This window comes from Sturnira hondurensis, unplaced genomic scaffold (genome assembly GCF_014824575.4).
Source record: "Sturnira hondurensis isolate 20B ecotype Veracruz unplaced genomic scaffold, ASM1482457v3 Scaffold0012533, whole genome shotgun sequence".
In the NCBI taxonomy this organism is placed as follows: domain Eukaryota; kingdom Metazoa; phylum Chordata; class Mammalia; order Chiroptera; family Phyllostomidae; genus Sturnira; species Sturnira hondurensis.
In genome coordinates this window covers 43919-165849 of record NW_028085164.1, presented here as the reverse complement: position 1 = coordinate 165849, position 121931 = coordinate 43919, and the positions used below count along the sequence as shown (strand labels likewise).

General features: G+C 37.1%; 2 protein-coding genes and 1 long non-coding RNA gene across 6 annotated transcripts; 1 reads left to right on the top strand and 2 right to left on the bottom strand.

Annotated features, from left to right (window-relative positions):
- Nucleotides 1-22713: 22713 nt before the first annotated feature.
- On the bottom strand, nucleotides 22714-67289 carry IL18R1 (interleukin 18 receptor 1). 4 transcript variants are annotated; one of them, XM_037060813.1, is made up of 11 exons: nucleotides 66822-67289; nucleotides 58425-58510; nucleotides 55120-55363; nucleotides 52511-52679; nucleotides 49402-49552; nucleotides 43870-43932; nucleotides 36944-37064; nucleotides 34385-34524; nucleotides 31077-31238; nucleotides 24946-25104; nucleotides 22714-23112 (listed from the first exon to the last, which is right to left on the bottom strand). In XM_037060813.1, exons 2-11 carry the CDS (start codon nucleotides 58480-58482, stop codon nucleotides 22721-22723), a joined length of 1659 nt encoding a protein of 552 aa, XP_036916708.1. In that variant the 5' UTR covers nucleotides 58483-58510; nucleotides 66822-67289; the 3' UTR covers nucleotides 22714-22720. The 4 variants fall into 4 exon arrangements, with proteins under 4 accessions (XP_036916708.1, XP_036916710.1, XP_036916709.1 ...); XM_037060815.1 differs by having other exon boundaries at nucleotides 31077-31235; XM_037060814.1 differs by having other exon boundaries at nucleotides 58425-58505; nucleotides 67021-67289.
- Nucleotides 67290-67390: 101 nt separating this feature from the next.
- Nucleotides 67391-88208, top strand: LOC118997172 (uncharacterized). Its single transcript, XR_005068627.1, has 3 exons — nucleotides 67391-67475; nucleotides 74516-74645; nucleotides 87894-88208. It is a non-coding gene; the product is annotated as an uncharacterized LOC118997172 (long non-coding RNA).
- IL1RL1 (interleukin 1 receptor like 1) lies at nucleotides 73761-107371 on the bottom strand. The gene is made up of 11 exons (XM_037060812.1): nucleotides 107308-107371; nucleotides 94944-95153; nucleotides 94198-94408; nucleotides 93000-93174; nucleotides 92743-92905; nucleotides 91343-91414; nucleotides 89717-89858; nucleotides 89488-89633; nucleotides 86450-86596; nucleotides 77503-77670; nucleotides 73761-74736 (listed from the first exon to the last, which is right to left on the bottom strand). The coding sequence occupies exons 2-11, from the start codon at nucleotides 95002-95004 to the stop codon at nucleotides 74351-74353; spliced, it is 1671 nt and encodes a 556-aa protein (XP_036916707.1). The 5' UTR covers nucleotides 95005-95153; nucleotides 107308-107371; the 3' UTR covers nucleotides 73761-74350.
- Between the last annotated feature and the right edge of the window lie 14560 nt (nucleotides 107372-121931).

The following is a 121931-nucleotide window of genomic DNA, read 5'->3' as shown; positions in this document are numbered from 1 at the left end:
TTTGCAAAAGGTCTTTAGCTTCCACTTTCTTTCTCTTAGAAGCCAACATAGTATGATGAGCCAAATATTCTGTAAGGAAACCCAAGCTAGCTATAAAAAGCAGTTGTAAAAACAGGGAGAGAGAGAGAGCTATCTGGTCAGACTCCAGTAGCTCCAACCATCCCAGCTTCAGGCATGTGAGTGAAGAACATATTAGATGTTCCAGCAGGTACCACATATGGTCAGAAAAATGGTCCAGCTGAGCCCAACATAGATGGCAGAATAATGAGAAATAATAAACTCTTACATTTAAGCAAATAAGTGTTGGCTTGTTAAACAACAATAAATAACTGAAATATATTCTCATTGGATTAATAAATTCTATTTCATGAATTACTGGAAGAAATTTTTAAAAATCCTATTCCATACAGCAATATTTTCACTGATACATCCCCTAAGAGCAAGGGACATAAAAGAAAGAAAAAACAAATGAGATTTCATCAAAATATAAAGCTTCTGCATGGCTAAAGAAAAGAGAGCCAACTGTATGGGGAAACATATTTGCCAATGATACCTCAGATAAGGGTTTGATCTCCAAAATATATAAAGAACTCACACAACTCCACTCTAAGAAGATAAGCAACCCAATTAAAAAATGGGTAAAGAACTGGAACAGATACTTCTCCAAGGAGGAAATACAGATGGTCCAGAGATATATGAAAAGATGCTCAGTATTGCTAGATATCCGAGAGATGCAGATACCACTTCACAGCAGTCAGAATGGCTATCATAAACAAAGCAACAAAAAACAAGTGTTGGAGAGATTGTGGAGAAAAGGGAACCCTAGTGCGCTGTTGGTGGGATTGCAGACTGGAGCAACCACTGGGGAAAACAGTCTGGAATTTCCTCAGAAAACTAAAAATGGAACTTCCTTTTGACACAGCAATTCCACTGCTAGGATTATATCCTAAAAACCCTGAATTACCAATCCGAAACAACCTATGCACCCCAATGTTCATAGCAGCACAATTTACAATAGCCAAGAGCTAGAAGGAACCTAAGTGCCCATCAGTAAATGAATAGATACAAAAACTATGGTACATTTACACAGTGGAATTGTGTGTAGTAGGAAAAAGAAGCTCCTATCCTTTGCAACAGCATAGATGGAACTGGAGAGCATTATGCTAAGTGAAATAAGCCAGGTGATGAAAGACAAATACCATATGATTTCACCACTAACAGAAACCTAATCAACAAAACAAACAAACAAGCAAAGTATAGACAAAGACATTGAAACTGAGAACAATCTCACAGTGACCAAAGGGGAGAGAGGAGGAGATAATAGGGGAGGAGGGTGAAGGGTTTACAGGAACAATTATAAAGAACATATGGACAATAACAAGGGGGGGATAGGGGAGGGAGGTGGGGAGGGCTGGAGTGATGGGGATGGGTGGTGGGGAAAGGCAGAAAACTGTACTTGAACAACAATAAAAAAATAATTAAAGTTAAAAAAAGAATACATCCTGTGAATTCATTCTATATGTGTCTATTATCATATCAGGAAAGTAATATAAAGATTATAAAATACAGTCTCTAGCCTCAAAAAGATTATATTTGGGGGAGAGACAAATAATTACAGTGCACAATAATAATTTCAATTTAATAAATATTTGCTAAACATTTATTCTATGCAAGATCTTTTGCTGGTAACTCTCATTGTACGTTGCCCTTTATAAGTGGACAGTTTAGTTGGACAGAGAGGGGCTGGACTTCTGAAGGTCATTTTGTTAGGCAACTTTTATTTTATTTTTATGCTTCTTTTTACACTTTAAAAAATTTTTTTTTATTGTTCTTCAAGTATAGTTGTCTTCATTTTCACACCACCTTGCCCCCCCCCAACCCCACCCAATTTCTCAAATGCTAAATGCTGGAGAAGTGTGTACAATAGACCATAGGGATGGACTCAGCCAAACTGTGGACTTGGGGATGACTCCAAGAGAGAATTCACTAAATTTTTCTCTAACGTCAAGTGTAGATAGTTAAATTAATTGTTTGTAATATCTTCAAACTCTTCCCTAGACTTTCACTTACTTAACCCTCCCCTACCAACTGCTATTTGACTCTCTCAGGACATAGTTTCTTTAACATCTAAATGATGGTTGTTTTCTCTACCAGATCCCTCAAACCACTGATTTTTAAGACATCATACCTTCCTCCTCCATAAAAATCCCCGACTTTGAATAACATGGCCTCATACTATACTATCACCCATTATCTGCCTTATTGTGGTTGTCCACAAATCCTCAGTCACTCTATTTCATTCAGTGAAGACATTAGCCCCTCACTTATTCCTTCATCAGAATTTGTCTTGTTTTGATTCTTGCTAATTTTAGTATTGACATAAAATGATCTATGGAATACCCTCTTTTCAAATGTCTTGTCCACCCCAACCTCAGGCATTTATTCTTATGATCACACCCTAGACTTGTCTCCAATAATAATTGCCAGGCCTCCATAATCTCCATTTCAAGTGTCCCACTCCCTGATACTCACCTCCTATCAATCTACTCCCTGAAATGCATCAATTTCAATTCAATTGTGACCATTACTGGTCATAGAAACTTGTATTAATCCTACAAAATTTTCAATGACCCATCTAAGCTTGTATTTTTCCACTTAAATTCTATGATTCTTTATTGTCAGTCTTGCATATGCATTTAGTACACTTGATAATCTTTTCTTTATTATACTAGCTTGAAAAATACTAGCTCTCTTCCCAACTTACACATATGTCACTTGACATAGATGGAAAAAACACACAGCTGTGCTGACTAGCTTGCTCTCAGTTAAAGAAGATTTCAATGCTTCTTGGCAATTATACTATATTTATTTTGTTCAATCAGTCTCCCATTCTTCTAGAAAACAATTTTGTAGTATTTTTTTATCTAAAATCTCCCCCCTCATCCTTATTCTCAGCTGATGATGGGAAAACTATAGTAAGCAAAAAACAACTCCTATGAGTTCTCTCCAAAGCATCTTACTCACCCGTATTTGCTAGAAATAGTACAGAACATAGGTAAGGCAGCTGCTATCATAGAGAATATAGGTCCATGATAGAATTTAGTGGCTGTATATAAGACATGGAAGAAAGAGATTGATATATAACAATCTCACCTTATCCACAGGGGATACATTCCAAGACACACAGTGGATGCCTGAAATCCTGGATAGTAATGAACCCTATATATACTATGCTTTTTTCTATACTTACATACATACCTATGCTAAATTTTAATTTGTAAATTAGCACAGTAAGAGATTATATAAGTTATTACTTATAATGAAATAAAATAATTATAACAGTATACTGTAATAGAAAGTTATGTAAATGTGATCTCCATTTCTCCCTTTCATAATAAAGATGGCTACTGAGTGACTAGTAGACAGATAGCATACACAGTGTGGACACACTGGACAAAGGGATGACTCACACCCCCAGGGGGATCAAGTGGGATAGTGTGAGATTTCACCACAGTACTCAGAACAACTGCACAGTATGCAATTAAAAAATTATGAATTGTTTATTTCTGGAATTTTCTGCTTTATAGTTGAACTGTGGCTGAATGCAGGTAACTGAAACCATGGAAAGCAAAACCATGAATAATGAGAAACTGTAAGAGTGTGCAGCCAAGCCCCCCTCCCCCAAGAGGAATTTGTAATGGAGTCCAGAACTCAGGGTGTCCAGGAAATATTAAAAGCATAGGATTTTTTCACCACCACAAGTCTGAACTGGGGGATGGAACACACAGAGCAGGGCCATCAAGAGTTGCTCTGCACAGCTAAAGTTTTGCAAATAACCTCTGGAATGGTCATTTAACATATCTATAACTTTTAACTGGTTTCATGGATATGTTAAATAGCTGTGGTCATGCCTTGAGCCAGGGAGATGGGAGTGACTTCAACCCATGATGAAACTGACAGGAAACTCCCCCTGGTTTCAGTGCCTGCATAAGAGCTTGGAGATGGTTGCTCTATGCCACAGGGTCACACCTGCCTAGTCTTATTATGGCAGCCCAGAAAAGCTGGAAAAATACAGGAATACTGGCAGGTGTTGCCTACTGTGGGAGAAGTCAGAAATGGGGTTGCAGAGGAAGAATGGTGCTGAGATTTACACCCAGGTGCAGCAGCTTTCAAGAGAGAGAACCATGTGGCTTTGGGGGTCCTTTCACTCAGCTTAGGAAGCTGGAAAGCAAGATGTAGCAGTAATGCAGAGCTCTCTCTTAGCAGTTTGGAAGAATGCAGGGGAGACTTTGCAGGGAAGAAGGGGGTAAAAGGACTCTTTCTGGTAGGCCATGAGAAGGTAGTACATGGTTTTGAATTAAGAACTGGAGATCATGGCAGTGACACAGCTGAAAGTGCTGGGAACCATGGGAGGCCTGCCAGCCAAGCACGAATTACTGGGAAGAACCAGGGGCTACCTGAGCCATGAACTTCTATTTCTTTTACTGAGATACAGTACGCTAGACTGGGCAAAGGGGAGATAGAAGAACTGTGTGTGTGTTTGTGGATATTTTAAGTGGCTTTGGGACTTTAATGAAAACATTAAGTCATTACTCTAAGTCTGTATAACTTTTGAATAAATGATTCCTTTTCACCAATCTCTGACATTGAGAGCTATCATTCCCTGTCAGCAGAAAACATGAACCTAGTACAGGGAATTCTGGAAGAAGGGGGGTCCATTTGATAATAGTATATCATCCCTCGTTGCTAGTCTGTTCAGTAACAAAACTACTGTAGATGATTCTCAGCTTCCTGCTTGATCATCAGGCAGGGAACTCTTTATTTTTCAAGACAGAAAATGTGGTAGGAAGTGTAGGCTTAAGAAAGTAAAGTATTAAATGCTATGTACATTCCTAGATAAAGCTACCCACTGTAGAGCTGAATATGATTCTAGATTCGGAAAACAAATCTCAGATAGTCAGAGAGATTTTTATAACACAAAAATTGTTTATATACCATAAAAATTTTTATAACATAAAAACATTCCTAGCTTTATCTAGGAATGTACACCTATATGTTAGCTGAGGTGATGATGGGTAAGGAGAATATACAGCATGAGGAAAAAAGAGAGTCCAGAAGAGACCTAGAAAATTTTAAGGGAAGAAGGTCCTAGGTCAGAGAAATAGTAACCATGAAAGCAAGGGAAAAGGAAATGTTAGAATAGTGCTATGAGAACCAGGAGGAAATGATTTCACAAATCCAAGGGTGGTTTCAAGAAGAAAAGAGGGATGAACAGTGTAAAATACAACTGATAAAGGAAACAAGAGGATCTAAAAGTTTCCATTAGATTTGAACACACAGAGACTGCGAGTCCATTGAATGGGTGATCAGTGGAGTGTGTAGGATTTTGCAGCACTGGATAAGGGACTAATGAGAAGGCAAAAGGAAGCCTGCTTTTCAAGGAAAATTCAAGGAACCTTGAATGTGAATGAAGTTTTAGATGTAATCTGTTGAATTCCTAACAATGAAAGGTATGCTTTACCCTAACCTCCACCACCACAAACATATTTCCCCTTTCCTTTAGCCTCCAAAAATAGCTATATCATAATTTTATTTTTAAAGTATATTTTATTGAAACTATTACAGTCATCCCATTTTATTTCTCCTCTTTATCCCCCTCCACCCTGAACGTGTCTCCCTCTAGCATTCCCCTCCATGTGCATGCGTTGTACATATAAGTTCTTCGGCTTCTCCACTTCCTATGCTATTCTTAAACTACCCCTGTCTATTTTGTACCTATGAATCATTCTTATTCTCTGTACCTTTTCCCCCATTTGCCCCAACCCTGCCCCCTCCCTGCCAATAACACTCCAGGTGATCTCCCTCCACTTCTGTGATTCTGTTTCTGTTCCAGTTTGCTTAGTTTATTTTTGTTTTTGGTTTTTTTTTAGGTTCAGTTGTTGATAGTTGTAAGTTTTTTGTCATTTTACTGTTCATGGTTTTAATCTGCTTTTTCTTAGATAATTGTAGGAGACCATTCTGCATGTTGAGGGCCCAGCCCCCAGTGGCAAACATTTACTACAAAGTAACTCCCTAAAATCCATGCTAAACCTTCCTAGGACCAGTGTAACCAGTTCAACCACTTTTGCCTTTTCATTTACAAATATCCCTCTTCTGTGATGTGGTTAGTGGTACTGGCTCCTTTGTTTTCTGTAAAAGGTAACCAACTAAAGCAACCTGTGCATAGTAAATGAGGACCATCATATAATGTGCTGAGAAACCCAATAAAGGCCAGTCACAACAAGAGCCATGGCTTTTACTCATCTTGAGAGAAAAGCCATGCTGTCCCTTTTCCTCCACCAGACTCGGTAGTGCATGTGAATGTCTTATTTCATCCATATAGATATGAATACTGGGGGCTGGTGTCCACATCAGACACTATCCTTTAACGTTTCATATAATAAGGGCATGGTGATGACAAACTCCTTAACTTGACTTTATCTGGGTAGCACTTTATCTGCCCCTCTATTCTAAATGATAGCTTTGTTGGGTACAGTAATCTACATTGTAGGTCCTTGTTTTTCATGACTTTGAATACTTCTTTCTGGCCCCTTCTTGCTTGAAAGGTTTCTTTTGAGAAATCACCTAATAGTCTTAGAGGAACTCCTTGCAGGTAACTGCCTCCTTTTGTCTTGCTGCTTTTAAGATCCTGTCCTTCTCTTTAATCTTGGGTAATGTAATTATGATGTGCCTTGGTATGTTCCTCCTTGGGTCCACCTTCTTTGGGACTCTATGAGCTTCCTGGACTTCCTGGAAGTCTATTTCTTTTGCCAGATTGAGGACATTTTTTCCATTTTTTTTTCAAATAAGTTTTCACTTTCTTGCTTCAACTCTTCTTCTGGCACCCCTATGATTCAGATGTTGGGACATTTAAATTTGTCCTGGAGGTTCTTAAGCTTCTCTTTATTTTTTTCCATATTCTTGTTTCTTCATTCTGTTCTGATTGAATGTTTACTTCTTCCTTCTGCTCCAAATCCATGATTTGAGTCCTGGTTTTCTTCCTTCACGGTTGATTCCCTATATATTTTTCTTTATTTCATTTTGCATAGCCTTCACTTCTTCCTCTATTTTGCTACCATACTCAATCATTTCTGTGAGCATTCTGATTACCAGAGTTTTGGTCTACGGCCATACCACCCTGAACACACCCGATCTCGTCTGATTACCAGAGTTTTGAACTCTGCATCTGATAGGTTTGCTATCTCCTCATTGATTAGTTCTTTTTCTGGAGTTTTGATCTGTTCTTTTATTTGGGCCATATTTCTTTGTCTTGGTGCACCTGTTACATTTTAAGGGGAAGAGCCTTAGGTGTTCATCAGGGCAGGGCAACCCACTTCTCCATGTTGTAGGGGCAAGGTCAGAGAGGGAACAATACCGTTTGCTCAGCTCCTGCCCTATTTTCAGTCAAAAGTAAATTAAGCCCTTTGAGGTGATACCCTGGTGCTGATTCCTCAGTGGATGGGCTTGTGTATGGCCTATGACCTCTTGGGTCCCTCCAACAGACTCTCCTGTAAGACTGGCAGTTTCTCTCAGTCACATCCCTATTGGTTTTTACAGCCAGAGGTTCTGAGGATCTTTCCCCACCCTTGAATCCTGGGTTGTGTGGTCTGTCTCATCCCCTAATTGTTCCTCCCAGTTCATTCACATGAGAATGTTGGACTACTTGGTCTGCCAGCCACCTCCTTACCACCCGTCCATCTCCACCCCTCCTACTAGTCTGAGTATGTGTTTCTTCTTTAACTCCTTGGTTGTCATACTCCCATGAAGTTTGATTTTCTGGCAGTTCTGGAGCTGGTTTTTTTTTTTTTGTCTTTAAATTTGTTGTTGTCCTTTAGGTTGTGCAAGGAAGTGGAGAATATCTACCTATGCCTCCATCTTGGCTGGAAACAATAAACTGTTGCTATATCACAATTTTAGTTAAATAAAGATTTAATGTTTACACCATTGTGACTAGGTAACTATTATTTGTGGCAGAACCATAGAGTGTTATTTGACTGTATTTCTTTGCATATACCACTTGAAGCTAATACTTGTCTTTTCTCATTTGATGAAATTTCTTTATACCTTTCATTAATTCACTTCTAAACTCTCCACCAGAAATGTAAAATGCTGTTCAATGCATTCAACACATGAGGATTCTATCTTTTTCCAGAAAATATTCTGTCTGGAGCTTGAACATCCATCCATTCAAATATGGCTTATCTATAACTGCCATCCTTAAATTTCCATTTCCCATCAGCCTAGAGATACATTTTTACCCCTCTTCCAAGTTGGATGCCCTGTTTCTGAACCCTAAACTGTTTCCTTCTTAGAGAATGCTCTTTTTCCAGAAGAACACTTTTTCCATTAGACCCCAGAAAAAAAGTTCATGGGAGGTAAATATCTTTTGTTCCCACAAGGTGGGAACAAAAGTAAGTTTACCATTGTATGCAAAACACAATGTTCATTCTTGTATTATTTATTTACTAATGTATTGTTTTCATATAAACAACTATAAACCTACTTTTGTTCTAGCTTATATGTCTAAAAAATCTATTTTGTCCTCATATTTGAATAATTATTTGGTTGAATATAAAAGCATAAGGAGTGCATTATTTTTATTTCAAATTTTAAGGACATTTCTTTATTCATTTTGCTCAGTAATCGGTAGTGCTTTCAATCTGGAAATTTATATCCTTCAATTTTGAGAGTTTCCTTAATTGTTTCTAAAATAGTTATTTTTATTTCTCTATTCTCATTTATAGGGTGTCTTCTTATTCTCATTTTATCAGTATTCTATTGCTTTAATTTAGAATATTTTAATTTTTCACCTTTATTTGCAATTTGCTTAGCTTTTTCTTTTATATTTTTAATTTATTTTTTAAATATATTTTATTGATTATGCCGTTACAGTTATCCCATTTCCCCCCTCCATTCCCCTCCACCCTGCACACCCTCTCCCACCCACATTCCTCCACCTTTACTTCATGTCCATGTGTTTAAGTTCTTTAGCTTCTACATGTCCCATACTATTCTTGCCCTCTCCCCTGTCTATTTTCTACCTACCATCTATGCTACTTATTCTCTGTACCTTCTCCCCCCTCTCCTCCTCCCACTCCCCTGTTGCTAACCCTCCATGTGATCTCCATTTCTATGGTTCCACTCCTGATCTAACTGTCAGCCTAGTTTGCTTTCATTTTAGGTGTGGTTGTTAATAACTGCGAGTTTGCTGTCCTTTCACTGTTCATATTTTTCATCTTCTTATATAAGTCCCTTTAACATTTCATATAATAAGGGCTTGGTGATGAGGAAGTCCTTGAACTTGATCTTATCTGGGAAGTGCTTTATCTGCCCTTCCATTCTAAATGAAAGCTTTGCTGGATAGAGCAATCTTGTATGTATGTCCGTGCCTTTCATGACTTGGAATACTTCTTCCCAGCCCCTTCTTGCCTATAAGGTCCCTTTTGAGAAATCAGCTGACAGTCTGATGGAAACTCCTTTGTAGGTAACTGTCCCCTTATATCTTGCTGCTTCTAGAATCCTCTCCTTCATTTTAATCTTGGGTAATGTAATTATGATGTGCCTTGGTGTGTTCCTTCTTGGGTCCAACTTCTTTGGGACTCTCTGAGCTTCCTGGACTTCCTGGAAGTCTATTTCCTTTGCCAGATTGGGGAAGTTCTCCTTTATTATTTGTTCAAATAAGCTTTCCACTTGTTGCTGCTCCTCTTCTCCTTCTGGTACCCCTATAATTCAGATGTTGGAATGTTTAAAGATTTCCTGGAGGTTATTAAGCCTCTCATTTTTTTTGAATTCTTGTTTCTTCCTTCTTTTCTGGTTGAATGTTTCTTCCTTCTGACCCACTCCATTGATTTGAGTCCCAGTTTCCTTTCATCACTATTGGTTCCCTGTGCATTTTGCTTCATTTCACTTAGTGTAGCCTTTATTTTTTCATCTAATTTGTGACTAAAATCCACCAATTCTGTGAGCATCTTGATCACCAGTGTTTTGAACTGTGCATCTGATAGGCTGACTATCTCTTTGTCGCTTAGAAGTATTGGCTCTGTGGCTTTGAGTTGTTCTTCTTTTTGAGCCATAATGTTTTGGTCTATTCATGCCTGTTATGTGTGAGGGGCAGAGGCTTAGGTGTTCACCAAGGTAGGGCAACCCAGTCTCAGGATTGTGACTGGGGGCATGGTCAGAGAGGGAGCAATGGTGTTTGTTCTGCTCTCTCTCAGATTTTGGTTCCCTCTGCCCCTTCCCACAAGCAAATTGGGCTCTTCTGGTGCTGGTTCCTGGGTCGGTGAGCTTGTATACATTCTAGGATTCTGTGGGTCTCACCATCAAACTCTCCTGTGAGGCTGGGAGCCTCTCCCAACACCTCAACCCTCGAAAGTTTTTTCAATCGGTTCTTTTAGGCTTTATTTCCCAGCACTGGGGCCCCGCATTGCACAGTCTGTTTCACTGCTTTTTCTCACTGCCTGGTTTATTTGCATTGAATGTGTGACTGCGGTCAGCCAGCTGCCTTGTGCCCTCACTGGGTCTTCCCATTGGCACCCCACACTTGGGATCTGCCAACTGCTGCCTGCACACCTGGGTTGGTCCAGCAGCCACCACTTTTTCCTGCTGCAACCCCTCTCCACCGGCCACCAAACTCCACTCCTCTTACCAGTCTGGATGAATGGTTTGTTGTTGTCGGACTTTGGTACAGTTCAATTTTCTGTTTTGGCTGTGTTTCTGTTTCTAAAACTTTGTTGTCCTTAAATTGGGTTCCATCTTGGCTAGAAGTCACACTTTTTCTTTTATATTTTTAGTGACACCTCATCAGCCCCCAACCCTGGGAGCTTGTTTTCCATTTCAGTTACTTAACTTTTTAATCTCCAACTCCACTTTATCATGCTGTAATACAATATTATTTTTTATTTCTCTGAGAATACTAATGTTTGTTTTTAAATGCTTTTCCTTTGACTTATCTCTATTTTCTCATAGCTCTGTTTTGTTGTCAATCTTGACCTTTCACATGAAGGATATTTCTCACAACATCAAGCTGTAGCAGGTGTAACATGGGGCATTGCCCACCCAGGCATGTGTGAGCATCCACAAATTGGGCCATGAGATAAAGACTGGTTCTCACAGGTCATGCACAGAATTCTAGGTGCTGTTTTCAGAGCTCCCAGCTTGGACTACGATCACTCTCAATGTGGCATTCAGGTGGGGCTGGAAAGTCCCTGTGTCCTGCCCACAGCACACACACATCCTGTTTCCTTTTAGATTTGTTGCTTGGTCACTCTTTGTACTCACAATGATGGCTTCTCTCAGCTACTGGGCCTTCTCCCTCAGAGATGTACTTCAGGCCAAAGTGGCAAATTACTTTCTCTGAGTTTTTAAAGCTATGTTTTAATTCTGCCCTGGACACTGATCTTTTCACACCTTCAATCTGTGGAGGTCTTGAGTGCTATTTTCTTCCTCCATCTTTACCCTAGTGGCCTAGAAGAAAGCCTGAAAGTTCTCTGTACTCATCTTTTTCTCCTCTAAACCAGCATAGGCAGTCCTGCATCCTCTCTGCATGACGCTGGCCTAGAAAATTCTAGAATAAGGTATCTCCCCATGAAAGGGCTCACAGTCTCCAAAACCTTACCTGAAGTCTCACAGTTCAAAGGGAAATTACAAAGACAGAACATAGTATATCTTTCTGTCCCAGATTTGTCACACTAGCAAGTTAGGCAATCTGATTCAAGTCCCTGGACTTACTGTGTCTCAAGATCCTGGGTTTGGAATATGTGGGCAATAAGATCTCTCTCTGCTTTAAGAGAGTATATAACTTTAATTTAACAAATACTTCCAGTATATAATAGATATATATGAGGTACTCCTTCATACACATCTTAGAGAGTTGATACTCACTGATTCTCTCAAATGGAGTTCATAGTTTAAGGACATCTGAAGCCATAAAAGAGAATAATTTCATTCTATCAATAAAAGTTAACTGGCATATGAAAACCTAGTACTTGTGCTTAGTATTGAGTGGTCTTGTAAGACAGGGAAGGGAATTCTTTTGCTTCAGAATGAAAGAAAGAATGAAGAAGGTAGGCACAAAGTAATCTGACATTAAAAAAATAGAGGTTGGATGACTTGTATCCTATTAAAACAGATGAGAATGTACATTGAAAATGAGATTAGAATCTTAAAATGAAATAGACATTAGACATTTCAAAACTGAAGTTACTAGACCAATAGCTCATTAAAATATCTTAAAGCATGTATTTAATATATACATTTAACACATTTATTGATTTCTGCTTCTGCTGTTTCATTGTTGGTATACAAAAATGCCTTTGATTTCTGGATATTGACTTTGTATCCCACTGTTTTGCCAAATTCATTTATTAGTTTGAGCAGTTTTTTGGTAGAGGCTATAGGATTTTCCATGTACACTATCATGTCATCTTCAAACAATGACAGTTTTGTTTCCTCCTTTCCGATTTGGATGCCTTTTATTTCCTTTTCTTGTATGATCGCTGTGGCTAGAACTTCCAATACAGTATTGAATAGGAGTGGCGAAAGTAGACAACCTTGTCTTGTTCCTGATCTTAGTGGAAAAGCTTTTAGTTTTTGCCCATTGAGTATGATGTTGGATGTAGGTCTTTCATATATGGCCTTTATTATAGTGAGGAATGTTCCCTCTATTCAGCAAAAAAAAAAAAAAAATGAAATTCGAGCACCAACTTACACCATACACCAAAATTAATTCAAGGTGGATAAAAGACTTAAATATAAGCCGTGAATCCATTAAAGCCCTAGAGGAGAACATTAGCAGAAAAATCTCAGATATTCCATGCAGCAAGATTTTTACTGATACGTCCCCTAGAGCAAGGGACATAAAGGAAGGAATAAACAAATGGGATCTCATCAAAATTAAAAGTTTCTGCATGGCTAAGGAAAACAGTATCAAGATAAAAAGAGAAGAAACAGAGGTTGTGGGGCTAAGATGGCCACAGAGTAGCACCGAGGGAACCCAGCTCCCGTGCATCTGGTGGACAATCCAGGCGGATTTACCGAAGAACAGCATAATCAACCAACAGTTCCCCAACATTTATGAAAATAGGAGACCACAGAGTGTGACAGAGGAAACAGACAGCTGCAGGTCAGCGAGGACTCCAAAAGGCGAGTGAGAACAAAAGCGGCTGTGCGCCTGCGGCCTCCTAGGCTGCGGGCTGCGCCTGGGCGCGCCCAGGGCGGGTGACCTACAGCGAACCATGAGTACGGAAGAGAATTGGCATGCAATGGGGGCCGGCACCATCAGTGGGAAACAGAAGCCCCGTCTGAACCCAGGGCCGGGGTGCCTGTGACAGAGTGAACGCCAGAGGCCCGGCACCCGGTGGGTTGTCAACAGACTCCCTGGGAGAGAACTGACTCCCCCGCTCCCCATCTAGGCAGGGAGGTTAATACCGGGCAGAGACCTGTGGGCTTAAGTTAAGGTAAAGAGTGACAACTGCGGACTCTGCAGTCACCAACCCGCCAGTGCACCAGCCCGGGGGACTTAAGAAGGACACTGTCGTTGCTGGTCTTTTGGGATTGGGCTGGGCTGAGAGGCAGGCTTTGTGGAGAAGTCTCTATTGGAAAGTGAACTGAGGGGCTCTAAGACTGCAGTTTGCCTCAGGGCCCAACCACCCAGCAGCCATGCAGGGGAGGGGTGGGAATGCCTGGGTCCCGCCATGGGACTGACAAGGACAGTGCCAGATACCAAAGGAAACAGGCAGCCTCCCTGGGGTGTGCGACCACAGACCAATCCGCAGCCTGCTCGTGTGTGCCTGCATACCTGCCCTCAGAGATGCCACAACCAGAAAAACCGGTTTGGACAGTTTGAAACCAACAAAGGAAGGGTGCTTCTTTTTTTTTTTTTTCCTTCTCTAGTGTGTGTGTGTGTGTGTGTGTGTGTGTGTCTGTTCCCTTCCCCCTTTTTTTCTCTCTCAACTTCTTTTGTAATTAATCTTATATCTTGTAAACTGTATCATTGCTCTATCTTTCAATACTCTGCCCTTCATTTCTTTTCCTTTTTGTCTGATTTTAGTCCTTCTGTTCTTCCAAATTTTCCATTTATTCCCCTTTTCTCCTGACTTTTCTGTCTGTGTGTGTGTGTTTGTGTGTGTTGGATTGTTTGTTTGTGTGTTGCTTAGTTTTCTTTCAGGTGTATTATTATTGTTTTTGCATTACTCTTACTCCTTTTTTTATTTTAAGAATATCTTTGTATCCCTCCTCTTTCTATACAGGTTATTTAGTCCTGGCTGGGTATACTGTACTACCTGACAGGTCCTCACCGCTCTTTCCTCCACAGTGTTTTGCTGATTTTCTATACTTCACGTGCTTTCCTTTGTTATACTATCCAAGCTCTATAACCCCCATTTAGACAGATCACATAGAATCTATCACATGAGTGTTGCTCTAATATTATTGTAAATAAGAGCTGTTCTATACAACAGTAATACTTCATAACACATTTCTCGGACCTTAGACCACCTTACAGGTGCCTGAATTCTATTACTCTATTTACTCACACACTACGCCCAGTTATGAACCTGTACTGTCACCTTACCTCAAATCTGACCACCCGCAACCACACTGCTTTCTAGATACAACTCAAAAGTCCCCCCTTCTTAACAAGACACTTAACTTATGCCCACCCTTTCCTAAAAGTGGCAAGCTGGGTCGAAGAACACAGTTAACTCTATACATAGCCTAAAGATTGTCTATTTCTTCTCTGCCCACTGTGTCTGTAAATAACATAAATAATCTTCTGCTATCATAAACCATTTTGCCTCCCCCTCCAACTGATCACAAACGCACAATAAAGAAAGGAGTAGGTGGAAGCGGAGAACACCAAGATACCTGCAGGAGACTGCACCACTGAATTTCACAGGTATCCTATTCACAGAAGTTCACACCCTAAACTCGGGGAAACAGAACAGATCAATTTAAGAAGCTGGGGCCAACAAGAAGAGTATCACAAACAATGGGAAGACAAAGAAACAATCCCGAAATGAGAGAAAAGGAGGAAGTCTCAGAAAGAATGTTAGATGAAATAGAGGCAAGTCAACTATCAGATATTCAATTCAAAGCACTGGTTATCAGGAAATTCAAAGAGCTTACTAGGAGCTACCAGAAACTACAGGGAGGTACAATGAACTCTCTGCAAACTATACCAACATGAAAAAGGAAATAGAAACCATCAGCTAAGGCCAAGAGGAAATGAAGAATACAATTTCTGAACTGAAGAACACAGTAGAAGGTATGAAGAATAGAATCAATATGCTGGAAGATTGCATAAGTGAGATAGAAGACAGGATAGAAAGAATCTCCCAGATAAACCAAGTAAGGGAAAAGAGAATCAGAAAGAATGAGGAGGGTTTAAGAGAAATGCAAGACAACATGAAACGTAATAATATCCGAATAATAGGAATGCCAGAAGGAGAGGAAGAGGAAGAAGGGATAGAAAACCTACTTGAAAGAGTAATAATGGAAAATTTTCCTAAGTTGAGGAGAGATAAAGTCACACAGATCCAGGAATCAGAGAGAGTCCCAATCAGGTGGAACCCAAAGAGGCCTACTGCAAGACACATCATCATTAAAATGGCAAACCTCCAAGACAAAGAGAGAATCCTAAAGGCAGCAAGGGAGAAAAAGGAAGTAACATACCAGGGGGTCCCAATAAGGCTGGCTACTGATTTCTCAATTGAAACATTCCAAGCAAGCAGAGAATGGCAAGAAATATTCCAAGTAATGAGAAACAGAGGCCTACAACCAAGGCTACTGTACACAGCACGGCTCTCAATCAAGACAGGAGGCCAAATAAAGAGCTCCCAAGACAAAAGAAGTCAAAAAAAATATGCTTCCACCAAACCAGCTCTACAAGAATTACTAAAAGGGCTGCTTTAAGGAAAGGAAGGAAAAAAGAGAGACAGAGAGGAACACAGGTACAAAAAAGGCAATGAATGAGTACCTATCAATAATAACCTTAAATGTATATGGATTAAATCACCAATTAAAAGACACAGAATAGCTGAATGGATAAGAAAGCATGACCCACACATATGCTGCCTACAAGAGACCCACCTCAGATCAAAAGACCATCACAGACTAAAAGTGAAAGGATGGAAACAGATTTTCCAAGCAAATGCACAAGAAAAAAAAAGCTGGGGTAGCAATTCTCATATCAGACAAAATAGACTTCAAAAACAGGGACATAAAGAGGGACCCAGAAGGTCACTTCATATTGCTCAAGGGAAGAATCCACCAAGAAGACATTAACATCGTAAATATATATGCACCCAATATAGGAGCACCCAAATATATGAAGAGAATCCTAGAGGACCTCAAAAAAGATATTGACAGCAACATAATTATAGTAGGGGATTTTAACACCCCACTGTCAAAAATGGACAGATCTTCCAAACAAAATATCAACAAAGATATTGCAGCATTAAATGACAATCTAGATGAAATGGACTTAATTGATATATATAAAACCCTTCATCCTAAAGAAGCTAAATACACATTCTTTTCAAATGCACACGGAATATTTTCCAAAATAGATCACATGATAGGACGCAAAATGAGACTCAACAAATTTAGGAAAATAGAAATCACATCAAGCATTTTCTCTGATCACAAGGGACTGAAATTGGAAACCAACCCCAAAGGGAAAAAACAAAAACGCCCAAAATCATGGAGACTGAATGGTGTTCTATTAAGCAACGAATGGGTCAAGATAGAAATCAGGGAAGAAATCAAAAAGTTTCTGGAAACAAATGAAAATGAACTCACAAGAATCCGAAACTTATGGGACACAGTGAAGTCAATCCTGAGAGGGAAGTTCATAGTGATACAGGCTTACCTAAAGAAAATAGAAACATTTCAAACAAACAACCTATCCCAATGCCTCCAAGAACTCAAGGAACAACAACAGAGACAGCCCAGAGCAAGTAGAAGGAAGGAAATAACCAAGATCAGAGCAAAATTAAAAGACTTAGAGACTAAAAGCACAATTCTAAGGATCAATGAATCCAGGAGTTGGTTTTTTGAAAAGATAAACAAAATAGTCAAACCTTTAAGTAGGCTCATCAAGAAAAAAAGAGAGAGGACCCAAATAAACACGATCAGAAGTGAAAGAGGAGAGATTACAACTGATACCACAGAAATAGAAGGGATTGTAAGGAATTACTATGCAGAATTGTATGCCAAGAAATTTGAAAACCTAGATGAAATGGACAAATTTCTAGAAAAATATAATCTTCCAAAACTCAATGAAAAAGAAGCAGAAAACCTGAACAGGCCAATAACAGCAGATTAAATCGAAGAAGTAATAAAAAAAACTCCCATTGCACAAAAGCCCTGGACGAGATGGTTTGACAGGAGAATTCTACAAAGCTTTTCAGGAAGAACTAACCCCAATTCTTCACATACTCTTCCAAAAAATCCAAAAGGAGGGAAAACTCGCAGACTCTTTGAATGAAGCCAGCATCATCCTAATTCCAAAACCAGACAGAGACACAACAAACAAAGAAAACTTCAGGCCAATATCGCTGATGAACATAGACGCTAAAATCCTCAACAAAATATTGGCATATCGCATCCAACAATACATCAAAAAGATCATACACCATGACCAAGTGGGATTCATCCCTGGGATGCAAGGATGGTTCAATATTTGTAAATGTAATATGTAATACACCACATAAACAAAAGCAAACACAAAAACAACATGATCATATCAATAGATTCGGAAAAAGCTTTTGATAAGGTACAACACCCATTTATGATAAAGGTACTCAGCAAAGTGGGACTAGAGGGAGCATTCCTCAGTATAATAAAGGCCATATATGAAAGACCTACATCCAACATCCTACTCAATGGACAAAAACTAAAAGCTTTTCCACTAAGATCAGGAACAAGACAAGGTTGTCCACTTTCACTACTTCTATTCAATATAGTATTGGAAAATCTAGCCACAGCAATCAGACAAGAAAAGGAAATAAAAGGCATCCAAATCGGAAAGGAGGAAACAAAACTGTCATTGTTTGCAGATGACATGATAGTATACATGGAAAATCCTATAGACTCTACCAAAAAAACTGCTCGAACTAATAAATGAATTTGGCAAAACAGTGGGTTACAAAGTCAATATCCAGAAATCAAAGGCATTTTTGTATACTAACAATGAAACAGCAGAAGCAGAAATCAAGAAAAAATCCCATTCAATATAGGAAATAGAAAAATAAAATATCTGGGAATAAACCTAACCAAGGAGGCTAAAGACCTGTATGCAGAAAACTACACAACACTGAAGACAGAAATCAAGGAAGACACAAACAAATGGAAACATATACCGTGTTCACGGATTGGAAGAATTAACCTCATCAAAATGTCCATACTACCCAAAGCAATTCACAGATTCAATGCAATACCTATTAAAGTACCGGTGGCATAGTTCACAGACATAGAACAAACACTTCAAATATTCATATGGAACCATAAAAGACTCCCAATATCAGCTGCAATTTTGAGAAAGAAGAACAAAGTAGGAGGGATCACAATACCTGATATCAAACTGTATTAGAAAGCCACTGTAATCAAAACAGCCTGGTAGTGGCATCAAAACCAGCACATAGACCAATGGAACAGAATAGAGAACCCAGAAATAAACCCAACTCTCTACAGTCAATTAATATTCAACAAAGGGGGCAGTAACTTAAAATGGGGTAATGATAGCCTCTTCAACAAATGATGTTGGGAGAACTGGACAGCTACATGCAAAAAAATGAAACTCGAGCACCAACTTACACCATACACCAAAATGAATTCAAGGTTGATAAAAGACTTAAATATAAGCCATGACACCATTAAAGTCCTAGAGGAGAACGTTGGCAGGAAAATATCAGATATTTCACGCAGCAACATTTTTACTGATATGTCCCTTAGAGCAAGGAATATAAAGGAAAGAATAAACAAATGGTATCTCATCAAACTTAAAAGCTTCTGTATGGCCAAGGAAAACAGTATCAAGATAAAAAGAGAAGCAACAGTTTGGGAAAACATATTTGCCAATGACACCTCAGACAAAGGTTTAATCTCCAAAATATACAAAGAACTCACACGACTCTACTCAAAGAAGACAAGCAACCCAATTAAAAAATGGGCAAAGGACTTAAACAGACACTTAGCCAAGGAGGACATACAGAAGATCCAGGACATACAGAAGATCCAGAAGATCCATGAAAAGATGCTCGATATCTCTAGCTATCAGAGAGATGCAAATTAAAACCACAATGAGATACCACTTTACACCAGTTAGAATGGGTATCATAAACAAAGAAACAAACAACAAGTGCTGGAGAGCTTGTGGGGAAAAGGGGAACCTAGTTTACTGCTGGTGGGATTGCAGACTGGTACAACCACTATGAAAAACTGTATGGAACTTTTTTAAAAAACTAAAAATGAACTTGCCTTTTGACCCAGCAATTCCACTATTAGGAGTATATCCTAAGAACCCTGAAACACCAATTCAAAAGAACTTATGCACCCCGATGTTCATAGCAGCACAATTTACAATAGCCAAGATTTGGAAGCAACCTGGATGCCCATCGGTCAATGACTGGATCAAAAAACTATGGTACATTTACACAATGGAATTCTATGCTGCAGAAAGGAAGAAGGAGCTCCTACCCTTTGCAACATCATGGATGGAACTGGAAAGCATTATGCTGAGTGAAATAAATCAGGGGTTGAAGAACAAATACCATATGATCTCACCTTTAACAAGAATCTAAACAACAAAACAAACAAGCAAGCAAAATATGACCAATGACACTCAAATACAGAACAGGCTAACAGGGTCCAGAGGGGAGAGGGGAGAGAATCATAGGGGAAAAGGGGAGGGACTCACATGAATAAGTATAGAGGACACATGGACAATAATTAAGGTGGGGGCAGAAATAGGAGGAAGGTGGGGAGCACTCGGGGGGCAGGGCTGGGAATATAAAACAGAAAAATGTACTTGAATAAGAATTAAATAAAAAAATTAAAAAAATAAAATATACATTTAACACATTTAATAAAAATACATTTATATTTTAAAGCATGAATAGTACAAGAGTTACAAGAGTTACAATAACTATGTACAAGAGTACATAGTTATTCTCTGTAGTAGAGTCTATGATGATAGCAAATAAACTTTCTCCTGATCATATATTTTCACATATAAAACATGTTAGCAATTTAATTCTTTAACTTTTTCTAGCATACAACTAGAACACAGAATTGGAAGCTCTACAAAAATTAAATCACTTTCTGACACTGAAATCTCATGAAAATATCATTATTTCTTAATTTTCAGCAATATGTTACAGCTGTTTTGAACAGTGTCTCTCTAAGCTTTTTTGGAACATTCACACTGCATGAATATGCTCTAACCAGCCTTTCAAACTTAACCAACACTTTCCTTTCTCTTTAAGGCCAATCCTTATCACTCACTCAGTTATTGTCCTGCATAGACATCATTCCTGAGGCTATCAAGAACTGTAGGATCACAGTGCTAGGCTCACTTTAGCGAGACAAATATATGCCTTCCAATGTCAAAAATTGCTCATGTCCAATGAAGAATTATCTTTGGCCCTATTGATATACCTCTCCTATACACTTCTTTCCATATACAATTAATGTCCTCAGGCATAACTGCCTTCTTCTCCATATCTCTTTCCTTTCCTGCTTTCTGGTGTCTATTTTACTGCACTGCTAAAAAATCTGATCTAAGTAATAATTAATCATAATATCAAAAGTGGTAATAACAACAGTTAAAGAATATTAAATCTGAGCCAAGAACTGTCATAGGTGCTTTATTCATTTAGTCCCCCTAAATGAATAAAGTAGGTATAATCATTATAAGTTCTAATTTGCAGATGAGGAAACTAAGGTACAGATCCCTTAAAAAATGTTCCAGACGTCACAGAAGAAAAAAGTAAACCCAGGATTTGAACTCAAGGATTTTGGGCGTACAGCTCACACACAAAATTATCATGCCATGCTGCATCCACCCTACAGACATTTTAAAGGCATGAGTTTTTAAAACTAAAGCAAATAACTATAATTTTTGTTGGTTTATGGCTAATATGGTCTGGCAACCATCCTGTTTATAACTATTTATATAAAGTCAACAAGTGTTTTTGACCACTTTTGAAAGACCTGGTGAATCATTTGAATTAAAATTTGTATTTCTCATGAAAGATAAAAAGTTGTTTTGGGTCACTTTTAAGAAGTTCCCACAAATAGACTTAAGTAAGCATGCCCTGTGCAGTGCCTCAGTGGAGTTTCAAGAACCATACCTGTCGCTGTGGAAGACATACACTGAACACATCCTGAGGCCTTGGCCCTATTATAGCAGGCTCAAATCTTACTCCCTTACTCTGCAAGCAGCCCTGTCAGCAATCCCCCACATCCCAGGGACTGTCCACAATGTTTAGAGCTAGGTAGCTATAGAGTGATGGTGACAGCACCATTCCAGTTACTATTTCACCTACTGGCTCATATAAAATTGCACTTCATAAATTTAAAATTCTGTAGTTCAATTGCTGGCATCTTAAAGATGTGCCCCTTTGTGAAACATAAGTCCTTTTGCATATTTCCCAGCCTCAACACCCAGTTAGGGAAGACAGAAAAACAGGACACTCTTGTTCTTTTAAATTCCAGGGTGATGCATGCACTGGCCTGCAGTGCCCACCGCATTATAGATGGAAAATCAAGACAAATTCACACAGACTACTGAGTCCTGTGGAGGAAAAGAGATGGCATAGCTACTCCCTCAAGGGGGAGCATGCTGACCCTTGCCTAGACAGGCTTTTACTGTTTTTTTTGCACAGGAATTCAGGTACAACTTATTAATCATTGTCAGGCAGTAAGCAGTAGATAGCATACAAAGAATTATTAGGGATTCTTCTACATCAGGGTCTATCAGCTAAAAGGCTACAAAACTTTGGGAAAACAAACTCATTTTCTGCCTGGACCTTTATCATTTGACTAAGAGCATTCATAGCAAAGCAGACTTCACAGGATTTTACATATCCTTTCTCAGGCCTGATCACCTGGGGAGCCCACCATTCCCAGCACAGGGCTTCGCCACCCTCAGTCATTGTTTTCAGGCTTAAGTCAGGCAGAAGGGCAGATAGCCAAGGAATTCTCAGACTTCTCCCAGACAGACTGAGGACTCAACCTTCATCGAAGCCAAGGGGCAAGAGTCCATCACCCCCTTTTTCCATAGTCCCCCAAGTCCTTCCCTGGAGCCTCCACATGGTCATACCTGTCTTAGGTGATTCCCCCCTTGGGGAATCTTACCCGTCATTAGTTAACTGATCAAGCATTGGAGGCCAGTTATGGATAAAGGAGCAGAAGCCACACTCCTGCCAGGGAGATAAGCTTTGTCTCCTTAGTGGCTTATGGTCTGAAGGTCGCTCACTCAGCCTTAGCCATGGGGGGTTTAGGGGAAGTTCCCAACACCAGGGTCTTCTGGAAACACACAACCACAGCTCAATGTTCAGTATTATCCCTGGCAATCTAACAACATTCCATCTTCGAACTATGAGTAGGATTTTTATAGAGTTCAATATTTTGAATAATGCCCTTGGTTATAAACAGACTCATCAACTCAGTCTCCAGAGTGTCAGGAGTTCTTTATTACATTCAGCCTTTCTGAAGATCGGGACTGTGAAAGCATGGGGAAGACTTCAGATTCATCTCTCCATGGCTTGACTGTTTTAGCAGGCATCAGATAAAGAAGATTTTTCCAGAACCTTGACTTATAAGACAGAGATTTATCAGCCTTCCATTTCAGAACTCTGTGAGATTTCAAAAGTTTTAGTGATTGGGGTAAGAATGTGAAGTCACCGATGGGTGTAAATTCAATTAAGATTATTTTAATTTTCCTTTCCACCAGTGCCTCATGGAGTCCACTTTCAAGTTCATATCTGACTTCATTAGACATGTAACTTTTACTTAAGACAATGATTAATCTTCGGCTTTGCTCTATCAAGGAGTGGATTTCATCAACAACAGCTGAAAATGCAAGATGTGAAATATTAATTTAAAAGAACCGAAAGGGCAAGCATGAAATAGAAATCATTTTGCACAGTCTAATTTTGTATTATTTAACTCTGAAGCTCACAAGTTTTTCTTTAAGACAAACCATTTATTCTCAATTTGATATGACTATTAAAAGCAATTATCTAGGTAACAATAATAATGAAAACTTACTTAGTACTTACTCTGTGCCACACCCCTTACTAAATGCTTTATGTATATTAACTCATCTAATTATCATAATTACCCTATAAAGAAAGTATCGCCCCCATTTTTTACAGAGGAAGAAGTCAAAGCACAGAGTAGTTAAGTAACTATCCCAGAGTCACACAGCTAGTAAATGGCAGAACCAGAATCTGAACCCACATGGTCTTGTTTTGTAGTACTTATTTCTAACTATTACACTATCTTGCTTTTCCACATGTATGAGGGAGCATGCTAAAATAGGAATTTAAAAATTAAAAAATGGCATTATTTAAGACCAGAAGCTGACAAACTTTTTCTGTAAAGGGCCCTACGGTAAATATTTTAGGTTTTGCAGGTCATATAGCTTTTGCCACAACTCACCTGTGCTATTGTAATTTAAAAAGCAGCCACAGACAACATGTAAGCAAATACTTATTGGCTGAATTTCAGTGAGGGGAACAGGTCCCTGGAGACCCATGGGTAGTAGATTGTCAACCTCTGTTCTAGACCTCTATCCTTTTCCATATAGAGATTTTCAACAAAAACATATTACAACTGAGAACAAACATTTTTATTTAGGAACTAAGAAGAAATCTGTTTTTCAAAATCACTGCTAGAAAATAATGTTAGAATATTAAAACTGATATAAAGGCAAGCAATAATAATTCCTAAATTCTTAGAAAGAGTTGACAAAAATATCACAGTGTTATAAGCATCTGACAGTTTGGCATATTATTTCTTTTGATATGTTTTTTATAATTAAACAGTACTATATTTTCTCTTTCTAATTTGTAATATTTTCCTTTCTAATTTGTATGATTGGAGGAAAAAAGTACAGTCATTTCTTATTTACCGCCACATCTTCAATGCCTTGTTAAGAATTTGGCACAAGGATAAACTCAGTAAATGTTGGATAAATCAATAAAGTATGGTACCAATGAAGACATTACATCATTTGTAACACATCAGCACTCATGAGATCAGCTTCCAAATGTTTGCTATTAAAGACTTCAGAGAAAACATGGACATGTTACTAAATACCTTTGATTTTCTCTGTACTTTGCTGCAAGATATGTGTTATGGCCATTTGTATTTATATATTATTTTAAAATTGACTTTCATAACTAAAATATATAAAACACCAATCTCCTTTTATTTTTCCCAATATTCCTATTTCTTACTTTAATTTTCCCACCAATGTCAGCACAATAAAGAGCAGGCATTTTTCTGTGTTTAAAGGATCATGTATTAAATGAGGGTCTGGTTCTGCTGCATAAAATACCATCAAAACAGGTATTCTTAACTACTATAGAGCATTTCTAAATAAATGCTTCACAATAATGCCAGTTCTGGAGCTGGTTCTAAAAATGGAATGCTTGGTCCCTTTCCAAAATTTTAGAGAACTGGGAAGTGCAATGAAGAGACAGGGCCCTACAGGGACCATTAACAGGAGCAGTGCAGTCATTTTGTTTTCTCACTAATTACTACCCTGATTTAGCTGGTTATTTCTGGCTGGAAGGTCATTTTTAATTGTTTTTAAGCCAAACAGGGTTAGGCTGAGCTATTCATCTTATGAAAAGAAAGTATCTCCACTAGTTTTCTATTTCGCTTTCCCTTTCTTACCTCTGCCAGGCACTACATCCCTTTCAAATATGCATAATTTATACCCAAAATGTTTCTCCAACACCCTAGGCAGAATGTCCACAGCGAAGGTGTGTTCCTCTCCATTCTCAGGTCGACATTCTTTTAGGTAAGACACAAAAGCATCATATGTCTTTCCATCTAGGAGGAAAGGCATATTATTCCTTTAATAGGTATGTTAATGAAAGTAAGTTTAAATTTAAGTGACAGTCATAAAAAGATGGAAATGAAAATATTGAAAAATAAAACTTAAATATAGCACCTGCGTGTCCACACTCATCAAACTGTACACATTAAATAAGTGCAGCTTTTTGTATATTAATTATACTTCAATAAACTGTTGAAAAAATAAAGAAAATACTTTTGATAGAAAAAGAATTGAAGAACAAAACAATGTTTAGGTAATTCCCAAGTTTACTCAAACATTATTTGCTTCCATGATTCCTCTTTATGCATAATTCTTTATCTCTGAATTGTTAAATGTCAAAAACAAGGAATAACTTAAATTATTATTAAAGACAAACATAACATCTTCAAACCTTGTATACTAATTTAGCAATCAATTATCAAATGTTTTTACTTTTAAGAATGTATATCAAGACTCCTACTGTTTGACATCAAAGAAAAATAGAAAGAAATATAAATCATAGATTAGAGAAATAACGGAATTAGAAAACAATAGAAGAAGAAGTAACCCAAATATGTCCTTGTTCTAGCACTGGAAAGCAAATTTCACCTTGGCTTATTTGACTTATATCATTTAATTCTACCACCAGCTCAGTGTTTACCCTCAAAATGAACCCCTCAAAAATGCTGATAAAATTGGTAGTTATGAAATAGTCACAGGGATGTAAAGTACAGCATAGAAAACATAGTCAGTAATATTGTAATAACTATTGATGATGTTATGTTAGTACTTGAAGTATTAGGGGGAGCACTTTGTAAAGTATTACTATGCTGTATACTTGAAACTATTAGAAGATAATGCTGAATGTAAACTGTAAATGAAAATGAAACTTAAATTAAGAAAAAACAACACCAACAAAGTTGAGTGCTTACACTGGAGAGTGGGAAGTAACGATATAGGCAATTGAAACAATGTGCTATAAAAACACATGCTATGATGTTTTAAAATAGTATTTATATTTATATAATAAATACAAATACAGTGAATTCTAATCTATTGAAAGGTTTTCACTGATGAGAGCATCTTCCCTTATTTTATTCCTAATAATGAAGCAGTATTTAGTATCCAAATGGATGAAGGCACAAATTCAAGAGTAATGTGTTGCCTAAGTAACAAAGGGATTCTACCAACAGGGTTACTAAATAATTACATGCATTTTTTCTTCTACTTTCATCCAATATATCTGAGAAGAGATAACACACAAATGCAATGATTTGAAAAGTTTACGAATAACACATTGGCAGACACAAGAGAGTATAACACAAATTCGAACAAACCAAATAATCTGGTCAGAGAATAAGGAGTGATCTTGCATATGCTTTCTAAATGAAGGAAATTTTGAGTCAGGTCCTAAATAATGTGATATATGCTAATTGGGACAGTAGAGGAAGAAGAGGAAATGATAGAGGGAATGCTTTGTCTATATCCCACATCAATTGGTTAGATAATAGAGGAGTTAGATTTATGATTGGCTCCATCATTGGGATTAACGTATTTGATATTGAGTTGAAGACTAAATATTATTGGATCTTTTATTAAAATTGAATGGGACAAAACCATCCTAGATCCATATTCTTTGTGGTGCCACATCATTTACACTCAAAATCTGGCTCAATTTCTTTAACAGAGTCCAGGTTCACATAACAACACTATTTCTGGCAAAAGCTTCTTCAGTTCTACTTGTAGCACTTTCATTCAGCCGTTTGAGTCAGAACCTATTGCTGATTTAAAACAATTGCTTTACAGAATTACATGCATGTGAATGACACGGCACTTGGGTGAAAGTGCAGAATTAATATGCACATCAAAGATAGGTTTAAAGTTGGTAAAAATAGAGCCAGTTCTTAACATAATCAGTAAGTAGGTCCCCTGGAAAATTCTATTAGATTACAGTAAAATACAACTATTTATTAATAAAAGAGTGAGTGCTTTCATTAATACAATCATTATTTCGCTGATTAAAACTGGCATCAAGATGTAAAAAAAATTAGGAAACTTATAGAAAGGCATATTTTTTCATAATCAGATTTAACTAATTGTAATAAATTGGAAAGATAATTCAGTCTAATTTATATTGTGATGTACATGTGATACAGTTTTACTCTTACCCATGAAAAGTTAGTTTTTCAACTATTAATTAGCTTTCAAATTCATTTTTTGAAGCAGTTCTTTTCTTGGTTTAGCAAATAGGCTAATTTATATTATAATTTATTTTCCAACCCAATTAATGGAATCTTTGCTGGCTTTAATAACTGACACAGTGTCCAAAAAAAGTAATTTGAACGCTAATAATTTTTCCTTGGTTCTGTATAAATAAAACCAACATGTGAACAGGTATTTGAGACTACAAAGAGTCATTCAGACTAGTGCTTCATTCAGACTAGTGCTTCTCAAACTCTGTAGCAAACAACAAAGTTTTAAGTTAGTTTTAGTTTTTTTGGTTGATTGATTTCTTTCATTTCCAATCCTTCAGAAACCTATAACTGAACACATTGTTGGATAGTGCAGCAATATAAAATTGCTATAATTCAAAAGTTTTATTTTTTGTACTTCTATCTCCATTTTTACTTTTTCACAATTGATTTATTTTTTTAATGTAACATTTTAAAAAGATTTTCTAATTTATTTTTAGACAGAGGAATGGAGGGAGAAAGAGAGAAACATCAATGTGCGGTTGTGTTTCACATGACCCCCAATGGGGACTTGGCCTACAACCCAGGCATGTGCCCTGACTGGGAATTGAACTTGCAACCCTTTGGTTCGCAGCCCATGTTTAATACACTGAGCTATGCTACCCAGGGCTTACAAATGATTTCTGTCCATCGGCCACAATCTAAGTGCAGCTGCTGTGGAGCACATCTCTAAATGTTTCTATGCACAGCCACATTGAGAGCTAAGACATGTGAATTAAAAAAAATTATCTGTGAATTAGGCCAAACACAACTACAAGAATAAACAAAATCTTAGTTGAAAATCAGAAAGAGACATTAGTGAGCCCCCATTCTGAGATATGCACTGATCTATGCAAGTAGAGACCTGGTGATAAAATAACAAAAACAAAGCCCTCAGTTTGTTGGAGCTTCTCTCTTTGGCAAAATCATACACATGTGCAGGCTCAAATCCAAATTAACGAACATTGCTAATTTTATACTAGTAAATTAAAAGTTGTAAATGTGAAAATGAACCTGGAAAAATCTCAAAAAATATAAGATGTAAGAATTTATTTATAAACAGGAAGCTAAACAACAAAACAAACAAGCAAGCAAAATATAACCAAAGACACTGAAACAGAGAACAGGCTGACCGTGACCAGAGGGGAGAGGGGAGGGAATTTCAGGGAAAAGAGGGGAGGGATTTAAAGGAACATATATAAAGGATACATGGACAACAACTGAGAAGGGTGGAAATGGGAGGGAGGGGGGAGCATGGGCGGTGCGATGGGATGGGAGTAATAGACAGAAAACTGTGCTTGAAAAATAATTAAATTTAAAAAATTGGAAAAAAATAGAAACTCTTGCAGCGCAAAAAAAAAAAAAGAATTTATTTATAACTTAAGGTTAGGAGGGCCTTTCTGCTTATGATGACAAAGCCAGAAACCATAAAGGAAAAAATGAATTTGAATATAGTAGAGAATGTGTGACATAAGCAAGGTCAAATGACAAATTACAACTGGGAAACAACATTTGCATCTCGTATTTTAGACAATAGGCTAACGTCCTTAAAATGTAAATTACTCCCCAAAATACACAAGAAAAAAAAAAGCCAACAGCCCAATATAAAAAATGGGCAAAGAAAATTAAAACTACAATGAGATACCACTTTACACTGGTGAGAATGGCTATCATAAACAAAGAAATAAACAACAAATGTTGGAGAGGGTGTGGGGAAAAGGGGGACTTTACTCCACTGTTGCTAGGATTGCAGACTGGTACAACCATTATGGAAAACAGTATGGAATTTCTCAGAAAACTAAAATTGGACCTGACTTTTGACCCAGCAATTCCACTGCTGGGATTGTACCATAAGAACCCTAAATCCGCAATCCCAAAGAACATATGCACCCCAATGTTCATAGCAGCACAATTTGAGACTTAAGTTGGAAGCAACCTAGGTGCCTAGCAGTAAATGAATGGATCAGAAAACCATGGTACATATACACAATGGAATTCTATGCAGCAGAAAGAAAGAAGGAGCTCCTACCTTTTTGCAACATCATGGATGGAACTGGAAAGCATTATGCTGAATGAAATAAGCCAGGTGTTGAAGGACAAATACCATATGATCTCACCTTTAACAGGAAGCTAAACAACAAAACAAACAAGCAAGCAAAATATAACCAAAGACACTGAAACAGAGAACAGGTGACAGTGACCAGAGGGGAGAGGGGAGGGAATTTCAGGGGAAATAAGGGAGGGATTTAGTGGAACAAATATAAAGGATACATGGACAACAACTAAGAAGGGTGGAAATGGGAGGGAGGGGGGAGCACGGGGGGGGGGGATGAGATGGGAGTAATAGACAGAAAACTGTGCTTGAAAAATAATTAAATAAATTTTAAAAAATGGTCAAAGAAATGGATGGTACTTGGAGAAAGGAAATAAAAATGAGTCTTTACCAAATAAAAAATTGCTCATCCTCTTGCATAGTAAGTGAAATACAAATGAAAATTACATTGAAATACAAGTTTTTAACCAATCAGACTGTCACATATCCAAAAGGTTGTGGGTAAGTCTCTGGGGAAAAGTTACTCCCATCATTTGAGGGTGGTAGGCAGTACAGTCCTATGGAGGGCAAATGGGCACTATCTTTAAAAATAACAACTATATCTATGCTTTGCATATCCAACAATTTTACTTTGGGGAATTTTTCCTTCAATTATATTGCATACATATGAAACAGTGACTGTTAAAAGCTATTCGTCACATCATTTCTGTAATAACAAATGTTGTAATACAACCCAAGTGTCCATCAAAAGGAGACTAAATAAACAGTGGTATATCCATAGAAATAAAACTCTGTACGGTTTTATCCAAAGAAGTAAAACTAAAGAAAATAAGAGACTTTATAAACTCTAATTATAGCAGAGTATCCAAGGTATACTAAAGCAAAGTTCAGAATAGTGTGCATTATACAGCAAGACTTGTGTTCTAAACAAAAGTGGGATAAGATTCATATTTGTTTGAATATACTGCCAGGGGATGATGTGGGAAACACAGACATGGGTAGGCTGGTAGGAAACTTTCTACTGTATAATTTCTTTGACTCTTTGTGCCTTCAAATATGTGTGTCCTACACACACACACACACACACATGTACAAATGCATGTGCACACACAAAAAAACAAAAGCAAGTACAATGGATTAGATAGATTTTTTTTAATTCAGTAATTATATTGAACCTTTTAAAGATAGGGGAACTGAGACATAGATTCACCAGATCCAACAGTAGTAGGTAACAGGCAGTTCTAGTAGACTAGAACCCAGGTCATTTGGCTTCTACTTCAGGGTTCCTTAAGGTACATCACGCAGCCTCCTTTGCCAGATTAAAATAATGAACCATAATACAATTTAATTCAATTTAAATGTTCTTTATTGAGTGAACCCACTGTATAAGGTGCCCAGATGGTATGTGAACAATGACACTGAGTTCCTGGGATCAAGCATCTCATAGAGCATTTAGTAGGACATGACATAATACATGAAATATTTAGAGAACAATTTTTGGCAGCATATAAGTAAGCACAAAGAAAAGATGGCAGAGGCAATATCCATAATGGATTATATGTTCAGAGCAATTTTTCCTGTGGAAAACCTCTAACACACATTAGGTCAACAGTATAATCAAAAGATGAAGTTTAATGTTTCTTTATTAGGTTTCCTAATGAAACCATAGGATAAGATATCCCAACATCATGATATTTGTTACCTGTTAATGTTTCATCTCTTCCCATGAAATGTCTATAAAATAGAGCCAAGTCAACTCTATAAATGACAGCCACAATCATTAGGCACACAGCTACCCCCAAGATCAAAACAGCTATGATTATTCCTCTAGTGAAGACATGACCTGGGATATCAACCAGTTCTGCTAAAAAGAAAAATAAAATAGGAATAATTAATCAAATAAGTTTTACCACTATATTTCACCATTATGCTGCAGATGTCAGTTTTTACCATTAATGCTAATCCACTTGTCTACCCAACCTGTTCCATTGAGTTATTCTATGTTCCTGCCTTTATTTTGGAGCAATGATCTTTCTACTCCCATTTTACATTTAATTGTTTTCTTTTTATTAAACTTACTGGGGTGACTTTGATTAATAAAATTTATAAGTTTGGGGTGCACAAATCTATACTACATTATCTGTACACTGTATTGTGTGTTCATCATCCCAAGTCAGGTCTCCATTCATTACCATTTGTCCTCCCTTTACCCTCTTCTTCCTCCCTCCAACCCCTACTGTTATCTGGCAATCCCCACACTCTTGTCCATGTCCATGAGTTTTTTCCTCTTTTTTTTTTTTTTTAGTTCTGTCCCTTCACTTCCCCTCTAACAACTGTCAGCCTGCTCCACTCCTGTTTTTTAAAGAATAAAGATGTACACAAGGCTATTCAGAGACCTGAATTGAAAGCATTGAAATGCTGTCTATCCCTGTCTGTGGAAGTCAGATCTCTAGGGTTATAAAGCACTAGAGTGAAATACAGAGGGAGGGACCCAAGCATGGAATTCTGAGATTAGGTTTTAAGCTGCTGCAATAGCTCAGTTAGGAGAGCGTTAGACTGAAGAGATTAGGTTTTAAACATAAATTAGAGTGCATCATCTTGAGAAAGCAAGCACTTAACTGAGATATGGGCTCTCAGCCTAGCTCTATCAGTTATTTTGTGTCCTAGGAAATGTCACTGATGCCCTTAGCTGTTATTATCTTAACCTGCAACATAAAAATAATAATAATTTCCACTTCATTTATAAGGTTGATTTTGGGGGGAAGATTAGATGAGAAAGTCCATATAAGTAGCTAATGTAGCATCTGGCACACAGCTTTAATAATTTTATAACATTTTTTATGAAAGTGTCCTTTGAGAAAAATTTCATAGAATTATTCAGTTTATGCTTACTATGGAAAGTATGAAATAACATGAAAGAGTAAAAAGGATAAAAATTTTTAACAACCATTCACAATGTGGTAATAGGCACTGCTAACATGCTAGTTTATTTCCTTTTGGGTTATTTTCCCTAAAAATATTGACTTAATTGGGGTCATATGAGTATCACTCTTTATTGTATAACATTATATTTTTAGCAGTTTATTGGGTCTTTAAAATTATAATTCATAATATCTCAATATTTAGAGTGATTGCAATTTTTATAAATATACATAATGCTGGAATGAACTTATGCATAAACCTCTATTCAAGTTTCTGTTTATTCTCCTAGAGTAGATTCTAAAGGTAGAGGGAGTTCTAGGGCAAAGAGTATGAACATGCATAAAGCTCTTGAAATCTTTACACAAATTTTAGGAATGATCTTTCCCATAAAATTAACTACTAGGATATAAGTAAGCCACCATGTTTGCTTAATAAGTAAACTCTGAATAATGCCAGACCCTGGGGTTCCTACATCTTTGATACATCTGCCGATCCATGACTGTTCCATACAAATACACAAACACATACTTTCACACTGGCACATACACTCCTGCAGAGAGAATGGTGGAGCGGAAGACCCTGTAACCCAGATGAAAGTTGTAAGCACAGCAAAAGAAGACATGATCAAAGTAGAAGCCTCTATGGGAGGGACAGAACAGTCAAGCACTAATCTGAAAGAGGAAAGGTAGCTTGGTGAACAACAGTCATCAAAGATCCAAGCAAGGCAATGGATCAAACAAAATAATGGATTTGAAAGTCTCTCCCTTACAGGTGCATGGACCAAGGCATATATGTCCACATGAAGTGGGAGAACATCTGTGATAATTCCTAAAGAAGGTAAGAGCAGCAAGTAAATCAGTTAATTTAAGAGTTAATCAAGTCTGAGTTTTGATATCTTTACTTGTTGTGTGGCATAGGGTGAGTTTCTTCACCTGTAAAAAAACTTGTAAAGATCAGGTTAAATAATGGTAAGAACTTAGCACACAGCCTGTTATATAATAAACACATAAAGAATGCTAGCTATTACTATCAATTGTGTGCTACATTGATAGACTTAGAAGAGGAATTCTAGGCGAGCTGCAAACATTAACATTACCTGTTAATGTTTGTTACCTGCAAACATTAACAGGTAACAAATATCATTCACACCTAGAGAGGAAGCTTCTGGTCTTAGATTCCCTCTCCCTCACTTCTTCAGTTTCTCACCAAGGCCAACACTTAACACATACGCTCATGTTTCTCTCTCCATTTCTCTCTCTCTCTCTCATCTCTGTTTCTCTGTCTCTGTATACCTCTCTGTCTTTCTCAGATGCTAGCCCTTCCCTCCATATGCAGGGGTGGATGCCCTAGACTGGCAATGAGCAATGAATGAATACTAATAACTGGAAAGCATAGTTTTTTTCAGTCCAGATACAGCCATTTCTAAGCAGCTACTGCACTCAAGGATCTGGGTTATGTTATTTGGTGAAGGATGGAGGTGGGCAACTCTGGAAAGCTCCATCAGGTACACACTGAAAAACTTTAAGAGTCCTCTGATCAGAGCCATCAGTGGTCCACTTGCCAAGTTCAGGGACTAGCCCAAGGAAAGGAGGCCCCAGTTAGTTGTTACTGAGTGAATGACCATACCCAAAGGCCCCCTGTGCCCAGTGCCCAGCTAAGATAGGGTGAAGGCAGTAATTATTCCCAGTATCTTTGGCCTTATCCTCCACTGAACTGCACACTTTCCTCTGATTGTCTGGCTGTGCCAGTGCTGCCCTCAGTGCCTCCCATGACCCTCATACACCAGCACCTCTATCCCCAAACTCCACCTGCCTCCCTGCTCTGGCCCTGGTTTCTGCATAGGAACTGGCATATTATTGAGGGCAAAAGAATACATTTTCTGTTGTCATTCTCTGCTTGAATCTGGGCACAAGGGGTTCTAGCATGGGTTGAGCACCAGTTCTGCCCTGAACACCTATCACACAAGCTGTTCACTTCTCAGAGCCTGGTTTCAGGTGTATAAAATGAGGACATGATGATGTTTGAGGAATTTCTCGGCAGCAATATTCAATATTTCAACAGATTTCCAAAAATAAAACTTACTGATACCTTTTTTTAGCAAGATGAAGCTTTTGGTGTCTATGTCATCCTCGCTGGCCACAGTGCAATTATATAAAAAATTTAGATTTATTTCATCAATATTTTCAATTCTCAATATTTTTGAAGCATGCCATTTGCCTTCTGCAGTCCTATAAGAGAGGAACATAATTTAGCACTAGGCTTTGTTCACTGCTAGCAACATTATCCATGAGAGAAGATTTCATATGTGCAAGTACTCAAAAGCAGCAGCTTTGTGACTCATCAGATTCTCCCTTTCTGGTGGGAACTTTTAAAGTATTGCCACAGGGAACCTCCCACTCTTTCACAAAGCGTTGGGCCCAATGGAAACAGCTCTCTTGAACCATCTGGGGATGGTTATGAACTACCTAGAATTAAAGTGCTTGAATGGAAATGATGGTAAATTAAAAATACAAGACTGCAAATTATTCAGCATAGATACAGATTCATATCAAGTTTGTGCACTACTAAAGATCACTTTTATTTTGTTAAGCATTTTAAATAAGTTTTAAAACAACATTATCTTCAGATATCCCCTCTCCCAGGAAGATGAGGAACACTAATTAAGTTGCTCAGTGGGTGTGATAAAATGACTGAGATAACCCCTGGCAGAAGAGAAGTTTTCTTTCTCTTCTTAAAGAATCCAAGTTTTCCTGTCATTGAGTAAAAGACTAATGCTCATGATATCTGCCTCCCCTGCAGTGACAAGTTCTGACAGCCCTTGGTCATCCAGTACTCCCAGATGAAGTCATCACCTGATATCCCTAGAAGCAGTTATCTCTGGTACCTGGGACACAGTACCCACTATAGCCTCCAACTATCTTAAATACATTTTAGAACACTTTTCTGTACAGAAGTCATGAATACAGAATATCAACTATCTTACATCACTGAAAAATCCAGAAGTGAAGCACACAAAGTCACTGAGAAGCCAAAACAAATAACAAAAAGCTTGTATTCCCAACTGTAAAAAAGACCACCTCACTTTCTTCGCTTAGTTTAGGCTTTATTTTTTAAATAAGTTTGATAGGTTAGTTTTCTACTTCTCCAAAAATTAACAATAGAGCACTAGAAGGCAGAAATTCAAAAATGCATAACTCCAGTGGAAGACAAATTCTGAGGAGAAGATACAACAGCAGGATAGCCACTCAATTCAGCTGGAACCACGGCTAACTGAGCACTGATTGTCATGCACCTGCCCCTGGGTGAGCAACCTGTAAACAAATGTCATCAAGAACTGAGAGCAGACAACAGGATGATGAAGAATATTTTTTCAAAGTATAAAAAGCAGAAAAATACTCAAAAGTGCAGCTAAGGTGATAGAAATCTTAGGACCACTGCTTACTAGAACCTGAGTGTATCAGTACATTAATAATTACAGTAATGACCCAAAGTTATTCAGAAACATTTAAATGACCCTAGACTTAGCATGTTTTTTTAAATAAGTCTGATCATTTCTTAATGGAAGAATATAGGTTATTTAAATGTCAACATATGTCATTTGGAACACTTTGCACCAACATCGCCTCTTAGATATTTATATCTAATCATTGTCCTGTTTGGTTTTTCTACCTGTTCTTATTGTGTTTCTAATTTCCATGAATGGATTCTGACAAGAAGATGTTGCAATAATTACTATGTTCAATGTCAATCCAGGTGACTGGTAATTTAAGTTAGCATTTGCTCAAGACAATATCTGGAAACCTTTTCATACTTGATAAAATTTATCAATGCTCTTTTAATGACTTTAAAAATGATAGCCACTGTAAAAAAATGTTCTAAAAAGAAACTACAAACTATTTCTAAACAGCAGGAGCTAGTATCTACATCAAAGTGTATCCTTTGCCCGTGAATGAAATTCCCAAAACACACACATTACTATGTCCAATGGCTATTTCCTTATTTCTCAAGTTTCTTATAGTGAATGATGAAAGATATGTGTGTCAGGAAAGGATGTAGATCTGGACTGGTAGCAGGAGACAGCCTGTCTTTGGCCTTGGTTGCACCCAAGTCCCTGCTGGGCAATGTACTGATGAATCATTCTGCACTTACAGCCTCCCAGCTGGTCTTACAGTGATGCATGGGCAATACAGGTAAGGATGCCTACCGTATACAAAGGGCCCAGATTAACTTATACATGTCACAGTCTCCTGACCTGGTCTTTATTATGGCTCATTAGTAAAAACAAAGCACTTACCAGAATTTTCAAAATCCTAAACAACCGTGGCCAACGTTATTACTCCTTTTAAGATGCATAGGTACAATCCCCATCTCTTCATCAACCCTGGCTGACCAAAAGCTGCTTTTGCAAGGTGATGCTAAAAAGCCTCATTGACTTTCTTTCTTTAGATCTCAGCAATGAATTTCTGCATAATTTGTCAACTTAAAGTATGGGAATTATAATTATAAAACATAAATTATAATTATAATTTACATTTATCCCAAATATCCCATAGCTCTTTAGGAGTCTGGATATTTTTATATCAGGTATATATGATACACTCATATTTATATATACTATGATATATATAATATATTATATATACATACTTAATTCTTATTTCTTTCTCTTCATGTACATTAGGATTCTCTCCATTTTCTTTCTGGATGTTCCAATAAATCAGATCTTTTTCATTCAGCAAAGCAGAGCAGTTGAGCTGCACATCTTTTCCTAGGTAAAAGTGGACAACCAATGTTCTGATTTTAGAAACTCAGATTCTTGAATGGTTTAGCTCAATATAATCAATATATATTAACCTAATTAATAATGCTAATGTAGTGCTACATTGCAGAAAGGGAACAGATATGCTTTATTTTAAATATTAAACTTTTTATAAAGCAGAGGAATCAGGTATCAATTATAGGCATTAACAAACTATGAGTTGGCTTCTTTTCAAATGTTCATGTTTAAATAAATTATTAAAACTCAGGGCAGCCAACAGACTCTCTTTTCAACATATAATTCAGTATATTGTGTCAAACCAATACTCTCACTGCAACTTCTAGATAAACAAAAATGGATAAGTCACAAATATTTAATTAAGTTAGCAAAAATTAAAGACATCAAAGTTCAGGGAAAGTAAAGAGAGACAGTTGAACTGAGATGCAGTTAGGATAAAGCCTTTCTGGGTGAGCTGAGAAAGCAGTTGTTTTACTCACTGGAGGAATTTTACTTGGTTTGAACAACATAGAGATCCCAAAAAGAAAAAAAGTAGGAATTTTGAGAGCTACGTGGGCTTGCAGGAATATTGCTAAGGACTTGAGCAGCATAGGAGGCTGCTAAAAGGCTTAACAATTTTCTCCTACAGTTTCATGGTACTCAGGAGAGTAAGATGCACTAGAGGAAAAGACCTACAATAAATACAGGACTGAAGTCTCCCTCCAGCTATCAGAGATTAAGGCAGATTTATTCTAACAAACTGCATTCTGGTTACCACCTAGCTGTTTCTAAATGGACTGGGATTATCTACCCCTCACACTACTTGCCTAACAAAGGAGAGACAAACACTCTTTAAAAAAATAATACTAACTTCATCACTTTGGTTATTTTAGTTACATGAAGATTGGCACCAATTAAAAAATTAAGAAATATGCAAAGACAAAAACAGAGACAATAATCAATACAAAAATAGATAGTAGAAGCAGACTCAGAGATTATCTGGATGTTTGATTTGGCAGATAAAGAGCTTGGAATAACAATTATAAATAAGTTAAAGAAAATAGATGAAAAGATGAATTTTTCCACAAAGAACAGTCATCTGTTTAAATAGAATCAAAGGAACATTTGTTGACTAAAAAATAAACATAAATTTAAGAACTTGATGTTTTTAACAGAAGATTGGGCATAAAGGAAGGCAGAATTTTTTAGCTTTATTTCAGGCTGAAACCAAAACTAAGCCACAGAGGGGAAAAAAAATTAAAAAACAGAGCAGAGCATAAGAAATATGTGGAACATCTTGATATTTAATCCCTATAGTTGGAGATCCAGAAGAAGAGAGAAGAAAAGGGAGGAAGAAACAGGCAGACATAATGGCAAATAATTTCCTCAAAACTGATTAAATGCATCCACCCTCACACTCAAGAAGCCCAGTGGAACCCAAGGTAGAATAAATGAGAGAAAATCATACCTAAACACATCAAAATTGAAGAGGAAGAAAAAGTTTTGAAAGCAACCAGAAGAAAAAGATACCAGTGAAGCAACTACTAAAGCCTACTTTTTCAACAGAAACTATGGAAACCACAGCATTTTAAATCTCAGGGTAAAAAATGCCTGTATAAACTTATTAAAGTTACTGAAAATAGTCTTTAAAACTGACAAATAAAGATATTTCCTGGTAAACAACAGCTGAAAGAACTAACTGCCAATATAATTGCACTACAAGAAATAGCAAAGGAAATTTTTTGAACTCAAGAAAGATTATCCCAGATGAAAGAAAGGAAATATATAAACAAATAATATAAGAAATAACAAATATTAATATTTGGATAAGTATAAAAATTTGGTTGTATATAATGACAATGTCAATGCCTTATAAGTTTTATAGCATATGCAGAAGAGAAATATATAAAATAATAGCACAACATGATGTAGGAGGATGAATGAAACTGTTGTAAGATTTTCATGTTTGTGAAGTTGTAAAAGTACTAATAGGTTCATCTGTCTTATTGTAGTATGACAAGAATATATGTTGTAATCTCAAGGAGAATCACTAATAAAAGATTCAAAAAGGGAGAGCTAAAAGGAAAACAAAGCAGATTAAATAAATAAAATAGTAATACAAAAAAAAAGAAAGAATTAAAGGAACAAATGAGATACAGGAAAACAGGTAGCAAGATAGGAGGCTTCAAACCATCTATATCAGTAACTCACCAAATGTCAATGAGCTAAACACTGCTATAGAGACTGGATTTTCAAAAAGATTTACTCCAGTGAAGATGGCTGCATACACAGACATGGCTCACCTCTTCACACAACCACATTAAAATTACAACTAAAATACAGAACAACCACTCAAAACCATCAGAAATCAAGTTGAATGGAAGTCTGACAACTACAGAATTAAAGAAACCACATCCACCCACACTGGTAGGAGATGCTGATATGTGAAACAGGCTGGCCCCACACCCACATATGGTGGATAAAAATTTGGGAGGGATATCTCAGGAGCAAGGACTCCCAGCCCCACACCAGGACTGCGAGCTCAGATTCCAGTGCCAGGAAGATAAGTCTCCATAACTTCTGGCTGCAAAACCCAGTGGAGATTGAGTCAGTGGAAGAGAATTCTGGAACCACAAGAAGTTCATCTTAAAGAAGCCACACACAGACTCACCTATGCAGACTCACTCCCGCTGAGCTTCAGCACTGGGGTAGCAGCTTGAAAGGAACCAGCATACTGGGAGAAACTCATGTGTCTGGCATCAAGATGAGCAGAGGCTGTTTTCCCTTTTCTAAACCATCCCACTACAGAGCCACGAAGCCACAGAGCTGGCAAGCTGCTGCCCTATCTGAGATTCCATCAATCTGGCTAACACTGACCTGCCATGGAGATCTCCACAGACTCCACCTCACCCAACTTATGGGCCCAGTTTTAAACTAAAACTGTTTTTCCATATGAATGGCTGGTCTTGGTTCATGCTGTACAACTTCCTAAATGTTCTCAAGTAGTCAACTGCTGGCTTCAGAGAGCCCCAGGTCCAGGACTAGCAGCAGCCAGCCTAGGTTCACAGCCTGGCATTACCAGGGAATCTCCAAGCCCAGCAGAAGTAGCAGCCATCTCAGATTGCTTTACAGCCAGACAAGGTACCCCTGGACAAAACATAGGTGGGGGCTGACTTTGGCTTGCACCACCTGGGAAGCCCCAGGTGGTATAGACCAAGCACAACCAATGGACAGCTACAGACCATGTTGGAACACCGCCACCCTGCCCCTGCATAGCGGATCCTCCTCAGAGGGCAAAGAGTAGTGGTAAATGGTAACATACAATCTCTGTAGCTGACTGGCCTGAGTAAATCCCTCTCATTGATCTGTCAACAGCAAGCAAGGCTCAACTACAAGAGTGTGTATTCAGCTCACACAGAAGGCACATCCCACGTACCCAGCTGGGTGATAAGGGAGGCTGTGCCACTGTTTCAGGCAGGGCACTGACTACAATAGGCCATATTACCAAGACATGGAGTCATAAAAGCTCTGCCTAATAGAAACAAACACAGGGAGGCTGCCAAAATGAGGAGACAAAGAAACATGGCCCAAATGAAAGGACAGATCAAAATTCCAGAAGAAGAGCCAAATGAAATGGAAATAAGCAATCTATCAGATGCAGAGTTTAAAATATCACTTATAAGAATGCTCAAGGAACTTAGTGGGGCCTCAACAACATAAAAATGATCCAGTCAGAAATGAAGGATACAGTAATTGAAATAAACAACAATTTACAAGGAAACAACAGTACAGTGGATAAAGCTGAGAATCAAATCAATGATTTGTGACATAAGGAAGCAAAAAACAATCAATCAGAACAAGAAAAAAAAAGGATCCCAAAAAGAAAGGATAATGTAACCAGCCTCTGGGACAACTTCAAGCAAAACAGCATTTGCATCATAGGGGTTCCAGTAGAAGAGAAGGAGCAAGAAATTGGAAATTTATGTGAAAAAAACAGTGAAAGAAAATTTCCTCAATTTGGTGAAGGAAATATACATGGAAGTCCAGGAAGCTCAGAGTCCCAAACAAGATAGATGCAAAGAGGCCTACTCCAAGACACATCATAATTAAAATGCCAAGATTAAAGATAAAGAGAGAATCTTAAAAGCAGCAAGAGAAAAGAAGTTAGCTACCTATAGGGGAATTTCCATAAGACAGTCAGCTGGTTTCTCAAGAGGAACTTTGTAGGCTAGAAGGGATTGGTAAGAAATATTCAAAGTCATAGAAAGCAGGGACCTACAGCCAAGATTGCTCTATTCAGCAAAGCTATCATTTAGAATCAAAAGGCAGATAAAGAGCTTCCTAGACAAGAAAAAACAAAAGGATTTCTTCATCACCAAATCATTATTATAGGAAATGTTAAAGGGACTTATTTAAGAAAAAGAAGAAGATCAAAACAATGGACAATAAAATGATAATAAATACATATCTATCAACAAGTAAATATAAAAAATAAACTACGCAAACAAGAACAGAGACAGAATCACAGATACAGAGAGTGCTTTGATGGTTGCCAAATGGGAGAGGGGAGTGATGAGGTGAGGGGATTAAGAAGTACAAATAGGTAATCACAGAATAGCCATGGGGATGTAAATTAGAGTATAGGAAATGGAGTAGCTAAAGAACTTATGCACATGACCCATGGACATGAACAATGGTGGAAGGAATGCCTGAGGGAGTAGTGGGTGCTGGGTAGAGGGGGGCAAAAGGGGATAAATTGGGACAACTGTAATAACATAATTAGTGAAATATAATTTTTAAAACATTAAAAAAATAGAAATAAATAAATAAAAAGATCTAAATAGGTGCAGTTTATGTCAGGTGAATTTTATATAAAAATAAATGTTAAAAGCAAAAGGATATAAAATATAAAACATGTCAATCAATCCTAAACAAAAGAAAACTGGTGGGTCTATTTAGTATTGACAGAATAGGCAGGGAAGAAGTATAATGATAGATAAAGAGGAATTTTCTAATGATAAAGTGTCAGTTCAACAGGCATCAATTCATGTGTGCCCACAAGATAACTTCAACATATATAAAGCAATATTTGACAGAAATAAAGGATACACAGATAAATTGACCATCATAGTTTTAGATATTAACATCTCTCTCCACAATGGATACAGAAAGCTGTCCTGGCTGCTGTGGCTCAGTGGGTTGAGGACTGGCCTGTGAACCAAAAGGTCACTGGTTCAATTCCCAGTCAGGACATATGCCTGGGTTGCAGGCCAGATCCCCAGTAGGAGTCACACCAGAGGCAACCACGTATTGTTGTTTCTCTCCCTCTCTTTCTCCCTCCTTTCACCTTTGTCTATAAATAAATAAAACTTTTTTAAAAAGAAAAAGCAAACAAAGATTGGTAAGGATATAGACAATTTAACCAATATCTTTATGAACTTCACCTAATTGACCTTTATAGAATAATATAACTGAAGTTTGCAGAATGCACATTTCTTTCTAATGTACTTGTAACATTCATCAAATACACCACATTCTGGTCCTGAAGCACATTACTACAAATTTCAACAGATTTAAATGATACACTATACAATCTTGGACCATAATGGAACTAAACTGGACATCAATTACAGAAAAAAGCTACAAGAACCTTCCAACTATTTGGACAGTAAGAAATACAAATAATCTGTAGGTGAAAGAGGAAATCATAAGAGAAAGTTTTTAACATGGTTTGAATAAATAGTAATAAAAATATGTTGTACCAACACTTATGGAAAACAAACAGCTACAGAAGTGATAAGAAACTTTGGAACTTAAAATGCACATACTGCAGAAAAATATAACTGTGTTTTATTTCTTAACTCTCCATGTAGACAAGTGAAAAATGAAATGCAAATTAAATCCATAATGAGAAAATTAATAGATAAGTTCAGAAGTCAGTAAAAAATAAAAAGGAGGAAAACCACAAATATAAATGGTAAAGTATCCAAGCTACATTGAATATATCTGTCATAAACAACTAGGACCAGCCACAGTCAAAAGGTGTGGGCTTTGGAAAAATCAACAGAAGTGAATCCCACTTCTGCCACTGTTCAGTGGTTTAATCTTAGAAAATTACTTAACCTTTCTGAGTTTTAGTCATTTAAATAATAAAGTGGAGATAATAACCTTCAGAGTTGCTGGATGATTTAATTCAATAACATATTTCAATCACTTGACACAAAACTTTGTTTGATATATGTGAATTTTTTAATTGACAATTCCCACCCAATTGTCCCTGTCCATGGGTCCTTCTTACATGTTCCCCTTCCTTTTCCTATTACCCCTCTCCCTCCTAACCTCTGGAAAATTTCTTCTTTTCCTTTCTTCCTTTTCTTTTTGAAACGACATGTTGATTCATCAGGACTTCTCTAGACAATTACTGATTGTATAGCCAATTCAGTCCATTGATTCAAAGTAAATTCATTAATCAAATATTCAAATATTCAAACTATATAAGTCTGAATAACTTCTCCAAAGTATTCTTACTGAATTTTCATTTTCAAAAATGACCATGGAGACTATTAGAGAAAAACCACAAACAACATGACTAAAACCCTAAGCTATAAACCATAGGCACTTCCAGACTGTTCATTCTAATCAGTATAAAAATGGCAACATTCAAACAATAGCAGGCTCTTCTGGCTTTGTAATGCTCTTCACTAAATATGGAAGGTATTATGCACACAACATTGCTCAATAATGAATTCAATTTAACCTCGGAAGACTCCATTTTCTCCCATTCATAAGTGCAGAAAATATGTATGTCACAATATACCTAATTCCACTCCAACGTGATTAAGCTTTGGTCCAAGAAGAACTGGAATTATATTACTATGATCTAAAAGTGAAAAAAAGAAAAGTGCATTAGTATTACACTGAGCTTCTCTAAAGCAAACATTTGTTATAATACACTTATTCCATGTAATGAAGATTCTAACAGTCATCACTTTATATCCATTTCAGTTATATTTGCCTTACATAATGGTTGCAGTGAATATTGTTTGTTGTTTCACTTTCCATCAACTTCCAAGTTTATACTGCTAGAAAAAGCACATTGAATTTAGTTTTCCCTCATTTCCAATTTGTGGCTTCGGCTCACCACAGCTAAAAGAGAAAGGAAGACATTCATCCAGGGAGACAACCAAACTTGCAGGACTTAGAAGATGCCAAGTCACTGGGAAGTGCCTTTCTATTCTGCCTTATTCCTTCCATATGCCCACCTCAACTCTTGGGTGCAAGAATAAACTCATATGGGGTAGGCAAGGAACTCATTCTCAGGTGACAACCCTCCCATCACAGAACACTGAGAGGAGGGCCCTTCAATTGTGTGCCCTGGATGCCTCACCTTAGTCCTAGCCCTGAATTCCTCTAGTTCCTAGGGTGCCCACAACTTCAGGCTCAGCTCTATTTTTTTCCTCATTGGCTTTTGACCCCCAACTTGAGGTTCATAAATATTTTGCACCTTTGCCCCCATCTCATAATGCTTAGCAGGTAAATAATCCCCCAACAGCCCATCACTGAATGCTATAATACAAACTAAGGTGGTGAGTAATTCCACAACACTGAAAGCAAGTGTGGTCATACATTGACACTGATACATATTCAAGTTTGTGTTGTTCCTATTATCATCACTGGCAACTTTTTTCATGACCTGGACTCTCCCTGCTAATACATCTGGTGTTTGGGGGACATTTATAACTAATGTCCAGAGCAGCCTTCATGGGGCTTGCAGGTGCTGAACAAGGAGAATATGCCTGATTGTGAGGAATAAAACTTGGCTCAGGAGCTCTCCTTTGGCACCCACACCTAACTCCCTCAGAAAGTGCAGGGCTACTAAGTGGAGAGTGAAAAAGTGAGTGGAGCACTATGTGGGCAAGAACTGGAGAATGAAACTAGGGTAGTGAAACCTCATCATGTCCCAGTTCCTTTAAGATTCAGACTCACTGGGCAAGTCTGAAACTCAGGTAGGCAGGCAGGAAGAGGTGAAATGGATCCAAACAACTGACTCAAGTCTGAGACCATTGAGGAATAGGAAAGGAAAAAATAGTTTTGTAAAATGGGGAAAATTGCTACTGATTATCTTCCTCTGGATCCATCTCTAAAATTTGAAATGTATCATTGAGAACCCAGAGCAGCACCACATTTGTAAGATTGGTGTAAATTGAAAGCTACAATCCTATTCAAGGTAAGAGAAGGAGGAAAATAACCTCAGTGTATACTCCTAAGTAAAAGCACACAATTTGTCAGCAGTAGAAGAAGACATCACCAGATCGACCAGAGGAGATTAAGAAATGAAGATGCCAGGAGACAGTCAAGAAAACTGTGATTCAAGGCAATTGTGTTTACCACATGGTAGTTGAGAGATCCACATCCATGGTCATAGATGAACTATAATAAAGACACAACATAGAGTATGTTGTGGGAGCTCAGAGTCCCATTGTCTTCAGCATAGGCCATTATACCTCTTAATTAGAGTTGAAGTCATTCAACTCTAAACTCTACAGTTTAAAAGAATGATGGAAACTCCACTAAATCCAAAGGGAAATGGACAGGGTTGTTAAAAGTCTAGACTTCTCATTGAATGAGGCACAATGGAAGGAAGCGTTGCTGGCCTAGTAATTCACTCAACAGACATGTAATGAGCACTTACCATGTACCAAATGCCAGGCACAAGTATGGGAGTTGCAAAATGAGGAAGAGAATTCAGTTCAATCCCTTCTTTCCCAGAGCTTTGCAATCTACTGTCAGAGATAGACACATGACCCAAATTCTGACAGCAATCAGAAATATGAACAAAAGCCATGGGAACACAGAGGTGGAGAGACATTTGAGCTGAGTCCTAAAAGATACAGTTGGCATCCTTCAAGAAGACAAAATAAATAAGATGAGTAGTTAAGACAGAAAAATAGCACACACAACAGGGGGTGGGAACTTAAGGCAATAGGAGACCATGAAAACAGTCAAGCTTGCCCTGTCCCTGGCACTGTTCTCAATGCTATATACACATTTACTCACTCACTGTGCAAGCAGCCCAAAGAAGGAAGGACTTGCACTTTTCTATTTTACTTGAGGTATCTGAGGCACAGATAAACATTTAATTCACCCAAACTCACAAGCTCACAGGGCTTTGTGAAGATTGTATGAAATGATTCAACTGAAGTATTTGGTACAGTTTCTGGCCTATAGCAAGTGCTCTTTTTTAAAAAAATATTTTATTTATTTATCTTTTTAGAGGGGAAGGGAAGGAGAGAGGAAAGAAACATCAATGTATGGTTGCTTCCCGTGCACCCCCTGCAGGGAACTGGCTCCTGCCGGAAACTGGCCTGCAACCGAAGCATGTGCCCTGACTGGGAATCGAACCACGATCGTCTGGTTCGCAGGCCCACGCTCAATCCACTGAGCTACACCAGCCAGGGCCTCTTTTGATATTGAATGTTCTTATTCCTTCCAGGGAGAAACAAGAGAGGAGCTGATGGGCAAAAAGAAAAGACAGATGGGGTAAGAGTGTTGGCAGTAGAAGTGTCAAGTAACCAGAGATTTATATGCCATCAAAGAATATATATATATGTATATATGTATACATACATATATACATATATTCATATGCACACATGAATGTATGAAAATACAGTTTCATATTTATATGTATGTGTTTATATAAATATGTTTTTCATATATATTAATGCAAAATGGAAGAATTCAGGAGATGTGAGATATGTGTGTGTGCACATATCACAACACATAAGATATTTGAGTTTCAGAATTTAGCTATGGAATTCCTAGATTATGGGTTATAGCAGGCAGAAAAATGCACACTCCCCCAGACAAAGTCATTCATATTCTAATCCCCAGATCTTGTGAATGTTATACTTCACATGGCAAAAGTGACCTTGCAATATGACTATATTAAAGATTTTTGAATTAGGAAAGTATCATGGATTATCTAGGTGGGCCCAATATGTGGGGGATCCATCCTGCAGAGCACCCCTAACTGCTGATGAGAATAAGTCTACCAAAAGACATGATCTGCTTGGGGAGGAAAAGCTGACCAGTCTCTCAGAGGAGAAAGGCCTGGAGCCTCTCAATGGGCTTTTATTGGGTTTAGTTTGCATAGAAATACAGGGAGTATATATAAAGTTCATAATTGCTCATCAATCACTGTCAGGCAGTAAAGATCAAGGAATAGATAACATTCAAAGAACTTTAAGGACTTATTCTGAGTCAGGGTCAGACAGATAGAATGTTGACAAAGGGCTGTAAAACTTAGGGAAACAAACTCATTTTATGCTTGGATCCCTAACACTTAAATTGAGGGTATTCTTAGCAAAGCAGGTTTCATAAGATTTTATGCATTCTTTCTTAGGTCTGATCAACCCAGGGAACCACAGGGATGGATATGAGAGAAAGAATAAGTTTTTGTCTCCTTAGTGGCTTATGTCCCCAAGGCCTTTTTACTCCACCTTAGCAATGGAGGGTTACAGCTTCTGAAACCAGGCAGGGAAGTTCCTAAGACCCATGTAATTATACCAGTCTTCGTAAGAGAGAAGAAGATGGATCACAGTAAGAAAAAGAAATGTAATCGCTGGAAGCAAAGGTAAGAGAGAAATCTGAAGATGTTATACTGTTGGCCTTGAAGATGGAAAAGCCATCTTCAAAGTGGCAGGAGCTAATAAATGCAGGTGGCCCCTAGAAGCTGGAAAAGACAAAGAAACCTACTTTCTTCTAAAATCTCCAGAAGGAATGCAATCCTGCTGAAAACTCAATTTTAACCCCCCAAAACACATTATCAGACTTTCAACCCTCAGAACCATTAAATAATAAATTTGTGTTTTTGAAGACACTAAGTTTTTGGTAATTTACCCATTAGAAATATATGAACTATACCTATGTATGTGGATGGATAAAATAAACAGGAAAAATGATGCCAAAGCAAAGTAGCTCTAGTAACTATGAGCCCACTCTTTTTTTGAATGAGTCTTCACAAGAGTTTTACTAGATTGTGGAAAAGAAAGTTGGGGATAAATAAGCCACCTATCTTCAAATACTTGAAGGAGCTGTCATTTTAAGAGGAGACCAGGCTTAATCTATAGAGTAAGAGAAACTTCATGAAGGCATACTGGACTCAATGGGAAAAATGACTCTTAACAATCAAATGTTAAAATCTGGACATGTGTAATTTGGTAATTTCCATGGTAGTTCCCAAAAAGTGATTGCATGATCCAGTGATGCCATATGAAGGAAATCTTCACTGAGTGAGGTTTAATTAAATTACCTCTAGGGTCTCCATCACTCTGAAACCCAGGCCTCAGTTTTTCTATTACGTATAGTCTGGGTTCATGATAAACCAGATTAATAGCTGTCCACCCAAAATGTACAGTCCCTTTCCACCACCACACCTGCACCCACTACATTCTCTTTTCAGAGCTCTCTGTTCCAAGCATGTCCTCCTGCCATCCACCATGGCCAATCTCTAAGATCCAGCTCAGACAGAGCCTCCTTGCACCCGTTCTCACACTGGACTCCCTCACAGACAACTCAAGGTTCATAAACACAGATTTGAATTGCACGGGACCACTTATATGCAATTTTTTTTTCAAAAACTGCTATAAATGTATTTCCTCTTCTTTATAATTTTCTTAATAACATTTTTCTGTACCTTACTTTATTATAAGAATAGAGAACAATGCATATAGCTTACAAAATACATGTTATCCGTGAGGCTTTTTATCAAGAGCTAACTATTAATAGTTAAGTTTGGGGAAAACCAAAAACTATACCCAGATTTTTGACAGTGTGTGTTAGGGAGTGGTGAGGTAAAGCAACCAGCATTCCTAACCCCTGTGTGGTTCAAGGGTCAACTGTACTATGGTACCTCTATGTGGCTTATCATCTCTCCTAACTATAATCAAATTCTTTGAGGAGAATGTATTACTTACTTCATTTCATACTCCCCTGCTTCCTTTCCCCCCTAATGTTCAGTAGTTTATTATATACAGATATCTTCCATAAATTTTATTGAGTGAAAGCATATACTTAATAGCAAATGCCCCCACAATATATTCAAATACCAAATAAGATAGCTGATTCATGGGAGGTTTACCTTTACGGACTTTTAATTACTGCCCCCTCTCAAAAAATCTTTAAGCATAGTTAATAATGCCAAAATGGTTTTGAACCTTATATCTGAACTAATAATGTGGTCCCAACTCCAACTAAGTTGCCTCTGGCTTCCTGTACTACTTTATAAGAAAATATTCTGTTTTACTAAGATACATTTGTTTCCTTCCAATTCTAAAATTTCTCTTACCTCCAACTATTGTTATATTGAAGGTGTTAGTGACATTAAATAATTTTCCATTATGATAAAGGAAAAACATGCAGGTGTAATATCCCCGATCATTGAGCTCTGCATTCTTCCGAAAGGATGGGTTTTTATTCTTCTCTATCTTTTCACAGTTCTGTTTTATTAAAAAAAGTTAAAATATTTTAAGTTAAAAGAAGTAGTATATTACAATAATCTAAATTTTAAAGTTAAAGATCTTCAGAGAAAAAAGGGAAACTAAAGAAAAACCAGCAATTTCTGAGTAAATATCCCAGTGATTTGGCACTTCCTTTACTAGAAAAACAAAATATAGTACCATTACCATTATGATCACTATCATTGTTAATATTACATGATGGGAAGTGGAATGTTGAGGACACTATTGCTACTTTCATAATTTTCTTTTAAACTCTCCTTTACAGAGAGAAAGGAAGGGAGAAAGGGAAAGAGAGGAAGAAGAGAGAAAAAGGGGATCAGGGACAAGAAGAGAGAGATGAAGGGAGGAAGCAAAAGAAAAAAGGAGAGAGGGAGAGGAAGAAAGAAAACAACATACTACAAAAAAAAAATCCCTGCTTGGGTCAAAACTTTCTACACAATTCCATTTCATAACACTTTCAATCTAACGCTATCCTGGGGGTGGGTGGTGAGTATGAGAGCAGAGTTATCCACAGAACTGTTTTCTTTCTTTCTTTGAAAGAAAACAACATACTACCAAAAAAAAATCCCTGTTTGGGTCAAAACTTTCTATACAATTCCATTTCATAACACTTTCAGTCTAATGCTATCCTGGGGGTGGGTGGTGAGTATGAAAGCAGAGTTATCCACAGAACTGTACTTAGCAGACTACTCACTCACCTACCAGAAAACAGTTGATTGATTAGAAATGCATCAAGATTACTCAAATCTATAGATGCACAAACATCTCTCACAAATTTCCACCTAAGTCACAGGAATTGATAAAAACAAAAAAGGCACTTTCTTCAATCCAGCTATCAGTCACCCACAGAGAGGTTATGAAGCAATCTAAGAACCAGATGGGAAAAATGGGAAATAAACTGCTAATCTGGATGAGGTGCCATTATTCCTGCAAATACCAAATGAGGAGAAACTACTAACCACAGAATTCCCTCTTAAATCTGCCATAGCTGGTAGCAACTGGAGTCAGGCCTTGAGGTTGTTTAAAATGGGCTTGTGAATCTTCCACACATGTACCTCATATCAGTAAATTGTTTCTGTATACTACAAATTTTTATAAGCCCAAACTAATTTTTCCAAGCCATTAAAATATCAAAGACTCTTCATTTTTCCAATCAATTGTTTACTGATTTAGCTTTCATGCTCCCCTCTCCTCAGTAAGGTCATGATCTGTAAACAGGTTATAAACACTTAACCCTGAAGTCAATTCTCTAGCTAAAAATATCCTCTATGCATTCATTCTGTAAATTAAACTACCTGCATGTTGGCATTTCTTAAAACCCGGTACAGTGACCTCAAGTTTATATATATTGTCAAACATTTACAGCTTTGACAGAAAATTGAGTCAAGTCAACCAGGGACTGACTCAGACATTTAGAAAATTTTGCATAACAGCAGCCCTTGAAAAATCACAAGTAAACAGTATTCAACCAAAAGGAACAGAGTTTCAACTTTCCCAAGGTGTTCTGTTCAGACCACTCTCTTTCATAGCTCTTCAAAGTTTCCACAACTAAGTCATGTTTTTCAGTTTTGTTCTATAAGGGAAGAATATAATTTGTGTTGTGTGAGTACATGCATATTAGTTATATATTTCTGTATATTATATTTGTATACATTGAGTGTATAAATGCTTGCATATATGTAATATAGATGTGAGTATATATATGCATATGTATAGGTAATATACATGTGTGTATAAATGCATGTGCATATATTATACATGAGTATATCTGTGTACATGTATATAATATACACATGAGTATATATGCATGTGTGTGATATATTCTAATAATATGCTATATGTTATTATAATTACATTATATATTATTTATAGAGAGTGTGTATATATTATAAATATGTATGTACAATCTCTATAGTATTGTCTAATAGAGCTCTTACAAATCAACAAGTAAAAGGTACATCAACAGAAGAAAATAGACAAAGAAAGTAGAAAATCCACAAAAAATTAATATCAATAGGCAACAAATGTATAAAAATGTTTCATTTATTATTAAGAAAAGAAATATGGGGAAACACACTAAGGGTTACAGAAGTTTTGCATGTTCTAGAGTATTCCTTCCAGTGTTGTGGCTGCATAGGGAAAGAGGGCTTTACATTGGTCTACTTCTAGAAAGGAGTTTGATGTGTAGCAAAAGCCATAAACATGCTCATAGTCTTCGATCCAATAATTCTACTTTTAGGAATTTGGTTAGAGGATAAAATCATATATGTACATGCTAAGAGTTTTAGTCTTATAAATAATAGTCAAAAGCAGAAACTAACAAATGTCTGATGACAGAGGATTAGTCAGATACAAGTATATACACAATGGAATCCCACAGTTGAAAGAATGTTTAAAGATGTTGAGGAATGATCGCAATATAATTTTTAGTGAATAAAAAACACAAGCCATTAAATAATACCACTTTTTAAAAGTAGATGTTTATGTAGAAAAAAAAAGAACAGTCTCTGGCTGGTGAGATTATGATTTCCATCTTCATTATTCACTTTTCTATCTTCCAATTTTATAAAATGAAGTAATATAATAAAATATATATAATAGAATTAAAAATTCTAAATATATATGGTAGAAGAAAATGAAAATCTTTAAATTAGTATTCCTAAAAAGTAATTTATTTAAAAAGGAGAAAAATGAAGGAAGGACAAAAAAGAGGAAGCCATTATCATTTATGGAACATTAATATTGTGTGTTCCATGCCTTGTGTACAGGAACTCCTTACAGCAACCCTAGAGGGCACCCACCTCAGAGATGGCCACTGGCTGTGTGAAGTCACACAACTTATATGTTATAAGAAAATTCTCCATAACCACCAGACCCTCATTTTGAAATTTTATCTCTTCTACCAAGTCTTAAGTTAAAATATTTTAAAAGCATTACCTTATATAACAACGTTCTGTTGACTAGTTTTTTATAGTAACTATGTTCATCGCAGGGTATTTGCAAAGCTTGTTTAACTTCCACAGTTATACTAATTACTTGTTTTTCAGCAAAACAGCTGTGTTTACTTCTTCTGATGACATTTAATCTCCATTCATGGGTATCATTTCTATGAAATAAAAGTTTAAAGATATTAAACACTGTAATGTTTTTCTCTGACTTGGGCCTCACTGTCCTGGAAAAAGATATATATTCCAGTCTCTTGGTTTACAAGGAATAAGGTGCATGCATATTCCCAACTTATCAGGCCATATTGCTTTCTACCTCTGCAATCCTGACTCCTAACACCCAACAAATACTAACTGGAAGAATGTCTCCACATCCAAGCCACTGCCCCAGAATGCTGAAAAAAGCAGCACACTGTGAGCTAGGAGGATCTCAAAGGTTGGTGTGAAGCTAAGGCCAATGGACCCAAACCAGTGACCATCCACATTCCTGTCAGGCCCAATCATCCTGGTTGCAAGAACCACACCTGATGACACATAGAAGGGATTTAAGAAACTCTAGCCCACTCTTACGAGGCCCCTTTCTAAGTCAATGTTGGTGCTTATCATCCTAGAACCTTATAAAGGCTTTTATAAGGTGCTTTTTTTCTTCACCTTTATTTCTTTACCTTTTTATCAAAAACGCTCCTGTATCCACTCCCTTCTTAGTGGATTTCCTCTTTAAACTTTGATCTGACAAAGTGATTTTCCCTACAGGATTAGTGTGTTTGTCTTCAGAGATACCTGATCCCTGCAATAGAACCCTAAAAAATTAAGGGAATAGGTTCTAAGGAGACAATTCCAGGAGTAGGGTCTGGTCATTGGTGAATCCCACACGAAACCATGAAGCCTTACTCACCTAAATTAGTGCACACAAACACATATGTACACACATACACACAAACACAGGGCACTGTTCACGAGTTGCACTATATTTTTAAAAGTCTATATCTTCAAGGTTCCCAGGTGTCCAAAACAACCTGCTCTCATGCAGGCTGCCTTTTTCTTCAAAAACATTGTTAAGGATCCTCTTTTCATCATTACTTTAGTCTAATCTTATTCATTAGTCTCCAGTACTGTTCAGAGTTTACTATCTTAGCCACTGTGTGCCACGTTGGTTTTCACCTCCTCTCCCAGCCTCTTACTTATCCCTGCACACTTTTCTGATAACCTACTTCTATAACATGATCCCCTATCTGTCTGCAAGCAACGTTAGTAGATGACTGGCTCTTCCCCTCAGTTTGCTTTCTCTGCCCTGTCCAGAATACTTTGTTCATTTACACCATGTCTTTTTTCATTCAAGGTTAGGGAGAGGTTCTTTCTCTCTACCCCAAAGCAAATATTCATTCTATTTTACTGTAAAAAGACTCAGTTGTGCTTCATTTCTGGAATCATCTCTTCTAAAAAATTCATTATAAAATCCATTGATTAAAACAAAGAGTTCTTGATTTTCTTTCTGACTCCTGGGGGTTCCTATATATAAAAACAAACCAAAGTGACCTCATTCAGTAAAACCATAAGAATGATATTAAGGTTTCACTATGATATCTCACTTTACTTTCAATGGTACTGTTGATAATGATCAGAACTCACTTCAGAGGTGCTCATGAAAAAACCTACTAAATGGCATCATAACCATTCTCCTGAACCTGAGCTATTTTCTACAAGTTGGTCTCAAATCTCTAAAATACATACATGCACAGATACATAAGTACATATATAATATCACAAAAGTACCAGATAGCCCTGTCATCTATGTTCTTGCTAACAGTCCATCACATAGAAAATTCCTTCTCCAAGTTACTGCTTCTCCATTTCACCACATAACATATAAAAAGACCCAAGGAAAGCGCAAAAAATTGTACGTGAACAACAATTAAAATAAAAAAAACAAGTTCAGTAATAATAACTGACACATTTCGTTAGTAGTTCTCATTTCATGGAACTATGACTCTAATTCTGAGAGTACTGACAGTCTTGGGTTGTCATGAGAAGACTGCACAAATAAACTTTGTGCTTCCCTCTATCACTGGCTCTGGTTATAGCTTTGCGACAGGCTGCCAAATGTACAAATCCTTCACTACTACTGCCATCTGGCTCTCAACAAACCCTTGAAAGCTAGACTAAGATGTATCCACAACAATCCCAACCCCACTGTCCAGCCTGAGGGCACCACCCAGGAAGCAGACATGCCTCCCTTCACTACATGTTCACATCATGAAGTCCTACCCATTTGTTTCACTCGACCAGCAGTGCTAGACAACAGGAACAGCTGGATTTTAAAATGAATTTCATTCAATCTTCACTTATCTTTGGTAAAAATCTCCTAAAAGAAAATCATTTAAAAGTAACCTCCTTTCATTATTTTCATTTCATTAAGATTACTAAGAATATAAACACAGGGGTAACATTTAATTTAATTTTTCAATAATGAAGTATTTATTCCAGGTTGGGGAGAAAAAAATTATGGATTATCTTACCTTCCAGATTACTGTTTTCTTGATTTGCTGAACAAAGTTATGGAGTGCTTTAAAATATTCTAACAGAAAGAGAAAGTACACTTACCCCATTTGGAAAAAGTAAGATCCACTGTCATCCAGTTGAACTGGCCAAAACTCTAAAACATAATCATGTAAAGCAATTCTGGGTGAACTGCTTGAGCTTAGCTCAACAAGTCCATGTGATTCATTGCTTTTGTACCATTTTATGGTGGCTGGCTCATTCTCATGCTCAGATGAAGATAAGCAATATTTCAAATAGAAAGGTTCCCCTTCAACAGCAGTAATATGAGGACGTAGAGTACAGGTTTCTTAAAAGATTAGAAAAATAAAAGAAAAAATCAAACACAGAGTGACATAGACAATTTCTAACACTACAGCACTTTCTGAACATAAATGAGGAATGAGGACAAAGCTTCCAACAGTTTCTCCCAAACTCAGTCTATCATAGCTAGAAGACCGATAAATGTGTAATCTTTTAAAAGAAAATGTTACACATGACAACTTCCTTATAAAGGAAGTCACAGTGTTGCCATGCCTTTCCAAAAACATCCCTCTCAAAGGAGCGTCCACGGAAAAGAAAACAAAAAACCTAGAGACTTCAGAGTTTTTCATTTGCATCAGCAGAAGTCTTACCAATCTTGCACTCAGACAGTCTACCCAGTCATCCATTACCAAGGTAGGCATGGAGGAGGTTAAAGATGCTTTTATGTAGCTTAGAGTGCATGATAATTTACTATCTCTCTACCATGTAGCTAATCAAGAATTGATTCATATCACTCCAAACTTGGTTATCTGTCACTCCCCCTCTTTGAGCGCCTGTCTCTCTCTCTCTCTCCCCCTCCCCCCACCCCCAACCTCTGTCTCTCAGCTAACCTAGGAACTCTAGATTTCAAAATTTATCAGATTCCTTCAGCTACAAAGGGTCATCATTCCCCTCCTTTTGTATTTCTGATAGTTCAAGGTCAGCATAAATAAATGAAACTTTTCTACATTCTTTCCTTGGGTGGCTCCAGGATGCCCTTTAAACTCATTTTGAGAATGATAATCCTTAAATTGAGTAGAGCATTTCCCCAAGGGCATGGAAAAACTGTCTTTTCCATAGTTAGGGTTTATTTCTGAAAGAAACACTCAGGTTTTATCTCAGTTTTGTTAACCACAATGTAAAGAGGAAGTGGTTCAGATGGTAGAAGCATTCTTTCAAAACATGAATGTTAACATTTAAATCTATTATTCTCAAAGCACAGGGGGATGAACCTTATGTGTGGTGTTTGTTATAGAATCTCTATTTTACATTTCAGTACTTCAATATAGAGGTGTGATACATGTATAAATGTGGGTGTTAGTTTTGACTCCCAAAGAGATGGCAGACTATTAACAGTTTAATTTTTTCCATTTTAGAGATACATATATGCATATAAAAAAGTAAGCACACCATAGAATACATGTTCTGGATTCTTTCATGCACCATTATGTCTATGTAGGCATCAATGTGGCTGTGTTCAGCAATAATTTGTTCTTTTTTTCATAGTTACATATTCTAGTGTCAATTGTGCTGGCATTTGACTCTTTATCCATTCTATTGATACTGAACATTGGGTCATTTCTAGGCCTTGGCAAATCTTTAAAAGGCTTCTACAACATAGGCATCCTATATTTTTGATAGATTTATATATGACTCATTTCTCTTTAGAGGTAATTATCATTTGAAGAAGCTCAACCTAGAATACATTCTCTCCAGGGATGGATGCTTGTCAGTGGAAAATTCCCATTCCTCAGGCAGCTAATGGCTACAGATACCAACTCGTGTTTAACATTACAATGTTTGTTGACTAAAAAGTCAATAAAAAGTCAATAAAAGTGTTTTTTATTGTAGAAATAAGTTGATTTCAAGGTCTATGGAATCTATACAAAAACACTGCCACAAATTGTCTCAAGTTTGGACATAATGGGATGTTGTCATCTAGCTTTAACTGGGTTAAATGAACCCTACATGTAGAATATGGTCATGGCTTCCTACAATAGCAGTCCCCAATCTTTTTGGCACCAGGGACCAGTTTTCTGGAAGAAAAATTTTCATGTACCAGGATGGAGTGATTGTTTGGCATGATTCAAGCACATTACATTCAAGCTCACCTCCTGCTGTGCAGCCTGGTTCCAAACAGGGCTGAACCAGTACTAGGTGCATACAGTCCAGAGGTTGGGGACCCCTCTCCTAGAGTAAGCCCTCCATGGCAGGTGCTCTTCAAACATCTAAAGGACAAAGAGCTGGGACCTGAGCAACCTAATGAAATAGATTGTATGGCCATTTCTGAGCCTGAAACATGTTTTTATTATAACCTAGGAGCAAGGTTATTAGTGTATGTCTACAGAGTGGAAGATCCATGATGCACACTGTCCTACACCTTGCTTTTGCACTCAGCAGTTTCTGACAGATCATTACATATCACTCTGAAAAGTAAATCTACCTCCTTCCTTTAATATCTGGATAGTATTGCATTGTGTGGATCTCAACAATATACAGATCCATTTAACTAAATATATCCCCAAATTGAACATGTATTAGTACTTGAAAATATCAGTAGCTTCACTCCACCCTCTCAACAGCCATTCTTGAAGTAGAGGATATGAGTTCATGTGTTTTCTTCTCCTAGATAATAAAATCAGGCAAATCAATATTTGTTCCCCTGCTTTCTTTTCAAAAGCCAGAACAAAAAACCTTGCTAATACATCATAGAACGCTGCTCCAAAGAATCCTGATGAGGCTTCAAAATTTTTCTCAATAAAAGTCACTGCTAAATAAGTCACTTTCTCAATAAGTTAAAATTGGTATTTGAGACCTGCTATAAAGCCTTTTGGTTTTCCCTACCCTAAGAAGTATAGTTTTTCTAACTCTAATTTTTTTCTTAAGATATACAAGGTATTTCCACTTACATCCTGCTCTGCATTCCATGAATCAAAAGGGATCTTTGCCTTCATTTTGGGAAGGAAATAACGTGTGTAAAAATTTCTAAAAATCAATAATAAAGACAATGGTCACCTATTTGGTTTTAAACAACATAAAGCAGATTTTCATCTCAGGCTAATGTAATTTATTTCAGGATGTAAGTTTTTACATCCTACTTTCTCTACATAAATTCAGAAGGCCAAATCTTTTCCAATTCAGTAAACCCATGTGATTCATTATTTGATCCCATCACTATGAATTTTTATTCTCTATGCCAGAGACACCAAAAATATGGTAACCTTATAAAGTAAATTTAAAAGCACTAATTTAATGAATTCACCAACTTCAGTGGCCACTTCCACATTAAAAAAATCTTGATTTTCCCTCTAGACTACCAAAAACATATGTTTGTGAATATTACTTACCTGAGGTGCTTATAAACATAAATACCAAAAGTGTCAGGAGTAGTTGTCCACAATGCATATTTAGGATTTTATTTCTACAAGCTTTTCTGGAAAACAGAATAAGACAGGTTCAGCTAAAACTTTCAGATGAAAGCATACCGGTCTTATGAAGATATTTTAAAAGTCATCTGGCACACAGAAGAAATGGTACAGGATATTTTTTAGAAATGGTACAGGATATTTTCATATCCCTTAATGTAGTTGCCAATTCTTCTTGAAACTTTCAGCCAAGTACAATTAATAAAATTTCAATGTAATGAATTTCAGCATCCAGAAGAAATTCCTAGTAATGCATTTTTCTAATGCAAGAGAGCCAGGTGTATTTTAGGCCTGGTCTACTAAATCTTGCCTCCAAAAACAAAGTTGAGGACAACAGTATTTATAGAAAATTGTTATTCTATGAATAAACAGTATGCAATATACTGAGATATGTTTGACAGACTCCTGTAGGAGGGATGGAGGGAGAGAGATCCAGTAATTATTTCTCTCATCCATCTTCTTGCTTCAGAATGTAAGTTTCATAAGTTAAGAACTAAGTATACTTTTTGCATAACTGCATCACTAAAGTTCAGCACAATGATGATCAATACTCATACTCCTTAATGAGAAATAGGTGTGTGGATATGTGTGCATGACTCCACACTCACATGCCTGTATGTGTTTATTTTAGGGGAATGGAGAGACAAAGTGGAAATTGCATACACTCCACACAGAAACAGACTCAATGAATTCAAATCTGTGTTGAATTTTGATCTTACTCCAACCCAACTTTTATTCTACTAATTACAAATTTAGAAGACCTATTTAGAATAGGTGAGAAGGGTTCATTGGGGCTCATATGCCAGGTCTGAATATTTCATAAACAATCCCATGTTACTTCTTAAAATTTTATTGTTGTTCAAGTCCATGTTACTTTTATACCAGGCACCTAGGTTTACAGAATTGAGGAAGCACAGCACCACGGAAAGAAGTTGGTTTCTGGGACATATATACCTGAGTCAGCATTCCAGATTGCACCCTGACAAAGCTGTGCAATCTTGGGCAAGTTACTTAAAAGTCTCTGAGTGTGTTTGCTCATTCCAAGATGGAGATGGTAAGAATGACTATCTTCAACATTACTGAGTGACTAAAGTAGCCACTCAGCCCAAAATAATTCTCTTATCAATTGCATAGTAAAAAAAAGGGGGGGGCAAGTCCCAGATAAAACTTAATGACTAAGTTGACAAACCATTTACATCAAACTTCATGAATAACATCACCAAACATTTGATTAATTTCTAGGAGATAATAATCAATAATTGTTGGGAACTGCTCTGCGTGGTTTCAGGAGTTGTAACTGCCCTCCATGACTAAGGCTGAGTGAGCGGCCTCTGGAATGTGAACCACTGAAACAAAGCTTGTCCCCTGCCCCCAGTGCTTGGTCAGTTAGTCTATGACAGGTATGGCCCCTGGTGGGGGGGGGGGGCAACCTAAGCCAGACACTTGGGAGGCCATCATGGAAGAACTAGAGTGGCTGCAACAAAGAGGAAGGGATAGATCCTCACTCCCCAGCTATTCTGACATAGCCCAAGTCCCATCTGGGAGAAGCACTTCCTGGCTCTAATCCACTTAAGCCTAAAAACCTATGATGGGGAAAGCAGTACAGCCCTTTGCCAGCTAGAGTGGGGTCTGGAGTGATCAGGCCTAAAAAAGAATATGTAAAATCCTGTGAAACCTGCTTTGTTTAGAATGCTCTCATTTAAATGATAAGGGTCCAAGCAAGAAGTTTGTTCCTCAAAGTTTTATGGCTCTTTAGCTATCTGACCCTAAGAATAAGCCTTCATAGCTCTTTGAATGCCACCTATTGTTTGATCCTTACCTGTACTCTTGTGCAGACGAACCCAATAAAAACCCACTGAGGAAAGGTTCTTGGCCTTTCTCCTCTGAGAGACTGGCCACCTCTCCTCCCCAAGCAGATCAGGTCTTGGTAGTTTCACTTTCATCCATAGTGGATGGGGGGACTTTGCGGGCAAAGTTGCCCCCACAAATAATGTAGAAACAAAAGGGATAACTATATATGAAAAGTACCAACTGTTCATAACAAAATGAGAATACTTCTATGGTGTGAAATCAACACCCCTCACACACACTCACACACATTTTGCTATTAAATATTCATTCTCTTATCTAGGGTAGAAGAAAATGTGCTATTCCTCTTGGTTAAGATTGACACAGCCTTGTAAAGAGCATTTCTGGTTTATTGGTTTGGGTATATTGTTTTAATTTTCAAGGTCTGCTAAGAGATGAAGTTATTATGAGATAACTCATTATTATGATGATTTAACTCTGAGTTTCAATATGAAACATGTTAAGATTTTAGTATACAAATTAGCTGATATTTGTACCACTCCATGTATGTGTATATATAAAATTATTGATGTACTTATTGTGGATTTAAAAGATTAAGATATTAAATTATGAAATTTATTTCTAAAAGAAAAGCTATTTTGAGAAATATCATAGATAACTTAATTATAAAGTATATGTTAAAAATACAAATATTAAATTTCTTGCATGTAGAAATTCTGAAGATTTTTAGTGTTATGTTTGATATTGTAACATTTTTCCCTTTCATAATATTTTAATTTCTTTCTTCTTTCCTTATTTTGAAAATTTTTTTCATATCTAAAGTACTATATGCCAATTATAGCAAATATATAAAATGAAGATTGAAAAGAAGAATAATATCAACATGTATAATATTTTAGAATGTTTTCTTAAACTTTATATTTTCAAATATCTAAGATGTTGTTTAAATAATTTCATATACTGCATTCCCAACTTCATTTTTCCTCATCACAGAAATCTTTGTCATCATCATTTTAAGTGTCATATAATATTCCTTTACATGGGTAAATTATAATTTATAGCATGTATTTTATTATAAATAACCCCCATAGCCACCTTCTCATGTGAGTCAGTCAGAGTGTCTATTGCCAGACTGGCTAGATTTAATTCTCATTGAACTCTTTAGCAGCTGAATAATGTTAAGCAAGTAACTTATCCTTTGTTCCTTAATTTGTTTAGCCATGAAATGAAATAACAATATTACCATCCAGAGCTGGTGAGACAGTTCCATGAACTACTATACAAAGTATCTGGAGAATAATAAATATCGATTTAAGGGTAGTTATTATTACTTATCTATATTTCTTATTATTTTCTTGACATCAACTACATGACAATACAAAGAATACATTTTAAACATTATAAATACATACTGCCAAACAGCACTCCAAAAATGTAATAATTTATACCTCCTAAACAGTGCAAGATGGTATATACCAGCCACACCCAAGGAAGCATTAAGCATTCTCATTCTTTAAATTTCATTAGATATTCAAATTAGTACAATGTATCTCATAGTTTTTTTAACCTGCATGTCTATTGGTATAAAGAAAACAAAATATTAGTCATGTGTTTTTAGCTATTTTTCTTTCCATGTCTATGAACTATTTTTATGCCTTTTCTTCCATTTTAGATGGCTAGTATTTTTTACAACCTGTTGTTTAGTTTACCTTTTAATTCCTCTTTTGATGTTTTTAACACATGGAAGATTTTATATTTATGCAGTCAAACCCTTATTTTGTCAATTCCTTTGTTTTGTAATTTTTCCATTACTTTAACATTTAGAACATCCCTTTCCCCTCAGTGGTCAGCCAGATAGTTATCTGAATTTTCTTCATTGTTATGGCTTAGTTGCTTTGTTTTGTTTTTTACATTTAATTTTTTTATCCATTAACATATAATGTTCCTGTCTGGTACATAGATCAGGTCAACTTCACTTGTTTTTCCCAAATAGCTACTAATTACTACTAATAATACAGTGAGTTAAATAGTCCTGTTTTCCCTTTACAGTTTGGTGATACCACTGTTATAATGTAATCCTCCCTGAGCACTCTATTAAAAAATCAAAGAGAACATATTTGCTCAAGTGCAAATACACACTAGCATGTGTGCATGTACACACACACTTCTCTGACTTTCTACTCTCCCTCTCGTGTTATTTTTTCTGTTTATAGCATGTTTCACTAACTGACATTTTATCATTTTATGTCTGATTGCTTGTTTATTTGCTGAATTAATGAAGGCATTAAATTAATGAAGGCAAAAATAAGATGCATTTGAGAGTCTTAGGTGAGCATCTGATCCATTGTTACATCTGTATAATCTTCTATGAAATGCTTCTTAATCATGACACCTTGAAAAGTATATTATAACAAATGATGTGAAATCTAAGGCATACATTCTCACTTGGAGCATGAAAAAAAACAATGATCCCTGGCATCTGGAGTACAGCCTGGGTATCCTGATTTGTAAAAATCCTCTAGGTGATTTTACTATAGCAGCCAAGGTAGGGAGACACTGATCTAGGGTACTTCTCTGTAAATGTAAAAATAAATTTAATATACATTAAATATATTTAATAATATTTTAGATATATGAATCTGTGGCTTATATATGTATGTGTGTATATGTGTGTACATGTAGCTATGCATGTGCATACACACATACACACAAAATACACTCACAAACTTCCTCTAAGTCACAAAATGGCATGAAGTATTCTAAATGAAAAATGTTCTCTTCCAAAAATATGACTTTGGGTGAGGGTCAGCTACAAGCAGGCCACTCTCTCAGACCCCCAAGGTAGTACAGTCCAAGGAACCTTCAGAGTGTCCCAGTAGTCATCTCCTCAGCCCCTGGTTCTGCCCCTCTGTCCTTGTTTATGGACCCCACCCTGAGTAACATGACCATTCTCTAGAGGAAGAATAATTTACAGAAACCCATAGTTTCTAAGCCACTTCAAAGTTCTTCTTCTTCTTCTTTTTTTTTTTTTTGGAGACTTCCAGCCAAGACGGAGGCATAGGTGGATACACTATGCCTCCTCACAAAACCAAAAGAAGGACAACAACAAATTTAGAAACAAAAAACAACCAGAGCTTCCAGAAAATAGAACTGTATGGAACTCCGACAACCAAGGAGTTAAAGAAGAAACATTCATCCAGGCCAGTAGGAGAGGCAGAGACAGGCAACTGGATGGGCAACCAGGTGGAGAAAACTCACAGCAAGGCAGCGGCTGGAGGACTGGGCAGTCTCACATTCACATGCAGATAAACAGGGAGGAACAACTGAGGAGCGAGATAGACCATGCAACACAGGGTTACATTATAGGGAAATAAAGCCTCAAAGCCTCTGACTGAAAACACCTGTGGGGATTGAGGCAGCAGCTGGAGAAACTCCCAGTTTCATAGGAGATGTCACTGGAGAGATCCACAGGATCTCTGTGGATGTATGTTCTCCTAGAACATACACAAAACCACCCAAAAGGGAATCAGCACCAAAAGGACCCAATTTGATTGTGGATAGCAGGGAAGTGACTGAAAACCAGCAGAGGGCAGAGCGAGTGGCATTGTTCCTCACAGATCCCTCCACCACTTACAGTGTCTCAATATGACAACTTGGATTGCTCCACCCCAGTGAACAACTAAGGCTCTGCCCCTTACTACATAACAGGAGCACTGAGACAAAAAAAATGACCCAAATGAAAGAACAGATCAAAGCTTCAGAAAAAATACAACTAAGCAACGAAGACACGTCCAACCTATCAGATGCACAGTTCAGAACATTGGTAATCAGGAGGCTCACAGAATTGGTGGAATATGGTCATAAATTAGAGGGAAAAAATGAAGTCTATGCTAAGTGAAATAAAGGAAAATGTACAGGAAACCAACAGTGATGGGAAGGAAACTGCGACTCATATCAATGGTGTGGATCAGAAGGAAGGAAGAAACATCCAACCAGAACAGAATGAAGAAACAAGAATTCAAAAACATGAGGAGAGGCTTAGGAACCTCCAGGACATCTTTAAATGTTCCAACATCCAAATCATAGGGGTGCCAGAAGGAGAAGAGGAAGAGCAAGAAATTGAAAACTTATTTGAACAAATAATGAAGGAGAACTTCCCCAATCTGGCAAAGTAAATAGATTTACAGGAAGTCCAGGAAGCTTGGAGAGTCCCAAAGAAGTTGGACCCAAGGAGGAACATACCAGGGCACCTCATAATTACATTAGCCAAGATTAAAGACAAGGAGAAAATCTTAAAAGCAGCAAGAGAAAAGGAGACAGTTACCTACAAAGGAATTCCTATAAGGCTATTAGCTGATTTCTCAAGAGAAAACTTGCAGGCAAAAAGGGGCTGGAAAGAAGTATTCCAAATCTTGAAAGGCAAGGATCTACATCCAAGATTACTTTATCCAGCAAAGCTATCATTTAGAATGGAAGGGCAGATAAAATAATTTCCAGATAAGGTCAAGTTAAAGGAGCTCATTATCACCAAGCCCTTATTATACGAAATGTTAAAGGGACTTATCTAAGAAAAAGATAAAAAATATGAACAGTAAAATGACAAGAAACTCACAGCTATTAACTGAATCTAAAAACAAAAACAAAACCAAACTAAGCAAAAACTAGAACAGGAACAGAATCACAGAAATGGAGATCACATGGAGGGTTATTAGTGGGGGAGTGGGAGTGGGAGAGAGAAGAAAAAGGTACAGAGAATAAGTAGCATAAATGGTAGCTAGAAAATAGACAGGGGGATGTAAACAATAGTATAGGAAATATAGAAGCCAAAGCAATTATATGTACAACCCAGGGACATAAACTAAAGGTGGAGGATGTGAGTGGGAGGGGTGTGCAGGGCAGAGGGGAATAAAGAGGTGAAAATGGGACAACTGTAATAGCATAATCAATAAAATATGTTTTTAAAAGTTCTTTTTAATTTTTTTGATTCTATAGAGAGGGGAAGGAAGGAAGAAAGAGAGAAAGAGAAACATTGATGTGAGAGAGAAACATTGATCACTTGTTTCTTGCACACACTCTGACTGGGGACTGAACCCGCAACCCAGGCATGTGTCCTGAGGGATAATCAAACCTGGGTCCTTTTGGTTTGCAGGACAACACCCAACCAACTGAGACCAGGGCCAAAGTTCTTACTGGCAAGGAACCTGAGACTCGACTAGGTGAAATAATTAAGTCCTGATTATAGAGAGTTACACTGATTTACACATAAATAGATGTAGATTACTCTTAGAATGTAAATCACTCTTATTAGCAACACATGATTGAGCATCTGTTAAGATAAACTTTCTTCATGAAAATCATAACACCAGTGCTTTTGAAACATAATTCTTTCTCTGTAGTGATCAATGCATAAGTGTTTTATTTAGCTTTTCAGATTATAAAATAACCAAATGCAAAGAGGAAAATATGACCTTGGACACACATACATACACACATACATGTACATGCATATACACTTCCACACTAAGGAGAAAAGCATTTATGTTGAATTAAGTTACTCATATGTAAATCCAGGAGAACCATTCCCCCCCCCCCAAAGTCCTTGTCACACAAATACCCATTATTATACTTATGTGTCCACCTATATATGTGCTGGTCCTGGTACCTGGACCAGCCTGCCCACTTCTCCCAGCTGCCAGGTTCTTGCAGTTCTTGCAGCTCAGCTCAATAGTAGCTTTGTGAAGGAAGGGCTTCAATGGCTACTGCCCCAACAGCCTGTGTCCAAGGCTGCACCACAATGCTATATCAATTACCATACCATCCAATTATGATACCATCAGGTAAAACTGATGATGCCGTCACATGTTATTCATCTGTGTGTGAGAATGTGCATGTGTATACACATACATACTAATATTTAGACATATTATATTATATATTATATGTAACTTATAGTAAAAGTATAACTATATACCATAATATATATTATATAATAGTATTGTTTTAGAGGTAAAAAACTTTCCCAATTTTTTTCTGGAAAAGTTAGAACAGCTAAAATAAGTGAGAGTTTTCATTTATTGAGCAGTTAATTTGTGTCTGATACTGGGTAAAAACATGTGGGTACATTATTTTTACTTAATCTTCCTACAAACCAAATTAAGTAGGCACTCTTACTATGCATAATAAAAGGGGGTGAACCCAAGGCACAGAAAGATTCAGTGATTTATCCAAAGGCCGGCAGCTCCTAAATCATACATCTCAGATTCACACCTAAAATTATCCTGATTGCAAAACCTTTGCCTTTAATCTAAGGTGCCTCCCTGAGTTAGAATCCCCAAGCAGGTACATCACAGTTCTTAGATAACTTCATGATTAGGCAATCACAGCCATACCCGACAAACTCTATTCATCTCACTCTCTTCCCATGATCCATTCTTAAACTGATTTTGTTTTTAGAATACCAGCCCAGCAGACGACAGAGTGGTACAGATGGCAGCGGCACTTCGTCCTTACCTTCCAACGGGTGTCACAGAGGCTGAGGCGGTGGCAGTTGTCCGTCCCTCACTCACACTGGTGGCCACATGGGAAGCAGTTCAGAAAGCAGGTGGGAAACAGAAAGGGGCTTAGCACTGCGAAACAAGAAGAAAGAGAGAAAGGAACTGGGAGTGGGATTGAACAGACAAAGCAGCTAGAGAATGATGAACAAAGAAACCTTATAGAAAGTTAGAAGAAACAAAAAGCCTCTGGCTGTGAAGCTGCGGGTCCAGGCGTGGTGTGGCACGTTGTGGCGCGGTGGGGCACTGCTCAGGTCCAGGGGTGGTGGGTTGGGGTCTGGTACCTTCCACCTGAGTGCCAGACCTGGAGTGCTCAGAGCTACTGGACCGAGGGGCCAATGGTGCAGCTGGAGAATCCCGCCCCTGCGCCCTGGTTCCTGGGAGGCGCAGCGGGTGCCTGGAGCTCTGGGGCTGTGGGTAGTGGCTTGTGACCTGAAAGGCTGGGTAGTGACGCCGGTGCTTCCCCTACGCCCCCTTCAGGCCTCAGAGCTGTGAACAGCACTGTAAAATGAGGAGTAAAGTCAGCCTGTGCCAGTACTGAAGGAAAGGGGGTGGAAAGGGCTGGGAACAGAAAAGGAGCCAAGGAAGACTCAAAGACACAGCACAGTCTCGGGTAAGCCAAAGGTGAGGAGCAGATCTGTCTCAGGCACCTCAGGTCCTGAGCCCTCAGTTTAGCCTGAGGGATGGGGGGATTCCCTATTGGGAAGCAATTGAGAGGGGCTATAGATGTATGGAATTGAGGATTTAAATTGCTTAGAAGAAACAAACACTTGAGGCAGAGTGTTTTTCTAAATTTTCATAGCGTGGTAGAATTCAGCGTACATTTTTAGGCTTGTCTGCAGTTGGCTCTTTCCAACAAGAATAAAGACTGAAATTGTGACTTACAGGGAAAGGATTTAATGAGACAGTGATTTTTATTTTTATGTCCAATGACAATAATTCACATTACTAATATAATAAATATACTATATAATGTTAATGTAATTAATATAATAAAAGAAATATAGTTAAATCTTGATAAATACAATAAGAAAAGCATCTGATAAAAGTCACACCCTTTCTTGAGTAATAATGCTCAGAAAACTGCAAGTAGAATGGAACATTCTTCATCTAATAATGAACATCTGTAAGAAACTAACAGGTAATTTTTAAATTAATAATGAAACACTTTGTTTTTACTAAATGGAGAACAAGATAAGGACAGCTCTCACGGAGGACAATCAATTTATATTAAGTAAAAAAATAAAAATAGCCCTGGCTGGTGTAGTTCAGTGGACTGACCTCGGGCCTTCGAACTACACAATCATGGTTCAATTCCCAGTCAGGGCACATGCCTGGGTTGCAGGCCAGTTCCCAGCAGAGGACTCATGAGAGGCAACCATACATTGATATTTCTCTCCTTCTCTCCTTTCCTTCCTCTCTAAAGATAAATAAATAAAATATTTTTTTAAAGAAAAAAATAAAAATAGAAAGCATCAAGATGGGAAAGAAGTAAAATTACTGGTTTTAAAAGAGGACATAATTTTATATAGATCATCCTTTGAAATCTACAAAAAAAAATTCCTGCAAACTGTAAATAAGATCATGGAGTCACGAGTGATACTCTAAAGTTGCGAGTATTCACACTATATCCTTTCCTATAAGCTAGCCTCCAGACTTTGTCACAGAATGGAAGTGCCAGGTCACCTATAATGTCATCAACCCTACAGACAACACCAGCACCATGGAATAACAGTGAGTCATCACAGGTGACTATGCTATTCAGTCAGCTTTTATTAATGCAGATTCAATCCAAACCTATAATAACCCGGTAACAATAATCACTCAGAAACAATCAGCAATAATATTTCACAAGAGAATTGGCTGATAATGAACCTGAATCCCAAGAGTTCAGATCAGGTCCAGGTACAGGAATCAGCTGGTCAATATCTTGCAAGGCAGATTCTACTACGGTGGCTTCAGAGTGAGCTAGAGCAGGATCAATTGGAGCAGCAGGGTGTCTCTCTGAGTCTCAGCTCCTCTCAGCTGTCTCAGTTCTTCTCTACTGTCTGAGCTGTCTATTTGAAGGCTTTTGCTTTTATACTGTTGTATGACACAATGTTGCATTAGACTCTGATTAACACATGTTGTTTGTGCCATCTTGATAAGCACATGTTGATTATGTCACTCTACTATCCATGCTCTGAGGTGGTGGTGTTACTTTTCAGATAAACACATGTCCACCATGTTATACTGCAGAGGGTTTGCATCATCCCTCTCAGTCATTGCTCTACTATGCATGCTCTAAATATGGCTTCCCTCGATGCCATCTTAGTTGACTGTACTGAAACTATCTTAATTCTGTCCTGTTCTCCACACATGGAATATGAGGTCAACCTACAAAACTCAATTATAATTCCATACAGTTTTAGTAGAAATTTTTAAAATGAAATTTGTAGAAATATAATTGAAAATAGCATAAAGAAATCAAATATGAAAGCATAAAACCTTTGACAGTTGTACAAGATATCTACTGTGAAATCTACAAAACACTGCTAAGTAAATGAAGGAATATACTATGTTTATGGATTGGCAAACTCATTGTTAAAGTACCTATTTTTCATAAGCTATAGAGTTTATGGTTCATGGGCTCCATAGGTTATAGAGTCCATATATTTTATGCAATCCCAATCTAACTCTCAGAAAGAATTTTCAAAGAAATTGTAAAGCTGTTTCTAAAATTTATGTGAAGACAATCTAGAACAGTCAGAACAATCTTGAGAAAACAAAGTTAAAGGACTTACAATGACTTGAAGTTTTAGAATAAAGCAACAGTAGTCAGTGTGATATTTACATGAGCCTATAAATAGAAAATAATAGAGTATATAATAGACCCATACATACATAGTCTATTGGTTTTTTACCATTATTTCAATTCAATGGAAATTCAATTGTGAAATTGAATTGAATTCACAATTCAATTGTGAAAAGTCTTTCACAAATGTTGCTGAACAATTGGATATCTCTATAGAAAAAGAAATGAACTTTGGCCCTTACTTCATTCTATGTACAAATATTAATTCACCATGGATCACAGACCTAAGCCTAAAATCTGGAACCAAAGCCCTGGCCAGGGAGCTCAATTGGTCAGAGCATCACCCCATACACCAAAAGTCTGCAGGTTTAATCCCAGGTCAGAGCGCATATAGAAGATAACCAATTAATGTTTCTCTCACACACATCAATGTTTTCCTCTCTCTTCCTTCCTCTCTCTCTAAAAATCAACTGAAAAATTCTCAGGTGAGGAATTTTTTTAAAGCTGGAGTCATAAATATTTCCTAAAAATACATAGGAGACTATATCCATAACCTTGGAGTGGGCAAACAAAAAAAATATTTTCTGGGATACAGAAAGCACTAACCATGAAAGAAAAATTGAGAAACTGGATATCATAACGATTAAAAATGTCTGTTAATCAATTATACCATTAAAAAAATGAATAGGTAAACCTGGAAAATATCTCACCTTACATCCACCTGAAGAGGACCTTGTATCCAGAATATAAAATAATCTCTATGCGTCAACAATATCTTCATAGAACTCAACACAATTTAAAAATGTGCAAAAGATTTTACCTCAGAGTATGATGTTTGAATGACTAACAGAAATATGAACAAGGCTCAGCATCATTGATCATCAGAAAACTGTAATTAAAACCATGAGATTCATTTAACATCCACTAAAGTAACTAAAACAAGAGGAAAACTGACAGTACCAATTATTGGGGGGGAGGTGGAGCAACAGAAGTCTCAGATATAACCGCAGGGAATGTAAAGTGGTACAATTAGATTGAGAAACAATTTATCAGTTTCTTAAAATTTTAAATATATATCATGATCACTCCTAGGAATTAGACCAAAAAAAAAAAACCCCTTAAAACATATGTCAACAAGTAACCATATTCATGATAGCTATAAAAGGGAAAACCCCTTAAAAAAGAAAAGGGAAAACCCATACACCTATCAACAGAGGAATGTTAAGACAATCTGTTGTGTGGGCATATATGGAAACCAACTCAATAATACAAAGAAACAAACTACTCACAAATGCAAAATATGGGTGAATCTCAGACATTATGTTCATTGTGTGGAAGTCATGAATCACAGTGATGTCTAACTTTACTGATATGAATCTCAAGATGTGACAAATCTAATCCATGGAGACAGGAATCAAAATAGTGTCTGCCTTAGAGGTAGGAGGGAACTTTGTAAGTTGATGAAAATATTTCTATCTTGTTTGGAGTGATAACTATACAGATATGTGTAATTGTCAAAACTTAGGACCTAAATTTTATTGTATGCAAATTTAACTCAATTAGAAATAATTTATTGTGTTTGTATAATTCACAAAACTTTTCACCATAATTATAGTGCAGATACTCAACAGGATTTGGCTGAATTCATTTTATTCACACTACCTGGTGTAGTAGGTGAAGCGCTTATTACTCTCATATGCAGATGAAGAAATTGAGGCTGGTGCTGCTGGTCTGAGGAGCCAGGTAGCCTGACAGGTGCCTGACCTCTCTCTGAGTGTGTACTTTGAAGCCATGAATTATGGGAGTTGAGAAAAGCCTCAGAGATCTTCTTTTCCATTCTCCCATTTTTCAGTTGCAGAAACTGAAACCCAGATAGCCTAGGTGACCTGGGAAGTGGTGTATAAGTTTAGGAAAAGGAATGATGGAGGAGTTCAGCAATGTTGGGAAGAGTTCAGCAATTGTCTAAACATTTCTCTGTTGATGGGTGTATGGGTTTTCCCTTTTCTTTTTTAAGGGGTTTTCCCTTTTATTGGAGTGTTTCCTCTTCCTTCCAAGCTCCCACAGTGTATTCTAAATCCCTAAAGTAAGGGAGGAGTGTGACTTACCTGCATATTTCCCTTTATAGCCTTTCCTCTCCATGCCCCTTACAGAGAGATACTCAGCACATGTTTATAAAATAAATACTTGCAAAGTACTTATTATTTTTGCTAAATACTTGCAAAGAGTCTTATAATGTAAAGAGTTAAAATATATTTAAAGATAAGAAATATAGATCAAATAAAAAACAAAAGAATTATGGAGACAAGAAATAGATTATTATAAATTACTTGTTATGATATCCTATATACTTGCTGTAGAAAGATCACAAATTTGGCTCTATGCTTTTAAGAAACTAATGTAAAAGGGGAAATAAAATCAGCTCCAAAATGCCTTGTGTCCATAAATCAATAACACATCTATCATTTAAGGTGGGTGGAGAAGCAGAAATGAAGGCACATCTATTCTGATAGTGGGGCTGGAGAGAGATGATTCTTTAGAGGTCATCACTGAGAGAGGACATGGAATATGATCCATGTTACAAGAAACATCATGAAGTATCATAACAACTGCTACCATTTATTGCTTTCTTACTCTGAAGCAAATACTAGTACTTTTTTTCCATTTAATTAGCACAGATATTCAAAGAGTTTTTGTTATGATTATTCTCATTTTACCTAAGGTAACTAAGTTTTAGATAATTTAACTTGCTCGTGATTACATAGCTGGTTCATTCAAAAAGGTGTTAACTAGTCAAGTATATCACATCCTTTTCATTGGCTAATTTTTGAGTAATAAAAAAATCATTAGGGAATAATAGGAGGGTATCAAGGAACATGCATGAAGGACACATGGACAAAGCAAAAGGAAGTGGGTTCAAGGGTGGAAGGTGAGGATGGGTGGGGTGGGGAGGGCATGGTGGGGTGAAAATGGAGACAAATGTACTTGAATAATAAAAAAAAATCAGATGTCATCACATAAAAGTATAGTCTCCCATCCAAGTACTAACCAGGCCTGACCCTGCTTAGCTTCCGAGATCAGATGAGACTGGGCGCATTCAGGGTGGTATGGCCGTAGACCACATAAAAGTATAGTAATCTACCAGAGAAGGGTAAGCAGATTTAGCAAAAAAAGATACAAGATGCTCGGGTAAATTTGAATTTTAGATCAATTTCATATGAAATTTCATTCTCTTAATTGAACTTTCACTGATGTTTTCCACTTTACCCAGTAATCCTAATCCAAGAAGTATAGATTTAGAATATAGGGTATCTAGAGAGATGGGTAACTGTAGCTCCTTTAGGCAACTTTTGAGAAATATGGTTTCTTTTCAGACAAGATCCTGCATGGTATTGAATGCAATGAGTTCAAGATTACACTTCCTGTCAGGGGTCTGCAGTGCAGTATTTTTCAGGGAGAGGGGGTCAGGGGCCAGTTAAATACAAAATCATACACTTTATTAAGCAGCTTAACTGAGGATAGAGTCTCCATTGACTTGCAAAATCTGTACTCTGGCACCCTGCTGAGGGGACACTCTGTGTTAGCTATGGGTCCACTAATGAGCTCTTTGGCCCCTGAGGGCAGGTGAGTGAACTCCAGGGATGTTCTGACAGGAACAGTCTAGACTATGCAAATTATCTTTAGTTTATCAAAAACAGTTCTGTCAAAATGTCCTACTAATTTCATAGAAATGCGACAACAAATAAAGTTTCTGAAATTAAAATTTTTAATTGGAAGATATAAGATATATTGATATGGTCATTGCAGATTATTAAAATGGTAGCTATCACTACAAAGCCAGTGTAACACAAGCACAAGATAGAACACGACAAATATTTTAAAATGTTAAAGTCTGAATGGCATGTCAAATGCTTTTATCATGATGTTAAGTATAAAAAATATAAAAACTACATACTGTGTAATCTCACCTATATAAATGGTATGTTTAAATATAAATTGTTTTTAAAAAAGCAAATATATAATCTCAGGATAATAGGTCCATGAATTATTTTTGTTATTTTCTTCTTTTATACCTTCTATTCTATAATTTTTATAATGAGAAAAATACTTCTAATAACAATAACAATATGTGAAATAAATTTTAGAACTGAAACGAACTAGGTAATAATGGCAATTGGGTAAGGTACTCCAACAAAATAGGCAATATTGAGATGATAAAACTAAGCCCCAATCAAATAAAATATAATAAATTCTGGCATGTGAAGCAAGATTAACTACCAATGTTCTAGTCAAGGGAATCTGAATATTCTTCCAGCTTACATAAAAGTTGAACTCTAAAACTTTGAATTTGATGTTCAAAATATAGAATATTAATGAGGAATAAGGAGAAGGCAATCAGAAAGGAAGAAAAAGAGGAAAAGATCATAGTGAAAAGATCACAGACCACAGTGGAGAAAGACCAGCAAAGTACAAAAGGAAGGAAAGGTTTGGTAGAGAGAAGGGGATTGAGGGTAAAAATTTGGAAGCATTTTGTAATCATACAGAATCAGGAAAATGGAAGTAAAGTCTCTAGATAAAAATTATCTTGCCCTTCCTACTTCTCAAGGCCCAACTCTCACTGTCTAGCACAGTGGTATAATGCAGGTAGGAGAAACCCCAGTTACAAAGTCTGGTGCATTGACACACCCACATAGGCCCTACTGCTCCTGTGCATTCAAAGAAGCCAGAATGCAGGTCTTTCTTGGAAGTCTGTTTGGTACAGGCATGTGGTACCTCACATGCTTCCAGAATCTGGAGTTCAGGGACCTCTTGTTGGCCACATGGTCTTCCCTCCACTTGATGGTACCCTGCATTTTTACCAGGTGTTGGAGGGAATCTGGAAGCCCAGCAAGTTGCAGTCTACCTGACTCACTCAGAGCCTCCATTTCAATCAGAATCGCCTTTGAGTCATCCTGGATGAGGGCACTGTGCAAGGCGATCTCCTGCTCGTAGGTAAACTCTTTGCTGTATGCGATCTGAGGTGTCAGGATAAAAATGTGCCGCCGACTTTTTCGGATATTGGTTTCCACTGCAGTGGCCATATCTAGTAATAAAGACATGGAGAAGATTTCCTGTTGTTGCATTTTTAAATCTAATGCTTTGATCATAAATGTTTTGAAACTTTTAAAAATTGTGATTGAATAATCTGGTGTGAGATCTTGATACTATCAATTCACTTCTTTGGAAAAGGAGAAATGTTGTATCTTACCCCTCCCACTGTGAGATAAGGGCCAAGGCCCTCTTCTTTCCCAGGCAGGTCAGTCCTGACTAAAGCAGAATACTTCCAGTTAAATGCAAATATAGAGGTATTAACAGGAGACAAAATGCAGGCTCATTAGCTACATTATTATCTTTTTAAAGATTAGTTTACAAGTTTTCAAAGGGTTTAGAATTTTCACTCTCATATTAAAGAGTGCAAACAGAGGAACCCTGGTTCCTCTCAACAGATTAATGTCTCTAGGAAGTTCTGGATCCACTTCATCTCCCCCCATTCTCTGTTTTAGAAGCTGCTTTAATCAGGACAAGAAAAATCTTAAGCTAGATGGATCCCTTTGGCAAGTCAATGTTTATAAAGCATCAGCTCTATTGTTAGGGGAAATTGATAGCTACACAGCACCACGACTAGAGAGTGATTTGTTTTTATAGCCCAGGTTTTACAGCCCAGTGACTTGTCTTGTTTCTTCTAGTTTTTTTTTTAACTGCTTATCATCTACATACCAGAGATAATGTAACGCTCTGCTTTCTGCTTCTGTAAGCTGCTATCTGCTTTTGATCCAAGGGACGGGCCCTCCCTTGCTCTATAAAAATAACTGCTTCTCCACTGCTCAGGGCCCAGAATTTGGAGACTGACTCCTTTGGGTCCGCACATATAAAATAAAGTTCCACTCCATACACCCGAAAGTGGCTGAGTTGTTTTCTGTAACACTATAGTGATTTTAACCAACTTCTGAGTGGACTCAGAAAAACATGTAAAATACCCAGGTATCACTGCAAGGAGGTGACAGCATGATTAAGGAAAGCCAACCATGAATTAAACAACTGCAGATATCCTTAGAGAGTGGTGGCTAAAAGATGGCCTAAAGTAAATGTTAAATTGAGCCAAGCAGAGACCTTGGTTCAGTCAGGATCCTAACAGAAAATGTGGTACATTCAAAAGGACTGATGAAAGAGTTTAATGAAATGACAATTTATAAAAGATGGGGGCAGAGCTCAGGGAAATCAATAACAGATGGTGCAGAATCCCACAAATGATAATATCAGGGAGACATTATACCCTCCACTGTGCAAGGGAGGAAGCAGTTATGGAATTCAAGGAGTGTAAAGACCAACTGACAGAAACCCTGCTCCAGGAGAGAGAAGTGCAACTACCCTGGCAACTTCACCCAAAAGGGGCAAAGGATGTTGGCCCCTCCTCTCCAGAACTCCTGCCAGTTCCTCCCTTTGGCCAAAACCAACATGGAGCAAAGAGCAAAGGAGGATAGATTTCATAATGACCAGCTACCCAGGGACACTGGATAAAAGGGGTTACAGAGTAGATTTGAAGGAGCAAATGGAAGGTAACTAGCATGGAAAGAAATATACTGCATCCATCAGACATAAACTTTTTCTTATGGGAAGAGTAAAATCTGATGGTGTTTTTTTGAATTTTATTTTACTTTGATTGAGGTAATTGGAGGACATATTTGAGGAGGGTGAAGTGAAAAACATTTCCAAAGGAAAAACAGCACCAGAAAGTCAACATAAGCTTGCGCCTCAGTGAGCTAGCATCCCTGTTTGACTGGGAAGAGGTGTAACTAGGAATAGTGTGACATCATTAATAGCTAGTCTCTGCAACTGCTAGAGCAGGTGTGTAATATGAAAAGAGCATTTGAGTGCCATGACTCATGACTCTGTTTTCATGGTAGCCAGTGGGGAGAGTTGGAGGAAGAAGAGACCCTCAATTACTTAGATTACAGTTCCCTGAATTGTACACCTTATGAGTCTCCCAGGCCATTAATAGGTTATTAACATTGCTTGAATATTCCAGGATAAACCAAATTCACCTGTTCTGTGTTCCTTTTAATCCATAGGCATGTGAATTCCTCCTTTCAGTAGGAATACCAGTTTAAACCCATGGTTTACTAAACATTAACTTTATTGGACTTATGCTCCTAATGTCCCTCTCTCATTCACATTCCAAATGCTTCCATGAGTCTGAGGAATTTGAGAAGGGTAAGGAGGGTTCATAGGCATGTGTCATAAATATAGAGGGAAGATAAGAATGACCACTGAAATGCTAGAATTGTGACACAACTTGCAAAAGTAAATGAAATCAACTGGTAATATTAAGAAACAGAAGACACAGTTTTACTTGTTCTTGTGAGAATATAAATTTGCAAATGTTTCACCAACATAAGGAAACTCATACAACTCTATAAATATTTTAGAATGCCTCTGGGTGTTAGAACATAATTATTTGGTTGTAGACTCAAATCTTCTAGAGAAAATTAAGAAATGTTAAATAATCCTACTAGTGGACATGGGATATAAAGTAGGGGCAGTGCCCTGCTAAATTCACATTCTAAGGATGCCTTACCCTGTCTTCACATCACTGACACTGCTGTGAATACCTCATGATAAGGCTGGCAAAGGGACAGGAGAAGCAAAGATTAAATATCTAATTTTTCTGGAGAAATATTTAAAATCTCAGGTCTCAAAGCCTAGAAGAATGGTTTTAAGTTATTATCCAATGCAGGAATAAGACCACCACCCATTGCTTAGCCTTCTGATGAAGTGAATTTCTGTCCCCAATGTATGTTGATAGTGTTACCTTCTCCAGGTAGCAAATCTCTCCCATGAATGCATAAGTTATAGCCACATTTATTTTCAAGAACATCAGGCAGAATCTGGTGAACAAAGTAGTCAACAGAACTGGTTGCTTCTGAACTATCTTTGTGGTTCCGCGGATAGATAACATAAGCATCATAGATCTTGCCATCTGAAAATGAGAGTAAGTACAACTTTATTACTTGATTCTACAAAAGTTATTATTTATCACCAAGTTTTATGGTTAGTGGTGATGATATCCCAGCCCCCCAAATATTCTAGAATCTAGAGTTGATGACAATAGTCTACCACCACAAAATATCATTAGAAAATCAATCTTAATCTCAAAGTTCCCCCTTTTATAGCCCCAGACTGAGTGGTAGAGAACAAGGAAGAGCCTGTACAGGTTAGTTTAAATCATATTGTTATATTTAATCAAGACTGTATTAACAAGTATTGTTCACAATGTCATCATGATATTGACTAGGACTAACAATATGCCAAATCCTGCCAGTATGTAATAGGTGCTTTGACGATTCAAAAGGTAAAGGAAGGACAAAAAAGTGATCATTATTATTATGAAAAGAAGTAAAATAGGGAGAATAAAGATGGTGGAGGAGTGAATAGAATTCACATTGATCTCCCAGAACCAATCTGGAATTACAACTCAATTATGGAGAAACCACTCAGCACAAACAACTGAGCAACAGCCAGAGAGAAGTGTATAATTTCATACATACAGAACCAGCTTTGGCACAATCCATCTGGTAGGTAGTCCAGTGGAGACTTGAGAGGGCTGGTTGGACACCCACAGGTGGCAGCACTGGTGGGATAATTAAGCATCCAGTTGGATCCCCCAGAGGAGATTGGGGTCTAAACCCAAAGCTCAGCTTCTCAGCCTAGAACACCAGAGCCCCAAAAGTGCACAGATAATAACCAGTGGTGAAGAGTGGCATGGTTGCTCTCTGATAGAGATAGACAATTGGAGACCCAAGGGACATTTAAAAGGCCAATACCCAAATTTTCATCTGCAGCCACTTACCCAGGTACACCAGCAAATATGGGAACAGAGTGGGCTGGAGACACCTGAGGAGAGATGGGGGTGAAGGGGTGGGTGGGTGGAATAAAGCCTTGGGGAGAGAACTGAGAGTAGCTGCAGGAATCCCAATGCTGAGTCATCCCCCAGATGGCAGCAGCCTTTGTGCTCAGGCAGACCACTAGCCTGAGGGGAAACAATAGCCCCAACCTCAGGAGGGTCTCTGACCTGGCCCTTTGTTGCTTAAGCCTGACTGCTGAATCTTAGTGACCAGATGTCTCCTCCTGTTCAACCAAAGGAGACAACCAGAGACAGCAGATCACTAGCAAAAGTGGGGCAGAGTGGACTAGGGAGATTTGAGGAGAGACTAGATGGAAGCTTTGGGGAGGGAACTGAGAAAGTACCCACTGGTGCTGAACCAACTCCCATAAGCAGCAGCCATCCTGCTCAGGCATACCACTCCTCTCTGAGCAGTAGCAGCCTGAGGGGAAACAACAGACCCTCCGCAGAAGGGTTTCAGCCCTGCCTTGTGGAGTTTAAATCTGACTGTTGAGTGGAGAGTGACCAAATTAACAATTGAAGGAGAAAGCCAGTGATAGAAGATCACTGGTTGCACAGAACAGGCTGTCAAAGGTCAGACAGGGTCAACAGCTGACATCACCAGAGGCAGATCCAGAAAGAAAAAAAAAAAGTAAATACAAGAAGCTACTCAGATAAAAACCACTGTGATCTTCTTCATGATTTGTGATGTTTTCTTTTCTGCATAACTTTATAACATTTATTTCTTGTCCAGTGAGTTTATATATAATAAGTTACCAGATTTTATACTATAGTATATTTCATTGAACATATTTAGCCCCTCCCTGCTCCTACTCCATTTTACCTTCCACTTTTCTTGCAATATTTTCATTTCAAGCTTGGTTTTCTTTCTAGCTACAACTTGTTTCCATTCAAAAGTTTTCCAACTTTTTTCCATTTCTCTTACTATTTCTCTCCCATCCAAACACTCAAAATGAATTCTCTTGTCAAGGGTCATTTCACATTCTTTTGCCCAGATCTTAAAATACCTTTTTTCTCTCTACACCTTTAACAAACTTTGTGAGTTGCCTGTGGGTAGGGTAGCTATTGTTACATTGCTTTTTCAAGTTTATCTCTAGAGTCTCTGTAATTCTGTGTTTCAAATAACAAATTTTACTGGACCCCTCTCTGACTTTTTTTTTGACCCAAATTTTAATAATGCCATCTTAGCCTGTTTTTTCTCTTTTCATTTTTGTCTTTCTTCTATTTTTCTTTCATCCTGCCCTTTTATTTTTTTTTAATTCTTTTTTTCTCTTCCTTTACATCCCAGGCTTTAATTTTCCCTCACTTATTCTGTTTTTTATTCCTCACTCTTAGCATTCCCTCTCCTTCTATCATTATAAAATCACTTCACATTCCTCTAAACATCTCTTAAATTTTTCTTTGTTTCTTTTTTCCCTTTTATTCCCATACCACTTATATTAACTTTAGGTCATTCGTTGTTAATAGTACTCCACTGGATCTTTCTCTCCAATTTGGCTGCTTCATTTTTATTAATTATTGAATATTTTCCTTTCTTTTTCTTTCTCTTTCTCACTTTATTTTATTTTATACTATTTTAATTTCTGTTTAAACCTCATATTATACATACTTCCCTTCTCATACTTCATTCTACATTCTCCATTCCCTTTCTTTATTCATGAGGTATACTTTACGTACTCTCTTTTCATCGCTCCAACTCCCAACTCTTACTAGTGCTCCTCCTTCTACCCTCTCAAAGTCATTTCTCTTTCAGTAGGTTATCTCATATCCACTCTCCTTTCTTATAATAGTTTTAATCTCATTATAACATTATTACTAATGGTTCATTTGCTATTGGTAGTGGGATTGGAGGAAATTATACTTGTGGGTGTGGATTAGTTTCTTGGGCTTTGTGGTTTTGTTCAGGCAGCACCTGACAACAGCACACAAGATGTGTTGGGTGAAGTGGCCCTCAGTCAACCAACAGCAGGGAAAGACCTATGAGAGAACAACTCAATAATAATCAAAACCTAATTACATACAGAAAACCAGAAATAATGGGAAGACAAAGAAACAACCCCGAATCAAAAGGAAAGGAAGACTTCCCCAAAAGAATGCTAAATGAGATAGAGGCAAGTCAGTATCAGACACCGAGTTCAAAACAATGGTCATACGGAAGCTCAATGAACTCAGAGAGAATTACCAAAAACTATGAGGAAATTGTGAGGAACTTACTGCAAACTATGTCACCATAAAAAACAACATAGAAACAATCAACAAGGGCAAAGAAGAAATGAAGACTACAATTCCTGAATTAAAGAACACAGTAGAAATAACCAAAAGCAGGCTTGATTAAGCAGAGAATCAAATCAGTGAGATAGAGGACAAAGTGGAAAAAAACTCCCAAAAACCCCAATAAAAAGAAAAAAGACTGAAAAAAGAATGAAGAGAGGATAAGGGAAAGGCAGGACAACATGAAATGGAATAATATTCATTCAATAGGGATACCAGAAGGAGAAGAACAACAGCAAGGAATAGAAAACTTGTTTGAAAAAGTAATGATGGAAAACTTCCCTAATTTGATGAAAGAAAGAGCCACACAAGTCCAGAAAGCAGAGAGGGTCCTAATCAAGAGAAACCCAAAGAGGCCCACTCAAAGGCACATCATAATTAAAATGGCAAAATTTAAAGACAAAGAGAGAATCTTAAAGACAGCAAGAGAGAAACAGGAAATAACATACAAGGGAGCTCCAACAAGACTAGCAGCTGACTTCTCAATGGAAATTCTACAAGCCAGAAGGGATTGGCAAGGAATATTCCAATTAATGAAAAACAAAGGCTTGCAAACAAGACTACTCTATCCAGCAAGTCTCTTAATTAAAATGGAAGGCAAAATAAGGAGCTTCCCAAACAAAAGAAGGCTAAAAGAATATACTTCCACCAAACCAGCACTGTAAGATATGCTAAAGGGACTGCTTTAAGAGAGGGAGAAAAACGGCGAGATAGAAAGAAACAAATGTACAATGGGAGTAAAATGGCAATGAATAAGTACTTATCAATAATAACCTTAAGTCTAAAAGGATTAAATGTTCTAGTCAAAAGACATAGGGTAGCAAAAAAGATGAAACCTGACCCTCACATATGCTGCCTACAAGAGACCCACCTCAAAACAGAAGACCTACACAGACCGAAAGTGAAAGGCTGGAAAAAATATTCCATGCAAATGGGCAGGAAAAAAAGTTGAGGTAGACATACTTATATGTGAAAAAATAGACTTCAAATCAAAGGCCATAAAAAGAGACACAGAAAGACACTTTATAATACTCAAGGGAGGAAGCCATCAAGAAGACATAAACAATATACACATCTATGCACCCAACATAAGAGCACCCAAATACATAAGGAACATTTTAGAGGACTTCAAGGAAGATATAGACAGCAACACACTTCTACTAGGGGATTTTAACACCCCACTGTCAAAAATGGATAGATCTCCCAAACAAAATATTAACAAAGATATTGCAGAATTGAACAATACCCTAGGTTAAATACACTTAACTAATATGTGTGTGTGTGTGTGTGTGTGCGTGTATATATATAAACTTTCATCCCAATGAAGAAAATATACATTATTTTCAAATGCACGTGGAACATTTTCAAAGATAGACCACATGATAGGGCACAAAAGAAGCCTCAACAAATTCAAGAAAGTTGAAATCATATCAAGCATCTTCTTTGACCACAAGGGACTGAGACTACAAATTAACCTCAAGGAAAAAACTCAAAAACACTCAAACTCATGGAGATTGAATAGCAAGCTATTAAACAATGAATGGATCAAGAAAGAGATTAAGGAAGAAATCAAAATGTTTCTGGAAATAAATGACAATAAACTCACAACAGTCCAAAACTTATGGGACACAGTGAAGGCAGTCCTGAGAGGGAAGACCATAGCAATACAGGCCTACCTAAAAAAGATAGAGACATTTCAAATAAACAACCTATACTCAAATCTACAACAACTAGAGGAACAGCAATAAAGACAGCCCAGAGCGAGTAGAAGGAAGGAATTAAGCAGGGTCAGAGCAGAATTAAATGACATAGAGAGTAAAAGAATAATTCTAAGGATCAATAAATACAGGAGCTGGTTCTTTCAAAAGATAAACAAAATCAACAAAACTTGAGCAAACTCATCTAGAGAAAAAGAGAGAGGACCCAAGTAAACACAATCAGAAACAAAATAGGAGAGATTACAACTGACACCACAGAAATACAAAGTATTGTAAGAAATTACTATGAAGAACTATAGGCCAAGAAGTTTGAAAGCCTAGGTGAAATGGACAAATTTATAGAAAAATATAATCTTCCAAAACTGAGTGAAGAACAAGCAGAAAGCATGGACAGACCAATAACAGCTAACAAAATTGAAGCAGTAATCAAAAACTCCCAACAAATAAGAGCCCTGGACCAGACAGTTTAACAGAAGAATTCTACTTTGTAGAATTTTCTTCCTTTCCCTCTAAGAAAGAGCTAACCGCCATCCCTCATAGTCTACTTCAAAAAACCCAAGAAGATGGAAGACTCCCAAAATCTTTTTATGGAGCCAGCATCATCAACATCCCAAAACTGGGTGAAGACATAAAAAAGAAAGAAAACTACAGGCCAATATCACTGATGAACACAGATGCTAAAACTCTCAGCAAAATATTGGCAAACCATATTCAATAATACATTAAAAACAGCATACAACATGACCAAGTGGAATTCATCCCAGGGATGCAAGGATGGTGCAATATTCATGAATCAATAAACATAATACATCACATAAACAAAAGGGAAGACAAAAATCACATGATCATATTAATAGATGCAGAAAAAGCAATTAATAAGATATAGCACCCATTTATGATAAAACACTTAGCAAAGTGGGAGTACAGGGAGCATTCCTGAATATAATAGAGGCCATATATGAGAAACCTATAGCCAATATTATACTCAATGGGCAAAAACTAAAAGCTTTCCCACTAAGATCAGGAAAAAGACAAGAATGTCTGCTTTTACCACTTCTATTCAACATAGTATTGGAAATCCTAGCCACAGCAAACAGACAAGAAGAAATAAAAGGAATCCAAATTAGAAAGGAGGAAGCATAATTTTCATTGTCTGCAGATGACACAATAATGTACATAGAACATCCTATAGACTCCACCCAAAACTACTTGATGTAATAAGTGAATTTGGTAAAACAGCCAGGTACAAAGTCTATATTCAGAAATCGAAGGCATTTTTATACACCAACAATGAAATATCGGAAACAGAAATCAGGAAAAGAATTCCATTTGCTATAGCAACATGAAAAATAAAGTACCTAGGAATAAAACTAACTAAGGAGGTCTTTTACCTCCTTAGGTAGAAAACTACACAACACTGAAGAAAGAACTTAAGGGCTACACAAAAAAATGGAAGCATGTACCGCGCTCATGGATTGGAAGAATAAATATTATCAAAATGTCCATACTACCCAAAGCAATTTATAGATTCAATGCAATCCCTATTAAAATACCAATGACATATTTCACAGATATAGAACAAACATTTAAAAAATGTGTATGGAAACATAAATGACCCCAAATAGCTGCAGCAAATTTGAGAAAGAAGAACAGAGTAGAAGAGATTGCCATACATGACACCAAACTATATTACAAGGTCACAGTAATCAAAACAGTCTGACACTGGCATAAAAACAGATACATAGATCAATGGAACAGAATACAGGGTCCAGAAATAAAACCATGTCTCTATGGTCAATTAACATTAGACAAGGTGGTAAAAGTATAAAATGGAATAAAAATACCACTTTAACAAATGGTGTTGGGAAATCTGGACAGCTACATTAAAAAAATAATGAAACTCAACCACCAACTTACACCATACAAAAAAATAAACTCGAGATGGATAAAAGACTTAAATATAAGTAGTGATACCATAAAAGTCCTAGAGGAGAACATAGGCAAGAAAATCTCGGATGTTCCATGCAGCAATATTTTCACTAATGTGTCCCCTAGAGCAAGGGACATAAGGGAAAGAATAAACAAATGGGACCTCATCAAAATAAAAAGCTGCATGGCTAAAGAAAACATTAGCAAAACAAAAAAGGAACCAAGTGTATGGGAAAATATATTTGCCAATGATATCTCAGACAAGGGTTTGATCTCCAAAATATATAAAGAACTCATATAACTCCACTCCAGGAAGACAAACAATCCAATTAAAAAATGGACAAAGGACCAGAACAGACACATCTCCAAAGACATGCATAGGTCCCAGAGAAGTATGAAAGGATGCTCTTCATCACTAGCCATCAGAGAGATGCAAATCAAAACCACAATGAGATAGCACTACAAGCCAATCAGCAAGGCCATGGTAAACAAGTCAACAAACAAGAAGTGCTGGGGAGGTTGTGGAGAAAAGGAAACCCTAGTGCACTGTTGGTGTGAATGTAAACTGGTACAGCCTCTGTGAAAAACAGTATGGAATTTCATCAGAAAACTAAAAGCGGAATTGCCTTTTGACCCAGCAATTCCACTGGTGGTGGGATTATACACTAAGAATTCTGAAACATTAATTCAAAAGAACCTATGTACCCCAATGTTCATGGCAGCGCAATTTACAATAGCCAAGTGCTGAAATCAGCTTAGGTGCCCATTAGTAAATGAGTGGATCAGTAAACTATGGTACATTTACACAATGGAATACTACATAGCAGAAAGAAAGGAGCTCCTACCTTTTGTGAAAACATGGATGGAACTGAGAGCATTATGCTAAGTGAAGTAAGCCAGGCAGTGAAAGACAAATGCCATATGATCTCACCTATAAGTGAGAACCTAAATAACAAAATAACCTAAATAACAAAACAAACAAGAAAGCAAAATATAACCAGAGACATGTAAATTAAAAACAAACTGACAGTAACCAGAGGGGAGAGGAGAGGGAAATAACATGGGAAAGGAGGAAAAGGGTCATAAATGAACATGTATAAAGGACCGAAAGACAAAGCCAAAGTGGGGTAGGATTGAAGGCGGAAGGTAGGCATGGATATGGAGCAGGAATTGGTGGTGGGAAAATTGAGACAACTGTATTCGAACATCAATAGAATTTTTTAAAGGAATGTAAAATAAACAAGTCATGGATAAGGTATTCTGTGCTAAGGAAAATCTCAATTTTATCTTTTGTTTTCCCCATGATTCCCCTAGGGAAATTAAAATGCTAAAGGCTAATAGTGGAAAGATAATGAAAAACTTTAAGGGATCTAAATTTACAACCAAATCCAATAATTATCTTTAGTGGATTGAACCATATAGAATATCTAAACTCTACCTGTCTCCAGATGAAAGAACGGTGTTCCCATTTAGCAGGCAGAACTGTCTTCTTTCATGTGCTTAGGTGAGACTCTATTGAACTCAATTGCATAGGTGAGACTCTATGGAACAGGGTTCCTGTACTCCAGTGGACCTATCTAACCTCTTTACATTTGGAAATTCGGAACAGTGTAGTTAATGTTTTGAATTCCACATTGTTTATACATTTTCCAAAATGTGTAAACCTTTCTGGGCTTGGGGCAGTCTGTTACTGGGCTTCAATAGAAAGCAGTTCTATTAGGGAGGAAGTTTGAATTGTTGAGATGCATCTTAGAGCCACAAAGAGTGACAAGGCAGAACAAAGAACAGCCTCTGAGTGAACTAAAAGATTTACTAATTATATGCTGGTAAGAAAATGGAAGCTGGGTTTTGTAGCATAGCTATTAAGAGATTGAGACAAGTGACCAACAGCCATTATGAGACCTTTTCTTTTGAAGAACTTGAAATTTGCTACTTACCATTTCTAGTTTTGTAAGGTCTAGCTATGTCCCTCCAGAGCAGAATAACCTCAATCCAGAACACTTTCAGCATTATCATCATGATATTGGTTAGCATTAACAATATGCCAAATCCTGCAAGTGTGTAGTAGGTGCTTTGATGATCAACTATTCAAAGATAGAGGGAGGACAGAAAATAATCATCATTATTATGAAAACAAAGTGAAATAAACAAATACATGGATGCTGGCCTCTACTGAGGGTACAAGGAATTCATGAACAGATGATGACTTGGAACTTTCATGCTTCTCTAAGAATCAGTCAATGAACAGTTACTGAGCCCATATTATGTGTAAGGCACCAGGCTAGGTATTGTAGGGAATTCTTGGAGTGCACAAGACACAGAGACATGTGTAAACCTAACAGAGATAGGAAATAAAGGCATGATTTTGACAGTCAGAGGTTTTAGAAAGAACGCTCACTCCATGCTAGACTGGGCATGGGCAATGAAGGCTTCCTGCAGGAGGAGGTCTCTGAAGAACAGATAAGATTTACATTGCTGCAAAACAGAAAATGGATTACTCTGGCAAGAGAAAATGCTGTGAACTGGAGGGCAAAGATGGCAGTGTGTTTTCTGAGTAACTGGAGTGATCCAATTTGGGGAATTAATGGAAGATACAGTAACAAAAGTAGGTCAGGTCTAGGTTTTAGCCAGAACTGAGCCTCCAGCTAAGGTATTTAGCCTCTGTTCTGAAGGTCATGAAAGCTATTGAAGACTGTTGAGTGAGGTGTTAACAATGAACTTGGTTTTAAAATAAAATTAATCTGATGGCAGTGGAAGGTTTGTTTCTGTGGTCTTGGAGTAGAATGGGCAGGAGTGCTTGGAGTGAGAGCTGAGGCCACAAACTCATCTAATAATCAATGGACAAGCCCAATATTGGGGATACTAAGGAGAAAGAATTAAGAAATAAGTCTTGGGGACTTGTTGAATCTGGAGTTGGTGACCTGGGGAAGTTGAGAAGAAACAGGAGCCATTTAAGCCTCTAAAGCTATCTGACAGATAAGTCAAATCGCCAGATTCCAGCCCCACACATACCCCTTCCTTCTCTATGGTGAACATTCTTTAGCCATCACCAAACTTTATCCTGTGCTCATTCCCTCACATATGCAAGATGGTCCCCATCTTTAAGAACTTGTAACAGGTATGTATTGCAGTACACATTGAACATAAGAACTGAGCTCATTAATAGTATTTTTGGCTGTTTTAAGTTTACTTGATGCTTTATAACTGCTATCATATTTTACAAATAGTCCCATTTAATGATGCACATGAGAAGAATCTCAAGTGAGAATTGATTATATTGTTGTCTTTTGATTTTCATCTCAAATCTCAAAGCATTGGGCTCCCAGATTTAAGGTAGAAAAGTACTGGCCCATATTAAAATTTTCTCCAATTGATCTTCAGCTTCCTGAGTATGCAGCACTATGAGACCAAGAATGGCCAAGGTGAAGTGATTCAAAGCTGGAAGGTGGGCTGGGGGTGGAGGTGGAGGTGGGGCAGATTGACAGAGAGCTTACTGTCTGCACTGTCATCAGTTTAAATACTAAATACTCCCTAAGAACATCATTTCAACAGGATTCCTCCTCAGCTCACTTTTTTAAAAACTCCTATCTGGATGCATCCTAGAAATCTATACTTCTTGTGGAGATTGTTGTGAAGTAACAACGGATGTGGCTGGTTATTTTCAAATGAAGGAAAGAAGTTAATCCAAGACATTGAAGGAAGTTAAAGTTCAATATCTTCATAAATATTAATGGCTTTATACATGTATAAATAATTTTTTACATGATGACAACACTAAATACTTTCTGAAAGTGCTTATAAACAGAAAAACACTGCTTGTATTTGTATCTTGCCTTTATAACTCTAATATTTGGCAACTTATTCAATTTCTCTTTGCCCCAAATTTCTCCTCTTTAAAATTAGATGATAGCAATAATCTCTTTCTCATGGACTATTGTTTTAAAAAAATAAAAAATTCAATGGAAAATAATTAGGTCCTGGTGCATAGGAAATAATAAATGTATAATATTATTATGAGTATCAAATATTTATTGAGTAATATTTGTAATATGGAGATATAAGCTTTTTAAGTTTTTGTTTTTAAAATTAGGGATAATGCTGTAATTTCTTTTATTCTATGATTAGAAATAAGGAAATTCATTGTGACAATCTGACAACAGTAGCAAAATTTTTTTGTTTAATTTACACAGCTGCTGAAACACTATAACCATGTTGATTTGAAGAAAAACAGGTGAAAGATACCAAATATAAATTAAGTAGAATGAACAAAATCACTGACTACACATATTTAACATGAAAACAGTTCAAATCCACAGGTAACCAGAGAACTTTTCTAAAATGAAAATGTAAGCAGTGAATAGGCATCAGATTTTCTTACTGGAATGGGCAGAAATTAAACATTTCATCTTTCCATTCACTTTGCCAGCCTCATTAACAAAATATTTGTTGTTTATGACAAAAATACATTATAAAAGGGAATATGTTAATAATGTGTTATTATAAAAGGTAACAAAAGAACATGTCCACGGTTTGCTGTTGGTGTGTTTTCTTTAACATACAATGAGACAGAGAGGAATGAAATGAGAAAGCAAAAGGATGACCAAGGCAGCAGATGGGTGTTAAAGAGGAACATGTATAAAGGAGGATTGGGAGAAGGAGGATTGGGAGTGGGGAGTAAGGGGAGGAGGAGGAAGAAAAGGAAGGAAGAAGAGGAGGGGAGGGGAGGGGAGAAGTAGAAGAAAGAAGTAAAGCAATAGTGAGGTAAACAGACAAACAGAAACAGTCTGAGGAGACCTTACTGCAGAAGGCCAGTGTTCTCAAGAGGAGCAGCACATTTTATTTGTTGGCCCACTTCCTTTGTCTTGATGTATCCCTCTGGAACCACAAGGCAACATCTCATGCTCTAAGAAAATGATCTCAGCTTATAGCTCATACAAGGAACTCAGGTGACAGAAGTCTCAGAAACACTCCTTACTTGGCTTTTTCCTCCTTAGTTTTATGGTGTGCCTTCTCAAGCCATAAAAATTCCTGGCCAGACAGTCATACTTCAGCAACAAATCCTCTTCCCTTACATCAGCTATTCTTAAAATGGTGCTTCGACAAGTCAGCTCATTGCTAGAACTAAGAAGGCAACCAGTTACTTTCAGTGCTTACTCAGTAGTTGCAATTGTGTGGGAGGTGTTTTGACTTCTGTGTGAGAATACCTTTGATTTTGCTCTTGCTCCTCTCGAATTCTTGATTCACCAAAGTTCCCAATTAGGCTTCCGTTAACCTGCCACTGAACAGCAGACATGAGCTGAGAGCCTTTCCCAAAGCAACCAGAGCAAATAATATTTGCTGTTTTCCCTAGATGGGAAGTAAATAAATTCATCAATAAAATTAAATTCTTGCAAATAGTATTTAATTTAATGCAAAATAATTGTTGATCACTTAGTGTATGCCAGGAATTGATTGTTGTTTCCCTTCCCCATTTTTAGCACCTTCACCTTTGTATGACCTTTTCTTGCCTCCTTCCCTCCTCCATTATCTTTATTTCACTCACAATTAGGTTTGAAGCTCAGCTCCCCTCTCCTTTCTCACTGGAAGAGGAAACCAAAGAGACAAATGACTCAAGCTTCACCAATCCCACATTATAATGTAGTACTTCCCTATAAATTATTTCCCTGTAGTATTCACTATAAATTAGAATTTCTTTTCAACTGCTCTCCTTCACACATTTCTCCTCCTTTTGAATACTTTTCATCTCTTTCTAACAAGTAAAACCGTTTTCCCTGACCAGGCTACCATCTCAGTATTTAATTGTATATCAAGAGCCCTCCTTCTCTCTTCCAACTCCTTTAACTTGAGACTTGCTTCTTTCTGACCTGAAGTACAGGGCTGCATTCCTGCAGCTGGAAGCACAGGTATGTGCATTGAGTTACCCTCTTGTGAGCCCTAAGCTCCAGGGTCTACAATTGGATGTCTGAAGTGGGATAAGGAGCTCAGCATCTCTCCAAAGGAGACAAGGGTGTAAACATTAACAATTAGAACACAAGATATTCTCACATACTGGTAGAAAGATTGACAAGTGATGTGGAAACATAGGAGAAGAAATCAATGCAGGGAACAGGGCTCCCACACTGCACAGGTATATATGGTGGCCTTGGACTCCAATAAAAAAGAGGCTCTGATCATGCTCTCAGTGGCATGGAGGAATTTCACAGAGGAGGTGATATTTGCACTGAGTGTTGAGAGAAGGGAGGGGGAAACATCGTGGGCAAAAGCAGGCAAGAATGTGGAAATGCTGTGTGTCAGTATAGGAGCCCTGAGATGGTCAGTGTGATGGGAACATGGGGCACATGGGTTAACAGCTGTATGCTGGTCAGGTTGCAGGTGAAGACCAGGTCATGAGAGTATATTCCACATGCTAAAACTTTGAATTATATCCCACCTTTAGTGAGGAACCAGGGAAGGAAGAGATGGATAGAGTTATAAAGTCTAGATTCTCATATTATGTCATTGATTATTTACAACCTTGGGCATGCCATCCATCCTGTCTGAGCCTAAGTATCCACAAGTTTAAAGTGGAAACAATTTCTACCTCCTAGATAGAAGTGACAATAGCACATGAGTTACAAAGTGCAATACAAGTATAAATGCTGTGTATTGCTGTGACCACATATCCCTGAAACGTGCAAATGCCCAAGACAACTGTTTCTACCTTTGACATCTCATTGAACCCTCAAGATCCACTATCTTCATTGCCTGATCTCTACTTGGGGAATTCAGACCAGGGGTCAGAGGGAAGTATTTTCCAGGCAACATTAACAGCATTCCTAAAGTTTTCTTACCAATTTCCACATCCTTTGTTTCATTTTGTGGTGGTGCTATAATTACTGGAAACAAAGAAAAGCTTTCCTCCCCTTAAATCAAAAACAAATAGAGAATATAAATATCAGAACAGCATTTTGATGATCATCAATGTAAAACTTATATTTTCATATTTCTATCTTATTTCATAATAATGTTTCTTAAATTTTCTGACAATGATGACAACAAATATGCACACACACACAGATGCAGACACACACAAATGAAACAAAAACTTTAAAGTACTTTGTCTTACTATACCTAGGATGCTCTTTGATATTTTCTAATCTTTTTTATCTCATTAAACAAATTCTAGTCCAACACATTAAATTAATTGTATGACCTCACAATTGTTGGAAAACTACAATTCTACAGAAAGGGGATAATGCTACAAGGGAAGAAGAGTTCAAAAGACACATAAGAATGAAAAACACATATCTTCACACTTCTGCTCACAGCTTTCTACCTTGGTGGCCCACCCTATTCAGAAATGTTCATTTCCTATGGTCCTGATGCCTAAAGACTATGAAAAGGGACTCTCTGGACCACTGGTGCATTCCCACAGCCCTTGGTTTCCATTGATTTTAGGATACTATGATTGAGAATCCCTGTGAATTTTGATGTGAATCAGTGAGAGACACTAATAGAAATGTGGTCTGCTGATGTTGATTTTACAGCAATGGAGCTTTGAAAAACTCCAAGCAAAGCTTTTCTCCACTGTTGCTTTGCCCTCAGAAATCTGCCATACATAGAGGCACTTCTTCCTTTATATCCATCGATCAAGCTAGTCTAAGGAGACCCTGCTTCTTTCTAGATGTGATACTCTTGACTGCGAAGTCTTTCCCATGAATGGGCTTTCATGAAACTTAAAGTAAATAAAAAAATAGAATTAAGTGACCTACTTGAGGTCTTTAACTATGTTGAAAGTATTACAAATCAGGATTGAAAGCCACTCAATAATAATACCTATGTATCTTTATAAAGTTTTTCACTCAACTTCTAATCCAGTGAGTTATAGTAGAGATCAAATAGACCTTTTTCTATTTACAGAATCTTTGCCACGAAATTGGGAGAAGAAACGTTAATCTTGTTCTTCAAAGAGTTGTCTGCCAGTCAAAAAAGTTAAGTTAGTATTCAGATCACAATATCTTTGAAAAATTAGGTAAAAAAGGAAAGAATACATGTTTTTGAATTAGCTGTACAATCTCTCTCTGAAATTTCTTAAATTTTGATGGTGGTGTAGTAGAAAATGTGCAAAAAAAATGAAGCAGGAATAACTATTGGTGGGAGGATGAAGTACAGGAAAATCGACAAGAAGGGCCTCATTCTTCCCACCTCATATTTTAGCAATAGTTCTGTTTTGTTAAATTTAGTAGCTTACCATGAACTGTGAATGATCTGGTTGCTGTCACATTGTAACTGACTCCATTTTCATTGTGCATAAATCTGCATGTATAATCACCTGTGTCCTTGCTGGTTGCATTGTCAATAAGCAAATATGTCTCATGTGTATAGTACCTTGATCCTTGAAGAGCTTTACAATTCTGAAATTTAAAAAATGCCATGCCACTTTCAGTAATTCTTTACTTCCATCTATTTTGTGTATTTTTTCATTTATTTTCTCCAAATTTCTTCTACCTTAAACCACTCAACAGGTGCTGTCCAATTGTAGAGGAAAATGGTAGGACAAAATATTTTGGAATTTTTTTCTGATCCAACGGTTGTTGAATATATCATGTCATCTGGAATATTGCAATCTGGTTGTTTTTTATATATAGTGACATTCACATATCCAGTCTTATTGAAGGTGGGGCTATTAAAAAGTCAAACAATTTTTTGAAAGTTACTTAGCATTATTCAATGACTTTATCCAAATCTAGCTTTTAATAATTATTGTTTTTCTCTGTGAAAAACAATGATAGTTATTTTGTCTCATTTAAAAACAATCATTAAAATCTAGGTTTTTAAATACTTTTGTTAAACTTGAGATAAAATATAACCCTTACAAAAGCCCTAAAAAAGACTCCCTCATCATTTCTTCATACACTATATCTGCTGTAATGCCAATAACTGAATATAATAAAGATAATGAGTATTTATAGAGAATTTGCTATGTACCATTCATGATATTAACAATGCCTCATTTATTCCCACAATGATTTTAACTGAGTTATATTAATATATGAAGTTTACAGATGAGGAACTTGAGGGACACGGAAGTAACTTTCAGGCAACACACAAATAACTAGTCACAGTATGAATTTCAAACTGAAACTTGTCTGACCTCAGAACTTAGCCACCTAATTATATACATCCTGCATTTTTATGTAGTTCATCTGATATTTTCTATGTACCAAAAACAGGTACAAAATCAAAACATTTAACAGTTTGTATGTAGAGTAATTTGTAGGCATACAATCTTACCTAACCTTCTTTTACTGACCTCTCAGATGTAAGGCACTGGCAATTACTCTTTTGCACCAACCATGGGCCTCCTTGATGCCTAGGGCATAGGTTACTGTTCTTTGTGCTGTTTAAATCTCACTTCTAGCCAAAACTGGGTGACTGGCTTCAGTTTTCTTGATCACTGGAAAAACTAGTTTTTTTCTAACTGGGTTACAAATGAATCCATGCAGTTATTTATTTAAATAGTCAGTTCATAGTCACCTACACCCAAACCTGATGGTGTTTCTAGAAGTACTCTTTTAGTCAAATCACTTCATAAATTCAATGATACCAGAGAATTCTAAGAAAGGGAAGGGAAATGAGGGCAGCTCAGATGATCAACTCTTACATAAAAGAGAGAAAGTCTAAAGATTATGGTGGCTGATACTACCTTCGGATAATGCAAGTATAAATTCCAGAATCCTCAACTTTGGCTGGGAGAAGCTTAAGACATTCCTTTGAGGCAAATACACGACTTTCTTTCTGAGTAGTAACAATTTTGTTGGTTTTTGAGTAATACCATACTACAGGGTATCGAGATTTTCCTTGTCTAGGACATCTCACAATTAAAGCCTCATTTTCCAGGCCCCAGGATGACTTGTCTGCAAATAAAAAATATTAATATGACCCTGAAATTATCATATAAAGATTATAGTTCCTATATTCTAGGATATTCCTCTCTAGGATTAAATTGAGAAATGGACCATACTTTGTAATATTTCAACTAAAAAAATAAGTAAATGATTAAGATCTTGTGTGAAATGTTCTAAGTACCACAAATTAGTGAACTAATTTGGAGCCAGATCCCCCAAACTGCTCCAGTGGAAAAGCAGCCATGTCTAACTATACAAAGTATGTTGTCAATCAACAACTCCTTATGATGCCTCCTATGTGCAATCGTACGATGCCACCTGTTAAATTTTGACATATTTGAATATATAAAACTAAAATTAGGATATATTTATGAGGGATTTATTTTCTTAGATTTGTGATGGAGAATGGCTATGGAGCATAAGTGATTTTTCCAGGTTATAGTTCAACTGGAACAACTGTAAACAAGCTGTTTAAAACAAAGCACATGTTCTTGAAATTACTTAATTAAAAAATGTTAAGTTATGGTTGAGAAGCAATACTTACTAAATGTAGCAACTGTGAAATGTATAAGAACTGTTAGAATTGCCAAGACCCAGAGTCTCATTCTCAGTTTATCAGTCTAGAGCAAGTGTTGGCAACTGATTGTTGAAATTATTCAAGTCAGCTCTGTGACATATGTCAGTGAAGGTCTCTCCAAGGAAGTCAATGGTGCTCTTTAAGATTTATCTTTGGAAAGGGTTGTTAATGTCTTTACTGAAAAATAAAACATGCAGAATCACAAGCAAGATGTTTATAACCATGGATTTCACTTGCTTAATAACACTCAAGAGAATTAATCATTCAACAGGTGCTTATTGTGCATAATATTTATAACAGCAGGATTTCAGATCCTGTGTGAGGCATCAGGCAAGCCTGGTTTGGGCCTCAGGAAAAGGCTCTGGGCCCAGCACCATTCCCTGTGTCACCCTAGGTAAAGGACATGTTTTTTTATTCTTCTTTGTCACACTCCAAACTCTAGGAGTACTCATCTCTCAGCTCCTTCTCTCCATCCATCTTTGAGCCTCATCCAATTCTTCCTTTCAAAAGCTAGAAGAAACTGGTACATATTCAAGAACTAACTGAAATTAACAAACACTTAATGTCTCCAGAACCAAACTTCTGATCTCCTGCAAATCTCTCTCCCTCCCTTGGCCCCAAGAAAGCAACTTCTTCCACAGTCTTTTTTATCTGAATGGTGCCAATGCCATCCTTCCAGCTGCTCAAGGCTAAACTCTCCATACACAGCTGACTCTTTCTTTCCTCAGATATCTGACATGCAAAATCCTATGGGTTTCACCTTTAAAATACATTCTACCTACAACTACTTCTCTCCACCTGCATTGCCACCTTTTTTGCCTGAGTCATCATCATTTCTCTCCTGGATTTTAATAAGTTTAGCACTGCTTCCACTGCTGCTTCTCTTCAGACTCTTCTGGATACAGAGGTTTCTCTGTATTCATACCTCCAGATATGCTATTAAAATCCAGGTCAAATCATATAAGCCCCCAATGTCCATCCACCTCACCCAAAAGAAATGGCAACACCCTACAGCATCTATGAGGCCCTTGAAATCTGAGGCCAGCCTCCACCTCTCTGACTCCTGCTACACAATCCTGGGTTCTCCTTGCCAATCCTTAGATGCACCAGACCCAGTCCTCCTCTGCACTTGCACTTCCTTCTGTTTGCATGACTCCTTCCAGGTAGCCACAGGGTGATCCCTGTCACCTTCTCAAAGTCACTGCTCTGATTACAAAATTGTCTTTACTGTTTTTGCTTCTGATATTTTTTTATTGGGGTGAAAAATTTGTGTAACATAAAAATAACCATTTTAAACTGACAATTCAGTGCCATTTAGTACATTTATGATGTTATGCAATTACCACCTCTATCTAGTTCCAAAACATTTTCATCACCCCAAATAAAACTGCATACCAATTAGTAGTCACTTCCTCATTTCTTCATTCACTTGTCCCCTAACAACCACAATCTGCTTTGTGTCTCTATGGATTTACCTTTTTTAAAAAATTCCATATATGGGATTTCGTATTTCCATATATGGACTCACAATAAGTGCCTTTTGCATCTGATTTGCCTCATTTATTAACATAGTGTTTTCAAGGTTTTCCCATGTTGAAACATGCATCAGTACTTTACTACTTTCGATGGTTGAATGACATTATGGTGTATGTATAGACCAATTTGCTTACTTGTTCATTCATTAATGGACATTTAGGTTGCTTTTATCTTTGACTATTGTGAATACTTCTGCTATAAATGTTGGTATACAAGTATTTGTTTGAGTGTCTAATCTATCCATTTTATGTAGTAAATGTCCCCTCCCACATTCTATCTCTCCTTACCTTGCTCTGTTTTTTTTCCTAGAGTACTCAGAACCTTACAACATTCTACTTACGCCATTTGTTTATTGTTTATATTCTGTTTTCCCTAAGTATGAGCTCCAAAAGAAAAGATATTTTAGTCAGTTTATCCAGTGATATAACTCATATGCCTGAAACAAAGTAGCTACATAAAGTAGTTGCTCAAAAATGTTTGTTGAATGAACCATTACAACTGATTAAGTGGTAGAGTTATTGACCCAAAAAGAAAAGTTTTACATATGGACCTGAAAACATGCCATGTATCTTCTACCATGCGTTTACATCTCTCCCTTAAAACTCTGTCTCTTCTGTTCTACTTTATGGTGAGATGAGGTCTTTCACCGTTTAAAGGCCCCATGGAAAATTTGAGGGCTAAGAAGAAAGTGACCATCAAGCAGATCAAAATGAGTGCTATGGACTGAGGACAGACAGGAGGGAGAAACAGAAGTGCTGGCTACAAGAAAACCCAGCCATGAGTCTTAAGTGTTTGCATATGTGAAATGACTAAATTATAGCTAAGATCCCTTTGAAACTAATTTTTTTGTTACCCAGATAATCTCTCCCATACAAATTCCAAAGTATCTATTGCTGTGGTCTGCATTTGACATCTTTCATATAGTTCCTACACATCTTAATTGGTCTTGATCAGGTGAGGCTTTATTTTTCCAGTATTAGAATCATCATCTATAATTTCTCTTTGAGAATTATAGAAGTTATATGGAAAATTGACATACTTAGAATAGCTTCAAAATAAGAACAAAATTGGAGAATTCACATAACATGACTTTAAGACTTAATATAAAGTTACGATAATGAAACTAGGGTTGTATTGACATAAAGATCAACATATAAATCAAAGGATCAGAAGAAAGTATAAAAATAGGCTCAAACATAGGCAATAAATTGATATTTTTTATAATAGTATCAACATAAATCTATGGGGAAAACAAAGTGTTTTCAACAAATGATGATGGAAAAACTGGCTATATATATAGAAAAATATCTTTATCTCATTATACACACAAAAATAAAATCAAAATGGATTATATATAGTAAATTACATAGTAGAAAATCTTTATAACTTGAAGTAGGACAAATATTTTTTAGACTGGATACAAAGTCACTAATCATGACAGGAAAAGAAATAACTTGGACTTCATCAATATTAAGAACTTCTTGTCCTCAAAAAACAATTGAAATTTGAATAAGCCAAACCACAGACTCAGACAAAATACTTAAAATTTATATATCTGATGAAAAATATTTATCTATAACTTATAAATAACTCTTACATACATAATATCACAAAGACAAAATAGCTTCATTAAATAATGAAATAAACTTAAACTGAGATTTCACTAATGAAAATATATCAATAGCCAAGAACTACATGAAAAAGATGCCCAAATGTATTAGTCACTAAAGAAATGCAAAAAATTAAAATCACAAATAATGTGATTCTACTTCATGACTAATATTATAAAGACTGACAATACCAGGTGTTGATGAGGATGTAAAACAACTAGAACTTCCTATGTTACAGGTGGGACTGTAAAATGATAAACAACTTAGGAAAATAGTTGGCAGTTTATGATAAATACTTACTATGTAACTCAGGGATTCTTCTCTTAAGGATATACCCAAAAGAAATAAACCAAATGCTCACAAAACCACTTGTACAAAAGTGTTCATAGAAGCTTGATGACCATTACCACATCAATGGATAAACTAATTTATATTCATACTATGAAATGTTAATCATCAATAAGAAAAGGAACCACTAGTTCATGAAACATGAATAAACTTCAGAAACATTATGTTGAGTGATCACTTGGTACAGATGATTAGGTGGGTCAATTAATTGAAGAGAAGGATAAGATAAATTTATGGGATGATATTTTAATTGAAAAGATGGTTTCATAGGATATATATTTGTCAAACTGTATTAAATTGTACACTTTAAGTGTGTTCATTGTATTTCACATACATTTATATCTTCATAAACTGATAAACAAAATAAAAAGTTATAGAACATCTATTCTGCCACTTAACAATTCCACTTCTAGGACTTATTCAATAGAATTAAAAGCACATGTCTACAAAACATTTATAAAAGAATGTTCATAAATGCTATATTCATAGTTCTAAAAACAGAAAACAATCCAAATGTCTACCAACAGGAGAATGTACTAAGAAAAGGAATTGAAAACTGTTCAGCAATAAAAAGAAAGGAATTGTTGATGTAACATGAAAACATCTCAAAAATATCATGTGCTAGAAGTTTTGGCATGTTGCAAATAAAAACTTAATAAAGCCCTGCCTCTCCTCTCCAAAAAGTTATGCTAAGCAAAAGAAATAAAACACAGAAGATTATGTAACTGCATATTACACTTACACAAGTCCAATAATGGGATAATGCACTTATCGTGCTGGAAAGATCACATGTGGGCATTCAATTGGAAGGAGGTAGACAGAAACTTTCCTAGAAGAAGAAATATTTTCTATGTTGATTGGGATGGTGATTACATGAGTGAGTATAATCATCAAATCTCATTTAAAAACCCAGATTCCTTTATGAGATACCATGAGAAATCTCCACTACAGGACTTGTCAATATTTTATCATCAAACTTTCCATAACAATAATCTAGAGGATACTGTCACTTATTTTTATAAATGATTCTGAGAATAAGTTGTCCATAACAAGTTCTTCAATCTGTTTTTTTAAAAAAACTTTTGATAATTGTCCCTCTGAATTTATTTTAATTGTTCCTTCTGAGACCAAAAGCAATCAGCCAGCCTTTTGTAGTTTTTTCTGAGAGAAAATATGACACCTGAAACACTTGAAAGAAGCAACACATCATAGGCATTGGCCATGTACAAGGACATCAGCCACTGCCAGAGAGCTGGGCCTGATCCAGCAGTTTCTGCATTATGAAGAAGGCCAAAGGAAAGGCAGTGGAGGATATTTGGGAGCTCCTGAGGTAAAGGCTATTGACTCATCAGTAAGAAAATATTTCAGAGTTTTGATAATGAATATCATCGCAAATATCAATTCTGCATCAACTGGCCTTATAAGAGCCAAATGCTGAAAGCAATCATCCAATGAGGACTTTTTTCTTAGGTGTCCATCACTGTTTTAGGACCTGGGGATACACCAGTTCACCAAACAGAACAACAAAGGCAAAAACACCTCTAACAAGCAATTTATAGCCTAGAGGAAAAGAAGGACAATAAAGCACTAATAAATTTAAAATATTTATAGAATATTTAGATTGTGATATGTTTAGAGAGGAAAAGAAAACAGAAGAGGGAAGAAAGCACAGTTGGAGAGGTACACTTTTAGGTAGGTAACCTGGGACAGCTTACTAGAAAGGTGGTACTTAATGATCAGTCAAAGCACAGTCCAGGAAGAATGGGAATGCAGTACGGAGGCCCTAAAGCAGAAGCATTCCTGGTGTGTTAAAAGAGCAGCAGGGTGTCACGTGGCTTCAGTGGAATGAGAAATAGTGGAAAGCAAAGAGCAGGTTGGAGACATTTGGTGAGCAAATCATGCATGGCCTCATGAGTCATCTTAAGTACTTCACCATTTATTCTGTGAGATGACAACCACTAGAGGAGTTCAAGCCAATGAATGGCATGGCCTAATGTAGGTTTAACAAAGAACATTCCACGTGTTGAAAATACTTTTCAGGAGGACAACAAATAAAGAAGGAAAACAAGTTAGGATGATGCTATGTGTTCATCCAGGTGAAAGAGATGGTGACTTGGACCAGGGTATGGAAGTGTAGATGGTAAGACAGGCTGGATTTTAGATATAATTTGAGGTATTACTGATAGAATTACTTGATGGATAAGATATAAAGTAGGAGACAAAGAGCAATGAAAGACTCCCAAGTTTTGGCCTGAGAAACTGGGCAAAGGGGATTGTTATTTACTGAGATGGGGAGATTAGAGGTGGAACAGGTTTTGGAGTAAGAGTAGATCATTTTGGACATATTCAGCTTGATATATCTGTTAGACATACAAGAGGAGATGTCAAGTCATCAGTGGGGTATTTGCTTCTGAAGTTCAGGAGCATAGTAAGGCAGAGGAAATTAAACCCCCAGAACCAGATGAAATCTTCAAGAATGAAAAGATACGCCGCAAGTGTACAAAAGAGAACTTCTTGTTTTCCCTATAAAACTTCCCTGGGGAGAGAGGCCGGGAAGATGGCGACGGAGTAGGATGGAGAGGATTCCAACTCCCGTACAAATGGGAGAAAATCCTGGCAGATCTACTGAGGAACAGCGCAATCAACCAACAGTTCCCCAGCACTTATGAATTAAGAGACCAGAGATTGTGATGGACACTGAAGGACCAGACAGCGGCAGGTCAGTGGGGCCTCAGGGACCTAAGTAAAGACAAGAGTGGCGGAAGCTGGGCCCGGTGCCCTCGGCCAGGCAGCCTCCTTGCCGCCGAGGTCGGGGTCCAGAGGCATCAGTCTAGGACTAGCACCAGGGGCATCTGTCATGGGAGCCTAGGCACCCAGAAGCCTCAGTAGGCAACCAGCTCTGGGACCGCCAGCCATGGAGGACTCTTCAGGAGCCTAGCAGCCAGCAGAGCTATGGCAGACTCTTTGGGAGCCTTGGGCCTGCTGCAGGGTTCTTTGGAGGGAGCTGGGTCATCAGCTCTCTCCCTCCCTGTCTAAGCAAGGCTGGGCAACACCAGGCAGAGACCTGTCTGCTTGAGTTTACAGAGAGGGTAACAAGGACAAAAGGCCATGTTCAACTGCAGATTCGCTGGTCGCCAGCGCAGGAGAATTGAGAGGCTCATTATCATCACCAGTCTGGCTGGGGATTGGGCTGGGCTGAGAGGCAGGCTTTCTGGAAAAGTGTTTTTTTGGAAAGTGGACTGAGGTGTTCTCCTGTGAGGGCAACTTGGCTTGCTTCCCACCCAGCCTGGCAGCGATCCAGATGAGGGGCGTAAGCATTTGAGTCCCACCACATGACTGGAAAGGACCCTGCCAGATCCCGCTGGACCCAGGCAGCCTGGCAGGTGCGCAGACGCCCGCATCCCAGTCTGGCAGCCTGCACCCCAGCCCACAGAGAGGTCCTGCTCCAACCAGAAAAACCAGTTTGGACAGTTTGAACCCAATAAGGGAAGGTTTTGTTTTGTTTTGTTTTTTTTCTTTAGTAGCTTTTTAAAAAGTAATCTTATATTTTTTCAATTTTAGTATTGCTTTATCTTTCAATACTTTGTTCCTCTCCTTTCTTTATTCTTGTTTTAGTCCTTCTTTCTTTGTTCCCAAACTTACAGCTTTCTCTTCCCTTCTCCTGCCTTTTTTTTGTTTTTGTGTTTGTTGCTTTGTTTTCTTTTACCCACAAGAGACACAAACAACTGGGAACTGCAAAAAGACCAGAGTGGGACACAAAGAAAGGGCATTCCAACAGTAGAAACAGAGAGACAAATTTCATTTTGCTATAGCAGAAGAGCCACAAGTTGCTGCATATTTGTACTAATTTTTCATTAGTCTCACTTCTTTTATATTTTAATAGTATCTTTATATTCCTCCTCTTTCTGTATAGGCTTCTTAGTCTTGGCTGCTTATATTGTATTATTTGACAGGTTTTCTCTGTTCTCTCCTCCACAGTGTATTGCTAATTTTCTATACTTCACTCCACTTGTTTTCCTTTAGCACACTACCCAAAGCTCTATACCCCCTATTCAGATAGATCATATAGAGTATGTCATATGATTGTTGTTCTAATATTATTGTAAATAATAGCTATTCTATACAACTGTAAATACTTCACAACACATCTCTCGAATCTTTGACCACTTTACAGGTTCCTGAATTCTAATACTATAGTGATTACCTCTATTTGCTCACATGTTACACCTAGTTACTATTCTTTATTCTCACTTTGCCTCAAAATCTGACCACCCACAAACTCACTGCTTTCTAGATCCAACTCACAAGCCTTCCCTCCCCAACAAGAGACTTATTGTTTGTCCATTCTTTCTTAAAAGTGGCAAGTTAGGTTGAAGATTACAATTAACACTATATATAGCCTAAGATCATCTATCTCTCCTCTACTGGATGTGACTGTAAATATCATAAAGTACTCTCCTGCTGTCATAAACCATTTTGCCTCCCCCTGCAACTGATCACACACACACACAAAAAGAAGTAGGCGGAAGTGGAGAACATCGAGATACCTGCAGGAGACTGCACCAATGAATTGCACAAGTATTCTACCACAGAAGTTCACACCATAAACCCAGGGAGTCAGAACAGGTCAATTTAAGAAGCTGAAGCTAACAAGAAGAGTCTCACAAACAATGGAAAAACAAAGAAACAATCCCCAAATGAAAGAAAAGGAGGAAGCCTAAGAAAGAATGCTAGATTAAATAGAGGCAAGTCAACTATCAGATATTGAATTCAAAGTACAGGTTATTAGGAAATTCAAAGAGCTCACAATGAGCTACCAGAAACTACATGGGAGCTACAATGAACTCACTGCAAATTATATCAACATGAAAAAGAAAATAAAAACTATCAGCAAAGGCCAAAAGGAAATGAATACAATTTCTGAACTGAAGAACACAGTAGAAGGAATCAAAAGCAGGATCAATGAAGCAGAAGATCAGATCAGCGAGTTGAAGGACAAAGTAGAAAAAAACTCCCAGAAAGAGCAAGAAAAGGAAAAGAGGCTCAGAAAGAATGAAGAGGGATTAAGAGAAATGCAAGACAATATGAAACATAATAATATCCAAATAATAGGAATACCAGAAGGAGAAGAAGAACAACAAGGGATAGAAAACCTGTTTGAAAAAGTAATGATGAAAAATTTCCCTAATTTGATGAGAGAAAAAGTCACACAAATCCAGGAATCAGAGAGAGTCCCAATCAAGAGGAACCCAAAGAGGCCTACCGCAAGACACATCATCATTAAAATGGCAAAATTCCAAGACAAAGAGAGAATCCTAAAGGCAGCAAGGGAGAAAAAGGAAGTAAAATAGAAGGGAGCCCCAATAAGGTTAGCTAGGGACTTCTCAATGGAAACAAACCAAGCAAGAAGACAATGGCAAGAAATATTTCAAGTAATGAGAACCAGAGGCCTGCAACCAAGGCTACTTTACTCAGCAAGGCTCTCAATCAAGATAAAAGACCAAATAAAGAGCTTCCAAGACAAAAGAAGTCTAAAAGAATATGCCTCCACCAAACCAGCTCTACAAGAAATACTAAAAGGACTGCTTTAAGGAAAGGAAGGAAAAGAGAGAGACAGAGAAAAACACAAGTACAAAAATGGCAATGAATAAGTACCTGTCAATAATAACCTTAAATGTAAATGGTTTAAATGCTCCAATCAGAAGACATAGAATAACTGAATGGATAAGAAAGCATGACCCACACATATGCGGCCTACAAGAGACCCGCCTCAGGACAAAAGACCTACACAGACTAAAATAGAAAGACTGGAAACTAATTTTCCAAGCAAACGGACAAGAAAAAAAAAGCTGAAGTAGCAATTCTCATATCAGACAAAATAGACTTCAAAAAAAGGGCCATAAAGAAAGACCCAGAAGGTCACTCCATAACACTCAAGTGAAGAATCCACCAAGAAGACATTAACATCATAAATTTAAGATCCAAAATTTTAAATTTGGTCTACTGGCCAGGTAGTCCAGTTGGTTAGAGTGTGTCCTGATACACCAAGGTTGTGGGTTCAGTCAGGACACATACATAAAAATCAGCTAAATGATTTATACATGGAAGTTTCTCCAAAGAAGATATACAAGTGAACAACAGGCATCTATAAAATACTCATCATCACATATCATCAGAGAAATGTAAATCAAAACCACAATGAAATACTACCCTATACCTGTCAGGATGGCTATTATCAAAAGGAAAAAAAAAAGCCCTGGCTGGTGTAGCTCAGTGGATTGAGTGCCAGCCTGCAAACCAAACAACCATGGTTTGATTCCCAGTCAGGGCACATGCCTGGGTTGCAGGCCAGTTCCCAGCAGGGGATGCACAAGAGGCAACCATGCATTGATATTTCTCTCCCTCTCTCCTTCCCTTCCCCTCTAAAGATAAATAAATAAAACCTTAAAAACAGATAACAAGTATTGGCAAGGTTGTAGAGAAAAAGGAACCCCTATACACTCTTCATGAGAATGCAAAATGGCACAATGGCTATGGAAAAGAGTATGAAGTTTTCTGAAAAAGTTAAAAGTAGAAATATCATATTATTCAGCAGTCCAACATTTTGTATTTATTCAAAATAATTGAAACCAGGATCTCAAAGAGACATTAGCACTCCTGTGTTCATTGCAACACTTTACAATAGCCAAGATGTAAAAACAACCTAAATGGCCATTGAAAGATGAGTGTCTATGAAAATGTAGTATATACATACAGGGGAACACTATTCAGCTCAAACTTTAAGATTATTATTCTAAGTGAAATAAACAGTCATAAAAGGACAAATACTGCATGATTTTACTTATCTAAGGTATCTAAAACAATGATGTACCTAGAAACAGAGAATGGAATGGTGTTTTCTAGGGGCTCGGTAGGGAGAGTAAAATGAAGAGGTAATCAACAGACATAAAATTTCTGTTAACCAAAATCTAAAATTTCTAGATATCTGTTGTACAATATGTTAACAATAGTTAACAATATAGTTAATATAGTTAACAATACTATACTGTATATTTTTAAAATGTGTTAAGATACATCTCATGTTAAAGGATTTTACCACAATAAAATAAAGAACAAAATATTTAAGACCCTTGTTTAGAATCCAGACAATCTGTTTAGTCTTTTTCCTTCCTCTTTCTGGGAACATGACTTGGTTGCTGTCAGAGTATGTTCCAGACCAGAGGGACCTCTCCCTCCACCCTGAACTAGGGTTATACTCCCTTCACACATGCTTACACATGTGTACACTCACACAATCTTGGCATCACCAGTGCTAAGAAACTCCTATGTTGTGTTCCACTCATTAGGTTACATTTGCCCTTGCATATCAATGTTTCCCAACACTTTGAAGGGCCTTTTTTTGCACTTGTCTGGCATTCACAGAAAACTGGGAAATGTGGAGGGGTGATCAAAAAAATATAGACCCTCACAATTATAAAACAAATATTTTGAAGAACCTAGATAATGAGTTTCCCTTCCAAAAATCAGGTATCTGAAAACCAAACACAACCCAGAAATGCTTGAGCCAGATCTGCTCCACATATCAAGACATCCAGTTAGAAAAATATTTTGGGACCAATCTCTTCCTTGAAACAGACTGTTCAAGAAAAGAGAGAACTGATGTCCTGCTGAGGATTGTGTAAAGTTCAAGTCAGCAGCCACACAGCCAGTCCGCAGGGCACAGAGATGAGTTCCCAGAGCAGGAAAGAAAAAAAATAATGACAATGATGAGAGCTGACATTATTAAGTCTTTGCAATCAGCTTTAAACTTTGGAAACCACCACCTGAGCTTGGTGTTAGTAGTAATATGCTGGTTTTATAGGCAGGAAATACAAGAATTAAAGAGGTTAGATGAGTTGCCTATGGTTGTGAATCAAATTAAGTTTAAGAGCAGGGATTTATTACAGCTCTGCCTAAATCTAGAGCTTTTTGTCTCAAATAGTCTACATAGAATAGCAGAAAAGGGATAACAATGTCCATATTGAGATCTTGGGGGAGGGCAATTACACATGAATAGTTTGGTCTCCAGAGGTAGTAAAAGAATTCCCACAGCTAGAGGCAAGCATAACCTTCATTTCTCTGCTACTGGAGGAAATTAGAAGAAAAAAACACAATCAGTGGGTGAGGCTGGGGGCCAGCTCCGCCATCACTGACTCAACACATTTTGTTGAGCTGTCTTCAGAGAGAGGAAATGGAGCCATCTAATAGAATAGGTATTTACCAATAATAGTATAATCAATAAAATATATTTTTAAAATGTAAACTTAGATCACTTATTTACTCACTACCCACTATTCTCCAATTCAACCCCCCAAAAGACTGGCCTTTATCAACCCACCTCCTCCCAGACTCTCATGGTCACCTTGAATTTTCTTCTCTCTCATGGTTCTAAGCCCTGTCCCTCACAACACACACCTCTCCCTCACCCCTTTGCCCAGCAGCTCCTTACTTATTAAGTTCTTTTTCCCCCCACCATCTAAGTAGATTCCACTTGTAGATTTTAGTGGATTCTAGAAGAATGACTCTGGAATATGAGTATTCTGTATACATACTGCAAGGGCCCTTCCTTCCCCACCACCTACCAGACGTTTTCCAATAACTAAGACCAATGTCCCAGGTTATGCAAACGTGGCTCCAAGGGACTTCTTCAGTCTATAACTTGGTTTTTCCACCGTTAATACTATTTTTTACAAACAAAAAATCAATAGGAATTACTATTTTTAACCTAAGTATTTGTTTTTATATCCTATTCTTTTTGAGATAAAAGTATTTTTGAAAAATACCCCAAAGGCACTTACCATCAGTTAGTGGTACTTGAGCTCTTTCTCAACTTCTTACCATCAGAGTTTAACTCTAAAAATCCGTTTCTAATAGCTCTATGCTAAAAACAATAGCCAGCCTTCTTTAAAATCCTCCCATTTTCTTTATCAGTCAGGACACAGGAACTAGATTACTGATAAGATGAAACTGATAAACTGCACTGTTTACAAATATCAACTTCAGTTTTCACCACATTCTCTATTTGAAAAATCTTTAATGAAGCTTACTCTCAATTTTAATATTGTTACAACATATTATACTTAACAATTGTTAAGCATATTTTACCTCCCTGTAGGTGATTTTCTCAGCAAAACCTCCCCGATTCTGTCTAGGTGGCAGGCCATTCAATGCCCTGAGAGTAATCTATAGCTGTTACTTCCTGAAAGCTGCAGCTCTTGGGGAATGTGCACATCTCCGCAGCAAGTTTTACTGTGTACACCTCAATGCTTATGTTTTGAAAACTCTGATACACACTGGGTGCTTAGTGTGTACTCTGCTCTGTATGCAGGGATTTTGTGCATGCTCTCCTGTGCACTCCTCAGAGACTCAGAGGGGCTAAATAATTCCCTTCCTTGAGGTAACAGTCAGTGAGGGTGAAGACAGAATCCAAAGCCTCCAAACTGGATTCTTTCTATATGTACCACTTGATGGCTTGTCTCCCATGGTTATAATCACTTTGCAGACACATTACAATTATTAAAATTCTGTATAAACCAGCTTGAGTGGCTTATATGTTTTTTTTTCAAAAAAATGAACTCTCAAATATAATAGAAAGAGCATGATCTTTAGACAAAAATATGGCTTTCCTCTTACTACCCATGTGACTTTGAGCAATTTCCCTAACCTCTCTAAATCTCTTGTGCAAGGGTATTGTTATCAATATTAAATGAATAATCTATGTCAGAGATCAACCATATTAATAAATACTGGTGGCTTTTGGAGCTTTCATGTACTCAATCTATTCCACCCACCACAATTACATTTAAAAAACAAACTTCAAATTTTATTTTTATTCATATTTGCATCAAGACCAAGAAAGCCAAATCACTTTCTCTACTCACTTACCTATGGTCAACAAGCATAAAAGCTGAAAATCTACAGCAGAAACTAATCACTCCACAATCTTTATGTAAAGGATACTTTTACATGAGGTTGTCTATCACCTCTCCACTGTTAGAGAACTGGAGAAATGCACTTAAACAATAAACCAAACAAGCTTATAGGGCACTTATTGAAGTGTCCTATAGTGCGTCAGACTCTGTGTGAGAAAAGTATAAGACTCACTTCTGACCTGTAGCAACTGAAACATATGAAACAAGGGAGGTAGCATTTTACAAATCTGAAAATTTTTACTTGAAGTTAGATATTTGCAACAATCTGAATATTTTAAAAATTAGGTAAATTATTGAAACACTACAAAGTAGTCTTTATTCAAGAGTGAAATTTTAGTGGGGAGAAGTGGGGAGAAAATACAGACAACTGTACTTGAATGACAATAAAATAATTTAAATTAAAAAATAATAATAAATAATAGCTTTGCTGGAAATTTAAAAAAATTTTTAAAAAGAGTGAAATTTTAAAAATCTCTTTGATATGTTTGAGCTATGGTTCTAACTTAACTCCAGATCCCTTTATCATCACATGAATGTTAAGACAGCAGTATTCATTTATTATTCTGTCCTTATCTGAGGACAATTTTTCACTGCTTTTAGAAAGGGAGAAACATCTTTGTGAGTATCATCAATTGGTTGCCTCCTGTAAGTGTCCAGAACAATGATAATAATCTCCCAAACCTAGGATCAAGCCCAAAATCTAGGTATGTACCCTGACTAGGAATCAAAACCCCCAACCTTCCAGGTACTCAACAACAATTCAACCAGCTGAGCCACACTAGCCAGGGCACAAGAGTGGTATTTAAAAACCTGGAACAATTCTGCTGAGTAATTTATCTTCCAAGGAGTCTTTCAGCATTGTCACTTATGTACTTGATAGTCATCCTGATGATTAATGTCATTTTTCAATGTTTCTGTAAACATCTCAAGACACTTGGTGACGTTCAGGGAGGCCAACATTTGTCAAGATCCACCAGGTTTAGTAGTAAAGAAGAAAGAAAGATAGAAGAACCTCAGCATCCAGGAGCAGCTTCAGGATGTTTCTCTTTAATAATCTCCCTACCTGCAAGACATCTACAAAATGTAACTCAGAGCCTCCTGCTGATACACTCTACTGGCAGGGAAAGACTGGGTGAGCCTGGGAGGGCCCACAGCCCAGCCTCTTTGTGTATCTCTCCTTGGCCTGAAGATCTTTAATCGTACCCTCCAAGTACAAAATGTCCTTGGACCAGACCCACCAAAGATAACTGTGCCCCTTGGAGATGACTATCTTAAACAAAAGTGCCCAGAACCATCAGAAGGCAATTCTTCTATATTGAAGCAGAACATCTGTGACATTTGACAATGTAAAAAGAAAGATGTAAATTGGCCATATTTGTTCATCTGAAATAGAAACGACAGATTGGTGCTGCTCAAAGAAAAGAAAGGTGTTTGGGGTGTGGGGAGTGTGGTGTGTGTGCTTTTGCACATGTATGCAGTACCTGTTTGTCCGTTTCCACATGGGTTCTGTCCACATGAAGAGGACATCTTAATTCTGTTTCCAAACCAAAATAAGTTCTGACAATGTCAAAAATCTTACTGAATTTCAAAAACCAAGAGGTTAGCTGGTCTTCATTACACATTGGAGAACTAGGAAAAATCGGTTCCAACCCACTACTATTTCATATCTAAATGACAACCTAGAGTCCTCTAAATGATATTTATTAATTTCTGGGGCTCATTACCTCAAAGTCTCTTCTGTCTCAGGTTTCTGTGCCCAGGAGTCCACTTTCTGTTTTGCTCAGCATCAGCCCAGAACCCAGCTTCTCCAGTTTGCACAAGAAATCTAGTTATACCAAATAGTTCTAAAATGTGCCACATGGAAGCATTCATGGCCTCCTACCATCTGACAGGGCTCTTTCCTTCTTCCTCTCTACTACTCTTCACCACCACCCTCCTCCCAGAGGAACTCAGGAGCCTTTCACTTCTCCCTCATGCCTGTTCCAGATGGGCACACCCCAAATCCACTAAGGTGCAAGGCAGCTAGAAAGACTACACTCCTTTTAGAACAAAGCTGAGGTTACATACTACAAATGTCTTTTTCTTTCTTTCATATCTGCCACTGGTTCACCTTCACTTCCCCATGAGTACCCTTTTCCCTCTTTTAGCACCTTCCCACCTCTTACCAGGTTGCTAAAACCAATCACATATCTTTACTCTTAAGACTTGCTGTCTTACTCTATCAAGTAGAGTTTCATGGGGAAAAAAATTTCCTAAAAGCCTCATACATACAAGTATCTAATGGCTTATAAATGAATCTCAGCATCTACCAAGTAACAAAAACTGTATAATAAGTGTTTTAACTCAGAAAATTTTAAACTAATCCAATATATAACCAGAAACTTTACTTCCTTATAACACTACCCTTCTTTGGTTCTACCTTACCCTTAGTCCTGCACCTTTGCTCCCTTCATATTTAACAGAAAATAACAACTCAGTCTTATTTTACAGTCATACCATAGCAGGTTAATTCAGATTTATGATTCCATAGTAAGTAAAAATCTTTCTATTTCCAGGAGTTTACTTGACTTTTCTTGATTTTCCTGAAGCTGTTAACCTCAATAATTGGCTTCTACTTATTTTAATTAAATTTATATAAGTCAAATCAAGTACTTTAGATTCAGTACTCTTCCTCTCACACTTTCAGAAATTAAAAAAATGAAAACCAAGCATGAAAGCTAGAACTTTCCCCCCTTCCCTCTTACTTCTATTCCAAAGTTTTCAAATATTCCTTATTTAGCTGAAAGTTAGAAGAGAGAAGTTAGAAGAGGGTGTTTGATTTGAAAGTTAAAAAATAAGAGTTATATTGAAGCCACATGGTGAACTGAAAGAAAAAATAATTTCGATCTGGAAAATAAGATTTTTATGTTCTTTATCACTTTCCCTCTCATCACACACACAAACACACACACGTCCCCTCCTTCTCCAAGAAAAAAAAAGGAAAACATTAAGTTACTAGTTTCTATAAAATACATTTAGGTCTCTCCACATTTTAACAAGGTTCAAGGAGTAACAAGACTTGAGCCCTAATTTAAACCAAAGAATGGGTAGCTACAAATTGTAAAGCTCCAGTAAAAAAGCACCTTTAGTAGGTGTGGCAGCCAGCCTCTAAGGTAGCTTCCAATGATCTTTGCTTCCCATTGATCACACCCTTGTGTAGTGTCCTCTCAAATACTACCAGGTAGACAGACATGACAAAAAATTATTGGATAAGTTACCTCCAAGGTTAGATTACAAAAGGCCTTTAGCTGCCATCTAGGCCTTTGTCTCACCATGAACCTGTAAAGTGCTGCTACTGCCTGAGTGAGGCTGTAGCAAGTTCTCCAGTTCCATCTGGCTAACAGCTTGACCACAACTTCACAAAAGACCCTGAAGTGGAACAACCAAACTAAGGCACTCAGATTCTGGACCCACAGAAAATGTATGAGATAATAAATACTTATTCTTTCATTTAAGCTAAATTGTAGAATAATTTGTTATCTAGCAATAAGTAACTAATAGCTGACAATAATACTCTACAACTATTTTCCTTGTGGATTTATCAACAAAGACATAGAAGTCAGAGGTTCTTGCAAGTATAGAACAACTTGATCTCCATAGGTGTTTTGCATTGTATTTCTCTTTCAAAGTAGTTAGAAATTCAGCTTCTACTTCTGCTGAATAGGCCTTTTGCTATCTGTGTTGTCAGGAAACTGCTTCTGCTGTATCTTTTGGATTTCTGTTATCAGAGGAAACTTCTATCTTAGATTGTTTCAAGGTTGGTAAAAGCACCCCTTCCATAGTCTAATCAGATAAAGTCCCTTCTCTTCTACATGATTATTTTATATATTCATCAGATCTTTGCTTTGTGTAAGAGAGAAACAAATTAGTTTGATTATATAAAACAACATTCCATCATGCTGCCTTTAATCTAGGGTCTGACTCACATCAGTACTGGTTAGCAGTGGCATTTGAGAGGCCTCATGAGATAGGTTTCTAGGGACAGTGAGATAACCCACCATGTGGCTACCAAGCAGCAAGCAGGCAGCAGAAGTTACAATAAGAATGGCAAGGGTTGGCTGGAGTAGTGGGTGGGAGTTGGAGTTCCAAAGGAGTTGGAACCTTGGGCAGGGGTTCCAAATGGGTAGACAGAAATGTTCTTATTGTGGTGTGATGACTTCCTCTTATGATGGCCTTTGTGCCCTGGAATCTGAAACAAATGCTTTGGCTTCTAACACAATGAAAGCATAAGAAAATCTAATCTGTAGGTTATGTTCTCAATATTTCCCCACATGGTGGCTTTCATTCTCTTATGTATCTCACTCACATCCCACTCCTTCTAACATTGTAAAAGCTTAAAAGGAAAGGCCAATCTGTAGGTTATATTCTCATTCTTTCCTTCTATTTAAATAAATACCATTGCCTTTTTCCTTCATTGCCCTAGGTCTTCTAAAACCTAAAAATCTAGATGCTTTCATCTGGGGTTGGTAAGACTTTAAACGTGGTCTTTATTTGCTGAAATTCTCTAGTCCTATAAATATTTATGACAGATTATCATCTGAGATCAAGTGTAGATATTTTGAAACAGTTCAAGAAAATGTAGACTTCAGAATGAAGGAGGATTGCAGAAGGGGAATAACAGGTGATTTCACAAGAGACCACAACTTGCATTTTAGGAAGTCACATTAGTCATCCCCTCGAAATTGTTTTTCTTCAAGATCCTGTCTAATTCTCCTGAAATCAACTTCCTTAATTGATGACAATTTAAAAAAATTAGTTGCTGATATACTTATGTAATATACAGTACAAAATATCTAACAGGTGCTACCTTTGGGTCTGAAGTACAAAACCAGAATATTGAGGTACAAGAGTCATTTTAAAATCATGTATTTCTGAGTATATAAGAAATATTCAGCAAAGAAATTTTGGGTATTTCTGAGTATTATCTCTAATACTCAGAGGTAATAATTTTAAATACGTCTACATATTTGCTGTCACATCATTTCTAAGACGGTATGTGTGAATATTATTGTGCAAATATATATATATATATGGATTTATGTATACATGATACACACATACAAAACAAGAAGATATAAAAGAGAGTTAGAAGAAAACAAGTAATTAGAGAATCATGTCATGTTTCTGGAGAAGTCTCAATAATAAAAATTTTAGTACATTTTTTGGTCTTTGACAAAATAATTCTAAAATTAAATTTGAAGAATAAATTCAAGTAGTAAAACTCACTTTTTATTGAGTGTTCATGTGTGCTATGCACTGGTTCCCCCACCATATTATCATCATCATCATAATAAACTTTTAAGGTAGAGACTGTTATTGTCTCCTCTTTTCAGATAAGGAAACTAGGCCATGCAGAAGTGAATGAATTTGCTGAGTCACCCTGCTAATCACTGGGGAGCTGGGATTTGAACCTAGGTACATACTATGGAAGTGAAGCCTGGCCTATTACCCAGTATCTGAACTGTTTCTCAACTTTCCAAGAATACTTGAGGCCAGCCAGGGAAATGTGAAAACAAGTAAGAAGCTAAAAAAATGAGTAATTTAGTTTTCCAAATATTCTCTTTGAGACCTATACTGTTAACCCATAAAGTTTCAGTACTGAATAAAATAATATGAAACAGACACAGGGAACAGACTGATTAATGGAGCTGAATAGAAAATTCTAGAAAAATATGTAAACATTTGGAAGAATATATCATAAAATAATTTTAAAATAGTGTATCAAATTTGGGGGAAAGAATACATTTTAAATAAGTGGTTTTAAAACCATTTAAAATTTATATAAACATTATAAAATTTTTATATAAGCATTATAAAATATATTAAAGTTGTTGAGAAATAAAGTTCAATCTACAAAAAAAAATAAATTCCAAATGGATTAGAGATTTGAAGTAAAAAAAAAAGCCATAAGCAAATAGGATAAAATGTTTATTTGGTTACGACTGAGATTAACATCAGCTTTCTAAGCACAGCTATATAGATAAAAATCATAATAGCAAAAATAAAATCAATTTCATTACATCTGAAATACTATAAACATCAAGAAAAAGGCTGGGGAAATATTTGAAATATAGCATATATTTATATATAGCTTATATACATAGTTTCTTTACATACACACAGACACACACACACATACATATATATATATATATATATATATATATATATATATACACACACTTCCTATACAAGTATATTTTGTAAATCAATAACAGAAAAAGTAATTTAATTTTTAAAATAGGCAAGTGATATGAATAGGCAATTTAAAAGAGAGAATATAAATTTTCAATAAACTAATTTAAAATGATATGCATTTTAAAGTCTACCTAGACTTCCGCCAAGATGGAGGCGTAGGTGGAAACACTGCCTTCTCCCACAACTAAGTTTGAATACAACAAAGGTTTGAAGAACAAAGATGCAGCCAAAGAACAGGAAATTGAACTATACGGAAGTCCAACAACAACAAACTGTGCTACCAGACCAGTAAGAGGGGCGAAGCCAGCAGCAGAGCAGGGTTGTGCATGAAAGATCCCCTGACCCCAGGCACCCAGGCATCCGGGGTAGCATCAGCGGACCCAGTGAGGGCTCGGGACAGCGGGAGTGAGCAGTGAGACGGACCGTGCAGCCCCAAGCAACGAACCCAGCAGCAGCTGACCGCGGTCGAACATTCTCACGCAGTGGGACGAATCACGCAGCCCCGCGGTGGCGGCGGGAGGCAGCAAAGGGTGCCCGCCATTGCTTTCCTTTGGCCCTGCCCACACACACAGTGTCACAACCCAGCGACTGAGTCTCCTGGCCCTGGTGAACACCTAAGGCTCTGCTCCTCATACATAACAGGCACAAACAGTCCAAAATATGGCTCAAGAAGAACTCAAAGCCCCAGAGCCGATAACACTAAGTAACCAAGAAATAGCGAACCTCTCAGATGCACAATTCAAGACACTGGTGATCATGATGCTCACAGAACTGGTTGATTTTAGCCACAAATTAGAGGAACATGTAAAGCCTAAACTAATTGAAATGAAGGGAAATGCACAGGAAACCAATAGTGATGGAAAGGAGACTGGGACTCAAATCAAGGGGGTGGACCAGAAGGAAGAAAGAAATGACCAAACAGGAAAAAGTGAAGTTATAAGAATTCAAAAAAATGAGGAGGGGATTAGGAACCTCCAGGACATCTTTAAACATTCCAACATCCGAATTATAGGGGTACCAGAAGGGGAAAAGAAACAGCCATAAGTGGAAAACTTATTTAAACAAATAAAGGAGAACTTCCCCAGTCTGGCAAAGGAAATAGACTTCCAGGAAATCCAAGCTCAGAGAGCCCCAAAGAAGTTGGACCCAAGAAGGAACACACCAAGGCACATCATAATTACATTAGCCAAGATTAAAATGAAGGGCAGAATCCTAGAAGCAGCAAGGGATAAGGGGACAGTTACCTACAAAGGAGTTCCCATCAGACTGTCAGCGGATTTCTCAAAAGAGACCTTGCAGGCAAGAAGGGGCTGGAAAGAAGTATTCCAAGTCATGAAATCCAAAGACCTACATCCAAGATTGCTCTAACCAGCAAAGCTTTCATTTAGAATGGAAGGGCAGATAAAGTGCTTCTCAGATAAGATCAAATTCAAGGAGTTCATCATCACCAAACCCTTATTATATGAAATGTTAAAGGGACATATCTAAGAAAAAGAAGATAAAAAAATATGAACAGTGAAAGGACAGCAAACTCACAATTACTAACAACCACACCTAAAACAAAAGCAAACCAAGAGGATAGCTAGATCAGGAGCAGAACCATAGAAATGAAGAATACATGGTTGATTAGCAACAGGGGAGTGTGAGGAGAAGGGGAGAGAAGATACAGAAAATAAGTAGCATAGACAGTAGGTAAAAAATAGATAGGGGGAGGGCAAGAATAGTACGGGAAATATAGAGTCTAAAGAACCTGAGACACGTGGTCATAAACTAAAGGGGGGAAGGGTGGGGGAGGGGGTGTGCAGGGTGGAGGGGAATGAAGGGGGGAATAGAACAACTGTAATGGTATAATCAATAAAGTATATTTTAAAATATAAAATAAAATGTTATGCATCAAAAGTAATCAAGAAATACAATTGACCCATAAAAGTACCATTTTATTTACCAATTTGTAAAAAAGGTTTACAAAATTTTAATATTCAATACTGGCAAAAGGTGTAGGGAAATAATAAATATGTAAGCTGATACAACCTTTTTAGAGGACAATTTGGAATTTGAATCAAAATAATATTTAACTTGGTAATTCCTTTTCTGTTAACATATTTAAGGAAATCATGGATGTTCAAAACTATTCAGCTTCTCACAGACAATGTTATAAATAGCAGCGAAATAACAAGACTAAATAGAACAAAAAACTGATTGAATAATTTATGGTGCTTCAAACTAATGAAATACTCCACAATCATAAAAGTGATGTTCAATAATAATATTTAAAGAAACAGAAAATGTTTGTGACATACTTTAAGTGTTAAAGAGCAGGTTTTGTGATTCAACTTCCAGCCAAGATGAAGTAACAGGGACAAAATTTACTTTTTGGCTAAAACAACTAAACACTGGACAAATATATGAACCAACAACTTTCAAGTACTGACAACAGATAATAAATAATAATGAACTCTGACAGATTGGAAGCAAATGAGACACCCCACAATTCCCAGCTCACTTCCTGGAGAGTTTAGTTTCTAAGCTGTCACACATAGAGCCCAGTGGTCAGTCTGAATTGAGCAGTCAGAGCTGAAAGCCTAGGAAGGCCAAAGTAACTTTAGAGAGCAGAAGACCAGCAAGGAGAGCACTAGGTACAGAGATTGACAGAGGATGCTTTAATCACTCAATTGAGTAACTGATCAGCTCATACTTGTGAGAAAATTATCTGAAGCCAAGGAAACAAATGCCCAAAAAAGATTAGATTGAGTGATCCTCACCACTCATACAGAGCCAGGAATAATATCTATTCTTACTATCTGGAATGGAAATTATTATAATCCATAAGTCATCAAATAGGCTACTTAAAATGATATTGTCTCAAAAGTAGACTGCCAGTCTGGTTATACGCAAGACAACGTGAAAAGAGGACCCCAAATTATCAAACTGCTTCAGTGCAATTTAACAGTGGTCCAGAGCATAACTGAAGAATAGTGAAAGGAATACAAAATGACCCCATACCCAGCAAGTTAAAATTAACATTGTTTATCATTCAGATTAAAATTATCAAGCATGCAAAGGAGCTGGAAAATAACTTAATGAAAAGTCATTCAATTAAAACTGACCCAGAACTGACATAGATGATAATAGAATTAATACAAAAGAGCAGTAAAGCAGCTAATATATTTAGATTTCATGGTTCAAAAAGCTACATGAAAGATTGAATGTGTTAAGCAGAGACATGGTAGATACAAAAAAGACCCAAAGGGAATGTCTATAAATAAAAACTGAAATATTTCAGATGAAATAAAAATGCATTGTATGAGAATAGAGCCTATACAAAATGAAACACAGAAAGAAAATAGACTAGAAAAAACAGAGCATCAATGAGTTGTGTGTAGAAAATTCTCAAGTCATGTAATGTAAGTGGTAATTTGAGTCTCTAAAGATACTCAAAGGGGACAGAAAAAGTTATGTGAAGAAACAATGACATCAAATGTAGCAACTTTGATGAATATTATACAACTTTCAGGTCCAAGAAGCTCAGTGAAACTCAGGCATTAAAAACATGAAGAAAACTATCCCAAGGTACATCATAATAAAATTATTCAAAATCAGTGATAAAGAAAAACTCTTAAAAGTCACAGGGGGAAAAATCATAGTATTACAAAGCAATAAAGGTAAAGATTATGTATTACTCATCAGAAACAATACGAGCAAGAAGACAGTGGAACAAAATCTTTAAAGTATCGAAAGAAAAGGTCACTTTAGAGTTCTTTTCTCAAAAAATACTGTTCAAAAATAAATATGAACTACTTTTTCAGAAATAAAACAGCTAAAAAACCTCATCAACAGCAGATAAGTACTCTGAGGCATTTTAAAGGTAAGTTCTTCAAACAGAAAGAAATAATACCAGATAAAAATCTAAATGTACATGAAGAAGTGCAGAGAACCATCAATATTAAGTGGATAAGAATAAAAATTTCTTCTTTTTACTACTGAAATCATTTAAAAGATAACTTATTATTTAAAGGAACAATAATTAAATGTAATGCTGGGTTTATAATACATGCCGAAATAATATATATAACAACAATAGCACAAAAGCCAGGGAAGGAGAATTGGAAGTATACTTCTGTAAAGCTCTTATTCTGTAAATGAACTGGTAAAATATCACTTGAAGGTAGACTGTGCTACTCAAAATTTATACTATGAACCATAAAGAACTGCTAAAATAATACAATACAGTTGCAGTGAATGAGCTTACAAAGGAGAAAAATTGGCATCACAAAAAATATGCAATTAGTCAAAAAGAAATCAGAAAAAACAAGTTGAACAAAGAACAGTTGGCTCAAATAGAAAACAAATAACAAGTTAAAACTTTTAAACCCAACTATATCAACAAGCACATTAAATGTAAATGATCTGAACACACCAACTAAAAGGGAGAGAATGTAGGTACATGAATTTAACTTTAAAGATGACAAAAATAAGTTAAAAGTAAAAGGTCAATGGTATACTATGTTAATATCAATCTAATATAGTTGAGGTAGCTATATTAATATCAAAGAAAGTAGATATGAAGCAAAAATATATTATCAGTAATAAAGGAGTTTATTTTATAATTAAATAGGAGTCAATTTATTAAGAATATATAGGAGTGGGCAAAACTAAGTTTAAAGTTGTGAGTACAAAACACAGAGATTATTCTTGTATTATTATTTATTCTTGTATCATATATTTTTTCCATGAACAACTGTAAACCTACTTTTCCTGCCCTTGTGTAACAACCTTAGATGTTTATGCTTCCGATTGTAGAGCTTCAAAATGCATGAAGAAAAACTGATAAAACTTCAAGGAGAAATAGAGAAATTCTGAATTAGAGTCAGATATTCCAATATCTCTGTTTTAGTAACTAATAGAATGAATAGGCAGAATAATTGTAAGAAAATAGGAAACTTGAAAAACATTGTCAACCAATTTGATCTAATTGACATTTACAGAACTTTCTATCCAATAGCAGCAGAATTCTTCTTAATGCACATGGATCATAATAAACCATATTCCAGTCCCTAATTTATCTTAATAAATTTAAAGAGTTCAAGGCAAACAAAAGATAAACAGAATAATATTAGAAAACAACAGAAAGATTTGTACAAAACCTTCAATTATTTAGAAACTAAATAATACACCTCTAAATAACCCACATATCAAAGAAGAAATCAAATGGGCAATTAAAAAGTATTTTGGGTTTTTTGGGGTTTTTTTTTATCGTTTTAAATCTTATTTATTTATTTATTTATTTATTTATTTATTTAACTTTTGTTCAAGTACAGTTTCCTTTCTTGTATTCCCAGCCCTGCACCCCCCCAGTGCTCCCCACACCCCTCCCATCTCCGCCCCCATCTTAGTTATTGTCCATGTGTCCTTCATACTTGTTCATGTGAGTCCTTCCCCTTTTACTCTGTGCTTCCCTCCCCTCTACCCTCTGGACCCTGTCAGCACATTCTGTATTTCAGTGTCTTTGGTTACATTTTGCCTGCTTGTTTGTTTTGTTGTTTACATTCCTGTTAAAGGTGATATCATATGGTATTTGTCTTTCACTGCCTGGCTTATTTCGCTCAGCATAATGCTTTCCAGCTCCATCCATGATGTTGCAAAGGGTAGGAGCTCCTTCTTCCTTTCTGCAGCATAGAATTCCATTGTGTAAATGTACCATAGTTTTTTGATCCAGTCATCGACCGATGGGCATTTAGGTTGCTTCCAACTCTTGGCTATTGTAAATTGTGCTGCTATGAACATCGGGGTGCATAGGTTCTTTTGGATTGGTGTTTCAGGGTTCTTAGGATATACTCCTAGCAGTGGAATTGCTGGGTCAAAAGGCACGTCCATTTTTAGTTTTCTTAGAAAATTCCATACTGCTTTCCATAGTGGTTGTACCAGTCTGCAATCCCACCAACAGTGGACCAGGGTCCCCTTAAAAAGTATTTTGAACTAAGAGCAAAAATACAACATATCAAAATTTGTGAGGTGGGACTAAAAGTAGTATTTACAGGGATATTTACAACAGTGAATATCTATATCAGAAAAGAGTAAAGACCACAAATCAATAGTCTTGGTGCTACAGAACAGACCCGGGGGGTGAACAATATATTATTACCAAAAGGACCCCCTTTTTCTCCGGGAGTTCCTTTCCCATACTAGGTTCACTTTACCTGCCACCAGAGGAAAGATGTCTCTCAGTGCCAGAGATTGGTGAAAAGGAAAGGAATTATTATGTATTTAAAATTATACAGACTAAAGTTCTTTAAAATACTCACAAATGCACACAGTCCTTCCTTTTCCCTTTGCCTAGTCTGGGGTACTGTTTCTCAGGAAAGAAGTAGAATTCAGTAATTCAGGCTCCCAGCACCACCCACCTAGCAAAAAGGGAGAACTTCCAAAGCCATGTAATCCCCACTCCACCAAAGCCACATGGTCCCAACAAGATGCCCAAGCCAAGTCTCAGTTTAAATGCCCAAGCCAATCTTCCTCCACAGCCCTATCTCCAACTCCTCCCACAATCAGTTACACCTGCCAGCAATCCCATATTCATCTAGCTTTATTGGGCTACTATAGTAAGTCTGGGCAGGCATGACCCCATAGCATGGAGCCAATCATCTCTGAGCTCTCATGCAGGTGCTATAACCATGGGGAGTTGCTTCCCAGTTACATCCTGGGTTGAAGACACTCCCATCCCCACTGGCTCAAAGACTGGCCACAGCTATTTAACATATCTATGAAACCAGTTAAAGGCTATAGACACGTTAAATGACCATGCCAGAGTTAGATGCAAAGCTGCTGCTATGCAAAACAGCTCTCAATGGCCCTGCTCTATGTGTCCCATCCCCCAGCTCAGACTTGTGAGGATGAGGACACCATATATGTATATATCTTTCTAATATTTTCTGGACATCCTGAGTTCTGGACTCCATTACAAATCCCTATTTGCCCCCCACCCCTTGGCTGCACCCTGTTACATTGGCTACCACCTTAAGCAATTAGAAAAAGAAAAGAAAAGGAAATTCAAAGCAAGCAGAAGAAAGGAATACAAATCAATGCAAATAATGTAATGGAACACAAAAGCAAGAGAAAAATCAATAAAACCAAAAGCCGATTTATTGAGATGTTAAAGCTGTTTTGGGGGAGGGGGGAGAAAGAAGACACAAAAATACAATTATTAGAGTGAGAAAATTGACACCACAAAGTTCCTACAGATATTTAAAAAACAA

Coding starts and splice junctions, on each gene's coding strand:
- IL18R1 (XM_037060813.1), bottom strand. CDS start 58,482: ATGCATTGTGGACAACTACTCCTGACACTTTTGGTATTTATGTTTATA. Junction 52,680..55,119: donor TCTTACTTTTTCCAAATGGG/GTAAGTGTACTT, acceptor TTTATTTCATAG/AAATGATACCCATGAATGGA. Junction 43,933..49,401: donor CAATATAACAATAGTTGGAG/GTAAGAGAAATT, acceptor TTTCACTTTTAG/ATCATAGTAATATAATTCCA.
- IL1RL1 (XM_037060812.1), bottom strand. CDS start 95,004: ATGAGACTCTGGGTCTTGGCAATTCTAACAGTTCTTATACATTTCACA. Junction 94,409..94,943: donor TTTCACAGTTGCTACATTTA/GTAAGTATTGCT, acceptor TTTTATTTGCAG/ACAAGTCATCCTGGGGCCTG. Junction 92,906..92,999: donor CACCTGTTGAGTGGTTTAAG/GTAGAAGAAATT, acceptor TTTAAATTTCAG/AATTGTAAAGCTCTTCAAGG.